General features: G+C 47.6%; 4 protein-coding genes across 8 annotated transcripts; all 4 read left to right on the top strand.

Moving 5' to 3' along the window:
- The first annotated feature begins 8902 nt into the window (after positions 1-8902).
- Positions 8903-21303, top strand: LOC102458936 (cathepsin S). Of its 3 annotated transcripts, none has more exons than XM_075906998.1 (8): positions 8903-9092; positions 9892-10047; positions 11193-11315; positions 13423-13572; positions 13650-13874; positions 15105-15270; positions 18174-18276; positions 18519-21303. In XM_075906998.1, exons 2-8 carry the CDS (start codon positions 9922-9924, stop codon positions 18616-18618), a joined length of 993 nt encoding a protein of 330 aa, XP_075763113.1. In that variant the 5' UTR covers positions 8903-9092; positions 9892-9921; the 3' UTR covers positions 18619-21303. The 3 variants fall into 3 exon arrangements, with proteins under 3 accessions (XP_075763113.1, XP_075763112.1, XP_006110499.1); XM_075906997.1 differs by having other exon boundaries at positions 9875-10047; XM_006110437.4 differs by having other exon boundaries at positions 8909-9092; positions 9921-10047; positions 18519-21300.
- Positions 21304-28908: 7605 nt separating this feature from the next.
- Positions 28909-40872, top strand: LOC102459334 (cathepsin K-like). 2 transcript variants are annotated; one of them, XM_075906996.1, is made up of 9 exons: positions 28909-29259; positions 30525-30650; positions 31185-31319; positions 32625-32747; positions 33375-33527; positions 34547-34771; positions 36799-36964; positions 38287-38392; positions 39065-40872. In XM_075906996.1, exons 3-9 carry the CDS (start codon positions 31191-31193, stop codon positions 39162-39164), a joined length of 1002 nt encoding a protein of 333 aa, XP_075763111.1. In that variant the 5' UTR covers positions 28909-29259; positions 30525-30650; positions 31185-31190; the 3' UTR covers positions 39165-40872. The 2 variants fall into 2 exon arrangements, with proteins under 2 accessions (XP_075763111.1, XP_006110501.2); XM_006110439.4 differs by lacking the exon at positions 30525-30650 and having other exon boundaries at positions 28933-29259; positions 39065-40871.
- Positions 40873-42367: 1495 nt separating this feature from the next.
- Positions 42368-101098, top strand: HORMAD1 (HORMA domain containing 1). 2 transcript variants are annotated; one of them, XM_075907336.1, is made up of 15 exons: positions 42368-42509; positions 44992-45043; positions 45621-45765; positions 45904-45967; positions 48197-48233; positions 49847-49867; positions 49963-49989; positions 60663-60730; positions 65627-65778; positions 67388-67644; positions 69037-69103; positions 82981-83057; positions 88283-88366; positions 92111-92209; positions 99884-101098. In XM_075907336.1, exons 2-15 carry the CDS (start codon positions 45011-45013, stop codon positions 99962-99964), a joined length of 1212 nt encoding a protein of 403 aa, XP_075763451.1. In that variant the 5' UTR covers positions 42368-42509; positions 44992-45010; the 3' UTR covers positions 99965-101098. The 2 variants fall into 2 exon arrangements, with proteins under 2 accessions (XP_075763451.1, XP_025035636.1); XM_025179851.2 differs by having other exon boundaries at positions 42417-42483.
- An 8182-nt stretch (positions 101099-109280) lies between these two features.
- GOLPH3L (golgi phosphoprotein 3 like) lies at positions 109281-136929 on the top strand. Its single transcript, XM_006110440.4, has 5 exons — positions 109281-109436; positions 110486-110687; positions 127163-127294; positions 129915-130029; positions 131241-136929. Exons 2-5 carry the CDS (start codon positions 110505-110507, stop codon positions 131666-131668), a joined length of 858 nt encoding a protein of 285 aa, XP_006110502.2. The 5' UTR covers positions 109281-109436; positions 110486-110504; the 3' UTR covers positions 131669-136929.
- The last annotated feature ends 5866 nt before the right edge of the window (positions 136930-142795 follow it).

Genomic DNA, 142795 nt, shown 5'->3' with positions numbered 1-142795 from the left:
GAGGGATGCATGTCCCCGACCTGGTGGACGAACAGATATAGAGACAGACACCGAAACAGCCAAAATCTCTGAAATATATAGTAGATAATGGTCCTTTCCCTCATCTCTGCCCCCTGCTGGCCCGATGGGGTTATAGCTGTCCTGGTCCCCATTTCTGGCTCCTTGCTGCCTCCTATGGTCATTCTCCAGTGTACCTGTCCTTCCTACAAGACCCCTCCCTTTCCGTTTTGAGAAACAATTGAATTCCACGCACATCCCACTGCCCTGGTGCAACTAAACCCTGACCTTGCTTTAAGCTAGGATAAGAGGAAGCTGCCTACCAAGTCTGGCAGTCCTAGCTCCTAACGTTTAGGAGGCATTCTGAACAAACGGACTCACGGACAGATGGAAAGACAGATGGCCATTTCTAAACTGTAGAGCAAGATGAGAAAATCAAAATAAAACATTCAGAAAAATCTGTTGGAAATGTTATCGAGAGCGTCACGTCCTCACAAAACATTTCAATTCCAAGCAAACGAGCTTTTCTATTGGAAAATTGCTCCGTGGAGGATTTTTCAGCTGACTCTAACCCCAGGACAGCTACCCCGGCACCACCCTAATGCAGGACACAGCGGAGGAAGAGAATGACACCCTGTTCTCACCCAGCCTGCTGCTGGCATTCTAGGTCTCATTAGTCTATGCAAAGTGCCAGTCTCCATATGCTAATGTGCCCCAAGAGGGTATTTCTGCTCGGCCCCCTGCACTCCAGAAATTGCCTGGGTGCCTCTGAAAGTCCCACTCAGTCCTGGGTGCTCAGGCAGTTCTGACTCAATCACACTGTTTGGAGAACACGCTGGCGCCCAGCTGCCAATGTAGCAACCACTGGGCTGGGACTCCTGGGACTGGGCTCTAGTCCCTGCATTACCGCTGCCCTGCTGTGGCCCTGGGCAAATCGCGTCCCTGCTCTGTGCCTCAGTTTCCCCTTTCTTGTCTATTTAGTGTGTGAGCTCGGGGGGCAGGCGCTGTCTTTCCCTTTGTGTGCACCACGGGGCCCTGAGCTCAGCCAGGCTCTGCAGGTGTTACATAACACTGGTGTTAACTTAAACCTCCAACGGGGGACCCCAGTGGCTGTTGGCACCAGTCTGAGCTTTGGAAAATGTTGATCCAATTAGTTTATTTTTAAACTCTCCACCTCATGTGCTGCTGGTTCCAGGAAGGGAAAGAAAAACACCTGGTTTTAATCATCTGGGGCGGGGGACTGAAAATCAGCCTGCAGCCTTATGAACAACCCTCTTTTGATACAGTCACAATAACAGTGAAACCAGAGGTTCTGCCTTTTCTTCATTCGCAGACCCATGTGACAAGCCTGGCAGGGTGAACTCAAGTCTGTCTCCTCACAGGCAGCCAGAGAAGGATGGGTGTTCGGGCTCCCTAGGAGTCACCCTTTTTGGCAGGGGAATCGGGGAATTCTCACTGCTTGCTGACCAGTTCCAGACTCCTGCATACAAATCTCCACTGGGCGAACCCCCATCAGGGATGTTTGGCATTTTGCCTTTTCCTTTGTACTTTAAATCTCCCCTTTGGTGTGTCTGTGGAACATGCTCGAGGAAGAAGAAATCCTGTTTCGTATCCCTTCTATCTAGTCTCATGTATTCTCTCTCTTACTCCAGCCCCATTCATCTCCCGTCTAGGGTGCAGTATTCCAAGGAACTTAGGGGAGTTAGATGAAAGTCAATGGGATTTGGGTGCATCATTTCCTTGAAAATTGCTTGATTCCTTTGAACATCCAAACCTTCTCCACCTAAATTGCTCTGAGCCAGATTCCCAGCTGGTGTAAATCAGCTTCGCTCCATAGACTATCCTCATTCGCAAGAGGTACAAGACACGGAATGGCTGAGTGTAGGAACTCCTGCAGGATCAAGGTTTGCTCGACATTTTGCTCATGACAGAGAGAGAAATCTCAGCAAGCCAGTGTCACATTTTTGCACCATCATTGAGAGGCGGAAATTGACATATTGACTTAACCATGCAGATTTTATCTTTCACCAGCGCGCTCTTGTTTTCCCCTCGCTGAGCAGAATGAAGCTGTTGGCTTGGATCTTCTTGGCCTCTCTTGCGGTTGGGGGTACAGCACATCTACACGCTGACCCGACGCTGGATTACTACTGAGAGCTCTGGAAGAAAGGCTATGGCAAGCAATACAGCACCAAGGCGATGTCTGGGTAGCTATGGGTTTAAGGTGTGTGGGTGTGGGAGAAGGATTTCCATGGCCATCCCCCCTCAGGTCAGCTGGGATCCAACATGCTAGCACCATGCCAGCTGTCACTGAGAATACTGCCTCCCCCTCCTTCTTGCCTAAATCGTCCCTGGAGGTAGCTAATTTTTCAAAGTGTGTCTGAGCCTGCTGACATTTTTCATGCAAGTCATTCTTCTGGGCTGAAAAATGCAGATTTGGGTTGATGGAAACAATTGGGGAATTCGGCTCAACGTTGGCAAATGCTTTCAGTTGAATAAAAAAGAGATGGAAAGATGGAAATGCTTCACTTCAGTGTTTAATCAATAAGTCATTTTGACTTTTGTTTTTGGAAGCCATTTCCTGTTGGACGTCCCCTCGGTTCTACGTACACCAGAAGGGCTGGAAAGCTGTAGACTGCACTGTGAATGTTTGATTCTGGATATTGTGTTGCATCCTGTGGAAGAAAACATTGTCCTCACTCTGCATTTGTAAGCAACAAGTAGCCAGAGGCAGTTTTATTATGAGCTGCAGCAAGAGAAAAACTGGTTCGGACGGGGGGGATCCCCCCCCTTCCGAGGCAGATCTTTGAATACAAGCAATTATGAAGCAGTTTATATACTATCAGATATAATAACAATTAGTCTCCTTCCCATTACAAACCCCAATGGCTAACAGTTATTTAGTTCCACCCAGATGCTCCTTATCTCAAGGTCCCTGCCAGAGTTAGCATTCTATCCTTATCTCTGTATGGAGGCGAGAGGCAAAGGCAGCGTCTAATTACAGATCTCGTGTTGTCAGGCCACAGACTTAGCCTGACTCTTGTTCTTTTGTTAACAAGACCAAGATGGCTGCACACAAATTCCCTTATTCCCTTTTCCTGCCTCCACATTCCTAATTTTATGAGCTGCTCCTTAATTGCTTTGTCTTCGTTGAAAGTCCCAACTTGGGGTGATTAGCGAAATCCACAGCACTTTCCCCCTAAATATACAGTGTTATCACCAATGTGCCCGCTAATCTTTTCCATCCAGCTGCGGATCTTTTCCCATTCATGTGTGGAATATATTTTTATGTGCTCTGACGCGCACGTGCACCACCGGTAGAATAAAAACCTAGCTGCAGGTGCTCTGCCAAGACACTAGGCAGCTTGGTAATCTCTCCTGCCCAGCAGTACAAGCACACAGGGAACACTGGCTCTTACTCACCTGGGTGAAGTTTCACAGGCCCGCCTCTGGGGAAGGGGAGGAGGAGGCAATTGACCCAGGGCCTAGCAATTCAAAGGAGGCAGGGCCACGAAGCAGTGAGGCGGCTGAAAACCTGAGCCCTTTGCATCACGGTTGGACCTTCACACCAGAGTGCTGGGCCACGCATTCCGGACAGCGCTAAGGCTGGCGGCCCTCAGCCCTGCCCCTTACTTGCTTTGCTCTGCTCATTCTGGGGGCGCGGAGCCAGGCCCCTCAACCTTGCCCAAGGGCCTGCTGTCGGCTCCACTGGAGTTCCATTTGCCTTGCTATCGCTCCCACTGTTGATTTAATTGGCTACAGTGGGATTCTTCTCTTCCTAACCTGTTGAGTAGTGTTGCTGTGCGCTGTTAAAAAGCTGCTGTGCCCCACTCCAGAGCTGGCTGCATTTTGGGCTGGGGAAGGACTCAGTCCTGCCCTGGATTTCCTAGGGAGTTTTAGAGGAGTCAGTGTTGCAGGATCTGGGCAACATTTTGCAAAGCACTGAGGGGCCCTGGGGACATGAAGTGTGATAGAAGGGAGCTGTGCTTTGATTCCAGAAAGAGGAATTGAAACGGCGGGTGATCTGGGAAAGGACTATTATACTGCATAACCTGGAGTAGGCCCTGGGGCTGCATTCTTGAACCACGTCAGACCTTGTAAGTTTAAAAATGATCACTACAGACAAGCGTCACGTTTTTTACTTAAAAAAAAAATGATCCTCTATTTCTTTGGGGGTGACTAAAGAATGGGGCAGATTAAGCTCCAATGAATGAAACGTCAGAATGAGCCCTGGAGAGGTAGCCCCTCAACGCAAAGCACAGCACCCCTGGGCCTCCTCCAGCTGCCACCTGTCCCAGCCTGGCTCCCCAGAGCTGAGCAAATCTTTGGTCTACTTTAGGGTCAGGGGTGCAGGTGGGAAATCTGCCACCAGGGAGGGCAGTCTTGCAGGTACTGCACCCTAGCCAACCCCCTGCTGGTGTGACTCCCCTTCTTCTGTATCAAATCGCACCCACCAACCAGCATGACCGTTCCCGTACAGGGCATGTGAGGTCAAAAATGTGGGAATCCCCTTCCCGCTTCTCTACTTCTGCCATGCCACCGCTGCCCCCCGCCTTGCCCCCTTGAGGAATGTAGAGCATGGAGTAACCCAGTGCCTGGGCTGCTAGGCTCTTGCTGATTACAGAAGTAGCTCCTTAAAGTGAAATTGCAGGGGTTTGTTCTGCGGATCCCATTGGCACTTAGGAGTCAGTTCCTAAAGTCAGGGGTGGCTTAAAAGTCCTGGGATTTGATAATTTCCGTTTGGGGGGCTCTCTTGATTTGCCTCTGGATTTTGCACCTTTAAGGGTTTTGTTTTCCTGAAGTTCCCCACAGCCATACAAGAGATGGAAACTTAAAAATATAAATATATAAGAAAAAAAATCTTTAAAAAAAGACAATCTTTGTAAAAGCGCACCAAAAGAGTAAAAATACATTTTTCAGCTACCAGTTTAGGAGAATGAATGGCTGGCTAAGTACGAATCAAGGTAGTTGCTAATGGTTAGCTAGCCATACTGCATGGGCTACCCACCCCACCACTCCCAGCATTGAGGCATGCAGTTGCTCGTATTTTACTCTGCATAAAGGAAACCACCATATCCGTAAACAAGGGTTGAACCTGCATCACACGGTTTGTATCTGAATTTCCCCAATGTTGGGGGCAAGTCTGTACACTGGCGGGGGCAGCGGTCTGACAGGTTGTGTCTCTGTGTTCTTTTAACTAAACCCTCAAAGTGGTTGGACACAGATTTCCTCGCCATCCTGACTGGAATTCCATCTAGTGGCCACACCCGGGCTGCAAGGTGCCCCCTCAGGGCCAACGCAGGATGTGTGTGGAGGGATGAAAGGTCACATGCCTCCCCACATGCCGTAGCAGGGGGGAGAGGGAAGGGGCCTGATGAAGTGAGTTTTACCCACAAAAGCTCATGATTCTATATGTTTCTTTCTAAGGTGCCACGGGGCGGCTCATCGCTTTTAAAGTTCCAGACTAACACGGCCACCTCTCCGAGATTCTTGGACTTGCTGTAATCTAACTGCTCGGTGTGAGATATCTACAATCATTCATCATTTCAGCTGAGTGCTAAGGATTGTCACTGTAGCTGTCTCAAAATGCAATGGAGTGAAAGTCCTGCCATGTGAATAAAGTTAGTTCAACCTGTTGGTGGACCGGTATTAGTGCAGAAGCCACCTCAGAGGTGGAGAAGCTAAGTAGGTGCATGAACACATCCCCAGCCATGTGTATCCATTTTGCAGGTCACAAAGCAGCCATTAGCAACTTGGGAGAGCAAGCAAACTGTGGACGTTCTTTGCAGGGGGGAACAGGTTTTCCATGGCTACACAAAATGGGGTTAGTATCTTGCATTGCTGCTGGTGTAAGTCCTACACGAGGACATTAGCACGCCAGCAACCAGAACTGAGCAGAGATCACCTTGTGGCACGGAGAAAGGCAGCCACAGAACCAAGTGCTGCTGCTGTTATGAAATGTTATCGGCCGAGCAGGGTCTGCCTTTGCCCCAAAGGCTCTAAATTGAGCTGCAGGTGGGGGAATGGGCAAGGGTGTGTGGAAAGGGAGAACCTGGAATCCCCAACACCAGTTACAAGTGCAAGCGCTGCAAGGCAATCGGGGGAGCTCGGGGAGTTGCATACGCTGCCTTGCTTTGCTCCACAGACCGTGCAGGAGTCCGGCTTCTGGGTCTGACCTACTTTGCCATGTGATTTGCAGACACCTGCGGGGGACAGTATGGGAGTGACCTCCCCCATCTCTCCAGCACACGCAGTGCTGTCTCTTCTCTCCAATTCAGCAGTGAGGTTGCTCTGAGTGGCCGGAGCTAATCCCATCTGTAAGCAATGCATGCAGTAGACATTGCGCACCCCCACCCGAAAGGAACAAATACATTCAACTGAGAGGCTTAGTCTCTGTTCAGCGGGGCCAGGTCTGGGACACTTAGCGAGCAACAGACATGCAGAGCCACACTGACCGCAGTTGAAACGAACTTTTAGGCCCCTAAGCTGCAAAATCTCACCCATGAGGGTGGAGCTCCAGAGGACACAGGGGTCTGGTCAGATCTACTGACTGGACACTCAGGCCACGGCTACACTGCTGGTTTTTTTGCAGAAGAGGATATGCAAATTGCATTCTCATTTGCGTATCTTCTTCCGATTCTTTTTGCAGAAAAGGTTTTTGCAGATAAAAAGCCCTGTGTAGATGGGGCCATTTGTCGGGGAAAAAAAACCCTTTTTCGCAAGATCCTGTAAACCTCGATTTTTAAGGAATAAGGGATCTTTCAAATAAGGAGGTTCCCCCCCCCAAGAAATAGCTCAGTCTACCTGGGTCTTTTTATCTGCAAAACCTCTTCCGCAAAAAGAGTGGGAAGACGACATGCAAATGAGAGTGCAATTTGCATGTCCTCTTCCACAAAAAATGGTAGTGTAGCCGTAGCCTCGAAGTCGAGTTACTGGGAGTGAGGTGAGGTGGGGAGGGGCTGGATCATCACTTGTATCAGCTCCTACTCAGCATGGGCTCCTCCTAGCTTCATAGGGTGGCTCCAATGAAGTTGGTGACACTTCACTGACTTGGGGGCGTTGAGATGGGAGGAGGAAAGCAGAGAATGATAGAGAGTGGGGAGGAGTGGCTGGGGCGGGGCTTAAGTGTAGGGGGCGGGGCAGAGGTGGAACTTTGAGGGGAATAGATACACAGGGGTTCTAGCACTTGGGGCGGGGCAGGCCAACCCTAGTGAAGCACCTCGAGCTGGCAGTGGGGTCAAGGGCTGGGGGGGGAGGGTTTGGAGCCGGGGGGCACTTTCCTGGGCCCGTGGTCGGCAGTATGGTGTGCCCCGTCCTCAGCTGGCCACTCTCTTCTGGTCCGGCTGCCCCCAGTGGTGACTGCAGTATCACGTCCCTCCAGTCAGCCCTCTGCTTTTCCATGGTATGGAAAACAATCACATTCCAGACACATCCCATTTTCCTGCCTTAACCAAACCTTGACTTTGCCTTCAGTAAGGAGAAGAGGAAGCTGCCTACCAAATTTAGTGGCCCTAGCTCTGACTGTTTAGGAGGAGTTCTTGAACAAATGAACTCACGGACATTCAGGTGGACTTGCAGACAGACACCTCTAAAATAGAGAGTAAGATGAGAGTCGAAACAGAATGTTCTGAAAATCTCCTGTTGAAAATTTCATCAAAATTGTCATATTCCCACTAAAGGTTTCGATTTCAACCAAACGAGCTTTTCTAGTGGAAAATTGCTCCGCGAAGGATATTTCAGCTGCCTCTAACCACGTGGCAGCTACCACTGCACCATCCTAATGCAGCACACAGCAGAGGAGGAAAACGACACCCTGTTCTTACTAGGGATGTAAATATTGATCAAAATAGTTAGCCAGTTAAATGATTAAAATTATATACCCAGGAGCCAGGGCAGCTAGGGTTCGGGATCTGGGGCCACAGCACAGCCAGGACCGCCAGGGTCACAGGACGGAGCCAGGGCCACAGAAGTCAAGGCCATGACATGTCTGGAGTCGCCAGGGCCACAGGACCCAGGGAGGCTGGAGCTGTAGGACCTAGGGCCGTGGTGTGGCCAGGAGCCAGGCCTGATGGGTCCATGGAGCGGCTGGGAGGGCTTATGGATCTGTGGTGGTTGGGAGCTGAGGCCATGGGAGCTGGGGCTGATGGGTCTGGGGCCGGGAGGGCCGGAGTTGCTGGCGCCGCTCCAGGAGTGAGGCTGCCAGGGCTGAGATATGCGGCTCCTGCAGCACGGCCAGTCCCGCCTGCCACCCTGACCTTGTCAGGTTCCTGCCAGTTGGACCCAAGGAAGCATTCTGGTAAGCTGGTCAACCTTTCACATCCCTAGTTCTTACCCAGCCTGCCGCTGGCATTCTAGGTCTCATCAGTCTATGCAAAGTGCCACTCTCCATATGCTAATGTGCCCCGAGAGGGTATTTCTGCTCGGCCCCCTGCTCTCCGGACATTGCCTGGGTGCCTCTGAAAGTCCCACTCAGTGCTGGGTGCTCAGATGCCCACCTGCCAATGTAGCAAGCCCTGGGCTGGGACTCCTGGGACTGGGTTCTAGTCCCTGCGTTACCGCTGCCCTGCTGTGTGACCCTGGGCAAATCGTGTCCCTGCTCTGTGCCTCAGTTTCCCCTTTGTCTGTCTTGTCTATTTAGTGTGTGAGCTCAGGGGGGCAGGCGCTGTCTTTCCCTCTGTGTGCGTCACAGGGCCTGGATCTCAGCCAGGCTCCCAGTGGCTGGTGGCACCAGTCTGAGCTTTGGAAAATGGTGACCCTGCTAGTTTATTTTTAAACTCTCCACCTCGTGTGCTGTCAGGTCCAGGAAGGGAAGGAAAAATACGCAGTTTCAGTGTTCTGGGGCGGGGGACTGCAAATCACTCTGCAGCCTTAGTGAACATCCCTCTTTTGATACAGTCACAGTAAAAACGAAACCAGAGGTTCTGCCATTTCCTCATTTGCAGACTCATGTGACAAGCCTAGCAAAGCAAACCCAAGTCTCTCCTCGCAGGCAGAGCAGGACGGGCATTAGGGCACAATAGAATTAGGGGAATTCTTGCTGCTTGCTGATCACTTCAGGACTCCTGCCTAGAACTCTCCACCGGGCGAACCCCCATCAGGTATGTTTGGCTTTTACTTTTCCCCTTGTGCTTTAAATCTTGTCGTGTTTGAAACGTGCTTGAGGAAGTAAAACCAAAAAATGGCGTTTTGCTTGTAAAGAGTTTGCATCCCTTCTACCTAGTTTAATATAGCCTCTCTGTCTCCCTAGCCTCATTCATCTCCCTGACTAGGCTGCAGTGTTCCAAGGGACCTAGGGGAGTTAGGTGAAAGTCAATGGGATTCGGGTGCTTATTTCCCTTGAACATCGCTTGGGTTCCTTTGAAAATCCAAGTCCTCTTCACCTAAATCTCTCTGGGCCAAATCCTCAGCTAGTGTAAACCAGCTTTGCTCCAGGGACTACAATGGAGTGACACCTGTTTACACGTGGTAGGGATCAACCTCATTGACCTTAGTGAAGCTACCTGAGCTCCCATCTGAGCAGGGAATATCTCTGGCTTTCCAGTTCTATCCCTCACCTTATCGCCTCACACCAGGCTGTGATGCCCTTGTCCAGGCCCATGATCCAGTCCAGGCATTGTAGAAGTAGCCAGGTGATATTAGCCATGGACCCAGCTTGGCTTTCAAGTCTGTGGTCCTTTGGAGTTCCAGGAAAGACCCTGCCCCCCTCATCCCTAAAAGGTACAAGACACGGAATGGCTGAGTGTGGGCACCCCTGCAGGATCAGGGTTTGCTCGACACTTTGCTCATGACAGAGAGAAGGGAGAAATCTCAGCAAGCCAGCGTCTGATCTTTTGCACCATCACTGAGAGGCGGAAATTGACACATTGACTCAACCATGCAGATTTTATCTTTCACCAGCGCGCTCTCGTTTTCCCCTCGCTGAGCAGAATGAAGCTGTTGGCTTGGATCCTGGCCTCTCTTGCGGTTGCTACTGCACATCTACACACAGACCCGACGCTCGATAACCACTGGGAGCTCTGGAAGAAAGTCCACGGCAAGCAATACAACCACAAGGTGGTATCTGGGTAGCTGTGGGTTTAAGGTGTGTGGGCGGGGGAGGATTTCCATGGCCATTCCCCCTCAGGTGAGCTGGGATCCAGCATGGTATCCCCATGCCAGCTCTCCCTGAGAATACTGCCTCTCCCCTCCATCTTGCCTAAACCATCCCAGGAGGTAGCTTGTTTTTCAAAGTGTGTTCTAATTTAGGATCTATTAGAGCCCGGTGAGATTTCTCACACCACTCATTCCTTTGGGCTGAAAAATGAAGATTCAGATTGATGGAAACAATTGGGGAATTTGGCTCAATTTTAGCAAATTGCTTTGGTTGAATAAAAAAAGAGATGGAAAATTGGAAATGCCTCATTTCAATGTGCAAAAAATCATAATTTTTACTCTTATTTTTGGAAAACTGTTTCCTGTTGGAGTTTCCCCCACTTCTATTTAAAAACAAAAGCTTTGAAAAGCCCCAAATGAAACAAAACATTTGATTCAAATTTTAAAATGGGTAACTGATTTTTAATACATTTCCTAGGTTTGGCCACCAAACTGACAAATCAGTTGTTTGCATAGCTGTGGGCTGCATTGTGCATGTTTGATTCTGGATATTGTGTTGCAACCTAATTGTATGTGCCGCTCCTTAATTACTCGGGCTTAGTTGAAGGTCCCAACTTGGGGCCACAGCACTTGCCTATTAAATTATAAAGTGTTATCACCAATGTGCACTCCAATCTTTTCCACCAAGGTGTGGATTTTGTTCCTATCCAAGTGTGGAATAATTGTATGTGCACCAAGGTACGTGCAAATGAGCACCACAAGTAGAATAAAAACCTAGCGGGGGGTGCTTTTGTTAATCAGCTGGGGAGCATTTGAATCTCTCCTGAGCATCACGCTCTTGGCTCTGCCATTTCTGGAGGTGAAGAGCTAGGCCAGGTAACCTAGCTAGGCTAGGTTAGCTCCTTTGGAGTTACATTTGCCTTGCTATAACTCCCACTGTTGGTTTCACTGGATACAGTGGGATTCTTCTCTTCTTCTCCTAACCTGTTGTATACTGTTGCTGTGCCTCACTCCAGAGCTGGCTGCATTTTAGGGTGGGGAAGAACTCAGTCCTGCCCTGGATTTCCTAGGCAGTTTTGCTTGAGTCAATGTTGCTTTGATTCCAGAAAGAGGACGTGGAACGGCGTTTGATCTGGGAAAAGAACCTCAAGCTTGTTATGCTACATAACCTGGAGTACTCCCTGGGGCTGCATTCCTATGACCTGGGCATGAACCACCTGGCAGACATGGTAAGTTTAAAAAATATCACTACAGACCAATGGACTGAGCACCTGGGAATTATCTGCATTTCCCTGAGGCTGACTAAAGAATGTAAAGGAACAAGGGGCAGATTAAGTTTAAGATTAAGCAGTGAATGAAATATCTGCAGAGGTAGCCCCACAACACAAACCACGACACCCCTGGGCCTCCTCCAGCTGCCACCTGTCCCGGCCCTGCTCCCTAGAGCGGCGCAAATCTTCGTTCTACTTGCCTGGGTCAGGGGTGCGTGTGGGAAATCTGCCACCAGGAAGGTCAGTCCTGCAGGTATTCGGATGCTTGCCAGCCACTTGCTGGTGTGATTGCCGTGTTTCTGTGTTAAGTGGCCCCTCCAACCAGCATGACCCTGCGTGTACAGGGCAGTGTGGGAATCCCATTTCCGCTTCTCTACCTCTTCCGCGCCACCCTCCCTTATCCCCATGTGAGGAATGTAGAGAGTGGAGTAACCCACAGCCTGGGCTGCTAGGCCCTTGCTGGTTATGGAAGTAGCTCCTTTCAGTGAAATTGCAGGGCTTGTTCTGTGAATTCCATCAGCACTCTGGAATCAGGCCGGAAAGTCATGGGTGGCTTTAAAATCCTGGGATTTGATAAACAGGCTACGTCTACACTGGCGGCTTCTTGTGCAAGAACAGCTATTCTTGCACAAAAAATTGCCGGGTGTCTACACTGCACGCGCGTTCTTGCACAAGTAAATTTACAGTCTAGCGTTGGAAAACAGGGCTTCTTCCGGAAGAGTTATTCCTCTCCCTACGAGGAATAAGCCCTGTTGTGCAAGAGCTCTTGCGCAAGAGGGCAGTGTAGACAGGCAACATGAATTTCTTGCACAAGAAACCCCTATGGCTAAAATGGCCATCAGAGTTTTCTTGTGTGAGACAACGTCCACACTGCCATAGACGCTCTTGCGCAAAAGCACGTCTCTTGTGCAAAAGCACATGCCAGTGTAGACACGCTTTTGTGGAAGACTTTTTGCGCAAGAACTTTTCCGCAAAACAGTTCTTGCGCAAGAAGCTGCCAGTGTAGATGTAGCCTCGATGTTTGGGGGCTCTTTTTATTTGCCTCTGGATTTTGCACCTTTAAGGGGTTTTTTTCCTGAAGCTCCCCACAGCCATACAAGAGAAGGAAACTTGAAAAAAAAAAAAAGCAGAAATTCTCGTTAGTCTTAAGATCCCTTCCCGTATGCATTGTTGTTTCAAGAGGCTTGGCAGTGCTGAGGCTCCTGGGTAGAGCCATGTGAAGAAGCGATTTTTTTGGTTTGGTGCCTGAAAAAATCCATCAATCCACCAAAAATAGTTTCAGGTGGATCTGAAATGGCAATGGTGAAATGCAAAAGACGAAAACAATTCATGTAGGCTCGGACAACACATTTCTTTCTGTTTTCTAGGTTATTTTGCCTTTCAAAAAAGAAAGAAAATGAAAGTAAAGTTTGGAAGAAAAAGTTATTTTGAATCAAAACATTTTGACTAGTTTTGAAAAAAAAAATGCTGCTGAAAAATCTGGCCAATTCGAGGTGAATACACACAATCTTTCAATCAGCCCAAATATGCATTTTTCAGCCAAAAAATATTTTTTTTTGTTTTAAAGTCTTCCTGCAGCACTAGTCCTTGTGTGTATTCCCTGCCATGTTCTGTGGTGTGAGGGTAGTACATGAAAGAATAATCAAATCCAGAGTTCCCGGGCTACTGTGTCAGCTAGATTGACCCCAGCATTCAGATGCGCAGTTGCTCGTTAGGGTTGGCAGGTGTTCAGAAAATACCGGACATGTAAAACAAAAGGCCGGCGGGGACTTACTTCCTGTGCCGCATCTGGCAGGGGCGGGGAGCGTGTGGAGCGTGGGGATTTAAAGGCACAATGACTTTTTTTTTCTCAACCAATTTTTTTCCTGCCATGTTCAGGATTTTTTGTGCAAGTATCTGGCAGCCCTATTGCTTATATTTTTCTCTGCATAAAGGAAACCACCATATCCGTAAATAAGGGTTGAACCTGAATTTTGTATCTGAGTTTCCCCAATGTTGGGGGCGAGTCTGTAGAATGGCGGGGGCATCAGTCTGACAGGGTGTGTCTCTGTGTTCTTTTAACTAGACCAGCGAGGAAGTGGCTGCTTTGTTAACTGGAGTGAAAATTCCCCACCGACCTGACCGGAATTCTGTCTACAGGCCACGCCCTGGTGGCAATGTGCCTGACTCCATGGACTGGAGGGAGAAAGGATGTGTTACTAATGTCAAAAATCAGGTGAGAGGCTCACCCTGGTCCTAACTGACATGGGTGCCCATTGGCTGCTGCTGAGCGCATCTGTCTGGCTTTTACAGGGGGCCTGTGGCGCTTGCTGGGCGTTTAGTGCTATCGGAGCCCTAGAAGCCCAGGTGAAACTGAAAACTGGAAACCTGGTGTCTCTCAGTGCGCAGAACCTAGTCGACTGCTCCATGATGTACGGGAACCATGGCTGCAGCGGCGGATATATGACCGAAGCTTTCCAGTACATCATTGATAATGATGGCATTGATTCGGACGCTTCCTATCCATACATGGCTCAGGTAGGTGTCTACGTTTACGACAGACACATAGGCAGGGCTGTCCCTACTGACATGCCAAGCATGCAGCTGCGTAAGGCACCACCAAATTTGGGGCAACAAATTGCCACACATTTCATGGTGCCCTTTGCAGCTGAGTGCTGTGTATGGGCTCCAGTAGGCCCCGTTCCCATCCCCTGGCCGAGGCACCCCCTCTCCTGGTGAGGTACAACCATAGGCTGGAGGACTCAGGAGAAGCAGTGGATGGCTGTGCAGCCATCAGCTGGAGAGAAGCAGCCGTTTCCCTTTCAAAGTGCTGCTTCTCTCCTCTGCCCCTGAGCCCTCCCTGTGGACGTGCAGCTTAGCAGGGTCTTAGGCCAGTCTTACCCAGGCTGGGATCCAGCTTCTGGCCTCTCAGGGGAAAGAGAGGAGCAGGGGACTGGGCCTATGGCAAAAACTGGACCTAACTTTGGCAAATATTTTTGGCTCATCGATACCCAGAAACTTTCCCCTTCCCTCAAAATGTCAAAAGGACCCATTTTGACAGTTCTTTCTGAAATTAAATATCAATTCAACATGTTTCACTCGACCCAAATGAATTTTTTCCCATTTTTTGTTTCAGCAAAAAACCTTTAAAAAATTCAATTTTGTTTTGAAATAAACCAACGGATTTGAAAAAAAGTTCTGTAGTTTTCTTTTGTTTTTTCTAGATAAGTCCCTGAACTGAAAAATCAGTTAGTCACTCAGCTCTAATCTTGATGCTCAAAGGCAGGAAGAATGCCCCAGAGCAAGGCTGGGCAATAAGCAAGAGGCAGTTTGCCAGGATTAGCCCCTAGTGGATCGCTGGTGTTTTATTTACCTGTGCATCAGCAGGTACATCCACTTGCCTCTTCCATTGGCCACAAATTGCCATTCCCAGCCAATGGGAGCTGCAGGAAGTGGTACAGACCAGGACACTGCTTCCTGCAGCTCCCATTGGCTGGGGACAATGGGAGCTGCAATTGACTGTACCTGCTGTCGTGCAGGTAAATATAGCGCTGGCAATCCGCCAGGTGCTAACGTTGACAAACTGTGTCTGGCCCGCAGGCCACTTGTTGCCCTACCCTAGAGGGTGCCACAGCGGTGTAAGAAATGTGAGGGATCCAGACCACCTAGGGGAATAGAGGGGAGATGAAAACAAATGTTGCGAGTGAGTTAAATGTCCAGGCCAGAGATCAAAATGTCCTTGGTTCACCTGCTATTTGCTGCTGCCAGAATGGAACATGTCACTATAACGCTACCACACGAGCTGCCACCTGTTCCAAGTTCGTTGAGCTCCCCTATGCCGATGAAGCAGCCCTGAAGGATGCCATCGCCAATATCGGACCGGTCTCTGTCGCCATAGATGCGAAACAGCCTACATTCTTCCTGTACAGAACAGGTATGTTCCCTAACCCAGAATGCCTCGCGCCTGGAGCTGTCAGTACCTCGTTTGAAGCAGCAATGCCTCCATTTCCTGCGGACTGTCTCTTTGACGCACACCCTGTGCTCTTCCCACAGAGACGTGGCTTCTGTTTTCTTGTTTTTTCCTGTAATCTTTTGGCCCTTCAGTGCATTCCAGCATTTATACATAGCCGCAGGCGGCTGAAAGCGTATGTTTTTCTTTTTGTGAGTGACACCATCATGTAACCCCTTGGCTCATAGTCACTGACTTCATTTTCCCCAAGGATGCCCCACTCCCACTCCGCCCTGTGAACCTGACCTGTCCCTCCCCCACCCTCGCCACTGCTTCCTCTGAGGTCCTCCCCATGCTCCACCTCTTCCCAACTTCCCACTCTGCCTCTCCTCTAAAGCCCTGCCCTTGCACTGCCTCTTTCCACCCCTGCTCCGACCTAGAGGCCACCACCCCGCTCGCTGCTCTCTGACCTCCCCAAAGAACCTCCCTCAGCCATCAAATGGCTGATTGATGGTGCTGCCCATCAGCCATGGCTGATGAGTGCTATGGAACCCCCTTTTTTATCATGGGTGCTCCAGCCCCAGAGCACTCATGGAATCGGCACCTGTGCCATGGTTCAATATGTGTTACATGACCCCTTGTAGCAGCTGGTAAGAGGATAAATGCCTACTACTGCTAGAAGCTAATGTCTCTTGGCTTTTGCATAAGATATGTCTACATTGCATGCCGCTGGGGACAGCATCTAGGGTCAGTGTAGCTACCCATTCCAGTGGAAAGCAGGCACGGCAGTAGAAGGCTCAGGCAGAGTGGAGGCAGTGGGAGCTGTCGGAGTATTTCCCCACTAACTCTCACTGCTGGCTTCTTTCTCTATGGCAGAAAAAGGCTGCAGCATCTGGGAGGTAGCGTAGCAGCATATGACACTGCTAAAACTAGCAGTGTGGGCAGTGGGAGGCCCTGCTTGGACATGTAGGGCATGTACCATAATGGCCTGGGTGTATCTTCACTGCCATATGCCATTTCCATTTTCTGTTTATACCTTTTTGTGTGGGGGTAGTGTATCTAGTCTACATGCTGCCATAAGGAGTGTGCAGTATGGATATACTCTGATACTGGAAATTCTCCAGGACAGGAGCTATTGCTTTGTTCTGCATTTACCTCTCTGCTGGCTGCCCTGGGCACCTGAAACTGCATGACTGCTCATGTGGCTTCCCCTTGGTTCCCTCATTTTTCTTCAGGGAAGCAAAGAAATCTGTGGGGGACATAAATTCTGCACATGCACAGTGGCACTGAATTCCCCCAGGAGTACAGTGTGGACTCTTCACTCATGTTAATGTATTGCCAGTGCACCTGGGGCTATGTCTAGACGACAGAGGGATGAAAATCAAGCACATCGAAATTGCTAATGAATCAGGGATTTAAATATCCCATGCTTCATTAGTATAAACATGGCCACCGCTTTTTTTTCAAAATGGAGCTTTCTTTTTTTTTTTTTTTTTAAAGGCAGTCTAGACACGGATCTGTGGAAAATAAACCCTTTTTCGACAGATCCTGTATTCCTCAAATAATGAGGTTTACAGGATCTGTCAAAAAAGGGTTTATTTTCAACAGATCCGCGTCTAGACTGCCATTTTTTTGTTTTTTTTTCCGAAAAAACTCAGTTTCGAAAAAAAGCGGCAGTCATATTTATACTAATGAAGCATGGGATATTTAAATCCCTGCTTCATTAGCAATTTCGATATACCTAATCTACACCTCTCTGTCAACAGAAAGGTGTAGTCTAGACACACCCTGGGTGAGCAGCAGGGAGATGGACTTTTGGTTCTGCTAAGGCTCAGTGATAGGAAGAGACTTTTCCTACCTATGGCCCTGGTGAAAACTGAGGGTAAATTGCTTGTAGGGTAAGGAAGTAAGTAGAAGAAGGGCATCACCCAACACAGGATTTGAACCCATGACACTGAGAGTGCCAACTGAGCTAGCCAAGCTGTTATTAGGTGAGCCTGTCTTGCTGGAGCTAAAGAACCAATGTCTTCTAGTCAAGGCTGTGGCAAGTTCACCAACTATTCTGTGGCTCGGTCACCACTGGAGGGAGACTAGTCCACCAAGTGGGCATGGCTTACATTAATCTGTGATGTCTTTTGTTAGTTTTGACTGGGTTGTATTCCAGGAACAATCAGATATTTTGGCTGCAATTTTGTGCTGCACCAAACTCAGCCCAGGACAACTCTAAAATGGCCTTTCAGGCCAATTCTGGGGTTGAGACTGCTCCTGGGGTAATTTAGGCAGCCTCGGGTGTTACATATGTCATGTCAAGCTCCCAAGTACCACACTGAATTGCTATACACCCGAACCCTGGCTGGCAGGCCAGAGCTTTTGAAAGGGGGCCTCCTAAGATAGCTTCTGGCTGTCTTACTGAGTTCCTGTGCTGGTGGAATTCTGGGTTGGAGGATTTTAAGGGAACATTGTAAGGGAATCATATTAGAAGGAAGATTCCCTCCTGGTGTTTGTAGGAGATGGGATACTGCAATAGCTCAAGGGATGGGTGGAATGATGGAGCCTTTCAATGATTGTATAGGCCATAAAAACTTACCTTCCCATCGGACTGTGTGCTGGACTGAAGTTTAGGAGAGCTTGGTTCTGTTCTTAGGGCAAATCATTTACTTCTCTATGCCTCAGTTTCCCCATCTGCACCATGAAGATAATGAGACTGACCCACTTAGTGATCTATTGATAAAAAGAGTGAGCAATTATTATTACTCCCATTATAGGGGCCAGCTTAGAGGCATGTTGGTTCCATGTGTGTGCCGTTGCTCACAACAATTTTATTAAGAAGAGAGAAATCCCTGCTAGCTTCTTTTCCTCCCACATGATTGTGCATTCTTTCCTTCCAGGAGTCTATGATGATCCACGTTGCACTCAGGATGTAAATCATGGGGTCCTAGCTATTGGCTATGGCACCCTGGATGGGAAGGACTTTTGGCTGGTGAAAAACAGGTAAAGGAGAATCCATGACAGAGCTGTATTTATATCTAGAATAACAGGCTCCTGGGATGCGCATGGGGTGTGAGTAAACTGTGCAGAGCTGTGCTTGTCTGTATCTGTACTAGTGTGAATTGGACTGTACTCTGTTAAACATCTTGAAATACATGAAAAAATGGGTGGGGAGAACCCTGACTATAAATCAAGGTGTTTTATTCTCTTAATGTTTAATTCTGTGTTGTTCTCCCTTTCAACAGCTGGGGGGAATATTTTGGTGACAAAGGTTACATTCGAATGTCCAGGAACAACGGAAACCACTGCGGGATTGCCAGCTACGGTTGCTATCCACAAATATAGAGGAATGTTCCGCTTCACAAGGCACTCTTCAGATGTGGTCTCTTCAACTGCTACTCTGAGACTTGCTGTAGTCTAACTGCTCTGTTTGAGAACAATGTACGGGCTTTAAAGGCAAAATCCTGCCATCAGATCCAGGTGACGGATCTGAGACAAGTAGCTGAAATGATGAATGACCATGATTGGTCTGGTTCAGAATTTGGGCACTTTTCGCTTTCTCTCCCTGTCCCCTAGTTCTGTTTCTAATTGATTAATGTCTCTCCATTGCTTTGCACGTGAGAAGGTGCTTTTTCACACCTTGTCATTGTCATTGAAGTTGTCTCAAAATGTAATGGAGTGAAGGCTGCATCATGTGGCTAAAGTTAGTCCAAGCTGTAGGTGGAACAGTATAGCTGCCAAAGCCACCTCAGAGGTGGAGAAGCTAAGTAGATGGATCAACACATCCCTAGTCACAAGTATCCATTTTGCAAAATGCAGGATGCAAAACAGCCATTAGCAGGCTGGGAGATCAAACAAAGTGTGGGTATTCTTAAGGGAGAGGGGGATATGTTTTCCATGGCTTCACAAAATTGGGATGGCATCTGGCATCCAGAACTGACCTGAGATCACCTTGTGGCATGGAGAAAGCCAACCACAGAACCAAGTGCTGCTGTTTTTATAAAATGTGACCTACAGAGCAAGGTCTGCTTTTTCCACCTGCAGCCTTTGGACAAAGGACACAGTGATGAAAGGCCTGATTCCCTCTTCCACTGCACAGCCATTGACACCTGTGCAAAGCAGCGGGACAATGATGCTGAATCAGAACAGAAGTACCTTTCACCTCAGATATAAATGACCGCACACAAGGCACATAGTGGAGAACCAGCCCCAAAGGCTATAAGTCTAGCTGCAGGTATGGGGCTAGTGATTGACCGAGCAAGTATTCTGGGAAAGGGTGAACCTAGCATCCCCATCCCCAGCTACAGACAAGTTCTGAAAGGCAGTCGCAGGAGCGCTAGGACTCGCATACGCTGCCCTGCTCCACAGGCCAGCAGCGAAGATGGTCTGAGGGTCCAGATCTAATCTCATCTGTAAACAATGCATGCAGTAGACATTGCACATCCTCTCCCAAAAGGAAAAAAATAAATTCAACTGTCTGAAAAGTTTAGGCTCAGTCTGTTCAGCGGGGCCAGGTCTGGGATACTTAGCGAGTGACAGAAATGCAAAGCCACACTGACTGCAGATGAAAGAAACACTCAGGCCCCGATGCTGCAAAATCTCACCCATAAGGGTAGTGCTCAGAGTCTCTGCAAAGCCAAGAGGGCTCCATATGGACGCAGGGCTCCAATTAACCTGGTTACAAGGTCATGGCCTTAGTTAATCAAAGGGAAGCTGGCAAAAATGAGAGCTCTCTCTGTATGTTACAGGGCCAGGTAGAAAAATAATCAGTGGTGGGATAGGAGGGAAAAATCAAATCTTTATGACAATGTAACCATTTGGGGAGCTTGACTCCAGTTATTTCATTATCTTTGTGGCTGGTTTTAGCAAAATTTGATGTGTCAGTTGCAAAAAAGAAACCCCAACAACCCTCCCCGGCCCACACAAAAACACACGCACCAGTGGATGAACGTAGAACAATTGAGCAACATGGTGACATTTCTTGAGATGTGCAGCCAGCACCAAAGAACGCTGAGGATTTCACCCCCACACATATGTAGCCCTTTATAGCATGGACCCAGCCTCATTCTAGGCCTGACTCCCTGTTTGTGCAATGGCCTTTTTACCCTGGTACAGCAGTGTACAGGGACCCCAGTGCAAATGAGGATCAGTCTGTCACTTGGAAGCCCTGGGTGAATACCTGTCCAGCTGGAGTAGGCCACCTAGCATGTGGCTCTAATATGGGCAACCCCTTCTCTTTCCTTGAGGGTGCTGTGGCCACAGCATGGGCAAAATTGGGGGAGACTGAGACTAGGATAGCAAGCCTGAGAGAGTTATGGCTCTATCAACATCCTTTCTGACCAGAGGCGCAATGGGAGGAGCAAGGGCTACAGACCCATGCAGAGCAGACAGGTGTTTACAATCCCACCTGTCGGAGGTTTTTGGCACCAGGTTCCATGGCTCGGGGAAATGGATTGCCCTGTTGCTTTGGCAGGTGAGGAACTTTCCTTGTTGCTGCACATGTCCTTTTCCTTTGTCAATCAGCAGGTGTTCTTGACACTTGAAAACCAGAAGTGTCATTTATTGGGGGAAATGATAAGCTAACAACAGTGGCTTTAAATATGTTGCACACACACCTGGTGCTTAACAGACAGACTAAATGCCAGATCCTTGTCCTGGTAGCTTGATTTCCACGGCTTCCATCCTCAGTTCTCTATTGCCACTACCATTGCACAGATGTAAAATGGGGAATAACTGGTCAGATGGTAGTACTGCTGAAAAGGATCTGGGGTTATAGTGCATCACAAATTGAATGAGTGATCATGCTGCCAAAAAGGCTAATATCCTTCAGGGGGGAATTACCCAGGAGCATTGTGTGTAAGACATGGGAGGTAACGCCCCCTCTCTATTTGCACTGGTGAGGCCTCATGATTCTGGGATGCATTAACAGGGGTGTTGTGAGCAAGACATGAGTAGTCATTCTTCCACTTTACTCTGTGCTGATTTGGCCTCAGTTGGAGTATTGTGTCTAGTTCGGGGCACCACATTTCAAAAAAGATGTGGAGAAACTGGAGAGGGTCCAGAGAAGAGCAACACAAATAATTAAAAGCGACAAGGAGTCCTGTAGCACCTTATAAACTAACAGATGTATTGGAGCATAAGCTTTCGTGGGCAAAGACCCACTTCACCAGATGCATGTATCTGATGAAGTGGGTCTTTGCCCACAAAAGCTTATGCTCCAATACATCTATTAGTCTATAAGGTGCTACAGGACTCCTTGTTGCTTTTGGAGATCCAGACTAACATGGCTACCCCTCTGATACTTGACACAAATAATTAAAGGTCTAGAAAACATGGCCTATGAGGAAAGACTGAAAGAACTGGGTTTGTTTAGTCTGGAAAAGAGAAGATGAAAGGGGACATGATAGCAGTTTTCAAGTACCTAAATGGGTGTTACAAGAAGGAGGGAGAAAAATTGTTCTCCTTGGCCTCTTTTGGTAGGACAAGAAGCAGTGGGCTTAAATTGCAGCAAGAGAAGTTTAGTTTGGACATTAGAAAAACTTCCTAAATGTCAGGGTGGTTAAACATTGGAATAACTTGTCTAGAGAGGTTGTAGAATTTCTATCATTGGAAATATTTAAGAGCAAGTTAGATAGACATCTTTCAGGAATGATCTTGATGGATCTTGGTCCTGCTGAGAGGCCAGGGAACTGGACTTCATGACCTCTCGAGGTCCCTTCCAGTTCTAGTATTCTATGATTCTATGTCTCCTGAGGGATGGACAACACATAATGGGATTAATCTTCAGCAAGGGAGATTTAGGTTGGAGATGAGGACAACCTTTCTCACATTAAGGATGGTTTAGTACTGGAACAGGTAACCAAGGGCATGTCTACACTGGGGAGTTATTTCAAAATAACTCCCCTTATTTTGAAATAAGATGAGCATCCTCACTACCAAGCCTGTTATTTCAAAATAATGGACTTATTTCAAAATAATATCTCCTGCTTGTGAAGAGAAATAAGCTTATTTCGAAATAGTTATTTTGGGAGTTATTATTTTGAAATAACCTTGTAGTGTAGACATAGTCCAAGGGAGGTTGTGGAATCCCCATCACTGAAGGTCTTTTAAGAACAGGTTGGATGCTCATCTTTCAGGGATGGTCTAGGGTTACTTGGTCCTGCCTCAGTGTGAGGGAGCTGGACTAAACAATCTCTCCAGATCCCTTCCAGCCTGACATTTCTCTGATTTTACGACTGTGCAGTCATAGTGCAAAACAGGTGAAAAACCCTGCAGAAGCAACATGTTGGTAGCACTTCACACCCATCTTGCAATACCTGCAAAGGGTGAGGCAACAGGGAATCACGCCTACCATAGATATTTTATTTTGCTTCGTTCAGTGCTGGTCTCTGAAGAACTCCACCTGGAAGAACACCTTGGAAGCCCCAGTAGCTCTGGAAGTTCATGTAAAAATCACAAGATACTTAACAAAGTTTTATTTTCCTTAAGGCTAATTATAGGTATTTCTCCTTCCAAAGACTGGAGTGCACATTTCAGTGATCGTATACAGAGTGAGAACCATAGATCCACTGCAGCATTGCCAGCAACAAACATAAATCTCTGTACTCCAAAATGGACTCTTGAGAGCCAGAAACATGGCCTGTTAAAATAGCAGTGGCTGTGCATGCCTTTAAATAATTCGCAAGCCCTTGAGTGGGGCTCGCTGTTCTATTTAAAGGGATCCTATTCTAGACCTGCACGCAACTCTAACCTTAGGCATGTTTTAATCTAATTGCTTTTTGTAGAAATGTTGAAGACTCTCTAAGGGGGAAATTCTCTGATCTGTTTAGTGGATCTGAAACAAGCTACACAAATTAGAACTTATTGCAGCAGGCCTCACCAAGGAGGAGGATATTTTTACTTTGTTTGCTACAAGCTGCCCAGGGATGTTGTGAGGTTTAATCGCTTTCTGTCTATGCTGCTTTGCACGTGGCAAGTGTTATATAAGGGCTAAGTATCATCAGGCTAGCTCAGACGGGGCTGGAAGAAAGGCTGCTTTGGGTGGGAAACATAGGTGCTGAACTTTATTTCTCCCATGGGGGATATTCTACCCTCTCTCTGCCCTGCGGCTCCACCCCCATGCCACCCCATCCTTTCTCTACCTCTTCCTGCCCCTGGCTCCAACCCTTCCTCGAGGCCTCCACCCACTCGCTGCTCTCTATTCTCCCCCTAGCTCTCCCCCAGTTGCCAAATAGCTGATCAGCAGAGCATTCCCTAGCAGCTGATGGGTGGTGCCCTGCAACAACTCAGCAGGAGTGCCACCAAACAGCTGCAGCTGGTGGGTGCTGAACACCCACTATTTTTTCCGCAAGTGCCTGAGTACTGAAGTACTCACAGAGTTGGTGTCTGTCAAGGGGGATGGGTGACTCCCATGGCTTGAGAAGATAATAGCCCCAGCGCTTTCCCTTCCATGCCCACCAGAGCCCACCTCCACCGCATTGAGACTGCTGCTGGACCCTGCCCAGGCCCCGTCACAATGTGGCTGCTGGCCTTCCTCCCCAGGGTAGCTCCCCCAGCCTGGGATAGTGCAGTCCCAGCCCCGGAGCTCCGGAGAGCCAGTGGCTGTAGCCTGCCCTGGCCCTGGAGCCCAGCCACCTCACCAGCAAGCCCTCCATCCACTACAGCTACACCACCATCCCCAGTACTGGACAATGGCCAGTGGTCCACGGTGCTAGCAGGACAGGCAACATGGCACGGCCTCCAGCCTGGCTGTGTCAGCCTTCGGCACCACAGCAGCAGGCTGGGGAGGAGGCCTGGGATCAACATGTGTCTGCCCTGTTCAAGTGTGTAGGTTTTTTTTAACCTAAAAGCTGCAAAGCAAATGTTAGCAACCCAATGAATTGTGCACCCTCCATTTTATTGAGTAAAAGCGGAGAGAGGGAGAGTGGAAAGAAGCAGATAGAATAAGATGGAACACATCCAGATACGTTTCCAAGCAAGCCTGGATGAGAATTGCCATTTCCAGTATTGTGATCCCCAGGAAGAATTGGCTACCACTGCACTACGAGAACCTTCTTTCCACAGCTGAGGACAACATAGGAGGACAGAGCACATACCACGAGTGCAGAGTCTGAACCTAGCCAGGGTAACTCACGTGCTCTATCAAGCCAGGAATCCAGCTGGTGAAATTTCCAATGCAGAAGTTTCATTTTTATTTCTTCAGTCCTTTATCATGAGAACACAGGTCATTCCTCTGAATTTCCTAATTTGTCTAATCATTGTTTTGTGGTAACTCAGCGGGCCACAATGCTTATATGTAACCCTTTAGAAGTTGCAGGCAAATATATTCATTCTCACAAACTGCTATGTAATCTGTGTTCTGAGCATCAGGACCTATGCTGATTTATAGCAGCTGAGAAGCTCTCAGTTGTCCTTTGCTCTGTTATAGAAACTTTCGTCTGAGGACGTCAGGGTACATCTATACAGCAAAACAAAAAACAAAACCAAATCCCAAACCAAACCAAATCAAAACAGAAACCCACCATAGCTTGTTCTCTGGTCAACAGACTCAGGCTTGTAGGGCTTGTGTTGTGGGATTAAAAATAGCAAATTTGCCTTTGAGATAATTATAAAGGCTTTAAAATCAGAGACAAAAAGGCCTGCTGGTACTAACGCTAGATAAATTGGCTATGCTCTGTGCCTGTTTCCTCGCCTCCAAAATGGCGACAATGCTATTGACTCAGTTTTGAAAAGGGTTTGAAGTATTTGGACGGATGGTGCTGTATAAATACTGCACATTATCAGTATGCTGTGAATTGTGTTTTCTATTCTACTGGGTATTATGTATTATGACTGAAGCTGGTACGTCAGTGACATCATATCTACTAAGCCCTTTCTGAGTGAAGTAATTGGGGAATATTAATAATCTCTAGCTCTTACTTGTGGCTTTTCATCAGTACATCTCAAAGCACTTTGCAAAGATAAGTATGATTAACCCAGTTTTACAGTGGGGGAAACTGAGGCATAGAACAGGGAAGTGACTTGCCTATGCTCACCAAACAGGCCGCCAGCAGAAGTTCAGGGGAACCAACATGGGCCCATGGACAAGGTGTGGGGGGGCCCAGCTCCATAATCCCAGAAGGGGTAGGACATCAGGCAGAAAGGGCAGGATCAGGATAGCTATCACTCTGTGCTGCTCAGAGGAGCAGCGTGCCCCCTCTCCCAGCCCTCAGAACTGCAAGGTGGTGAGTTGAAGGACGTGGGGCTCAGGCCACCACCTCTACAGTGGCAACAGCGGCCACCAGGTGCTGCTTGAATTGCTGGGCTCCAGGGCAACTGCCCTCTTTGCTCCCCCTTGTCGGTGGCCTGCAGAAGTCAGAATAGAACTGAGGTCTCTTGACTCCTCCTTTGGCATTCTACCTCCTACAGTATCAGGTGAGTTAAGCCAAAGGGGAAGGGTGGTAGAGCAGTGATGGGAGACTGGTAAGCAAACCTCAAGTTCAGGCAGTGCGTTGGGTTGTTTTAATCATTGCTCAATCGGAAGGAAACAATATGCTTAGAAGTAATTTAAAATAATTAAAACTTAAAATGTTAATAACTATGTTCTCATCTAGTTAAATTTACCATAGTTTAGACCAAAATTACATAGAACAGGACTTTGTTCTTGCATGACAATGAAACAGTGGGGCTGACAGGAATATGTTTTGGGAAAGTTGGGGCAGATTTGAAAGGCATAAGTGCTGAATTTTCTTAATTATCCACTGGATAAGCCCTACTTTTCATGGGTTCTTATGATGCCCTGTCATCTGCAGACAGTTTGAGTCCCAAGTGTCCTTTTGGCATTATGTTATAAAGGTATGTCATGAAATAATAGTCACCCGCCAGTTTGTATGATTTCTGCACATGGTTCTGTTGCACCAAACTGCAACCCTCCGTTACAACACAACATCCCCACCCATCCATCAACACAACTGGGAAGTGAATATGTTGCTGCGTTCTGTGAAGTCAGTGAAGGCATCATCACAATGCGATTAGTTTATCCTGCAGAGCAGACAGGAACAGGTGGCAGCCCTAAATCAGTGATAAACATGGTGGAGGAGGCAGATTTGGGATAATAGTGTGTGCACCTTCACTTGCTTGTGATAGCAGAGAGTAGTGAAGAAGAGCAGAAGCTGTGATGAAGGGTACGTCTATACTGCAAGAACCAACACCCTGAACCCAATCTTAATCTGCAAGGGAGGTGGGGCTCTGAACCCGGGCAAGGTGGGAGGACGGGGCATCTCTGTGAAGGAGCAGGGCCTTGGCCAGAAGGGGAGGCGTGGGTTAGGGTTAGGGTTAGCACTTAGCGCCACACCAAACCCCGCCCCCCAGTGCCATCCAGAAAGTGCCACCCTGGGCGCCAGCAGAGACTGAAATAGTCCGGGGCTCTGGCTGCAGTAACAGCTGCAATGACCAGGAGTTCTGAGCCCTTTTGAATTGCTGGGCCTCAAGGAAGGAGCTCCCTCTGCCCTCCCGACCCTGAGTCAGTAGGGGTGTGTCTAGACTACAGGGTTATTTTTTTTCTGAAAAAGTAGTCTTTTTTTAAAAAAAACTTCACCTGCCTCTAGACTGCAGCCGTGTTCTTTCGAAAGTTAATCAAAAGAACTCAGCAGTTTTTTTGATCGTCGTAAACCTCATTTTAAGAGGAATACTGCATTTTTTCGAAAGTACTCTTTCAAAAAAAGGCACTACCGAATGCAAACTGTGCTTTTTCAAAAGAGAGTGTCTAGACTCTCTTTCGAAAAAGCAGCTCACTTTTTCGAAAAATCTGCTTGTAGTCTAAAAAGCCTCTTCCAAAAGAGGCTTGTAGTCTAGATGTAGCCTTTGCGTCACTACAGATCTTACAGTGAATCAGCTGTATTGCTACTCTGTCTTCTGTGCAGCTGTCTATGCCAGTGAGAGAGACCTATCGCACCAGCATAATTAAAATATAGTAGTGATGGCCAGGGGCGGCCCATCCATATAGGTGAAGTAGGCGGTTGCCTAGGGTGCCAAGTTAAATGGGGGGCATAATATCATTGAGGGGTTTGGAGGTGGGGGCGCCGATTGCATGGTTCACCTAGGGCGCCAGTTACTGGCAGCTAGTCTAGGGCCGCCCCGATGATAGCTATGTTGGCAGGAGTGCCAACATAATACTGTCCACACTGGTACTTTTGTCAGTGAAACTTAGGTCAGCCAGGGGTGTCACACCCCTGACCGACAAAACTTTTGCAGGCAAAAATGCTAGTACAGGCAGTCCCCGGGTTACGTACAAGATAGGGACTGTAGGTTTGTTCTTAAGTTGAATTTCTATGTAAGTCGGAACTGGTACATATTGTAGGGGAAACTCTAGCCAAACATTTCTCCAGAGCTCAGTTTTATTCTCCCACACCTCACTTCCCTCAGTCCTTTATTCTCAAGCTGAGATGTCTGCTGAGAAAAGCCGCTCCGCGTCTCCCTGGTCTGCTGGGGGGAAGCAGCTAGTGCGGGGTTGCCTCACCCCGTTTGTAAGTAGGGATCCGATGTAAGTCGGATCCATGTAACCCGGGAACTGCCTGTATAGACTGAGCCTTAATCTCCCTAGCTGCAGTTTTAGCACACTGTGTCTTGACCTGTCCTCAGAAGTTGAGAACAATCTATCACCCTCTTCTTTATAACATCCTTTAATGACCTTGACCACTGTTATCATGCCCCCACACCAGTCTTTTCTTGATTAACCAAACCCAATTTTAACTCATATGTCCTGTTTTCTAAACTGTAATAATTTTTGTTGCTCCCCTCTTGACTTTCTCCATTTTGTGCATATCCTCCCCAAAGTGTGGTGCCTAGACCTGCACACAGTGCTCCAGCTGAGGATGCATCAGCGTTGAGTAGCGTGGAAGAATTATTTCTGCATCTTGCTTCCAACGCCCCTGCTAATACATCCCAGAATGTTTGAGTTTTTTTGCAACAGCATTGCACTGTTGACTCAGATTGTTGACTTAGTTTGTGATCCATTGTAACACCCATCCTTTTCTGCAGAACACCTTCCTGTGCAGTCATTTCCCATTTTTATTTGTGCAATAGATTTTTTCCTTCCTAGATTTGTCCCTATTGAATTTCATACTATTTAGTTCTGACCATTTTCTCCTGTTTGACAAGATAATTTTCTTTTATGATCAGGCAACAAAAGACAATGGGTCTACTTCTCAGTTTTGCTAACCCTCTTTAGCACCAGGCAGTGGCACTGTAAGCATCTCCCACACTGGTTCCAATGAAGGTCCTCAGTCCTGAAGTGAGAGGTTGAATCAGTTCACATGGCACATAGCTTTGGCTTCTTCTTGAGGCTGCTAGGAAAGCAAAATTTTCAACAACCACAGGCACAATTTTGTGACAAGGACACAAGTTCATTAGGAAATACATGGAGGCTGCCAACCTCAAATCACATAGAATACTGAATAGAAATTGCAAATTAATGATTTTGCGATGGGTTAGATTTGGACTGTCACTGAGCATTGAAGAGCTTCATAGCCCATTTCCATTAAACCTTCAGTTCTATTGGAAACTTTGTTTTTAAGGGTTATCTTTCAATTACACAGACTGAGAATATTTCTCATGCATATAATGGCACGCATCAAGATAGCCAAATGTTATAATACTTTTTTATGGCTGCAAATTATACTCTCTGACTAGCTCTTTCACCTGTGTGCAAAAGAAACAAAGTTTACTTTCAGTTTCAAAGGGTTCTGCTTTTGTTCCCGTCTGCTTGATTTTTGTATCTGCTTACTCACTACAAAACAAACCTTAAGCAAGCGATAATCATGTCTCATGACAGAAAGCATATTTAAAGAAAACTGAAACCTCTGCAGAGGGAACTTCTCCAGTTGACCACTGGATTCCTGACTATATGAAGCATCTGGGAACCTTTGCTACATCCAGACTTGGTAAGCCTGGCCTGTCTTCTGTTGTGCAAAAGAAGAGTCCTGCCTCAGGATCACAACAATTTAACAGGTAATTTACAAATATGTTACTTGGAAATGTGTATTGACTTATCTTTCTTTCTCTGTTTTTCTCCATTACTTCCACCATTTAGTACTAGCAAAGAGTGCAGCATCAACAGTCCCAAAGACAGAAGTGACATCTCTTGCCCATAACAATATAGACCAATGAGATTCCTTCATTTCACTCTGCTAATGGAACTCTGCACTATCCCAAAGGAAGCATCTCATGGGATTAGTGGGGGATTAAGTTTCTGTATCTTATTCTGTTCTTAGTCTCGACCAATAAAGGGGTCCAATGGTGACTATGATAGATGCTCTTCTGTTTTAAAGACCTAGGACTAAAAGTGGGAAATGATTGGAGAGCAGATTCACAAATATTGGGCAAACTTCACAGGGTGATGTTATTTGTGATTATTTGGAGGAATATCAAATATTGATGAAAATGTTTGCAATTATGAAAATGTATCATGAAAGTTCTACTTTTTGAAACTAATTATTGAAACTAATACTCCACTGCCTCGTAGCTATCATTTACACTTCTGTATTGCGGGTGCTACAAAATATCACAGCTCTGAGAGAATTCTGAGTTTTGTACACATTTTACATTCTGCACTGTGTGGTCTAACAGCCTGTGTACTCTCCATGTAGCCTAAACCTATATACTCTCCTTGTAGGCTGCAAACCTATATACTCTCCTAAACCGTTCACTGTTTTATCCTATTCTAGCAGTAACTCGAGGACCTACAGGGATTGAATCCTGTGAGAAGTTAGCTTTTGCAGTAGTGTAGGTTGGTTATGAGAGTTTATATATAATATTTTTTAAAACAATTATAGCTAGGTAGGTATTAGTGTTTGGAAATCTCCAGTTCTCCTAACTAGATTAGTCTAACCACAAAAGGGCCAGTGTGCTGATGTAGAATGTGTCATTATTTCGTGTGGTATCTGAAAGTACCAAAAATACAATGACCTGCCAGGTTGGACACGCTGCTTTACCAAGAAAGCAGAGGGTGACATTTCTTGGTGTTTAAGTCACAAGTGCCCATTTTAAGAATTTGTCCACGAGGGCATAAAATGATATCGCATGCAGATTTAAAGGGGTGTCCTAGTTTAATTCTCCAATCGAATGTGTGCACACTCAAATCTTAGGGTGCAAAATCTATTTTTGGCTTTGAAGGGTCTGGCTATAGGTGATGCACGAAGGCCTATAAAACCCTCGGCAGGTAGTGTGGAGCAGGACTTTCTTCCTTAAGCTCGTTTCCTTATTTTCCATTACAGTGCTAGTATTCTTTTAAGTCTCTCAGTTTCTTCTGCTACAATACTCTCTGACCTCTCACTGAGACCCTCATTCTACCAGCAGAGCGAGGCTGGTTCTCTGACCCCTCAGAGTCTTCAGGAGAGTGTGTGAGTATGGTATTATCCTAGGAAATTGCAATTGTATACTCAGGCTGCATTTATGCTACCACCTGAGGCAATCGAATCAATTTATGCAGTCGTCGCCTTTGGTATTTTATTGTGTGTAAATTTAATACCTATTTTAATTAAAAAATGCTTTGATTTGGTACCACCCATAGTGTAAGTTTGATTGCCGCAGTTCCAAAGACCTGCCTCCAGTCATAGAACTCTTTGGCTCTTGGTTTCTGTAACTGGGGTGGAGGGGAAACCTAGAGATTTTGTGGTCAGATAATTGGTGAGCCTAAAACCCAAACAACATTCCCAATCACATATCTAACTCAGGGTAACAATAGGTAGAAATGACATGATACAAGGCAGTGGAGAGTCAAGTCCACTGGATACATACTTGTGTGGGGAGAGAGCTTAGGTACAGATACAGGACTTGCTGTTCGTGCCATTCCCTTGAGCCCTTCAAAGACCCTGGAGTGATGAGAAGGAAATAATATATTGTGTTGCATGACAGCCCATTTACATCTTTTGCAGTTTAAGATGCTGACAGTGGGCCGTGTTTTACTGCTTATGGTAGCAGCATCTGTTGCCAACATAGGAAAAGATCCTACCCTTGATTCAGACTGGGAACACTGGAAGACAACCTACCAAAAGCAGTACAATAGTGAGGTAATTTATATTTCCATTCTAAATATTTATTTTTGTGATATATTGTACTAAACCAGGACAGTATGCTCTACTACCTGGTTGATTCTTTTTACTGTTAAATAATTTAGTGGCCAAGACAAACAGAAGAACTGAATAGAATTTTGGGGACTGAAATGTTCAATATCATGTTATATCTGGATTAAATGTGATCATAATCAGCTTCACAACTATTTATTAGTGATATCTGAACTGTGGAAAGAGTGACTTATGCTTCCAGGAGTGATTAAAGCTGAAGGTTGCCTTAATGCGCTTACAAAGTGCAACTCAAGAATTTGTTTTCTAATAAGCTAATTTATATTCTTGGACTATACTACACATGGAGAGAAACATTCTTAATATTTTTCATTCAAAGCAATTATGTTATGATCTTATTTCCTCAAATTCCTGTAAGAAAAAGAATACCTTTACTTACTCTCAATCTAGTGTTTATTTCTGGCCCGCCAGAGTGCAGCGTGGCGGGCCAGAAATAAATTTAGAATTGCTGTTAAATTTAGAATGGCATGAACAGCAATTTTAGAAATTGTAATTTAGAAATTGTAGAATTTAGAAATTGTAATTGCATTGTCCATATTTTACAATGTAATGAGATCTGGTTGAAAAATCCATTTTTGCCTTGTTAATTTGAAATTTATCCATTGGTCACTTGAAAAATTTAAAACAAAACCTTTTCTGTGTTTCAGATTTAATTTGAAATTTTTGTCTTTTTCAAAAATGAAAAATTAGCAAAACTTTTAAAACTTTAGATTTTAGTTTTTTCCCCTTTTCTCTCACTGCTTTTTTTTTCTACTGAAAGTAATAATGAAACACATCATTTTTCTTTCCACTTTTCCTTTTTTATTTTTTTATTTTCTCTACTCTGTAACTTTGCAAAAATTTTCCAACTTTGAAAAAACTGAAGTGGTATATTTAATTTTTCCTTTTGCCATTAAGTAACTCGTGCAAAATGGAAGAGATTTAAAAAGTTAGAATAGAAAAGGGAAAAAGAAAAAAAGAAAGGAAAATGTTGCAATTCTCTTTCTTCCAAACTACATGTTGTTCATCTTATTGTGGCAATAGGAGGAAAAAAGAAGAAAAGGCTATGAAAATTTAGAAGTAAATCAAATCAAAATGAAATTTCAATTTAAAATTAAACAAAAATGTAGTTTAATTGGGACACTTTCCATTGGAAAAAATACCACACAAGCAAACTTATTCCACCAAAAATTTAATTTTTTATTAGCCCCATTTTCGTGACCAAAAATGTTCCCATTTCTTTCATTATTTCAGGAAGAAGAGCTTTTCAGGCGCCTGATCTGGGAAAAAACCCTGAAAATTGTTACAGTTCATAACTTGGAAGAGTCAATAGGAATGCATTCATACACAATGGCTATGAATGGCCTTGCAGACATGGTAAATTTCCTCATCTACTTTGTTCTCAAATTATGTAGTGACATTTTGTTGTTTCAAGCTCTTTTTAAAAAAAAAGAAGTCATAATAATTGTAAAAAGATTTTTCCCTCACCTTTGTCAGAATTGCTAGTGCAATTAATTGCACTAACTAGTTACCTGTATTTTGGTTATTTTTAAAAGTAAATGATCCAATGCAATATGATCCCGAGAGCATGAGAGCAGAGGGTAGAGACATAATTCAATGGCTAAGACACTGAATTGGCCATCAAGAGAACTAGATTTAGTTACCTATCTTGCCATGGAATAACTGTGTAGCCTTAGAAATCTGTAAAATGAGGATAATACTTACTGTACTTTGCACAGTGCTTTGAGATCCTCAAGAAACAAGAGCAAAGAGTTATTAAAGGAGTGGGCTTTGGATCCACCCCCATTGAATAACAATGTGCTATTTTGCACAGCCACTCTTTAGAGTACAGCTATTGTTTAAATCTTAGACATTTTCTGCCATGTATTTGTTAGCTGCTGCAAAGTTGGCTGATTAGGGCACTTGCCAGACAGCAGTATGACCAGTTACTGATTATGAATTTTTAACATTCTCTATTCCTTTTTAAAAATTTTATTTTAACAGACGTCTGAGGAAATAACAGCTACCATGACAGGGCTCAGAGTATCCAACTCAGAAATGGATAACCTTACAGTTGATTGGCCTGGAGAAAGTGTTCAGATCCCAGATGGCATTGACTGGAGGAAGAAAGGTTATGTCACCAGTGTAAAGAACCAGGTGCGAACTCGTAGGTGGAAATTACAATAGGTGGAGAATGAATACTACAACCCGGATAATTGCAGAATAGTGTGAATCTCCCATCATCTTCCTCACATTGCTGAGGAAGAACTGCATAGTTCCAGCAATGCAATATTTGTAAATGACATTCTATGAGAATATCTATATTGCTGCATTATCCATTTCAACATGTAAAATCATGCTTTTTTATTTGAAGTTGTTCATTCAGCTTATTTATTATTAAGGCCAAAGCAGACTGTGAAGAGATTCAAAAAGATCTCACCAAACTAAGTGACTGGGCAACAAAATGGCAAATGAAATTTAATGTTGACAACTGTAAAGTAATGCACATTGGAAAAAATAATCCCAACTATACATACAATATGATGGGGACTAATTTAGCTACAACTACTTAAGAAAGTGATCTATGAATAGTTCTCTGAAAACATCCACTCCGTGTACAGGGACAGTCAAAAAAGCAAATAGAATGTTAGGAATCATTAGAAAAAGGATAGAGAATAAGACAGAGCATATCTTATTGCCTCTGTATAAAACCATGGTACGCCCACATCTTGAATACTGCGTAAAGATGTGGTCGCCTCATCTCAAAAAAGATATATTGGCATTGGAAAAGGTTCAGAAAAGGATAAGAAAAATGATTAGGGGTTTTGAACGGGTCCCATATAAAAAGACATTTAAAAGACTTGGACTTTTCAGCTTAGAAAAAAGAAGACTAAGGGGGGGAAATGACAGAAGTGTATAAAATCATGACTGGTGTGGAAAAAGTGAATAAGAAAAAGTTATTTACTTATTCCCCAAACAGCTAGACTATCTATATTTACTTCTCATACTGTTAAAGCTATCTGTCTCACAAGTGCATTGTATCCGTCTTCTCACACTTATGCTGTAAATCAGGAATAAGGCCACTAGTGTTTTTGTCTCAAAAGTATAATTAAGCCATTTATGATATCTACCTTAACATGTATTTTGTTGTTGTTGAACCTTGCAATATGCCTCAGGGATCCTGTGGTTCGTGTTGGGCGTTCAGTGCTGTGGGGGCCTTGGAAGGACAACTGAAGAAGAAAACAGGGCGTCTGTTGTCACTTAGTCCCCAGAACCTAGTAGACTGTACCAGGAGCTATGGCAACGATGGTTGCAGCGGAGGCTATATGACTAATGCTTTCAGATATGTTATAGACAACAATGGCATTGATTCAGAAAAGTCCTACCCATATGAAGGTCAGGTGAGTATCACTGGGTCAAAGGTGTTTCTTTGGGGAGGAAAAAATTGGAAAAGTCTATATTTTACCACAAAGTGTTTTATCTGAAAGATAAATAAGGGGTAAGACTTAAACTTCTATTTTATATCTATGGTTGAATTAACATTGTAATTGATTTGGTTTTTTTCTTCTTGATTGCTGAATGATTTAATTCAATTTAAACACACCATAATGTCTTTTTTTAATGGTATCTGAAATAATTAGAGCCTTATACATGCCACAATTCTGTGACTGCAAAATTTGCATCAGAATACACTCCTTACCACAGATCTGGGTTCCAGAATATAAGCTTTAATTCAACAATAACAACAAAACCTTTATGTTTATGAAAACCTTCCAAGCAGGCCCCAAATGTATTGTTCAATTAATTAAATTGAATAAAACCCCATATTTTGAATTTTACCTGAATGTGTGGCAATATTCTCAAAGTGCCAAAGGAAGCAGGAGACTCCATCATTGCATCAGAATTTATATCCATCTTGCTATACATGGGGCCCTGGAAATAATAGTGCCATTTCATATACCAGCATACTACAGAGTGAGATCATCTACTATATATTTGAGAGTTTGTCACATCTGTGTGTGTGTCTGTCCGTTTGTTCAAGAACCACTCCTCCTAAAAGGATCACCAAATTCAGTATGCAGATTTCTCTTATCATAACTAAAAGGAAGCTACAGGTTTGGTTGTGCCAAGAAAACGGGATGTGCTTGGAATGGGATTGCTTCTCCTAAAACCATGCTGAAAAGAAACAGAATCAACAGGCAGGTGAAAGGGGCAGGCTGGGGGGCACCCCCCACATCTGGAACTGCCCCAGCCCCAAGCCTCCCACCCTCTAGGCTCCTTTTAGGGAGCACCAGGTCCACAACTCCCCCAGCCTTGATTTGTACAGAGACACTGCTGGCTGTTCCCCTTTGTCAGAGAGCCTGGGGAAAGTACACAGTTTGCTGCATTCCTCACTCTTGAGTGCAGGGGGCAGATGATCTTGGACCTACCCCATCTAGGCAATATGTACCCATCCCTCGGCTATGGCTGCTGGAGTTGGAGTGGCTATCGAGAGGCATTCCTCACCTGGCCCCAAGCTGCTGTGTTGAGAGAGGTCTGGGGTAGTCCCCTCTCCCACAGGCAGCGTGCAAACTGATGCCCTCATCCCCCACCTCATCCCAGAGCAATGATTTACATAAGAAAAACAAAAATTAATTGAGTAAAGGACTGGAGCAACTGGGATCTTACTTTGTGAGGTAGGGAGCCATCTATTGACAAAAGCATGCAAAATATCTACTATATATTTGAAAGAGTAAAACAAAAATGGAGTTAAAGACCCAGACTGGGGTACTCCTCTCTCTCTAGGGCAGCGTGCATACTGAATCCCTCATCCCCAACCCTATCCCACAGCAATGATTTAAACAAAGCATTACATTTTCATTTTATTTTCTGAAAAACAGAAATTTATCGACTTAAGGACCCAACCAGCGCCAGGTAAATCTTCTAGCACTGTGTATGTGTAGCTAGCTGGATAGATGCTGGTGCTGGGGGGATGTGACTTAAAAACCAGTTCCCCCCGGCACTGACTCCACAGTGCCGGCTGCTCCCACCTTGCGCTGCTGCCTCTACCAGAGGCAACAGCGTGTGGGGGGTGAGTGGGGAGGGGGTAGGTGAGACAGTCACAAAGTAATCTCAGCCTGTGTCGGGCCCAGGCTCACCACAGACAAGGGCTGCCATCGCGAAGTAGCTTCTGTCCCTGGTGGTATGGCAGCAGCCTCTGCTTGTGGTGAGCCTGGCCCGCTGCAGGCAGAAGCTGCTTCATGGCAGCCTCACCTGTCCACCTACCATGCTGCAGTAGCGGGGGCGGGCGAAGGCAGCACCATGGAGATGGTGCTGGTGGAACCAGCTTTTAAGTCTAGGCTCATCGAGTAGTTGACCACTCAACTAGTCACTTACATCCCTACTTGCCATAGTTATTGTACCATTTTATCTCTGCTATCTTCTACAGAACAAAAATTGCCGTTATAAAACTTCTGGACGAGCTGCCACCTGTGTCAGCTATAAAACAGTCCCCATGGGAAATGAAACTTACCTTGAAAAGACAGTGGCTTCAGTGGGACCAGTATCTGTTGCTATAGATGCAAGCTTGAGCTCCTTCCACCACTACCACAAGGGTAAGAATTGTTTTCTTTCCAGGTATTTTCCAAGACCTACATAGTTCTTAACAAAATTAGAGAGAAAGACCCCGAATCAACAAAACACAAATCTAACTTTAAACATGCATGTGAGCCACTCCACTGAAATCAACATACCTGTTTGTCACAGTTCAGGGTAACAGCATCTGTATTTCTCTTCAGTGGTCCTGCATGGGCATCATTCTCGGGCTTTCAGCAGATACATGTCTCTTTCTGTTTCTACTGGGGGGTATTTTCAGGATGCACCGTTCCCTGCCTTCACTATATTATTCCCAGAAGAAATAGACCTCCCATCCACCTCTGCTTGTTTCTCTTCCAAGACCGATAATAGTGTGATTGTCAAAAGTTTTAAGTACTATACAGTTCTTCCTATGCAACCCTGTTTTATTCTTAGGGTAAAAAGCATTGCAGAGAAAATATATGAAAACAATAAAAGAACCTACATGATTAATAGTAAGCTCACCAGAATTCATCCCAACAACCCTAACATGGATTCTGGCAGAAGCAATCCTTCAGATTCTGGGCCAAGTGGATTTCTTGTAGTTACAAGTTCTTCACAGCTTCAACTCAGAACAAGTGTTCTCATAATATGTTTAATATTTAAACATAATTCAAGAAGATTTAACTTAATATAGTAAAGTTTATACCAGATACTACAGGATATAGTCAGCCTGCCACACTACTCACATGCCTAAAGTGAAGTACATGTTAGTAAAGCGGATTACTGACTCAAGTTCAAGGAGCAGCCCTGGGAAATTTAAAGGGTGAGTTAACTATTCTGTAAATGCCTACATGAGGAACAAACGTTTAATAAATATTCAAATTAGCAAAAATTGAATATGATCCAATGGCTAGAAGCTAAAACTAGACAAATTCATACTGGAAAGAAGACATACATTTTTAAGTGAATATAATTATGGCAGATTGTCCATCGTGGACCATTTTTTAAAAGGTTGAATTTTTTTTTAAATGTGCCTTAGAAATTATTCTGGAGAAGTTCTATACCCTGTGTTATACAAGAAGTCAGGCTAGATGACCACAGTAGATCTTTCTGGTCTTAGACTCTATACTCATTAGCTCTTGTCTTAAATTAGTCCATAGTCTGCAATGAGCTTCACATAGGTGTATCTTTGTACTTGTATGGAACTCATTGCAGAATTTGAGCTTTATATTGTAACCTGACTTTCTATGCATTTACATAGTCCCTAGTACAGAAGCACAGTGCTCCTGATTGGGGATTCTGAGCACTGCTGTTTTCTAAATCAATCAATCAATCAATCAATCAATCAAAATATTTTCAGGTGTATACTATGACCCAAACTGCAATCCTTCAAATATAAACCATGCCGTTCTTGTTGTGGGATATGGTGTAGACAAAGGTGTACCATACTGGCTTATCAAAAACAGGTAAGTATGAGTTTTCTTTAATTAAAATAACTTTCAAGTCTTTAAAATATAATTTTGTCTTAAAGAACTGGTTTAATAGAGTACAAAAACAGCATCAAATTAAATAAAATATCTTTTAAAAGTCTTTAACTGTTTTGTTCAGAAGAAGTGGGGTCTGCTCACGAAAGCTCATGTTACCATCTACATGTTTTGTTTGTCTATAAAGTGCTACCAGACCATTTGTTGCTTTTTTAAGTTTAACTGTTTTGTTAGGTATTTCTCTGATTATTAAAAATGAAAGAATATTTTAAAATTCTATTTTACTTTTCACTATTCTGTTTTGGTCTCACACATGACAGACAGCTTGACACAAACTTGTTCATAGAATCATAGAACTGGAAGAGACCTCAGGAGGCCATCAAGTCCCGCCCCCTGCTTAAAGCAGGACCAATCCCAACTAGTTCTGTTAATTTCATTTCCTTTCATAGCCAGTTTTGCATTTTGATTCTCATGGACCACCAACCAAGCAAATTAAAACAGGGAATCTATCTATCTATCTATCTATCTATCTATCTATCTATCTATCTATCTATCTATCTATCTATCTATCTATCTATCTATCTATCTATCTATCTATCTATCTATCTATGATATATGATATAAAAACAAATACTGATTGTTTTTCTTCTGCAGCTGGGGAACCAGATGGGGTGCTAAAGGCTATATTCGGATGGCAAGAAACAGAGGCAACCTTTGTGGAATAGCTTCACTTGCCAGTTATCCACTGATGTGAAAAATACTTAGTCCTGGTGAGCAGGAATGAAGAGTCAAATACGTTTTTAAATTCATTTTATTCTCTCAGTTCCCCAAAGAACTGTAGTCTTCAATAAGTCCTGTTTTGCATTATACAAATTCGATGGACCCCAAAGATCTATTAAAGTCAAGAACAGAAAAGTTATGTAGGAAGAATCACTGCTTGCTATGAAATTTCATGAGTACTAATTATAGCCTTCTTGGCATATTGCTTTCACGTTTAACCAGCCTGAAGCAGCATTCAAGAATCTACATCAACTACTTCTGCCAACTAGTCACATGATACTGATTCTTGTTTCATTAAAAAAGTGAAAAACAGATGCTTGCCTAATGTTATTTTTCTATGTAGGCAAATGCTATTAGTGTCACAAGTAGGAATGGAGGTGGTGCCTGTGTTCACAAATGAAGGAGATATGTCATTGGAACCATCTCTTTATTAAAGTATGGTCCACTCTATGAATACTGTAGATTCTAATTTTTGTAATGATGGCCATATAACCACCAAAGCCATATATTTACCAAGACAGATTGCTCAGAAAAAATGAGAACCTTGAGGCTTTACAAGTGAAACTGTTGCTTTTTAATTTGCAAAAAATGTTCTTAAAATTTTTTTTTTAAACCTCTTGAAAAGAATTGGACATGCTAAATGGGAGATTTACTGACATTAAATCATTTCAAAATTGTATCTCAGGTACTACAATATTTTGTTTTTTTCCAAAGATACTGGATTTTTGTGATTATGTGAGAATCTCAGCCTTCTTTTTTATTTTTATTTTTTTGTGGATAAAAGGTTGAAAATATGACCCAATTGAACCCTACAGGCTCAAAGACCAGCAGGCACACCTAATATATTTTACATCTCATGATTTTAAAATCTAATCTCATGACTGGGGGAAGCATGACTTCTCACTTTTGAAAATTTGGGATTGGCAATACCCATGTTATAATCTTAGAAGGTGATGTATTATGAAAGCTGCATGTATGATAAGTCAGAATCGATGTTAGATGTTCTAGTGCTTGTCTTGCTTCCTGGGTTTCTTGGTAATTAATGTCTTAGTCTGTTGATTCCACAAGAATTACATTGGGATAATAGTTGGTATAATCTTTCAGTATGACGTTTGTATTAATTTTAAATTATGCATTATTAAATGACAATCAAAGATGTTTTCTCAAAACTTTCCTAACAGGCTGATTGTAAGATTTTGCAAGCATTACTTTCCACAGAAAGCTTTAGATTGTAGTGGTGATCAGTGTCTGTACAGTATTGTGTAGATGGAACCAGGACAGTAAAAGACATTTATTTAGAGCAATTAGCTAAAATTGTGGTATTTATTCCCTTTATTATTAAATTAAAGCAAAACCTGAAAGATTAGGCTTGATAGTTGGCTAGTTTAATTTTTAACTTAGATTTCATTTTTATATAGTGCAGAATATATATTTTTAAAAATACAGTTCATAAAAATTTTTTTTTTAATAAAAAAATCCATTTTGGCAAAGAAATGTAGAACAATGAAAAAGTAGCAGGAAATACATTCCTCTCCTAATACTTTCCTTCAAATATTGCCATACTATAGTCAATATGTGTATGTGTTGTGTGTATGCTGTATTCCCTCCATGGATGAACTATCCGCTATGATCTAATGTTTGTAATACACAATATGAGCTTTACAACTGTTACACAAGTGTGTGTGTTTCAATGGCTCTGTGATTTACACTTGTCTCCATAAGTAGGATCAGAGTCCACATTTTCACCTGCAACCCCACTTTCCTTCCCCAGGTGTCCCCCTGTGAAGTCTCGGCTAACAGAGTGAAAGGAAAAGGTGTGGAGTCTTGGGACATTGCTGGGCGGGTGTGTGTGGGCAAGAGACAATGGCACAAGTACAGAAATGGGAAGTGTTTGCAGGTGGTACAGGGCAGGGAGCAATGGAGAAAGGGGAAGAGCCACTGACAGCATGAGAAGGAAAAGAATGAAGAGCCTTTGGCTCTGCCTACACCACAAAAGTGGCCCTGGACTGTCATGCTGTAGCCAATTTCAGTGTGGATGGATGGGGTTCTCTTGCACCTGCCCCAGAGGGTCAGGATGACCTTACAACAGAGCATAGGAAACAACATTTTTCACGGCCTGGAGCCATGCAGCTAGGGCAACCTAATATTGTCAGTGTAGACCAGGTCTTTGCACCTGACCTTAGACTTGGGGGAGGCAAAGGTGCGAGAAGGTGCAAAGAGCCTTTGCATATTGCCTCAAAGGAGGCAAAGGTGTGAGGGGAAGGTGTGAAAACCCTTTGCACATGGCTCCAAAGGAGGTAATGGTGCAAGGGAAAGGTGTGAAGAGCTTTTGCACGTTGCCCTAAAGGAGGTAATGGTGCAAGGGAAAGGTGTGAAGAGCTTTTGCACGTTGCCCCAAAAGAGGTAATGGTGCAAGGGAAAGGTGTGAAGAACTTTTGCACGTTGACCCAAAGGAGGTAAAGGTGCAAGGGAAAGGTGTGAAGAGCTTTTGCACGTTGCCCCAAAGGAGGTAATGGTGCAAGGGAAAGGTGTGAAGAGCTTTTGCACGTTGACCCAAAGGAGGTAAAGGTGCAAGGGAACGGTGTGAAGAGCTTTTGCATGTTGACCCAAAGGAGGTAAAGGTGCAAGGGAACGGTGTGAAGAGCATTTGCACGTTGACCCAAAGGAGGTAATGGTGCAAGGGAAAGGTGTGAAGAGCTTTTGCACGTTGACCCAAAGGAGGTAAAGGTGCAAGGGAAAGGTGTGAAGAGCTTTTGCACGTTGACCCAAAGGAGGTAAAGGTGCAAGGGAAAGGTGTGAAGAGCTTTTGCACGTTGACCCAAAGGAGGTAATGGTGCAAGGGAAAGGTGTGAAGAACTTTTGCACGTTGACCCAAAGGAGGTAATGGTGCAAGGGAAAGGTGTGAAGAGTCTTTGCACGGGCCGTCAAGGCGGAGATGAGGGGACAGGGTGCCACAGGGAAAGGCTGCAGGCTTTGCACCCCAGCCCCAGGGCGGGGCGAGGAGGGGAGCCTTGGAGGGGCTGTTGCACACGACCCTTGCTGGAGAGAGGCGCGCTACTTCCCTTGGCGGTGTAGGGCGAAAAGGCGGGAAAGCATTTGCACACGGCACCAGGGTCGCAGGGGCACAAGGGAAGGCGGGGGCAGAAGGGAGGAGCGAAAAACGGTTACGTTGCGCACGGCCCCCGATCGAGGGCAGGCGCGCGCCCACCGCGTCAGGAGAAAAGGCGGGAAAGCGGGCGGCGAGAGGCGCGCGGCAGGACGGTTATTCCGCAGCGCGGGCCGGGCGCCGGCTGGTGGGGTCAGCCTGGGCCGGGCCCAGGCAAGGCGTCGCGACGGGGGGGGGCGCTCTGGGCATGGGACGGCTCGGATTGCCCCTTCCAACGAGCCATTTGCCCCGCACTCTAGGGACTCAGTTTCCGGCCCCGGGCTCCCCCACTCCTGGTCTAGCCTGGGGAGGGGGCGCCACAGAGGCCGGTGGGGAAGCTGTGCTGCTTTGGGTGAAAGCCGGAGCGTAAGGGCAGGTCCGCAGTGCTGCAGCGTGGCTGCGGATAGCACCGTAGTGTGGCTGGGCATGGGGTCTCCTGTGCCTCCGGCTGGCTAATCCGCTCCCCTGAGGGGTGGTTATGAGGCCAGTGGAAGGATTCTGCCCTGGGCTATGCTCTGGTGGTCGCGTTGGTCGAACTCGTTGGTTCTCAAACTTCACTGCTGTGGCCCCCTTCTGACAACAAAATTTACCATATGAGCCCAGGAGAAGGGACCAAAAAGCGAGCTCCACCCCCCCCCCCCCCAGGGAGAGGGACCCAACCTGAAGTCCAGGGGACATGTGACCATAGCCCTGGACAGTGACACTTGGGCTTTTGACTTGCTGGGGCCAGCATCAGTCTTGGGAACCCTATAGAGGATCACAACCCACTTTGGGATTGTAACTCACAGTTTGAGAACCACGGATCTGTTTAGAGTGCTTAGGGCAGGGGTGGGGAACTTTTTTAGGATTGGTGGCTGCTGACCCACATAAATACAAGTTGGGGGCCACATATGAGTGAAAGGCAACGAAACCCTCACTAACATGGCCCTTGGGGGGGAGGGGAGCCCTGAGCCTCAGGGGCTGGATCTGGCCTGAGCCATAGGTTCCCCGCTGCTGATATAGGACCTGGAGGCTATGTCTACACAGGGCCGGCCCACAACATTTTGGCATCTGAGGTGGGGAGCTCAGATGACGCCCCCATGCCCCCTCGCTTGGGCCAAAACTTTGAAAGGTCTCAATTCTGCCTTCTTCCTGTTCTACTCCTCTCATGGCACTCTACCATCTCTGTGCATCTAGAGCAGAGAGAATACATATGTACCAGCAGCAGACACAAATTTTCTACCCTCTGGGTCCTAGTGGTGCAGGGTTTAGGATGAAGATTTGAGTACAGACGGGCACATGGGATAAGGGACTGGGATGTGGGAAATGGTGTGAGGTCTGAGAGGTGATTTGGATGAAAGAAGAGGTTGTGACCTGAGTCAGGGGATTGGGGTGTAGTGTATGGGAGGGACTGTGGATGCAGGAGAGGATTCTGGCCTGGGGGTGGGGATGAGTGTAGGGGAGGGTACAAGTTCTGGGAGAGGGAGTTGTGACTTGTGGTAGGGGGGTGCAGAGGGTTTGGATGGTGACCTGGGGGAGGAAGTTGGAGTGTGGGAGGGGCAGGGGTGCCAGAGGCAGGCTTTGGCTGGGAGGCCCTTACCTAAGCATCTCCCAGCCAACAGCCCTGCAGCACCCCCAAGGCAGGCTGGGGCTGGGCTCTCTACTTGCTGCAGCCCCAGGCTGCTTTAAAATGCAGGCTGCTCTCTCCATGTGGCTCTCATTCCTGGAGGGTGGAGAGGTTTGCGGGAGGCTGGTTGTTTCTGGCCAATAGGAGCTGAGAGATTGGCTGGGGTCATTTCCTATTGGCTGGTTATTCACGGCCAATAGGAGCTGAGGATTGGCCTGGGGACAGGGAGAACACCCAGAAGTCTCACCTCTCCAGAGTAGAGAGGCACATGAAGCAGCCCTCCACTTAAAACAGCAACTACTGCGTGTTTGTGGGTCCCGGCAGGGTGGTCCGCGAGCTGGATCTGGTGGTTTGGCAGGTTGGATCCAGCCTGCTAGAGGTATCTTGTAACAGCTGGAGAGCCCATTTACACTGGCACTTTACAGTGCTATAACTTGCAGTGCTCATGAGGTGTTCTTTCACATTGCTGAGTCAGAAAGTTGCAGTGCAGTAAAGTGGCAATGTAGATATGGCCTGCCCTATGTGACTCAGGTGTGGATTTTTCAAACTCCGGAATTGATATAGCTGAGTTGATCCAATTTACTAATTTTAAAAGCCCCTACTGTGGATACATCTCGTACTGGCACAGCTATGTTTTGTACCTGGGTAAAACAAGCTGTGTTGGTAAATGTGAATTTTGCCAGTGTAGGTGCACTATGCTGGGGAATTCTGCTTGCATTTATTATTCCCTGGAGTAACATAGCTATATCACAGAAGTCTGTAGTATAAATCAGGCTGAAGACCATAGCTCTTTATTCCCATGAGTGATCCTCATTCACACAGGTTGAAATCAATGGGATTATGTGCATAACTAAAAATGGTTCATTACTAACCATTGAGTAAATGTTTGCATTTAGACTCCTAACTTGCATTGATTTCAATGGAAGTTAGGAACCTAAATACCTTTATGGATCCAGGCCTGTGTTCTGAAAATGGAATAGATAGGATCTACATATGTAAGTGTTATCAAAGTGCAACTTAACAATACTAATAACCCATTTTTATTAATAGATAGGAAAAGACTGATAATATGGCAACTGCCCAGATGCAGAGAAATTCTATGGTATGGTTCCGTTTATTTTGATGTATTTTTGACACAGTTGATTAGAGTAGTCAGGAATACAAAGTAATTATTTTTAGTACTGTTGTATTGCCCAAAATTACCCATGCAGCTGATTATGCTTGAAAAAAGTAGTTCAGAGTCATATAACTCATCTCTGTATAAACAGATGATGTTATTCAGGTGCAGTTCTTTTTGCCATAAATATTCTTATTGAACTATGCACAGTAGTAAAATTTCACAGGGTTCAGTTAAACACAAAGGTCCTGACACTGCAAAAAGTTAAGCATGCTTTATGTGCAGTGAATATTCACTTTGAAATCAATTGAACTATTTACAGTGCAAAATGTTAAATACACACTATATAACTCTTTATGTGGTTGGAGGCTATCAGTGTGATAAGCTGTTCAATATATGCTTCATGTTAGTTCCTTTAACAATAAAATAAAATTGATACATTTGGCTAATGAGATAAGACATTTTATTTGTCTTCAGTATTTGAAAGGCAAGTGAATGAAAATAAAGATTCCTGTATCCTGGAAATTAATTCTCGCCCTCTCTCTTTCTCTTTACATTTTAGAGTGCAGTAATATTTCCAAATAAAATATGTACTGAACAGCAGTCTTTAGTATTGGTGAAGAGACTCCTAGCAGTATCAGTATCTTGCATTACTTATCTAAGAGGAATTTTTCCAGAATGTGCCTATGGAACAAGATATCTAGATGGTAACATGCTGTTTCTCAGATTCCTTTGACATAAGATATTTGTTCTAGTGACAAAGAATGTGAGAGAGCTTATTTGAATGAACTTAATTTTGTTAGTGTTGTGTTTATATTTTTTTAACTAAACTTTGTTTGTTTCAGACCTCTGTGTCAAAATTTTGAGAGAAGACAAAAACTGCCCTGGATCCACTCAGTTGGTGAAATGGTATGTTGATTCTAGAGCAGAGCTACTCAACATGCGGCCTGTGACCTGTTTGTTTGCGGCCCACAGTGCACTTTGGATTTATGTGGGGCTCAACACACTGCCTGTGGGTGGGAGCCAAAACAAAAAAGTAGTCAATATAATGGTCTTCTGTTGCTATGTGTTTTAGTAGTTAAATTCCTGGACTGTCATTGCTCATTAAAAGTGCTCATATGGGTGGAAATCGGGTAAATATTACATTTTATTAATATCAGCAGAACTGATTTAAATGGGGCCTGTATTTGTGTAGTCTTGCCTTAATCTTTCTATTCATGCCCATCAATGTGAATGAAGCTATTTGCATATTTATGCAACCACACTTAAATTGCGGCCCTCCGCATGCAGCTGATTATGTCTGTCTGTGAATCTGTCTGTTCAAGAACTCTTTCTAAATAGTAAGAGCTAGGACCACCACATTTATTATGCATCTTCCTCTTATCATAAGTTAAAACAAGGTAAAGGTTTGGTTGTGCCAGGACAAGCGGATACACCTGGAATTTGATTGTTTTTCATAAAATGGAAAGGAAGAAATCTGGCGGAAGGACAGTTATACTGCAGAATGACCACAGGGGGGCAGCAAGGCGGCCAGAGATGGGGACCTGGACAACTATAACCTCACTGGGTCAGCAGGAAGCAAGGGTGGAGAAAAAGATGGCTATTTGCTATATATTTCAGATAGTTTGTTTGTGTGTCTGTCTGTGTGGATGTCTGTCTCCCATTTGGGGGACATGTATCCCTCCCCAGCTATGCCCACTGCAGCTGCAGCAGCCTTAGACAGGTATTTCTCACCTGGCCCCAAGCAGCTGTGGTGACAGCGGGCTGGGGTTATCCTCTCTCCCTTGGGTAGCCTGCATACTGAACTCCTCATCCCCAGCCCCACCCCAGAGCAATGACTGTTGGTGAACAATGGTCACGTGGTGTATTTAACGCGTAGTATTTACTGTTTTGGTATACAGACTTTGCACATTGAAAAATCTGAATTTTATATCCACAGTTGCTTCTTTTGACAGTTCTCTCAGAACCTGATTCCTTGTTGCTCTGCATCTTGTTTTGTAGTCATTTCCACCAGTACAAAGTGGATGTAAAATGATGCCAAATCAGAATAATAGTGCTTTATACTTCACATCTATAGTGATGTGTAATGGAGAATTCAGTCCTTATTCTTTGGTATTCGAGGTTGGGACACAATATTTTCATTAACATTGCATTTATTGTGTTTTTGTAACTTTTAATTTTGAGGATTAACATCTCAAGCATTGCAAAAGAGGAGTATTCAGCTTCTAAAATTCTGTAGCTGGATGTTTATTAGTATTTTATATATTCTGTGTATTGTATATTCTGTGTAAGACTAATTCTTACTCTTTTTTTCCAATGTTCCATTGGGCTATAGTAAATTATGGATTAATTCTTGGTTACTTAAGTATTGTGGTATCTCTTTTTGTATATTTTTATGTAAAATGCAATTAAAACTTTTAAATAAAACTGCATCAAGACTAAAAATCGTACAGGTTGAACTGCTATAAACCAGGACTCCATGCATGTTCCAGAACAGAGCGTCCTGGTGAAGGGCTGGCGACTGGGCTCCCCGCAACTGGGCTGCCCAGCGTGCCAAATCTGAGCTCTTGGGCACAATCCAGTGGGACTGCCCCAGTAGGGCCAGGAATCTGGTGTTCAGGGAGCTGGGCTGGAGTTGGGCTGCTCAGCATAGCAGGGAAGAGGGTGGGGGTACCGGCAGGTCAGTGAGGCTGGTGGCCAGTCCAGGGCTGGCGGGGGAGTGGTAGCAGAGAGGCCAGATATGACCCTCCCTGGTCTGGAAAAATCCCTTATCCGGGACTAGTCAGGTCTCGAAGGGTGGACCAGGGAGATCCAGGTTGTATTGGTTTTGTGCTTAAAAGATTATTAGACTTAAGTGAAATAGTTATATTTATCAACTGACTTATGAACACGTTAGAAAGCCTTGACAGGCATACAGTTCAGTGACATTTATATTTGTTCTGTGAAGAGCCTGGTATATATTTGGGTATTGGAAACTTTATAGTTAATTAAAAAGACAAAAATAATGGAATAAGCATTGTTTATGACTACCATATTTTAAAATTAAGAATATAAACACAACAATTTCATTTTGTAGGATTTTTATTCAATCGAAATGGTAATTAGTAGTAAACAGACAATATTATTTGATTTTTGCAGGATGTTAGGTTGCTATGATGCTTTGCAGAAAAAATATGTAAGTCTTCCAGTATCATTTTGATATAATATACTGTAATGTGCATTTGTATACTTCTCATAGTGGTCTCTTGGGGTACGTCTACACTTGCTCCCTAGTTCGAACTAGGGATGCAAATGTAGCCGACCAAAATTGCTAATGAAGCGGTGATTTAAATATCCCATGCTTCATTAGCATAATCTCGCCTGCGCGTTATTTCTCTCGCCAGCTGATTCGAACCAGGAAGTGCGTTCTGGGATGCGTTAGTTCGAATCAAACTCCTTGGTTTGAACTAACATTACTCCTCATTTTTTGAGGAGTAACGTTAGTTCGAACCAAGGGATTTGATTCAAACTAATGCGTCCTGGAGTGCACTTCCTGGTTCGAATCAGCTGGTGAGCAGAATAGCGAGCGGGTGAGATTATGCTAATGAAGCGCGGGATATTTAAATCCTCGCTTCATTAGCAATTTTGGTCGGCTACGTTTGCATCCCTAGTTCAAACTAGGGAACAAGTGTAGACGTACCCTTGTGGATTTGGGCCTACTGTTTACTAGGGATGTCAACGTGTAGTTGACTACATGCATTTCCCCCACCCCCTTTGCTTTCTCTGTATCAGAGGCAGCGCGGTTGAGGTGCAGGAGATGTTTCCATGGGAAGCAGGCTTTTAAGCAATCTCCCCACAAGTACCGGAGTCGCCTGCCTCTCCCACCTCAGCGCTGCTACCTCTGATAGAGGGACAGCAGCACTGAGGGTAAGGGTGGCAGGCGGGAGCCAGGACACAGGGGAAGCCAGTTTTCAAGCCAGCTCCCCACACGTATTGGCTTACATGAGCCGCTTCCTCCTGCACTGCTGTCTCTTTCAGAGGCAGCAACAGGAAAGGGGTCAGGGGAGGGTGCTGAAGAGCAGCCTCTATCCCTGGCAGGTCCAGACTTGCCGCGGACAGTGGCTGCTCTGTGGGATGCCAGTGCATCCTCTGTCTGTGGGGGGCTTAGACCCTCTTCCCCGTGGACAGGGGCTGCTGCCATGGAGCAGCCTCTGTCCCTGGGGATCTTGGGCCTTCCGCGGATAGAGCTGCTGCCACCCTGTGCTGCTGCCTCTGATATAGCAGCTCCCTGGGAGGGGTCCAGGAATGCACTGGCTGCCAGCCCTGCCCCCAGGGACTGTCGAATAGTCATGAAACTGATAATATTTTGTGTAGTTACACAAATATTCAATTAATTGCTATCTAACATCCCTACTGTTTACAAAAAACTGCATTTTACTCAGATGTGACAATTAATGGCAGTTCCAGGTGCTCAGCATCTCACATAATGTAGCCCATAAGTCTTCATTCGTGGTAATGACTTCTGCACTGATGTCTGAAACATGACTTTGGAAAAATGTCTGATGCCCTGATTTAGGAAAGCATTCCTATTCAAGAAAGCACCGCAGTCAGTAGTAGTTAAGCATCTGCTTAAAGTTAAGCACATGTGTATAGCCTTTGTTATTTAGAATTGGATGACTTTCCCAAATCAGGGACCTAATTTCCTTGTTATTTTGTTTTTTGGAATCTGCACTGTAGTTGGTATGCAGGGTTATTTTATAAGATATATTTAATTTATTGTTTTTCTTTTGTTAATTATATTTTAAACAGCTTAGAATGGTTGTCCTTGCGGTAAGTATCTTTAAAATGTTTACTCACCTCTCAAAAAGTGTATTTATACACATTGTATTTATTCTCATATTTACATGTTTATTTTTCAAATATAGGTCTACACCCATTCAGAAGATCCTCAGGTAAGCTTAATATAATATTTACGGTTGACTGATTATAACAATATTTACATTAAAATGTGCATATACAGGCATATACAATATTTCACATGTGGTCCAGATTCACACTATCATTTATCTAACAAAGATTTAACCTAACATAATAATTGCCATACCTGATATCTAATCCAGTATCCTGTCTCTGACAGTAACAAGCACAGGACACTTCAAAGAAATGATCCCATAGTGGACAATTATGGAATTAACTGACCACAAGGAGAGTTTCTTTCTAAACCTATACAGTAAATTCCATGATTTTTTTCAAGCTAAACGTAATCTTACTCACTAGCCACTGGGTGTCACTCTAGCTCTGCATGATATATATGAAATTTGAAATAAGAGTTAGAAGTTGAATTTTTTCTTTAAAAATCTTCAACCGAAACTTGTTTTTTCTTATGATATATGGCTCCTGAAAGAGATTATTGACATTGATTTTATTTGTTGGTGACAACAATTGTATAAATAAGCTGTGCATAAAAAAAGTCAGACTGAATCATTGTGACAGTAGACAATTATAATCAATGGAAATGTCAGTATTCTGATGGTTTATAAATTTTGCCTGACATGTAGAAATCAGCATGCAAGGCTAGTGTATTTCCAGAAACAGAAAACAATATCTTTGAGAGAGATGACATTAAGTATCAGTGGGCCCCTGCACTGTGTCCAGAGTCTGCAGAGCAGTGTCCCTGAGGCCATGCACTGTCAATGTTCCTTCTCTGCCATCCCTGGCCAGAGACAGAGCTCTGCAGTGTTCCTGATAACTCAATTTCTCATCCTTTATAGTTAGATAAGTAAATCTGTTCTGTTTGTTTTTTAGGGAGTTTGTTTAGTTAGTTAAACATCCTTTCTTCTTCGAGTGGTCCCCGTGGGTGCTCCACTCAAGGTGTCGGGCTCGTCCCGGCGCCGCTGATCGGAGGCTTTTCGTAGCCGTAACCGGCCGGACCGCACATGCGCGGCAGGCTTCGCGCGGTTTCTTCAGTCACGCGGTCCGGCCCCTCCGCCAGTTCCTTTCAACCGTCCTAGGTTGCTGACGGACATCGGACTCTCTCCTCAGAGACAGCTCCTTTAGATAGAAAACTTAAAAATTGTCACGAGTTTTCCTCAGTTTATAGTTACAGTTAGTTAGTTAGTTAGTTAGTTGTTTAAAAAAAAAATTTTTTTCTTAAAGTTGAACGTAGATAGTTAAGCTACTGGTTTTTTTCTCTAGTTTTCGTTATCTTTAGAGATAGAAAATACAAAATGCCTGGTTCACCGGGGTTTAAGAAATGTTCCCTGTGCAAAGACCCCATGCCAGCGTCCGATGGCCACAACGCATGCATACGCTGCTTGGGGGAGTCCCATGTGCCGAGCAAATGTGCCCATTGTTCTAAATTAACGGCCAGGGCACGTAGGGACAGAGACATGAGGCTGAAGCTTATTCTGTTTGATAAGGCTCTACAGCCTTCTGAAACGCCCCAAGGAGATTCTTCCCAGACTTACAAGAGGACGTCTCCACCGCAGAGTGGGTCGACTCAAAAGAAAGCTAAAAGAGTCTCCCCAGCGCGCTCTCTGGCCGCGGTCCCTAGATCTAAAATCAGCGAGGGTGACCAGCCAGGTACCTCTGGAATGGGTTATTATCGCGCCTCACGTTCTCCGTACCGTTACTTGAGGCCGCACTACACGCATGTCTATAGACATCCCATACCACACTTCGGGACGCACGCTCCTAGATCTCGCTCGCCATCCCGCTCACCTTCGAGGTCCTATGGAAGCAGATACAGCATTGCCTATTCGTCTAGAAGACCATCTCCTGACTGCTCTTACCGTCATCGAGAGAGGGACTATTCTCCTTATGCCTACGCAAGGTCTCGGTCCCCTCATTCTTGTCGTTGCCATACCTCGCAGCATGGACATCAGTCCCCAGTGGGTTCTCCGCAACAATCGGTTCAACCCCCAAAGGTTCCGGTAGCTGCTCCCTCACCTCCTCCTCAGATGTCTGATCCTGAGGAAGGTCAAATTTCGGACGAGGATGCCCCTTCGCACGCAATATCTCCAGCTGACGTTGCCTCATCCTCTCCGGACGAAGCGGTATTTCAAGGGGATAATTCACCCCCGGACGACGGTCGGGAATTCCAAGATCTTTTTAAACGAGTGGCCTACACGCAGAACGTTCATATGGCGGACGTTCAGACGAAGCAATACAAGTTACTTAAAAACTTGCATCCCAAGCAACAGTCCAGAGCAGCGCTCCCAATTGATGAGGCGATTCTTGAACCAGCCTCGGAGATCTGGCACACCCCGGCCTCTGTCCCGCCTACATCAAAGCGGGCGGAGAAGAGGTATTTCGTACCTTCTAAGGGTTTGGAATTTCTTTTTACACATCCCCAACCGAATTCCCTTGTAGTGGACGCAGCCCTAAATCGAGCCAAGAATCCGCAGGGAAGGAATGCGGCAGCGGAAAAAGAGGCCAAAAAATTAGACATATTTGGTAGGAAAGTCTATTCATCGTCTACCCTCCTTCTTCGCATTGCCAATTATGCGGCACTACTGTCCAATCATGGATTTGACAACATTGCCAAGTTGTCAGGGCTGGCCCAGAATGCCTCCGAGGAGGAAAAAGCCATCCTTCGCGCAGTGGTGCTGGAGGGGTACGCTTGCTCCCGTGCCAGTCTACAGATAGCCATGGATGTTGCGGACACGGCTGCGAGATCAATAGCCACCGCGATATCCATGCATAGGGCTTCATGGCTGGCTGCTGCTGGGGCTCCGAGAGACTTGCAGGCGAAAGTCGAAGACCTCCCGTTCGACAAATTGAAATTGTTTGCTGACAAAACGGATGAGGTGCTTCACACCGGAAAGGACTCCCGTACGACCCTTCGTACGCTGGGCATGTATGTTCCACCGTTCCGCCGCCGGAGGTTCTTCCCATATCAGAGGCGATATGACTTCCAATTCCAAAAACAACAACCTCGCCCGTTTGATCACACCCGATCCAAACAGAGGCCACAACGTAGGCGCCCGCAACCTTCTAGGGCGACCAACCTTCCACAGACCAAACAACAGGTTTGACTCGTCTGTCGAGGGCGCAGTCGTACCAATCGCAATCGATATCACTACCAATACCACTCCCATCTTCCATCATCGTCTTCGGCCTTATTATCATCGCTGGGCCGCAATAACCACCGACAAATGGGTATTGGACATAGTAAAATCAGGTTTCACCATCCCCTTTACTTCAATGCCCCCTACCCACCCACCAACCCCGTCCCTTTTCAGGGACCCCTCTCACGATACTCTTTTGCGACAGGAGGTTCTATGCTTGCTGGCCATAGGAGCCATAGAAAAAATCCTGAGAGAGTTCTGGGGGAAAGGGTTTTATTCCCGTTACTTTCTGACGGAAAAGAAGTCAGGGGGATGGAGACTGATTCTCGATTTGCGTCATCTCAATCGTTATCTGAGAAAAATGCGTTTCAAGATGGTGACGTTAGCGACAATAATTCCATCTCTGAATCTCAGCGATTGGTTTGCGGCCCTCGACTTGCAGGACGCATATTTTCACATTATAGTCCACCCGGCACACAGACGTTTTCTGCGCTTTGTAATAGACAACGACCATTTCCAATACAGGGTTCTCCCCTTCGGTCTGGCGGCAGCTCCCAGAGTTTTCTCAAAGACTCTGGCGGTAGTCGCGGCATATCTACGACGACAGCACGTCCTCATATTCCCCTATTTGGACGATTGCCTCATAAAGGCCCCAACGCACCAAGAGACCATGCACATGATATCGTTGGCCAGAAACACGTTCGATTCTCTCGGCCTGATAATAAACGAACAGAAGTCGACCACTGTCCCGACACAGAATATAAAGTTCATAGGTGCAGTCCTAGACTCCGTCACGGAAAGGGCATACTTACCTCTAGACAGGTTCCAGACAATACAGGAGCTGGTAAAGGTCCTCGATATCGCTCCGACTGTGTCCGTACATATGTGTCTGCGTCTCCTGGGCCACATGGCATCCACCACCTTCGTGGTCCCTCATGCAAGACTCCACTTCAGAGATCTTCAGCACTGGTTACAAAAGGTATACTTACCACAGAAAGACAGCATCCACAAGACAGTCACTCTACCGCCTCACATTCACGACTCCCTGCGGTGGTGGAAATGCACAGAAAACCTCCTTTCCGGAGTCCCGTTCCTTCGTCCTCAGCCTTCTATGCTTATAACAACAGACGCATCTCTCATAGGCTGGGGGGCGCATATGGGCAACGACCGCATTCAGGGCAAATGGTCCCCCATAGAGAAGACATATCACATCAATCTCCTAGAGTTGCGTGCCATTTTCCTAGCATGCAAGCATTTTCTTCCACGCATACGGCACACCGCTGTCAGGATATTCACAGACAATGTGGCGGCGATGTACTATATAAACCGACAAGGGGGTGCCAAATCTCGTTCCCTCTGTGCGGAGGCAGTGCGGTTGTGGAACTGGTGCATAAGGAATGACGTAACCATCATGGCATCGTACTTACCTGGCATCAGCAATGTCATTGCGGACTCGTTAAGCAGACGATTCCCGGTAGATCACGAGTGGGAGATAAGGGCAGACGTTCTTCAGCGCATCTTTCGCAGATGGGGTATGCCGAAAGTAGACCTTTTTGCCACAATGCAGAATGCCAAGTGTCCCCAATTCTGTTCCAGAGCGGGGATCGGAAAAGGATCTCTGGGCGACGCTCTTCTCACTGCTTGGACCGGATTGCTCCTCTATGCATTTCCCCCGACGGTTCTAATACCGAGAACTCTCGAGAAAATAATACTCGAACGAGCGACAGTCATCTTGATAGCTCCGGCATGGCCAAGACAGCCGTGGTATCTACTATTGCACAGGCTGTCGATATGCCCACCGTGGACACTCCCTCTTCACCCGGACCTGTTATCTCAGCAGAAGGGAGCCCTCCTACATCCCAGACTCGAGTCACTTCACCTCACAGCGTGGTTGATAACTGGCTCAAACGGGACGAGCACCTTTGTTCACAGCGAGTTAAGACAATTCTTATGAGCAGTAGAAAAACTTCTACTCGGAAATCTTACCTGGCAAAATGGCGCAGGTTTCTGCAATGGTGCCGAGCTCGAAACGTACAACCTGTTACTTCTCCTCTCCAACACATCCTGGACTATGTCCTTCACCTTCACGACTCTGGTCTCGCTATGGCTACACTGAGAGTTCATTTAGCAGCAATCAGTGCCTTTCATGAACCTCTGCAAGGTTCCCCGATTTTTTCCCACCAAATTACAAAAAGATTTCTAAAAGGTCTAACGAACTTGCATCCACCTCACAGACCCCCTCCACCAGCCTGGAGCCTCGATTTGGTCCTACGTACAATTATGCATCCCCCCTTTGAACCGTTGGCATCAATACCGCTCCGAATGTTAACGATGAAAGTTGTATTCCTACTGGCTATCACTTCCGCACGTAGAGTGAGCGAGTTAGGGGCGTTGATGGCGAGTCCGCCCTACACATCCTTTTCAAAGACCACAGTGACTTTACGCCTACATCCAACATTCATCCCCAAGATCAATACTTCCTTTCATATTAATGAACCTATAGTTTTGACTGCCTTCTACCCCAGACCGCATGCTTCTTCATCAGAGACCTTGCTTCATATGCTCGATGTGCGACTAGCACTCGCTTTTTATATAGAAAGAACGCGCTCATGGAGACGTACGGACAGACTACTCGTGTCCATAGCACAGCGCTCTAAAGGCAATCCTCTTTCCAGTCAACGCATAGCTAGATTGATTACCGATTGCATTTCGATCTGTCACTCGCTCAAGGGAAGGCCTCTCCCTTCTCAACCGATTGCTCATTCCACTAGAGTGATGGCCACCTCCACTGCCTTTGCCAGAGGCGTACCTCTCAGCGACATCTGCCGAGCAGCCACCTGGTCCTCTAGCACTTCTTTTGTTCATCACTACGCTATAGTACGACGTTGGGCCTCGGATGCAGCTGTAGCGTCCGCGGTTCTAGCCTCTATGGAGGAACATTGACCCGGTGCGCATTTGGGCTACTGCTTTGTACTCACCTTGAGTGGAGCACCCACGGGGACCACTCGAAGAAGAAGGGGAAGTTACTCACCAGGTGTAGTAACAATCGTTCTTCGAGATGTGTCCCCGTGGGTGCTCCACGTCCCGCCCTCCTCCCCGCTCCGGGTCTGTTCTTTTGTCTCATTACAGATTCCGGACGGTGACAGGAACTGGCGGAGGGGCCGGACCGCGTGACTGAAGAAACCGCGCGAAACCTGCCGCGCATGCGCGGTCCGGCCGGTTACGGCTATGAAAAGCCTCCGATCAGCGGCGCCGGGACGAGCCCGACACCTTCAGTGGAGCATCCACGGGGACACATCTCGAAGAACGATCGTTACTACACCTGGTGAGTAACTTCCCCTTCCTTCCCCTGTTTAAAAAAAAAAGCCCTTTCTCTCCCATTTCAGTTTAGTTAGTTAAACTGCCTGGCTTTCCAGGATTTAAATGTTGCTCCTCTTGCAATGATCCTATTCCAGTTTCCAATGGGCACTCCCAATGTATCCATTGCCTCTGGGAAGTCCATATCTCTCAAAAATGTCCCCACTGCTCAAAACTAAAATCAAAAGCTCGCTGGGACTGAGATCTCCATCTTAAATTAATACTACTTGAAAAATCATTACGCCCTGCCTCTGACTCAGGGCAAGATTCTGAGGCCTCTCAATCTTGTAGAGATAAAAAGCCCGTGAAAAAGTGAGCTTCTTCAGAACCCTCTGGCACTGTATAACCATCAGTCTCAGTGCCAAGAACATCTGCAGCACCATGCCTCAGCACTTATGACACACTGGGCATCTCTGGCAATGCCAGCACTGCAATGAAATCCTGTGCCAAGGCCACAGGCTTCAAGTTGCCTGCCTCACAGCACATGGCACTGCAGGCACCGAGAATGTCACAACGGCACCGCAGGCACCTCTGCCAGTATCTACCGCTTCTACGATGCTCGCTGGTACCATGCAGTCACCTCCAACATCACCAGCACAATTGGTACTCATCTGCTCTCGCTGGAGCAATTTTTGAGCGAGGAGGACGATGATAATGTGAAGGTACTTTTCTTCTCTCAGAACTTTCCTCCTACTGACTACCGTACTCCATCTATTCCACCAGAGTTCACACAAGATATACCAGACAAAGAGACCTGCTCCCTTGGTATGGAAACCCATGGATGCCACCTCCAATACCCTATCCGCTGCAGTGGCAGTACTGGCATTCATGGGGCTCACACCACAGACATCTGTCTACCAGAAATCATGCCACATCGCAGAGATAGTTCCCCTCCACCTCAATCACCAGCTCCACAGTGTCAGCAAGAGAACATAGACCTGACTCTGGACAGATCTTTAGATACTAACTCCTCTTCCTTGCCCGATAAAGCCATCATGCCCCCTCCTCCTACGACTGCTGATGACTTCTCACATTTCCAGGACCTCTTTAAGCATGTTTCTTCGGAACTCAACATCCTGCTGCAAAAGGTTGTGGAGAACCAACATGAGCTTATATACATACTCCAGTTGGTAACATCTTCAAAAATAGTCCTACCTATTAACCCAGCAATCATGGAGCCAGCTAAAACCATCTGGCAAACACCTGCCGCCACCACACTTACATGTAAAAGGGTGAACAGAAAATATTATGTCCAACCCTAGGGCTCTGAGTTCCTGTTTACTCACCCTGCACCTAACTCACTGGTTGTGGAGGCTGCCCACCAGAAAAGTAAATAGCAACATTTCAGGTCTACACTTTCCGATTGTGATAGTAAATGGCTCGACCTATTTGGATGTAAGGTCTATATGTCATCCATGCTGCAGTTTCTAGTGGCCAATTATGCAGCCTTGCTGAGCAAAGATGATCACAGAAACTATTCCAAATTTAGCGACTTTATTGCCGACATACCGGAGGCAAAGAAACAACAATTTAAAGCCGTAATTGCTGAGGGACACACAATCTCCTGAACAGTTTTGCAGGCAGCTCTTGATGCGGCAGACACAGCTGTGAGGTCCACGGCTACTGCAGTCATCATGAGGTGAGCCTCCTGGTTTAACTCAGCTTCTTTCCCCAGAGAGATCCAATCCACCATTGAGGATATCCCCTTTGACTGTGAAAAATTGTTTACAGCCAAACCAATGAGGTTCTGCATACAATTAAAGACTCTAGGGCAACACTTTGATCCCTTGGCATCCATAATCCCGCACCTAGGAGGAGACACTTTAGGTATTGACTAAGATACTCCCAGTATACCCAGCACTGCCCTAAGCAGGACCAACAACAATAACAGTGTAACAGGAATAGGTCCCAGTGACATCACCGACCTTCCAATACTACGCAACAATCTCAGCAGCCCAATAAGCAGATTTGAGACGTGTCGAGGGTTCCAAAAACCACTCGCCTTCTCCATTGTCACCATCCTCGCATAAACTCTTTCAGCACTGCCTCTTACCTTTTTACCATAATTAGTTATCCATAGCATCAGATAAATGGGTGCTTCAATTGAGCACGGCTACACCATTCCCTTTATGACTACACCTCCTTCCTGACTGCCTACCCCATTCCTCTTCAGGAACCACACTCATGAGACTGTTCTCCAACAGGAGATACAACACCTTCTCCACTTGGAAGCTATAGAAACAGTCCCCTTCCAGTATATAAGGGCTTTTATTCCCACTCTTTTCTCACAGAGAAGAAATCAGAGGGATGATGTCCAATCCTTGATTTGAGAGTTAAATAAATATGTGCGGAAGATGGTGACATTTGCTACCATTATCCCAGCACTGGAACAGGGTTACTGGTTCTCATCCCTCGATTTGCAAGAGACATACTTTCATATTTCTATTCACCCAACTCATAGACGTTTTCTTCTGTTTGTCTTAGGTCCCAACCATTACCTATACAAGGTACTATCATTTGGCCTATCCACTGCTTTGAGGATATTCTTGAAAGTACTATCAGGTGTCACGGTCTACCTAAGAAAGCAAAATATTATATTTCCTTACCTAGATGATTGTCTCCTCAAAGCACGCTCCAAACTTGACTCCCAACGCAATACCTCCATCATGATGCTTGTCTTCATATGTCTTGGTCTGCAAATAAAACAAAGTCTACTTTACTTCCATCACAGATTATACAATTCCTAGGGACTCACTTGGACTCTACAACAGCCACTGCCTCTCTTCCCACAGGCTAGTTTCACCAAATAAGGGAACTGGTCCACAAGCTACAATCCAGTCCCAGAGTAACGGCCCACAGCTGCCTTCAATTACTGGGGCACATCACCGCATGCAACTTTGTAGTAACATGCACACGTCTTTACATGTGGTGCCTATGAAACTGGCTCAGAAGCGTGTACAAACCAAATATACACCCAGTTTCCAAACTCCTATCCATCCCCACAATGGTGAGGTAATCCCTCCACTGTTGCACAGTAACCAAAAACCTTTGCTCAGGGGGTCTCCTTTTTCACCCAGAATCCTACTGTAACCATAACAACAGATGCCTCTGTCACAGGATGGGGAGCACACCTAGTGCACCACACGCTATGGTCCAATGCAGAAAGGACTCTTCACATAAACATCCTAGAACTTCACATAAACGTCCTAAATGATAAGGCGACCTTTCTCACCCACCCAAAATTCTTACCCAAAATACACTCTTTCTTCCATCTCAACACGCATTCTTTTCAAAACTCCATGCCAACTTATTTGAATCAACAATGCATATACTGGACAGAGGCAGAACACTTTCTATCTACATCGTACAAAACTGCAGATTCTCTCCCAAGCTTTTCGTCTCTATAGCAAACTATAATAAAGGTCAAGCTGTCTTGTTGCAGAGACTCTCCTGTTGGATCTCAGACTGTATTAGACTGTTACAATTCTTCCTCTACTAATTCTTCTACTAATATTCGAGCACACTCCACTAGGGCCAAATCTACCTCAGTATCCCTTAAACATGGTTCCCATTGCGGATATTTGCCAAACTGCTACCTGGGGATCGGACCAGACCTTCTCCAAGAATTATGCTTTAACTCTAGGCCTATTGTCTGACCTCAAGTTCTCCCAGGTGGTTCTCTCCACTGCCTTTCTATCAGATCTGAAGTCCCTGTCTCCTTAAAACATACAGCTTTGCAATCACCTAATGTGGAGTACCCACAGGGATATCTCTTGAAGAGGATGTTACTCACCCGTGCAATAATTGATGTTCTTCAAGATGAGTGTTCTTGTGGGTGCTCCACTACCCTTCCTTCCTCCCCTCTGGTTTGGAGTTTGGTGTCTCTTCAAAGGGGGTCTTTCTGCAAGGTAGAGAAGGAACTGGTGGCGGGGGAGGGGGGAAGCTTGCACATGTGCAATGCCAGCACACTTAAGAGTGCACAGTTCAGGCTCCGCACATGCATGGCCCCAGGGACACTGCTTTGAAGATTCTGATCCATGGTGCAGGGGCGCAGCCACACCTAATGTGGGGAATACCTACAGGTACACTGATCTTGAAGAACATCAATTACTGTGCAGGTGAGTGAGCGTCTCATAATTTACTTCTTAACAATTGGTAGTGTATGTGTAAGACCTATAATTACTGTGTTTTGTGTTTAGACCATTACAGAATGTTATCAGTTCAAATTCAAGTATACCCACAATGGGCCGGTAATGGATTTCACCAGGTATTGTCCTTTTGGTTTCTCTCTGCTATGCAATTAACATCTTTCAATAATAGGTTGAGCTAGCATATTGGTGAAATTTGTTACCTGTTGTTTGATTTTGGAAGATGAATCTTAAAATTAAGTTCAGTAAGGAAACTTACTTTTAAATTGTAGATATATCAAAGGTACAGTATCATATTAGCTAGATATATTGCTTAGTATGCTAGTGAATGATTTCACAGTGCCCTCTGTTTGCCCTTTTGGTTTCTGATACACACACAGTGTGCACACACAGAGATGGTTTGGGGTTAGTACTTTTGAAAAAATGTTAAGACAGATATTAAAAATGTAGGAAGCACTTATTTAATACAAATCTGGTTCTCTTCCCCAGGACACAGACTATTCATTCATTTTACATACTTGATCCCTCATCCTTCAAACACTAACATGTATGCTCAACTTTATGATCTGTGAGTAGTCCCATTGGAGTCAATAGAACTACTCACAATTCATAAGGTTTTAAGTATGTGTACACATACTTAGGCTTGAAATGTACTAGTTTCTTTCTCTTAAATATTGGAGGATAAGAGTTTTTCAAACTATATCTAATATAAAGTGCCAGTATGCAGTGTAATTGTAGCCATGTCAGTTCCAGGTTATTGAGAGCAATAAGGTGGGTGAAGTAATATCTTTTATTGGACCAATTTCTGTTGATGAAAGAGACATGTTTTCGAGCCACAGAGAGAGCCAAAGAAACCTAGACTCTATACAGCACTCGGACATTATCGATTTATCAAGACCACCCTTGCGTGGAGCTGAATTAGCTGTGTTCTCCAAAGGACTGAACTTCTGCCTCACTACAGCATGTGATACAATACTAACCTGTGAAAAAGTAAAACATTTCTTCCACCTTTTCCTCAAATGATTTTTTCACAACAGTTATGACACTATATTCACAATTATCGTGTCCCCACTGACAGTCATTAGAAAAAAATAATCAGATGACTAGACACCATAGAGCAGATGAAACCATACTCTTGATCATTACACTGATTGCTTTAGAAAAAAAATTGTCTATGAAATCTTTTACAAACATCACATCCATAGTGAAGGGTGCGTCTACTTTGCTCTTTTATTTCAAGATAACTAGATGACCATTCCGTTATTTCAAAATACTGGACAGCTTATTCCAAAATCTGTAAACTTCATTCTACAAGGAATAATGTCTATTCCGAAATAGCTATTTTGAAATAAGGCATGTATAGATGCTTCAGTGCTGCTCTTTTGAAATAGCCCCTCTCCAGGGCCATTTTAAGTTATTCCTCCCCAGTGCCTCCTGGGGCTCTAATTAGAGATAGCACGTCTGTATTAGGGAAGCCTGCCTTGGACTAATTTTGAGGCTTCCCTGCAATGTAGACATGCTATTTCGAAATGAGCAATTTTGGAATAACTATTCCGGAATAGCTTATTTCGAAATAAGCATGTAGTGTAGATGTCCCTCAGAGAATAACTATACAGTCCCTGAAATGTAACCAACAGATAGTGATTGAACTATCAGACAAAGGAGGCACCATCATAGTTCTCAACCAGGATGGCTATGTTAAGGCCACCGGTAACTCTCCAATACCACCTATTGTGAAGAAATCAGAAAAGGTTCTTCTTTGAGTGGTCCCTGTGGGTGCTCCACTGTAGGGCTACATCTACACTGGCCCCTTTTTCAGAAGGGGCATGCTAATTTTGAACTTGGGAATAGGGAAATCCGCAGGGGATTTAAATATCCCCCGCGGATTTAAATAAACATGTCCGCCGCTTTTTTTCCGGCTTGGGGAAAAGCCGGAAAAAAAGCGTGTAGACTGGCACGATCCTCCGGAATAAAGCCCTTTTCCGGAGGATTTCTTATTCCTACTTCGAAGTACTTCTCCTTCTCCTACTTTTTTGCCAGAGCTGTCTCCCTCGCCTCCATTGCACCGCTCACCCTTGCAGCACATGTATCGTCACCACAGCCCTAGAGCTCATTACTATTCTCGGAGGAGCCCTCGATCCCCATACTGAGACTGCTTGCAGCCTCGTGACAGTCATTATTACAGACACCAGTCATATTCCCCATCGCCTTCCTGTGGGCGATCATCACGTTATTCTTACCCTCCATTATGATTGTCTCACATCGGTTACAGCAGACGGCATGGTAGCGTCAGGTCACCATCTCGATAGGACCGATATTACGACCACCATCATAGGTCAGCTTACTCTCAGCGCTGCTGCTATCACTCATGGTCACATCAGCGATCTCCATGCTCTTGCCGCTCCCCAACCCATCAGTCTGCTCTAGCAGAACTGCAGCAGCATCAAAGACACCAACCAACTCCCCCCTCCGCAGAGCCCACTCATGGTGACTCAGCTCTCGGAGCCGGAAGAGGGTCAGTTATTGGAGGCAGTTGATCAGCAACCAGAGCCACCTATAGCGGACCATTCCTCCTCTTCCCTGATGAGGTGGTTTTCCCGGCGGATATGTCCCCACCAGATGACTTGAAACAATTTCAGGAGCTTTTCAAGTGGGTGGCTCAGTCCCAAGAGGTCCAATTGGCCCTAGTGCAGGCCAGACAAGATCGATTGCTGAAAAACTTGCATCCTCAGCAAAGTTCCAAGATTGCTCTCCCCATTGATGAGGCCATTATGGAGGCTGCCGAAGACATCTGGCAGAGCCCAGCCTCCATCCCACCAACTAGTAGGCAAGCGGACAAAAAATATTTTGTGCTCTCCAAAGTCCTCGAGTTCTTACACAATCATCCGCAACCAAACTCATTAGTGATTGATGCGGCACAACAGCAAGCCAAGGCACCACAGTACAAGACCACGACACTGGATTTAAAAAATTGGACATCTTTGTCAGGAAGGTGTATTCATCAGCTACACTAATCCTGTGCATTGGAAATTATTCCGCCCTATTATCAACTCACAACTTTGATAACTATTCCAAGGTGGCAGATCTCTTGTGATATCTCCCTGATTCAAAGAAGCCACTTTTAAAATCTGTGGTGCAGGAGGGTTATGCTTCATCAAGAGCAGGTTTGCAGATTTCCCTAGACGTGGTGGACATGGCCACACGAACAGCTGCAACAGCGATCATGATGAGAAGATCGTCCTGGCTTGCTTCGGCTGCAATCCCTAAAGAGCTTCAGAACAAGGTGGAGGACCTCCCGTTTGAAAAGAAAAGGCTCTTGGCACACTAAACGGATGAGGTCCTCCATTCGGGGAAAGATTCTCAGACAACACTTTGTCTCCTTGGGATGTACACGCCCCCCTTTAGACGCAAGAGGTACTACCCGTATCAAAGAAGGTACGATTACACTTTTCAGAAATAGCAACATCGAGTGTCGGATCAGTTCCGTTCAAGGCAACGCCCACAACACAGGCGGCCACAAAGCTGCAGGTTTGACTTCTTTGTCGAGGGTATGCAACCAGTCCTTCCTACAGAGGAGAAACATCATGTCACCTACCTCTTCCACCATTGCCTATGACTGTTCCAAGCTCAATGGACAGCTATAACATCAGACCGATGGGTGTTGCAACTAGTGTCATTGGGGTTCACCGTTCCGTTCATGTCCATTTCACCCACAACCCCACCTACCCCGTCCCTCTCCAGGGACCCATCTCACAAGGACCTTTTGAAACAGGAGGTCAGTTGTCTCCTGTCCATTGGGGCTACAAAGCATTCCAATGCAATTCTGAGGAAGAGGGTTCTATTCTCGTTTTTTTCTCACGGAGAAGAAGTCCGGGGCTGGAGACTCATCCTTGACCTCAGGTAAATTGAATCGGCATCTCCGAAAGCAAAGATTCAAGATGGTGACCCTCTCCACCATAGTACCCTCATTAGACAAGGACGATTGGTTTGCAGCCCTCCACCTGCAAGACGCCTATTTCCACATCACCATCCATCCTGCCCACAGGTGTTTTCATCGTTTTGTCATTGGCGACAGTTACTTCCAGTACCGTGTGCTGCTGTTTAGCTTCGCAGCTGCTCCCAGAGTTTTCTTGCAGACTCTGTTGGTCGTAGCAGCTCATTTATGTTGCAAGGACGTAATCATTTTCCCTTATCTCGACGATTGTCTCATAAAGGGCCGATCACGAGAAGAGACATCCCATATGATCACACTAGCCAGACGGACCCTCGAATCCCTTGGTTTTATTATTAACGAACAAAAATCTATGATAGAGCCCACTCGGATCATAAAATGTATAGGGGCACAACTAGACTCCATCACGGCTCAAGCATTCTTATCTCTGGAACATTTCAAAGCAATTCAAGATCTAACCACCATCATCATGCTTGCTCCTACTGTGTCAGTGCTCACTTGTCTACAACTTATGGGACATATGGCCGCCATCACTTTAGTGGTCCAGCATGCAAGGCTTCACTTGTGTTGCCTGCAACACTGGCTGGCGTCATTATATATCCCCACAAAGCACAGCAATCATTAGCATATTCGCGTTATGGCGCTATTTAAAAAAAAACGCTATCTAGACGCGGTTATTTCGAAAGAAAACCCTTCTTCCGAAATAACTGGTAAACCTCATCATAGGAGGAATAAGGGTTATTTCAGAAGAAGGGTTTTCTCCCGAAATAACTGCGTCTAGACAGCGATTCTTTTTTCGAAATAGCGCTATTTCGAAATAGAGCCATAACGCAAATATGCAAATGAAGTGCAGGATATTTAAATCCCGGCTTCATTTGCAATTTTGAATGTGTAGATTTGCATCCCTCTCTCGAAATAGGGTGCAAGTGTAGACATACCCTAATAGCGTGATATTCACTTGCTTGGAATATTTATAATCACTTGTAAGTAATTCATGGTATATTTATGATATTAGAAACAATTTCGTTCCCATAAAAGATCTGAATATTTTGTTTTTTCCTAGTAAAAATAAAAGAAATGATTCCAACATCACATGTACAGACACTAAGAAAGCAAGTATCCTCCTGATTCGGAAGATTTATGTTCTGATGCAGAATCTGGGCCCTTTACCTAATGATGTGTGCTTGACTATGAAGCTTTTTTATTATGATGAAGGTACTATTTCCAAATTATCTTGATTTATTTAGTGTATAAATAAATATTTTAAAATGATTTAAACAGCATTTTATGTAATTATGAATGTTAAAGCCAAACAGATGTTAGTTATCTCATATGTGTTTACCTCTGCATAGTACTGATTTTTCAAAGTTCTTTGGCTAAAATCCATTTCTGGCTTTATTGGAAACTTTGGGAGATTTGCCATTGACTTCAGTAGAGTCAAGATTTCACCTTAGATAATATAAAAACTGCATCTCATTGTCTTAATTTGGAAATTTGATTCATGAAATTTTAATAAATCTTTTTAATATGATGCATTTTTAATTAGGAAAATGTAGAAGTGTATTTCAATGGTTTAAAGAAGGACCAAACTCTGAAGTTTGGATGGGAAAGTTAGACCTGGTTTTATATCCCACTTAAAAGGCTATTGGAATTAAACTTTTTAGAATATATCACAGTTTTATATCAGTAATTTTTTTGAGGTTATATTTTTATGTGTATGTCAAGGGGCTTGGGAGAGTCACTTGGCCTGGCATCCCCATCTGCAGCCAGATGTGATTTTCAGCCAGCAGGTAGAACAGAAGGTTTCTTGATTCACAGGTCGTACATCTAGATCTGTCACGGATCGGTTAACAAGGAAGCCTTTGTCGACTGCTCCCTTATGCCTCGTGATATGGGGTTTATAGGAGCGGTCGACAAAGGCTTCCCTTGTCAACCGAGCTGCGTCTTGACTTGTGCGCTGTGCCGACGATCAGCTGAGCCAGCACAGCGCGGCGGCCGTTTTTATTTTAATGAAGCCAGGGACTATGTCGGGTAGCCCATTTTACATGCCTCTGTTGGCAGAGGCATGTAGTCTAGACGTACCCAGGGACACAGCGTAGCACAGGATAATTGTTAACATAGGAACTAGGAGCATTCAGTGCCATTTCTCTTGGGGAGCAGGATCTCTGGGCCCTGTTCCCCCCTTGCTGCTCTAAGCCCCCTTTCTCATCCTAAACCAGTGCTCCCCAACCTTTTGGGGCTGCCGGGCCCCAAAATTATTCGGCTGGCGCACATAAATGCCCCAGCGGGTGCTATGGTGCCCGTGGGCACAGTGTTGGGGACCACTGTCCTAAACCAACCAAGACTGACCTGTCGTTCCCCCCCTTCCTATAGTCCCCAGCCTGGTGTCAGCTCCGCCTCTCCCTTTGTTCCTTTTCCAGGGCCAGAGGTGTTTCTGCTGTCACCTGGCCCTCAGGATGTGAGAGACTGCACATATCTCCACTGAGTCATGGCCAGCTTCCCCCTCCTTGTCCAGATAGTGTGCAGTGCTCAGGGAAACTGAAGCGTGCGTGCACACACAGAGTTATTACAGAACAGCACAGGACAGCAGAATCACATCCAACACTACAAGGCAAACAGAGTGAATACAGTCCGAATACAGTCCCCCCGATGTCTCAGTTTTTTAATATTTTAATAAGATTGTTTCTGTTTTGTAAAAAAATAGGCTTTATTTAATACAAACTGGAAAATTAACAGTGTTACTCCAACACAGTCTTTTTATTTTTTCCAAAAGTAAGAATACACTTTATCACATAATAGCATATTTAATTACATTTTTCTGTAGTTACACCACCTGATTACCAGCCTCCTGGTTTTAAAGAAGGTGATTGTGACACAATGATATTTGAGGGAGAGCCAATGTACCTAAATGTGGGTGAGGTACCAACCCCTTTTCATATGCTGAAAGTTAAAGTGACAACTGAGAAAGAAAGAATGGAAAATATTGATAAAAACTTGCTAAAGCAAGGAGACTCTAAGATGCCTACGCAATTAATCAGATTGGACAAAGATCATCCAGAAGAACAGGACCAGCAAATAAATGTAAGGGTTTGGAGGTTGCTACATACTTATATCCAAATCTTTTTATCATTTGAACTCTCTTGAAAAGGGTCACTAACAGGGTTCTTTGTAAGGTGCGTGCCTGCACGAACATGAACCAAGTTTTTCATTCCTGCCCCCAACCCCTCAGCAGAGCCTCACAGCTGTGGCCCCAGGTGCTCCCAGGGTGGGGCCATGTGATGGGTGGCTTCCCCACCCTAGGAGCAGCTGGGCAGGCACCATGTGGCCCTCATGGCATCTGCCAGAGCTGAAACCTGGGTGGCACTACTAAAAATAGCACCGTGGCCCCAGTTTGAGTCCTGGCACACCTGCACTATTCAGCCACCTCTAGTTCCCCATGTTCCTGACCTCAGCCGCCACGCAGCCCCAGCTGCTCCTGGAGTGGGGACAGATGGCGAGCAGCTGCCCTGTGTGCCCAGACTGAAACTGGACCACAGTGCTACTGCTCCTGGACCGGGGCAAGGGTACTAAAAATAGCGCCATGGCCCTGGCTCCACGCAGCCCAGCTCCAGAACCAGGAAGCTAGAGGGGCGTTGAGGGGTGCAGGTGTCAGGAAAACAGAAGGTGAGGGAAGGGACAGGGGGAGAACTAAGGGGAGGGTGGAGGTGAGGCGAGGAAGAGGCTTGGCTGAGGGGAAAGGAGGGGGCCAGGGCAGGAGAAGAAAGGGGAAGGCACCAAGGGGCAAGGGTGTAGGAGAGACAAATGCCAGGGGGCCAAGAGGAGACAATGATAGGAAAGGACAGAGGAGGAGTGTGGGGGAGAAGGGAGGGAACAGGGTGATCCTGGAAGAGGAGGAGGAAGAGCAATGGGGGCAAGAGAAGAAAGAGGAGAGGGGAGGAGTGGGTGCTGGGAGAAGAGGGGTGGGCATGAGGAAGGCCGAGGATGGAGCAAGTCATGTGTGAGGGTACAGAGGGGCGTGAGGAGAACTGGGGCAGAGGGTCGGGAGGAGGTGGGCATCAGGGAGGAAGAGGGCAAGGGGGGCAGGTGTTGGGAAGGGATTGACATTAAAGTTTTAAGATGGGTACAGACTGTTTTTTTGTATCAGAGGTGGAAGCGAATATCTCATGTAGTGTTGGAGTGTGTTATTGGCAGTTGTGTGGACAATATAAAAGAGGCAAAGAATACAAGAAACTTTCCCTTAACTTTCTATTTACATGGTATTTTAAGATTTTGAGTGGATGATGAGTGTCCTTGATCACTAAGTTAAGGTTTTGTGTTAATAATTACACATTGTCATGGTAAGACAAGGGCTCTCCTAGAAGCTTAGGGCCAAATCTGATTAGTTCAGTTTAATGTTTTTGGATGATTATTTTTATTTCATTGAGAATCCGATATAGAATTTACAAAGTATCTTCTTTTTCTTTTTTTACGTAGGAAGATTTTGTTGCAGATAATAAAATGGAAGTTCAGAAAAATGCAAATACATCAGTAAAAGTTGGAGGTAATAAATATAGAATTCAAGACAGCTCAACTTTTGCCCCTTGGTTCTTAAGTTCCTAAATTATTGAAATGAGAAGTAGACTATGTTACATATAATAGTACAATTTAATACTGTTATCCCTTTTGATCCACAGGGCCCTATATGTTGTTTCCATGAGGAGGAGAAATTGATGTTAGAGCCAGGGATTTTCCTGATACAGTCTTGTTTATTTACAAATATTATACATAAAGTTCTTCTTTGGGTAATGTCCCCGTGAGAGCTCCATCATTGGTGACGGGTCATCCCCAGAGCTGCATTTTGGAGCTTTCCTTAGCAGTTGTTAGTTGGGCTGTACATGCGCTGAAGGGGCCTTACACCGTTGGCAGTTTGGCACCCCGTACACGCAGCCCTTTCCACCCTTCAGTTCCTCATTTACTGCTCTTGGTCACGGATGGAGCTCATATCTCACCTCAGGCATTTATTCTCCTTATGCAGCTTTACAGTTTTTTTCCTGCCAGTTCTATCAATTTTGGTGTTTCTCAGTTAGTTACCCATTGTTGCTTGTTCTTAAGAAAAAAAAAGAATTTTTTTGGTTTTTACCCTCGTTCCTGAGGAACTGGCTCACCAGTGGCAGCTCGGTTCTCCTCACCCCCGCCACAGTTATTTTCGCCATCACTCTCCTCATTTTCCCCTTTTTTAATAACAACAACAAACAAAAAAGAAAGAAAGAACGAATAGAACAAAAGACCAATGAAAAGAAATCTCTAGTAGAATCATAGAATCCTAGGGCTGGAAGAGACCTCAGGTCATCGAGTCTAGCCCCCTACCCAAAACAGGACCAATCCCAACTAAATCATCCCAGCCAGGGCTTTGTCAAGCCAAGACTTAAAAACCTCTACGAGTGGAGATTCCACACCCCACCCCAGGCAACCCATTCCAGTATTTCACCACCCTCCTAGTGAAATAGTTTTTCCTAATATTCAACCTAGACCTCCCCCACAGTAACTTGAGACCATTGCTCCTTGTTCTGCCATCCCTCACTACTGAAACTTAATCAGCTACCCTCACGCTCAGCAAGTGGCCACTGCATACTATTATGCCAGGCTCTCCGGGGTTTAAATGTGCCAGCTATGCAGTGACCCCATGCCTGTTTCTGATGGTCACAATTCATGCATAGACGCTGTTCTACAGCCGTGTCTGGGGCAGTCACATGCACCCCAAAAATATGACCACTGCTGCAGCCTCATTGTGAGGGCTAGGAAGGACCGGGAGCTTTAGCTCCAAATGATGTTGTTTGAAAAGGCAGTGAAGCCAACAGAGTTGCCACAGCCAGTTCCGTCCCCAAGAGACCCGCTTAAGAAAAAGGCTGCTTCCCCCTCGCCTCACAAACACCAGAAGAAAAGGATCTACCTGGCGAGGTCACTATCCCCTAAACTGTCCCCCAGAGTGAGCAGGGGAGATGAGCCTGGCACCTCCAGCATCTCAGTGCAAAGACTCTTGGCAGGTACCATTGCTGCAGCACCCTGCATTAACCTGAGGCCATAGTCATCATTGCCAGAGAAGTCATGCGGCACCACTGCAAGCGATGTCTCAAGACCTGGAACAGGGCAAGAGCTCGGAACCTGCAGTGAAGCGGCCCCGCAAGTGCTTGGCAATGCTTTCCAGTGTGCCGACATCAGCACAGATGCCTCTGCCCACAGAGGCTATGGCACAGGCACCACAGCATGCTGACCACACCGAGCCAGCCAGAGTTGCTCATGCCTCACTGGCACCTGACAATAATGACAGGCATGTTGTTTCCCTCCCTATCTCAATGGAACCTTCTTTGGTGCCGTTTTCAGCTTTCACATCTCCAGGCTACATTAGATCTCTGTTGTTACTTGAATGCACCGGACTGGACTTGCTGTGTACGATCAGAGGAGTGTTTTTTTTTTCTTGCTGCACTCCTCTCCTACTGCACCTCACCAATATAATCACTGCTGTGAAAGACCATACCACCTGCCATGGTACCCGGAATGACCATAACGTCCTCCCCATTATTATTCTTCGAGAAATGTTCCTGGGGATGCTCCACAGCAAGTGTCGGTGCGTCCCAGCACTGCAGAGTGGATTCTCCCTAGCAGTGCATTGGGGGGCCATGCAAACTCACTGTCTGTGATGGAAGGGGTTATCATGCCACTGCCCTCAGCAGTTACTGAAGATTTCCCCCCTTTCCAGGAACTTTTTAAGAGAGTCGCAGCAGACCTAAACATTGCGATGGAGGAAGTGCAGGACACACAACGCAAGCTTACCAACATCCTGCAGGCTATGCCTGTCTCTAAAATTGCCTTGCCTATCAACTCAGCCATCATGGAACCTGCCAAAATTGTTTGGAAAACCCCTGCCTCAATTCTTCCCACCTGCAAAAAGGCAGACCGCAAGTATTATGTTCCCCCAAAGGGGTCAGAATTTTTATTTACTCATCCACCACCAGACTCCTTGGTAGTCTATGTGGCTCAGCAAAGAAATAAACAGCAGCATTATCTCCATGCCACCAGACAGATAATAAAAGATTTGACATGCTCGGTAAAAAGTTTTACATCTCAGCCACATTACAACTTAGAGTGACCAATTATGCTGCACTCCTCAGCAAATATGATTTTAACAATTACCCAAAGTTTAATACTTTTATTAGTGATATACCAGAGGCGAAAATGTTGCAGTTTTGAGCAGTCATTGCAGAGGGCCATGCAATATCAAGAACAGCCCTTCACACTGCCCTAGATGTAGCGGACACAGCCACAAGGGCGACAGCCACAGCAGTTGTCATGAGATGGGCTTCATGGTTCAGTTCCTCTGCCTTCCCTCGAGAAATCCAATAATTCGTGGAAGATCTTCCATTTGAGGGCCAAAAGCTCTTAATCTAAAACCAACAAAGTCCTCCATTCCATGAAAGACTCCCGGACCATGCTATATTCCCTTGACATTCAGGGTACGTCTAGACTACATGCCTCTGTCGCCAGAGGCATGTAAATTAGGCTACCCGACATAGTAAAACGAAGCGGCGATTTAAATAATCGCCGCTTCATTTAAATTTACATGGCTGCCGCGCTGAGCCGACAAACATCTGATCAGCTGTTTGTCGGCTCATCGCGGTAGTCTGGACGCGCGGGTGTCGACATCAAAGGTATTTGTCGACCACCCAGGTAAACCTCCTTGGCTCAGGGCCATTCAGCTCACGCGTCAACATTTCTCACATCACCGGAAGACACATCAGGATATATACTAGTTAGGTAGTGTTTGTTCAATAGTTATCTTAAAAAAATTTTTTTTCCTCAGTTCATAATGCCGGCTCATGTTACCACTATCTTGAGAAGACACTTTCAACGATATTCACCATCACCTTGTTGTTATCGCAGACATTCTTGATCACCTTCGTACACCAGAAGCAGATCTCGCTCACCTAGATCGCCTATGCGCTCATCTTCATCTCGTTATCGTCACGATTACAGACGACGGTACTCACCTGCATATTCATTTTCTTGTTACTGTCGTGATCATCATCACCATAGTGACTATCATAATGAGCGACCATACTCTTCTGGACGCTCTTTTTCCTGATCCCCACGACGCTACCGGTATCGCTCTCGTGACAGCTCCAGTGTTCCCACTCCACCAGCCGCTTCTTCGCGACCTTCTACACCGTCTGCAAATGTGCCGCTCCCTCAAGCACAATCAGAACCAGTGCAGCTAGTGACACCGGAACAGTCACAACCACAGGAGCAATCCCCAATGGACCACTCTGTTGCTTCTTCCTCTCTGTATGATGCAGTGTTCCCTGGCGATTTTTCTCCAGTAGATGTCGCTCGTCAATTTCAGGAGCTTTTTAAAAGATCGGCAGAATCACAGCACCTGCATATAGCAGAGGTTCAACAAAAGCAACATAAGCTGTTGAAGAACCTTCAAAACTCCCAAAAATCCAAAATGTAATTACCCTTTGATGACACAATCTTAGAAATTGCCAATGATATATGGCAAACACCAGCATCCTCTCAGCCCACTATTAAGAGGGCAGACAAGAATTATTTTGTTCCCCCTAAGGGGATGGAATTTCTGTTCATGCACCCTCAACAGAACTCATTAGTTGTGGATGCAGCTCAGCAAAAATCCAGGTCGCCACAACACAGGAATGCTACTGCAGATTAAGAATCTAAATATTTAGACCTTTATTGGATGGAAAGTTTATTCTTCCGCCACACTTATATTGAGAATGGCGAAGTTTATTGCTCATCTGTCTAACCATAGCTTTGATAATTATTCAAAGATGGTAGCAGTTTTAGAGAACTTGCCCGACGAGAAACGGCAGCTTTTAAAATCAGTTATCCAGGAAGGCTATATGGCCTCAACAACGACCTTGGAAATTTCCCTGAATATTGCTGATGCAACAGCACGGGCCATGGCAATGTCAGTAGTTATGAGGTGGTCTTCGTGGCTACAGATGGTATCTATACCTAAGGATTTACAATCTAAGGTAGAAGACCTGTCCTTTGACAGACCGAGTCTTATTTGCAGAGAAAACTGACCAAGTTTTGCACTCTGGGAAGGATTCTAGAACTACCCTGAAAACGCTAGGGATGTATACACCTCCATATAATCACAAACGGTATACACCCTACTTCCGACAGAGGCCCTTTTCGTATGGGGGGCCCAGGTTCAGACAACAGGACCATCCATAACAGCAACAACGCCCCTGACCGTCAACAAAAGCGAAGATCCCAAACCGGACAAAACCCTAATTCCCAAAACAACAGACAGCAAGTTTGATGGTCCGATCGAGGGACTGAGAAGCATTCCACTAACGTACGATCCAGGAACATAGAAGTTATTCCATCACCGACTGAGACCGTACCAGCACAGATGGTTTGCCATCACCACAGACTGCTGGGTACGGGAGTTAATAACATCAGGATACTCCATCCCTCTTCTTTCCCGTTCCGAGGGACTGAGAAGCATTCCACTAACGTATGATCCAGGAACACAGAAGTTATTCCATCACCGACTGAGACCGTACCAGCACAGATGGTTTGCCATCACCACAGACTGCTGGGTACGGGAGTTAATAACATCAGGATACTCCATCCCTCTTCTTTCCCGTTCCCTTACCTTCCCTCCATTCCCGTCCCTTTTCAGGGACCCATCTCATGAGAATCTCCAAATGCAAGAGTTCTCCGTCTCATAGATATTGGTGCGGTGGAGGCAGTACCCGATCAGTTTTGGGGCATGGGATTTTACTCCTGCTATTTTCTCACCGAGAAGTTGGGAGGATGGAGACCCATTCTGGACCTTTGCAATCTCAATTGGTACCTCAGGAAGCAGAGATTCAGGATGGTAACTCTAATTTCTATATTCCCAGCTTTGAACAAAGGCGATTGGTTAATGTCCCTTGATCTGCAAGATGCGGATTTCCACGTGACGATACACCAAGCACACAGATGTTTTCTGAGGTTTGTCATAGGCACACAGCACTTTCAATACAAAGTCCTTCCGTTTGGCCTCTCCTCCACACCCAGAGTTTTCTCGAAGACCCTCGCGGTGGTGGCAGCGTATCTTCATCATCAAGGCATTATGATCTTTCCATATCTAGACGATTGCCTGATCAAGACTCATTCATTTGGAAGTGCACTGTCGGCCACTCAAGTCATGAGAGACTTATTCACAGATCTGGGCCTTGTATTGAACATTCCGAAGTCCTCGTTTGTACCACAAAGATCCCTCGTGTTCATTGGGGCACAATTAGATTCTGCCACAGCCAAGGCCTATCTTCCTATAGAAAGGTTTCACAGAATACAGAACCTCACACAGACGCTGTCCCTCAGCCCAAGAGTGTCAATACTTACCTGTCTCCAACTCTTGGGGCACATGGCAGCAACGATGTACGTAGTACAGCACGCCAGACTACGTCTCAGGTGCCTGCAACATTGGCTAGTGTCCGTATATCATCCGGGAAATTGCTATCTACACAGGCTAGTAACATTGCCATCGACAGTGAAATGATCCCTCGCGTGGTGGACTTCTCCAGTCAACATGCTTTCCGGGGTTCCTTTCCACCATCCATATCCTACTGTCCAAGTTACTTTGGATGCCTCTCTCCTAGGATGGGGATCCCACTGTGAGGGCGAATTCGCTCAAAGCCAATGGAATGCTCAGGAAGCCCTGTAACACATCAATTTTCTGGAAGTCAGGGCAGTATTCAACGCATGCAAGGCATTCTTTCCCAGGATCTGTAGTCAGATGGTCCAGGTCTTCTCCGACAACACCACCACGCTGTATTACATCAACTGGCGGGGAGTCTGATCAAGATCCCTGTGTGCAGAAGCCATGAAGCTATGGAATTGGTGTATCAGTTACAAAATCACAATTATGGCAACATACCTACCTGGCAAGGACAACTCCATTGCAGATGCCTTGAGCAGACACCTGTTTCCTCAACACAAGTGGGAACTCAATCAGGAAGTAGTTCTTTTGATATTCCAACGCTGGGGACACCCCACTATAGACTTGTTTGCCACATATCTCAATGCAAAATGTCCCAGATACTGTTCCAGAGCCAGTCTGGGCTCCAAGTCTCTGGGGGTATGTCTCCACTACCCCGCTAGTTCGAACTAGCGGGGTAATGTAGGCATACCGCACTTGCAAATGAAGCCCGGGATTTGAATTTCCCGGGCTTCATTTGCATAAGCGGGGAGCCGCCATTTTTAAAACCCCGGGGCTCGAACTAGGTAGTTCGGACTAGGCTTCCTATTCCGAACTACCGGTACACCTCGTTCCTAGTTCGAACTAGGAGGGTAGCGTAGACATACCCTGGGAGATGTGTTCCTGATAAGTTGGACTCATCATCTTCTCTATGCTTTTCCTCCTGTCCCACTTCTCCCAAGAGTTCTGGAGAAGATAATCGACGACAGGGCCGCAATGATACTAATAGCTCCGTTTTGGCCCAGACAGACCTGGCTCCCTCTTCTGCTGCAAATGTCTCGCCGACCACCATATCCGTTACCCAAATGACCGGATTTGCTCATGCAGCCAGGGATGATCATGCCACAACCACAAATCGGCCGAATGCACCTCACGGCATGGCTCCTAGCTGGTCCAATAGCACAGAAGCACTTTGTTCGCAAGAGGTAAAACAAATTTTACTTCACAACAGACGTGAATACACATGAAAGATTTACCTCTATAAGTGGCATCGGTTCCATTCGTGGTGTATAGCCAATGGTTTTGATGCAATGTCCAGTCTAATTCACCACATCCTGGACTACATCCTCCATCTACACCATTCTAAACTGGATCTTTCATCTATTAAGGTCCACCTCTTGGCGAATTCTGCATTCAGACAATCGAATGCTTTTCAGTTATGTCTCATTCCATGAGGAGTAACGGTAGTTCGAACTAGGAAGCCTAGTTCGAACTACCTAGTTCGTGCCGCGTGTAGCCGCGCGGCATGGGGTTCGAACAAGCGAGGATTTAAAAATGGCGGCGCCCCGCTTATGCAAATGAAGCCCGGGAAATTCAAATCCCGGGCTTCATTTGCAATTGCGGTATGCCTACATTACCCTCCTATTTCGAAATAGGAGGGTAGTGCAGACATACCCTTAGATGTCTGCAGGGCGCTCGCTGTTTATCTGGAACAGACTCGCCCATTTTGACAATCCCAGCGGCTTTTCCTGTGCTCTGACGGAAGATCCAAGGGCCAACTGTTATCTTCGCAGCAAATATCTAAAATAATCATGAAATGTATTACCACATGCTATACTTTACGAAATAAGTCCATACCTACTCCTATTATGGCTCATTCCACTAGAGCAACGTCCACTTCCCTAGCTTTTCTCAAAAGAGTCTCAATCCAAGACATTCGCCGTATGGCGACATGGTCTTCGGACATAACTTTTGCTAAGCACTGTGCTATCAACACAATTTCGTGAGAATCAGCACTGGCCTCTGCAGTGCTGTCCACAGCAGACAGATCTTGACTCTGATCCCGCCTCTGCAGATGAGGCTACTGCTCTGTACTCACCTCAAGTGGAGCACCCATGGGGACACCACCGAAGAAGAAGAGGAAGTTACTCAGCCTGTGCAGTAATGATGTTTCTTCGAGGTGTATGCCCCTATGGGTGTTCCACAACCCACCCTCCTCCCTCCTTCAGAGTTTCTTCCTTATGTTTTTCAGGAGTGATCCAGTTCGGAGGAACTGGCGGGAAGCCAGACTCAGCGCAAGCTAGCAATCAGCACGAGCAGCACGCTCCCAACGCATGCGCGGTCTGGCTGGACCATGGCTGACAACTCTCCGAACTGCGGCGCCAGGATGAGCCTGACACCTCAAGTTGAGTACCCACAGGGACATATACCTCGAAGAAACGTTGTTACTGCACAGAGTGAGTAACTTCCTCTTCTCAATTTTACTCTCCTTTCCAAGTTTTGAATCCCTCCCAACCCGCTACCTTAAAGAAAAACAAACAAACTTTTTATTTTAAAAAAAACAAAATTTTTTCTTCACTGTTCATTGCTGACCTGACCTAGTTTTTCTTCATGCCTGGATCCCCAGGCTTCAAACGGTGTGAATCCTGCCATGAGGCTATGCCCATCTCCGACGGGCATACCTCTTGTATAAAGTGTCTGGTAGAGGGTCATTTGACACAGAAGTGTGCACATTGCTCAAACCTCACTTCTAGAGCACAATGCAACTGAGCCAATAGGCTGAAAACATCTACGAGAAATGTCTTCAGCTTGCTCAGGCTGTCTTACTTCTCAGGGCCAAAACACCAGACAAGCCAAAAGGTATGGACAAAAATCGTCCATCTATCTCTTCTATCTCTTCTGGCAAGCTTGAAGTGAAAACCCGGGTCTCCCCAGCAAGATTGCTACCCACGGCACTGAGCTTATTGAGAGTGAGCATAGGCGATAAGCCAGGCAGCTCTGGCCTAAGTAATCGGGACTGCAGAATAGGGCTCATTCCGAGTCTAGACAGAACCCACAGCAGACACCAGACAAATCAGTGCCGAAGACAGCACTGGAGGTGGCACCACGTGCAGCACCAAAGAAACCCCACACCGAAATGCCTCTGCCCAAAGCACCATCCCTGACAGTACCAGCGGCATTGAGTACTGCACATTGAGTCTCAGCACCGCCACTGGAATGGGCACGGCACTGCACGTCCTCTTCAGCCTGCAGCTTATCGGTACTGCCATTCCTGTGCTCCTCGGTGCAGTCCAGCCATAACAACAAGAACGGCCATACTGGGTCAGACCAATGGTCCATCCAGCCCACTATCCTGTCTGTTGACAGTGGCCAATACCACATGCCCCGAGGGAGGGGAACACAACAGGTAATCCTCATGTGATCCCTCCCCGTCACCCACCTCCAGAGAAACAGAGGCTAGGGATACCATTCCTACCCATCCCGGCTAATAGCCATTGATGGACCTAAACTCCATGAATTTATCTAGCTCGTTTTGAACCTTGTTAAAAGTCCTAGCCTTTACCACATCCTCTGGCAAGGAGTTTCACAGGTTGTGCTCTGAGAGAAGAAAAACTTCCTTTTTAAAAGAGTAGCCCTGGCACAAAATTGAGACCCGTAAGAGGTACAGGAAAAACAGTACTGACTCTTATGCACACTGCAACCGCCTACATCCTCCTGCATTGTTCTTCTCCAATGGATAGAACCTGCTGATAACATCTGGCAAACCCCAGCGTCCATTACTCCCACCAATAAAAGGGCCGACCACAAATACTTTATAAAGCCCAAGAGTATAGACTTTCTTTTCACACACCCACCTCAAATTCCTTAGTGGTGGACTCAGTCAGGCACAGGACAAAATAACCCAGTATGAGTTCTGCTCCTCAGGACAGAGACCATAAAAGGTTGGACATTATGGGGCATAAGGTCTATTCCTCTGCCACCTTGATTATCAGAGCAGCAAACTACATGGCTATGCGGGCTGATTATAACCATTCTGATTATTCAAAACTCCAGAAGCTTATATAATTCCTTCTGGAGCATAAGAGGCTAATACTGCTAAATGTGATGCAGGAGGGCCACATCATCTCCCATATGGCATTACAATCTGCCATGGATGTGGGCCAATACAGCTGCCCGGGTCAGTATCAGCCATCGTTATGTGAAGGGCTTCATGGCTTCAGGCTTCTGGAGCACCCAGAGATCTCCAGCAGAAAGTCGAAGACCTTCCCTTCAACAAAACCACTCTATTTGTGGCCAAAACGTTTGAAATCCACTCATGCACAACCCTATGCACTCTGGGCATGTATGCATGCCCCCCCAACAAAACACTTACCAATGACCCAGAGAACTGTATTGACTATGGACAAGATACAACTTCCAACAGAAACACAGATCCCAGTGCTGCAGACCTCAGCACCAACAACAACTTTCAATATCCAACCTCCCTCATCAAAGCAACAGATTTGAAAGGTTGGTTGGGAGCTGGAAAGATGTCGCCACAACTGTTACACCACCAGCCAGACAGCTACAGTTCACCCACCGCCTCCTGCCCTTTTTACATCAATGGGCACAAATAATATCAGACAGATGGGTGCCAGAGCTCATCAAAGTGGGTTACTTCATCCCCTTCATCTCTATTCCCCTTCCCCATCTCCCTCCCCATCCTTCTTCAAGGACCACCTCACGAGACCCTCCTCAGCAGGAGGTTCTTCACCTTCTGGGTACCATAGAGCCAGTACTAATGGCTTTCCAAGGGAGAGGGTTTTTTTCAACGTACTTACTAAACCAGAAGAAGAATGGTGAGTGACCCATTTTAGATTTAAGAAGACTCAACAAGTATGTCACATACCAACGGTTCAAGATGGTAACACTAGCAATGATTGTTCCAGCACAAAACCAATGGGATTGGCCTAGGCTCTTGACCTTCAGGATGTGTATTTCCACATAATGATACATCCTTCCTACAGGCGCTTTCTACAGTTTACAGTGAGAAACCACCATTACCAATATTGAGTTCTTTCTTTTGGCCTCTCAATAGCTCCCAGAGCTTTTTCCAAGACTCTAGTGTTGTTATGGTGTACCTATATCATCAGGGAATCATAATATTCCAATACCTGGATGACTGCTTTATAAAAGGCACAGCCTTCCAGGAAATGCAAGACTTGGTCAGTGCTACCACCGATCTTTTACTCCAACTTGGTTTTCACATAAACTACTAAAAGTCCACGCTCCAAGCCACACAGACTCTGGAGTTTATAGGAACATACATCAACACCATCACAGCCAGGACAACTCTGCCCACTCACAGATTCGAGGCCCTCCTCAACCTCATAACAGTGGCATGTGCAACCTCCACTACAATAGTCTGCAAATGCCTCAAGATTCTGGTTCACATGGTTGCCACCATGATGTGGTCCAACTGGTCAGACTATACATGAGGTGTTTCCAGGCCTGGTTAGCCATTCTTTACACCCCCTCCAGGGATCCCATTTCCAAGACAGTCACTATCCTACCACGTGCCCTCAGTTCATTGGAATGGTGGACAGTTGACGAGTGGACCATTTCATCAGCTGACCCCAACAGTCACCATTACAATGGACACATCCTTTATGGAATGAGGAGCTCATCTCTGACCTCACACGGTACAAGGCAAATGGTCCCTCCATGAGCAAATGCTCATCAATCTGCTAGAACTCCCACTTTCTACACCATATAGGGCAAAAGACAATCAGTATCATGACAGACAATACAACTTGCATGTATTATATTAACCGACAGGGTTGGGCCTGGTTACCCTCCCTCTGTACGGAAGCCCTCAAATTATGGAACTGATGCTTTGCACACCAAATTACCCCCATAGCCATGTATCCTCCAGGGGTACTCAGTGTTACGGTGGACACTCTCGGCCGTATTTTTATGAACATCACAAATGGGAGATAGATGCCTAAGTCCTCAAACATGTTTTCCTTTGATGGGGACAACCAGACATAGACATCTTTGCAACCAGAGCCAATCGCAAGTGTCACCTTTATTGCTCCAGAGCAGCCCTGGGGAAGGATTCTCTGGGAGATACTTTTTCCCTTTGCTTTATGCATTCCCACCACTCCCCTTATTCCACAGAATTATCACTAAAATCAGAATAAAATGAGCCCATGTGGTCGATGAGCTTGTCGAACCGGAATAAAATGAGCTTGTCGAACCAGCTTGGTCAAAACAAACATGGTTCCCTTACCTGCACAGATTGGTGATAGCAAATCCGTTCATCTTTCCCCCGCAGCACAGTCTTCACAGTCAACATCATGTCAGAATCACACTAACTCCACCTCCATGTGTGGCTCCTTCATGGCTTCACAATCCCAAAAAACCTGTTCTGAACGAGTGAAACAGATATTAATCAATAGCAGGAGAGAGTCCACCAGAAAACCTTACCTTTACAAGTGGACCAGATTCTCTGACTGGCTCAAATGCAGTCATCCCATCCGTCCTGATACCATCCCTATCCCCATCATATTGGACTACCTATTGGAACTAAGGGAGTCGGGCCTCTTTTTTAATATGGTAAAGGTGCATATAGCAGCAATAGTGCCCTTTTACCGGACCACTGATTACAACTCTTTATTTTCAGACCCAATCACCAGACGATTCCTTACTGGTCTCCAAAATACTTTCCCATCGGTTCAGCCTCCAGTCCCCATTTGGCACCATAATCACATGCTCAAGAATTTGACTAAACCACCCTTCAAGCCTCTAGCAACTTGCTAATTGTTACACCTATCCATGAAAGTTGCTTTTCTGGTGGCCATAAACCTTCAGCAGGAGAGTGGGGGAGCTTGCAGCATTAATGGCAGAACCCCCTTACACAATATTCAATAAGGACAGAGTAACCCTTCAGCCTCATTCCAAATTCCTCCCGAAGGTCCCTTCTCTCTTTCATATTAATGAACTCATACACTTACCTGCATTCTTCCCCAAGCCACATGCTGATCCATCTCAAGCTGCATGGCATACCCTTGACATCTGCAGAGCACTCACATTCCACATAGATCGAACAAAATCATGGAGAAAATCGCCCAGATTCTTCCTGTCCTTCACTGAACATTCCAAGGGCCAAGCAGTCTCATCCCAGAGGATTTCCAACTGGATCTTATCATGTATCCACACATGCAATACCATCCACAACAAAAAAACACCTGACAATATCACCACCCACTCAACCTGGGCCGTGGCCTCCATAACTGCTTTCCTCCAAAATGTACCTCTAGTGGACATTTGCAAATCAGCCACCTGGTCATCAAACCGCACGTTTGTAAAACACTACCTGCTTATCTCGGTCATCACGTCATCTATGGCTGTTGGACAAGCAGTGTTAACCTCAGTGACCGGGACAGAGCTCTAAACCCGCCTCCACAATTCGACTACTGCTTTTTTAGTCATCCAGAGTCACCCAAGGGAACATCAGTCGAAGAAGAAAAGTGTTACCTTGTGCAGTAATGGGGGTTCTTCGAGATGTGTCCCCCCATGGATTCTCCACTACCCTTCCTGCTTTGGAGCCTTCTTGGTCCAGTGGCAAGGGTAGAGAAGGAACGGAGGAGACTGTGTCGCACACATGCCTAACTGACACCAATGGCATAAGGAAGTGCCAGCGTGCGTGCACAGTGCAGCAGGGATCTGCTAGAAAAATCTCCAGTCGCTGGCACGAGGACATACCAGCACCCAGAGTGGAGCACCCACAGGGATACACATCTCGAAGAACTTCCATTATTGCACAAGGTGAGTAATCCTCTTTTTTTCAAAGTGTCTGGATAGCCTGACTTAAATTTATTAGATGCATATCACCCTGATGTCTAAAAAATGTAAAAAATGCTGTTATATTACTATTAGAATTTATTTTAACAAACCTTTCACAGAATTAAATTTAACTTGTGAAGAAGATGAACTTACGAGGTCTGAAGAAAGCCAGAATAAACCTGTTTCTAATTCTCAGGTATAAACGCTATATTCTCTTCCACTCTTTCTCTTTGTTACAATTCTAGTTAGATAAGTAGTTCTATTTTCCCTTATAGTTCTTAGATAGTTTGTAGTTTTCCCCTTTTTTCCTTAAAAAAACCCTCCAAAACATTTTTAAAAAAGTTTGTTTCCCCCTTATCTTTATAGCTAGATAGGATGCCTGGCTCACCAGGTTTTAAACATTGTACTTCATGGAACAACACTATTCCTATCTCTGATGGGCATTCTCAATGTGTTCATTGTCTAGGAGAATCCCGTATCCCCCCATGAGTGTTCCCATTGAGCCACGCTCAGAGAGCGAGCTCACAGGGGTGGGGACCTATGCCTCAAACTGATATTGTTGAATAATCCCTTCGCCCAGCTTCCGACCTAGGGCCTGAATCTGAAAACTCAGCCAATGATGGAAAATAAATCTTCAAAAAAGTGCACTGTTCGGTGTCGCTGAAAGCTCCTCCAGCAAAGTGGCACTCTCTGACCACTTCAGTGCTGACTCCATCTGCTATGCTGCCTTTCAGCATGCATGATGCTCCGGGCGTCTCCAGCATCCCATACACTGTTATTAAAACCACTACACAATAACCCCATGCCAAGGCTATAGGCTTCAAATTTCCTGCCTCACATACTACGACATCTTCCAGGACCAATACTACTGTACCAACATTACAGGCACCACTCCTGACACCTACTGCTTCTTCTGCATCTGCCACTGGCACCATAGAGGCACTGACAACCTCCCCGTTGTGGTCGGCACCAATTTAATCCATAGCACTGCAGATAACTTTGGTGCAGCCTCTCACGGCACTGTCCATTCTGGCACCACAGTGCACTCACCATAGAGATCTCTTAGTCTCTTCAACTTTTAATTCTCTTTTTCTCAGCACCAACCTCTCACCAGGCACTCTGGCACTGCACCATCCTCTCTCCCCTGCTGAATTTTCCAGCAAGGAAGACAACGGTGTGCAAGTAGTCTCACCTCAGAATTCTACTCCCACTGGTCCATCCATTCTTTCAGTGTGTACTCGTCTCCCTGCTATTGGCAGCCATGGATGCCACCTCCCATGCCCTATCCAGGATACTGGAAATACTGCAATCCATGGCCACCCTTTACCAAGCACAGTATTACACCACAGGAGACATCCCCACTACCTCCATTTCCACCACCAAAACAGTATCAGGAAGAGGCAGACAATGGCCAGCCACAGACTTTGGCCCCTGCCACATCCCCAGATATCAACTCCTCCTACTACCCTGATAAAGCCATCGTGCCACCCCCTCCCACAACTGCTGATGACTTCACACACTTCCAAGACCTTTTTAAATGGGTAGGGGCAAAGCTCAGCATTACGTTGGAAGAGGTTGCGGAAAACCAGCACAACCTCACTGACATCTTACAATCAGTGACATCATCTAAGATTGCCTCACCAGTTAATCCAGCAGTAATGGACCCAGCCAAAACCATCCAGCAGATGCCTGCCACTGTAACACTTACCTGTAAGTGAGCGGGCAGGAAATATTATATCCTTCCTAGAGGCCCTGAGTTCCTCTTTACTTACCTTGCTCCCAACTCTCTGGTTGTGGAAGCTGCCCACCAGAAAAATAAGCAGCATTTTCCTTCCATACCTTCCAACTGTGACAGCAAAAGCCTTGACCTTTTTGGCCACTCCCCAAATTTGGGTGGCCAATTACATGGCCCTATTGAGTAAATATGACCACAAGAATTACTTCAAACTCAACTACCTTATTAACAACACCCCTGATGCAAAAAAAACAATAGTTCAGTGCTATTGTAGTTGTGGGCCACAGTCTCCTAAATGGCCTTGCAAGCCAGCTCTCAATGCCGTAGCTACAGCCACAAGATCCATGGCTAAGGCAGTTGTTATGAGGCAGACATCTTGATTCAACTCAGTGCCTTTCCACGAGAGATTCAATCAACTGCTGAGGACCTCCCATTCATTGGAGAGAAGTTATTCTCAGCTACCACCAACAAAATCCTATATACCATGAAGGACTCCAGAGCCACTCTATGAACCCTGGGTATCCATACACCGGCACCTAGGAGAAGACAGTATAGATATAAATCATATCCCAGACCACAATATCCTCGGTGCATCCAATAAAATCACAAGCAAGACCAACATCAACCTCTGCATAACAGGTTTCAGTGCCATTGCACACCTCCAAAAACATGCATCAGCCCCCTCAACCTAATAAGAAAATGTGAGTTTTGTCGAGGGTTTGGAAAACCACTCACTCTCACCAGCATCACCATCCTCCCCTAAGATGTTCAAATATTGTCTCCTCAAATTTTATCTTAGTTGGCAGCCCAGCTCATCAGATAGATGGTGTGGCGGGTTTGTCCCGGGTGCGAGTGTGCGTCCCCAAGTTCCGGGGAGCAGCCCTGCGAGCCCACCGCCTTAAAGTCTTCCCATGTGTCCTCACTGGGGCGTGAGCTCTCAGAGCCCCTGCCAAGGGGCCCTGGGGCCCTGCGAGCCCTTACCATCCTGGTGCCTCCCTGGGGAGCTCTCCAGCCCGCCCAGTCTGCGCCTAGTGGTTTGGTTCTTGTCGCCCTGGTCCTTTGCCCTTGTCGGAGCGGGTGGAGTATCCCTGTACGGGGGGCGTTAGGGGGACCCGGGCCCGTCCTCTCCACCAGGTCCCAGCCTGGGGCTCTAGGGGTTTGGGGTCACGACCCTTACCCAGCCGATGGATTCCCACCCCATAACATGTCAGCCTACGGGTGCCAAAAAGGCCCTGCCCCGGGCTGCTTCCTAACCACCCTGTGCTCCCCGGTCCTCCGGCTCTGGATCTCACCTCCTGGTCGGGGTCGCTCCTGTGGATTGCTCCCGGAGTCCAACGAGGAGCCTCCGCCGCCTGTCTCCAGCGGGGGGGGGGAGGGGGGGGGAATCGCCTCCCCGGCGTCCCTCCCCCTGCTCTGCTGGGGAGCTGATTTTTAAACCCCCCGCCGGAGGGCACGCCGTCTTCAGTGTGGCTGCCAACCCACTACCAGGGCATTGGGGGCAGAGTCCCGTCCTGACGCCCCTGGCTTTGGGTGCCTATTGCCGCTGCGGTGCACCCGGCGGCCCCGTTCGCCACGGCTTCCCTGCCTCCGTCGAGCTTGGCAGTGGAGGCCGTGTCCTGGCCAGGGCCGGTCCGGAGAGCTCGGCCCGGCCTCCCCCCCGGGGTCGGCGCGGCAGCCTCCCCGGTCCTAGTGCGGGCCGGCGCTGGCCCGTCACAGATGGGTACTGCAGACAGTATGCTTAGTAGAAACTATGCCTTTTACTTCCATACCCTCTACCCTGTCCCTCTTCAGGGCCCACTCTCACTAGCTATTGTTCCAACAGTAGGTCCAACATCTCTTCTAAGCAGGCGTGATAGAACCAGTCCCTTCCCAATACATAGTAAAAGGCTTCTATTCTCATTTTATCATAGAGAAAAAAGTGGGGAATGGCACCCAGTCCTTGACTTGAGAACCCTTAACAAATGCATTAAAAACCAGAGGTTTAAGACAGTGACAGTCACCTCTATTATTGCAGCACTGGAACAGGGAGACTGGTCCTTATCCCTTGACTTACAAGATGCATATTTTCATGTTTCTGTTCATCCAGCTCACAGACACTTTCTCCAGTTTGTCTTAGGTTCCAGTCATTACCAATAGAGGGTACTACTCTTTGGTCTGTCTACTATTCTGGGAGTTTTTTTCCAAAATATTATCAATAGCTACACTATCTCAGGAAGCAAGGTGTTATTACTTTTCCTTATCTGGATGATTGTCTCCTGAAGGCACACTCCAGACTTGACGCCCAACACAGTACTTCCATCACGGTCAGCTGCTTCAGATCCCTCGGCCTACAAATAAGACAAAATCAACTCTTATTCCAACACAAACCTTACAGTTCATAGGAGCTCATCTAGACTCAACAACCATTACTGCTTCTCTCCCTCTTGACAAATTGTAACAAATAAGGACCTGGTCAACAAGCTATTATGCAGTCCTCAGGTAATGGTCCACGACTGTCTCCAACTATTGGGATATATGGCCACATGCAAGTCCATCGTACCAGATTCATAACTTTACATGAGTTGCTTTCAGGGCTTACTCAGCACAGTCTACAGACCAAACATACACTTTCTTTCCAAGCCCCTCTCCATCCTCTGTCAATAAAACACTCTTGTACTTGTAGACAATCGCCAAGAATCTTTGCTTGGGGTTCCCTTTCATTACTCAAAAATCCTCTGTGACCATGACCATAGATGCCACTCTTACAGGATGGGGAGCATGTCTGGCACAACGTATCACTCAGAAATGGTGGTCCAACACAGAAAGAGTAGTACATATAAACATTCTGGAGCTCCAAGGGATCCAATACACCTGCAGCTGATTCCTGTCCCTCATCACCAACAAACATGTCAGAATCTACCCATACAGTGTTGCCTCAATGTTTTACATAAACAGGCAAAGTGGGGCCTGTTCACACACACTCTGTACAGCATCTATGAGCCTGTGGAACTGGTGCCTCAAACACAAAATAACTATTAACTGCCTTTTACCTCCTGGGTGGACTCCAAAACAGGGATTGGCAAGGGATCTTTTGGAGATGTCCTTCTAATCAAATGGGACTCCCGCCTACTATATGCATTCTTACACATTCTTCTCCTAGTAGAGAAGATATGTACATAGTACAGAAAATATGGAGGGACAAAGCCATTGTCATACCAATAGTCCTGTCATGGCCCAGACTACCCTAGTACTCTTCCTGACCAGAATGTCAATCTAACCACCAGTTCTTCTCCCCTCCCATTCCTCTGACCTTTTACATCAACTTGGAATACAGATGTAGCAGCCCAGTCTATACATGCTCCACCTCAAGGCATGGTACCTCAATGGTTATCTGTTCAGGAGCTAAAATGTTCAGAACCTGACCAGCTATTACTACTACATAGCAGAGCTCCAACCACTTGCAAAACATAAATGCAAAAATGGGAGAGGTTTTCCCATTGGTGTGCTGACAAATGAACCCTCCCCCCAACTGTGGCACCTCTCCTTATGATTCTCGAGTACCTACTATACTTGAAACAATCATGCCTCTCTCTGAGCTCCATTAAAGTACACCTCTCTATGATGATAACGTTCCATATAAAAATAGATGGCCTATCAATAGTCTAAGAGAATTCTTATTTTGGAATAATGCTTATTTTCCATTTTAGATTGATCAGTTAGCAACTAAGACATCTGAACTTGATGTGTCGGAGGGTAGGACAAGAAGTGGAAAAACATTTCATATCAACACAGTCAGTATCCTTTTTTTTAACAACAATACAGACTGTAATAATGTGCTTAAATACAATTTACAGTCCTGGTTTGAAATTCTGATCCCTTTTGAAGTCAAAAGCAACTCCCATTAATTTCTCTGAGACGAGGATTCACTTCAGATTTTGTTTAGATCTTTTATTTGAGGAATATGAACAATACTTTGTATTCGGAAAGTCAAAAAGGAAACGCCTATTTCTAAAAATTACTTAAGTGTTTGGTTTTTAATTGTATAGTTTTAGAGGGATTCATGGGGATTTGTTTGTATTCTTTACTTGGCCGTGTTCTCTGCCAGTCTTATTCCATATACTGCAGTGGACCTATGTTAGGAGAGAACTTAATCCAGTGTATTGTTTCATATTTCATGAAATATTGAGCCAGAATTCTAATCACAGGTGTGTTTTGTACATATCTTGAAAAATCCATTATTGCTTATTCATATTTATGTGTGGTAGCTAAATATTTTAAATCCACTCCACCTACATGGTGCCTGAGAATTTGGGCTCTATGCAAATGGCACAGGAGTTGTGGTGGTGGGGCGGGGGGATTGAAAACCCCAAGCCAGCCTTAACCCAGTGTCGTGTGGTTTGATTTATTTTAGATCCAAGGGAAATCAGCACACTCCAGGGAGACTTAACCACTTTCTTATTTATTGCAATCTTTAAGTGATTAACATAGTTCTTTAAGTTTCATAAGCCTTAAAACTATTACTATACAATTTAAACCTTAAATACTGTAAATCCTAAAGCAACTAATACAGCGCAAAGCAATTCAAAAGCAATTAATAGAAGATCTACTATAATACCATGATAAAGCCTAGTTCACTTACACTTCATCCCTATGCTACCTATAGTACTATGCAGGAGGTTGGGGTTCCTTTGATTCCCACATGTCGGAACGCCATGCTCTGGTGTCGCTGGTGTGAAGGGCCTATTTACGTCTAGTTACATTGAGCAGGACCCGTGGGTCAATCCTGCTTATTCCCTCCCATCGCTTGCTCTTACGAAGTCCATTTTATAGCAAAGCAAGACTTGGTCATTCTAATAATATTTACCAAATAGTTACGTATTGCATAGGATACATAAAATGCCCAATACCCTATTTGGGGCACATCCTGCCACTCAGGATGTTGCTGCTATGTGCATAGTTGACAGTTGTAGGGCTGCATCTAATTTTTGCTTACCAGAAAAGTACCACCAGTACAAGGTTGATTGTCGTGTGTTTTTGACATGGTCTCGTGTACTATGCTTAAACTGCATTGTTATTCAAAACATTCCTGCCTTCCAAACCTTGCCTGTGTGCTTACATGCACCAGACTTGAGACAGGCCTGGATTTTGCTTTTTAGAGATCCGCACTGTGTTCAAGGCAGACATCACCATTTATTACCAAGGAAGGGCCGCCCAGGGACATACTACAAAGCTGCTCTGTGACTGCTGTGCCTCTCCTCTCTCAGTGGCTTTGAATCTAGGGGCTGAAAAAGTAATCATAGCCCCCTGCACCAGTTTGTAAGGTTTAGGGCACCACTTGATCCACATAATCATGGATTCTTTGGCCCTTTTACTGGCTTGAATCCCTTGAAGCTTTCTGCTCTGGAGTACATGGGACTGGGATAGAAATGCTTTCCATGGTGAACAGGGAGTACATAATTATGCCTTAATAGCCACTTTACCCTTGGTCCTCTAAATAGCTCTTGTATATGGATTACTTTTCTTCATAAGGGCTTTGGGAGAAATGCTGCCAGTCTCATTAGATAAAGAAATAGCCTTCATCGCTTAGAGTGAAGAAAGGAAATTACATGTCATGACAGAAAAATCATGCCTTCCCTGTCCCAACTCTGAAAAGCTCTTCATTAATTTTTAACATAGGTTAGGGAACAGCAATAGCATTCACAATGTGCCACCCAATCGTTTTTCTTTGGATCAGTTTCAACTTTTGCAGTCTGAGGATGTGGCAAGGTGCTTGGAGGAGTGCAACCGACCACCTACTCGCTTGACCCCTGCCCTTCCTGGCTTATTAAATTGAGTCAAGAAGGGATGACTGGTTGGTTCCAGGGGATTATTAATGCACCATTTAGATTTAGGATGATTCCCACCTCCTTGAAAGAGGCGGTGATAAAGCCATTCCTTAAGAAGCCTTCCCTGGACCCAAGCAATATGAATAACTATTGCCCAGTTGCTAATATTCCTTACTTGGGCAAGGTACTCAAGTGGGCGATGGCATTGCAACTCTAAGCTTTCTTGGAAGAAACAGATTATCTAGAACCATTTCCATCTGGCTTGAGGCCTGATTTTGGAACAGAAACCACTTTGGTTGCCCTGGTAGATGACCTATACCGGGAGATAGACAGGGGGAGTACATTCCTGTTGATTCTCTTGGACCTCTCAGTGGTTTTTGATACCATCAATCATGATATCCTTCTGGAGCACCTGGTGGGGCTAGGTATCGGAGGTGCTGTCTTGCAGTGGTTCTGGTCCTACTTGTCAGGATGCTTTCAGAAGGTGGAGCTTGGGGGCTGCTGTTCGACCCCATGGCAATTGTGCTACGGGGTCTTGCAAAGTTCCATTTTGTCCCCTATGCTGTTAATATATACATGAAACCACTGGGAGAGATCGTAAAGAGATTTAAAGGACAGTGCCATCAATATGCAGATGACACTCAACTCGGTTTCTGTGACATTGGATCCAGTATGGCAGCAATCAATCTGAACCAGTGTCTGGAGGCAGTGATGAACTGGATGAGGTCAAATAAGCTGAAGCTGAATCCAGATAAGACTGAGGTCCTATGGATCAGGAAACCATCTGTCCGGGAATGTAGTGTGTTATCTGTTCTGAATGGGGTCACGCTCCCCCTGAAAGAACGGGTACGCAGCTTGAGTGTCCTCCTGGACCTTTTTTTAACATTTGAAAATCAGATTTTGTTGGTGGCCAGGAGTGCTTTTGGGCAGCTTCAGCTGATCCACCAGCTGTGACCCTTCCTAAAAAAGAATGACTTGGCTACAGCGATTCATGCTCTTGTCACATCCCGATTGGATTATTGTAATGCACTCTACATGGGGCTGCCTTTGAAGAGTCTTCGGAAGCTTCAACTGGTCCAGTATGCGTCTGCTCAAGTTTTAACTAACACTCTTTACACAGAGTACTTTATGCCAGTGCTCCAGCAGCTGCACTGGCTTCCAGTATGTTTCTGGGCACAATTCAAGGTCTTGGTTATGACTTATAAAGCCCTAAATGGGTTCTGGCTAGGATATTTGAAGGACCATCTCCTCCTATACGAACCTGCCTGGGGATTGGAGATTGAGGTCAGCTGGGGAGGCTCTGCTCAGTGTTCCTCCACATATGAAGATAAGGTTCACATCTACACAGAGCAGGGCCTTCTCAGCCTTTGCCCTTAGGCTATGGAATTCTCTCCCCCAGAACATTCACCTGGCGCCAACGTTGACACGGTTTTGACGCCAGGCCAAGGCTACCCTTTTTACCCATGCTTTTATTGGTGTTTAGTTGTGTGTGTGTGAGAGAGATGTTTTAGCAGGTTGTATGTTCCCTCACACTTTGGGGTCCTATACTTTACTTTATATATACTTATTCATTGTGTTCTTAAAAATTTTGTAAGCCGCCTCGAATATTTCAAACAGAGAAGTGGGGTAAAAATATTTTAAATAAATACATAAATGTATAGCTGTTTGTAGTCTTCTTCTAAAACTAATTATTAATTTTTTTCTATAAAGGTTGGTGAAAATCAGGCTCAGGAACATTGCAAAAATGTTTTAGTAGCTAAGTGTTCCAAAGAAGCCCAGAAGAGAAATTGGTCTGAGTCTGAAAAACATGTAAGTTTTAAAGTTGCATGCAGATTAGAAAGCAAAAGGATCTGTAATTGTATTTTGTACATTTGGTGATAAGAATTAAATATTTCTAAATGGAAAATAAAATACACAATATAGAATAGGTCTGGTGATTTTTCAAGGTACTGTTTATCACTATATCACAGTAGTCACCAACCAGTAGATCGGGATCTACCGGTAGATCTTGGTGCCTCTGAGAGGGGATCCTGACTGGTTTGGCTGGGAGGCTATCAAGCGCAGCACTTCAGCTGCCCTTCCTACCACTGCCTAGCTGCTCCTGCCCAGAGCCTCAGAACTGCCCTTGGGAGCTTCCTGCTTGTTGTGCAGGGTGGGGGAGACAGAGGCAAGGGGGCACTGATGTCTCTCTGTCCCCCTCCCCTGTACCCCATATTCAAAGAGTGAGGAGGGTGGGACCTCAAAGGGGTGGAGCAGGGGTGTTTGGGTTTGAGGTAGATCCTGCTCTGACTTAAATTCAAAAAGTGATCTTGTGCTTAAAAAGATTGGAGACCACTGCTATGTCAGTTTTAAATTAGCATTCTCTAATCCCAATCCCAAAATGTTACTTAGTATTTTTTATTATTTGGTATACAAAATAAAGGGAGATTAGATTGTTTACATAGTTGCTAAAGGTTGAACTTCTCTATTCTGGCACACTGTCTTCTGGCAACATCCGTGGTCTGGCATGATTTTAGTTAGCCACATGTTCACTTATCATGGGTGTGGCCAAGTTTCCTATGGTCTCAAAGTTTGTTTACAGCCACCAGTCCCGGCTCTCTGTATTCTGTGCTGTTATTTAGTTCTAATTTACCCCTAAGGGCATGTCTACACTAGGAAATTATTTCAGAATAACTGAATTCAAAATAATAACTCCCAAAATAACATAATTGAAATACTGAAAATAACTGTTTTGAAATAAGTGTTATTTTCCAAAGAAAGCAGGAGTACAGATTTTGAAATAACTAGCCCATTATTTTGAAATGACGGGCTTGGTAGTGTGGACACTCTGCTTATTATTTCGAAATAAGGGGGGTTTATTTTTAAATAACTCCTTAGTGTAGACCGAGGCTAAATGTCTTCAAAGAGTCCAGTAAGCAATGGAAGTGCAGGAGTAACTTCGTTTAAATATTGAAAACCAATATAAGTGTAATAAGAATCAAACCCTGTAGCTGCGTCTAGACTGGCAAGTTTTTCCGCAAAAGCGCCTTTTCCCGAAAAAACTTCCCCTGCATCCAGACTCAAGCCGCGTTCTTTCGAAATTATTTCGAAAGAACGCGGCTTTTCTTTCGATGGCGGTAAACCTTTCGAAAGATCCGCCTGCAGTCTAGACGCGATCTTTCGAAAGAGGCTCTTTCGAAAGCATCTTTCGAAAGAGCCTCTTTCGAAAGAAGCCTGCAGTCTAGACATAGCCCTAGAGTGGAGCACCTACGGGGCACATTTCGAAGAACAACCGTTATTTCACAGGGTGAGTAGCTTCTTTTTTTCACTAGCAGTAGTCAGCTGGACCGCACATGCGTGGTGGGCGCCTCGTGCAGTTCGTGCCCTTCTGCTCACACACGTGGTCTGGCTTCCATGAGTTCCTTCTTTGTCACCCTCACTTGCAGACAGAGAGAGCTCTTCTCCTCAGGAATTCTAGTCAGAAATAAAAATTGGGTTGTTAGTTAGTAATTTCCTAGTGTTATGGTTTTTCCAGTTAATTTGTTATAGTAGTCACAGAATTAAGTAGTTTGTTGTTCCATTTATTTAAAAAAAAAAAGAAAAGGAAGAAAAGAGATAAAATAAGAGAAAAAGAAGAGATGCCAGGCTCTCTGGGCTTCAAAAAGTGTGACACTTGTTGCGAGCCCATGCTGACGTCCAACAGATACTCCACCTGAATAAAGTGCCTCAGAAATGTTCTCACTGCTCCAAGCTGATGGCAAGAGTGTGCCAAGATAGGGAGATGTGATTGCATATGCTCCTATTTGAAAAAGCTCTTCAACTGTCAGACACTGCACTATCCACTGCCTGATCAGACCCTGTCAGGAGTGAAAAGTGAAGAGCCACTTCCCCGATGCACCCCACTAAGAAATGGGCTTTGCCGGTGTGCTTTCTTCCACCGACTTCGACAAGTTGAGTTAGCACTGGGGACAAACCTGAAACATCTGGCACCACAGTCTTGCAGTCTAAGGCTGCCCTGGAACTGAAAGTGCAGCTATAAATTAATGGAGATTGCCTGTCTCCTAGAACTGGAAAGGACCTTCAAGGTCCCCAAGTCCAGTCCCCTGCCTTCACAGCAGGACCAAGTACTATCCCTGACAATTTTTGCCCCAAATGGCCTCCGCAAGGATTGAACTCACAACCCTGGATTTAGCAGGCCAATGCTCAAACCACTGAATGTGCTATCCCTCCCTTGAAAAGCTCAGAACATCATCGGTGCCGACAGTGAAGACATCATCTAATCATTTGGCACCAGCATCACCAACTCCAGCACCACAAACATCGGCACCAACAAAGATGCCAGCATCAACCTCCATGCCAACTCAGACAGACAGAGCAGAACCTACAGCCCAACTCTCTTACCCTGGTGCCAGATGCACCAGTCAAGTCAAGGGTAGGGACAGTAGAGTGCCCTGGTGCATCTCTCGGCACCAAGGTGGTGCGTATCGGTGTAGGTGCCGCAGTATGGGCTCTGCCCACTGATTTTGTGGCGGTGGCCCCTGATGTTCCCGATCTCTCTCCTCCGCTAATTTTTGGGGAGGGAGAAGAGCAAACTGGAGAAGCTCTCTTCTTTGTGGCTTTCCTGGGGGACAGGGAGGTAGCTCTTCTTCAGGTAGTGTCCCCATGGGTGCGCCACTGTGGGTGTCGAGCTCGTCCCAGTGCTGCAGTTCGGAGATCTTTCAACCGTTGTCTGCCAGACCGCGCATGCACGGTGGTCATCTTACGGCTTTTCACGCCGTTTCTGGTCACGCAGTCCGGCTCCCACCAGTTCTTCCTGACCGTCTTCGGGCACAGATGGAGAAACTGCTCCCTCTCGCGTTGATCCTGTCAGGACTGAGAGAGGAGAATTTGTATATAGTTAAATAGTTATGTTTATAGTTAATGTTTTTAGTAGTTAGATTCTAGTTAGCTAGCGCATTTAAAAAACAACAAAAAGAAAACCAATATTTTCCTGTTTCTCTTCATCATGCCTGGATCACCAGGATTCAAAAAATGCCTGACGTGCCGGGAGTCAGTGCCCGCGTCAGATGGGCGCTTTTCTTGTACTGTATAAAGTGCCTTGGGGAGGGACACATTCCACAAAAGTGCTCACACTGCACAAAACTGATGGCCAGGGCATGCCACGACCAAGAGATGCGACTCAAGATGCTCTTGTTCAACAAGGCATTTCAATCGCAGGCAGAAACTGCAGCTCAACCACCATCTCTCCCTGATACAGCTCGTCATCCTTCCCCTAAGGCCTTCTCCTAAGGCGACAAGCTCAGAAAGGAGCCGATCGCCATCTCGCTCCTTTCCAGCACTCAGAGTGAGCACAGGAGATAAGCCGGGGCACCTCTGGGACAACGGCAGCCCGAAAGCTGCACAAAGACAAACTGGTGCACAATACATCAGCACCGAGTCCAGCGGAGCACTTGGCATCGAGACCAAAGTCGGCCCCTGTCCCACTTTCCTCCGACCTACCGTCACTGGCAACAGAGACCATATCGGTGCAATCTGCTCCTCATTCCCAAGCACCGATGACCTTGGCGCCAGGGCGCACCGTACTGACACACAGAGCTACAGTTCCACTGGCACCGATGCCTAAGGCACCGACGTAGTCGGCACCGACACACTTGGTACCGGAACCATCAGCACTAGCGCAGCACTCTTTAACACCTCCATACTCGCGCCAGATTTCAACACCTAGTGCAACACCACCAACGCCTCTCCTGCAACACTCCCCTTCTTCCACTGACGGAGGAGTAGCCGCGTAGCCGCGAGCCCCCAACAAAGGGCTTTCTCCCCCGAACACCCTTCTCTACTTTCAACTCGGCATGAGTCCATACGGCTCCAACCTAGTGTCTTGCCTTGACCAAGACACTACTACCACTGATATTATCACACGCCGTCTCCTTGCTGCTCTAGGTATAGATCCAGATCCCCAAGGTCTCCCTCATATTCCAGGAGTTCTAGATACAGAGACAACCACAGGCGCAGATACCAACCTTTTTACGAGGATCGTTACTTTAGTACCATACCCATCAAGAGCAATATTCCCACTCAGTTCGCACCTCACCTTCACCAGCTCCGTCATTCACAACTCGTGACAAGAGCCGATCCCCCACTTTGCAATCAGCCAGACCACCTACTCTATCCGATCATCAACCACCAACAGAACAGCCTACCAAAGAAGTAGAGCACACGTCTGACATGGAAGCGTCACATCATAGGTCCCCTACGGACGAGGCATCTTCTTCACCATATGATGCCATCCTCACTCGAGACACCTCACCGTCAGATGACCTGAAGGAATTCCAGGAGTTATTCAGGAGTTATCCATACTTGAAATTGCCAACGGCATATAGCAGACTCCTGCCACAGTGCTGCCGACCAATAAAAAGGTCAACAAAAAGTATTTCGTCCCAGCTAGTGGGATGGAATTCTTATTCAACCATCCCCAGCCTAACTCCTTGGTCATCGACGCAACTCAACAACAGGCTAAAGCCTCTCATTACAGAACCAACACTGGAGATAAGGACAACAAGCGCCTAGACCTCTTGGGCAGAAAGGTATACTCCTGGGCCATGCTAACGCTCCGAATGGCCAATTACGCAGCACTGTTAGCAAATCACAACTTCAACAATTATGCGAAGTTATTTCCCCTACTCGACCAACATCCAGATACTAAGCAACAGCTGCTGACAGCCATTATTCAAGAGGGCTATACCGTCTCTCAGTCAGTGCTTCACATTGCTCTGGATGTGGCAGCGAGGACGACGGCAACATCTGTCGTAATGCGCAGGGCCTCATGGCTCCACATGTCAGCGGTTCTAAAGGAGCTGCAATCTAAAGTTGAAGACTTGCCCTTCGACAGACAAGGCCTCTTCACAGATAAGACAGACCAGCTGCTTCACTCTGGCAAAGATTCGCACACTATGCTCAGGACTCTGGGCAAGTATACGCCGCCATATCGGCAAAAAAAGTACACGCCATATCAGAAGCAAAGACCTCACTCTTATGCACAACCATGACAATATGAGCTCCAGCAACCTAGGCACTGGCCTCAAAGACGACAGCCACAAGCCGCCAGACCAACAAATCAACAACAAACTAAACAGCAAGTTTGACGCGTGGATCGAGGGATTGCAAGCCATTCAAATACTGCCTGCCTCGAATGCTAGTACTACACTTTTCCACCATCGTTTAAGGCCCTTTCACCATCACTGGGCTGCAATAACAACAGACGAATGGGTCATGCAGCTAATAACAATGGGCTACGTAATTCCCTTCATGTCCCTTCCCCCACCACCCCTCCTCTCCCGTCCCTCTTCAGGGACCCATCTCACAAACTTCTCCTCAAACAGGAGGTAGCTCACTTGCTTGATATTGGAGCAATAGAGAGGGTACCAAATACTTGTCGAGTGGCCATGTAGTCTTCCAGCACTACATTTGTGAAGCACTATGCAATTGTACAATACCTTGTGACAGACTCCTCTGTAGCCACTGCTGTTCTTTCAGGCCAGAACAGACCATGATTCTGGGGCCCACCAACCGGACAAGCTGGATACAACTCCGGAGTCACCTATAGTGGAGCACCCACGGGGACACTACTCGAAGAAGAAGTTACTCACCTCGATGCAGTAACGATGGTTCTTCGAGATGTGTGTCCCCATGAGCGCTCTAGTACCCTCCCGCCTCCCTACTTTGGAATCTTGTGTTCAATTTCTCATTTTAGATGACTCCAAACAGGTGAGAGGAACTGGCGGGAGCTGGACCGCACGATGATAAAGGGGCACAAATGGCGCGAGACACTGCCACGCATGCGCGGTCCGGCTAACTATGGCTTTTGAAAATCTCTGGCCTGTGGCGCCAGGACAAGCCCAAACCTACAGTGGAGCACCTATGGGGGGACACATCTTGAAGAACCATCATTACTGCACCAAAGTGAGTAACTTCTTCTTCTGCAACCTTACCATCTATGTTCCTTCTTACATGCATGGGAAAACATCACATCAGATCAATGGGTCCAGTCCAGGTACTCAAACTTTTTATATTTGCTCCTCCAACCCATTCCCCTTCCCTCTTCAGGGACCCTTCCCATGGTAACCTACTAGGTCTGAAGATTCAACATCTCCAGATTGGAGCGGCTGAATGTGTACCAACTTGTCATCATGGGAGAGGGTTCTATTATAGCTGTTTCCTCACCCAGAAAAAACAACAGAGGATGGAGACCTATATTAGAGCTCAAGATACTCAAGAGATTCATCTGTGAACCAACACCCCTTTGGGACCTCAACCTTGTACTCAAAAGTCTCACAAGACTTCCCTTCAAGCATCTCACCACATGCTCCCTCCTTCATATTTCAGTGAACATTGCCTTTCTTGTAGCCATAGCATCAGCAAGGCAGATAGGTGAAATAGTGGCCCTTATGGCAGACCCACTCTTCACCATATTCACAAGGGACAAAGTTACGTTATGTCCCCATCCTAAGTTTCTACCTAAAGTTGCATTCATTTTGCATATCGACCAACCCATCCATTTTCCCATTTTTTTCCCAAAACCTCTTGAGGACAACTTGCTGGACGTGAGATGAGCCATTACCTTTTATACTAACAGGGCCCGTCCCTTCTGCAGGTCCCTGTGGCTTTTCCTGTCCATTGCTGAATGGTCCAAGGGAAAGTAAGGCAATTACTTTCCAATGCCTATCCAAATGGATATCTTCCTGTATACACATTTACTACACCTTGCATAACAAATAAACTCAACGCATAACGGCCCACTCTTCTAGGGTCATGGCTACCTCCACAGCCTTCTTAAAAGATGTACCCCTACCAGACATTTGCAGAGCAGCAACCTGGTCCTCCGACCATACATTTGCTAAACACTATGCTATAACAACTGCCCAATTCCTGTAATCACTGTAGGACAGGCTGTCCTCTCATTTTTTCTACAACCATGTGTCCAAAGCCTCCCTCAAGCAGGACACTGCTCTACAGATACCTAAAGTGGAGCACCCACAGGGACAGCACTAAAAGAAGAAGTTACTCGCTTTTTGCAATAATGATGGTTCTTTGAGATGTGTGTCCCTGTGGGTGCTCCACTACCCTCCCACCTCTCCTCTACTTTGGAGTCGAATTCCTTGATTCCATGGTAGAGAAGGAACAGGGGAGGGTCATGCTGCACATGCAGCCAACAGCCAGTGTTACCACAAGGCAGCTGCTACTAAGAAAATTCTCCTATTGGCCGGTGTGAGGTCGCACCAACACCTGAAGTGGAGCAGCCACAGGGACACACATATCAAAGAACCATTGTTACTACACAAGATGAGTAACCTTTTCAGATTCATTGAACAGTTCCTTCTAGTTCATGTAGTTGATTCTTGTTATAAAGTTAATTTTTCATGTTAAGATACCTAACACAACTGAAAGAGCTATTGTTTGTGAAATACAGGGACCTGTAATGCAGTCTGTATTTTCTCTTGGTAGGTTCATCAATATACACTCTCTTCTAGTCAAGATTCACTGCCAAAAAGGAGAAAATTTAGTGAACCAAAGGAGCAGTTTTAGATATAATCTCGCTGCTGTTTATTTATGGATTTCTTCGTAATATAGCTTTCATTTCGTGTTTAATATGAATATTGTTAATATTAAAGATTTTTTTTTGTTTTCATACGCAGTCAAAACACAAAAATTATACACAAGAAAAATTCTGTCAAGACAGACCCCAATTTTTGCAAATTGAAAGTTATTTTTTAAAGGGGATTATATTCCAGTTTAGGATATACAGTGCATATCCATTCATCTGGTCTGACAAAAACTTTTTAAGAAAGAAGATTTTTAGTGAATGCCTTCAATAACAGTTTTCCTTTTGAGATTTTGCTGAAATCCTAATGGTGGTACAATGTAATGTACACCATTGAAACTGAAACTGTAAAGTTTCCACTTGTGTCTTTTTCTGGACTATGCTCAGTTTTGGTAGAATTACATGTCAGGAAATGGGTTAAGAAAATTCTATAGTTATTTTATAATAGTACTATTGCTTCTAATTTTATTACCTCTAAGAAGCAAATTTCAGGTTGCCTGTTTGTGTTCATTTATCCCATTGGCACCTTACCCAACTTTGAAAAAGAAAAGAACAGCATTTACCTCTTTAGTTCCTAAATTTACATTGAAATGTAGAAATCCATATGCAGCTCTGATGCCAGATACACAAACAGCTAACATTTGTTATAATATTGTGTCTGCAAGGCAGCTATGTAACAGGATATAACTAAATATCTGAAAAATAGACAGTTCAACTTTTATATGCAATGATTAATTGCAACTATCAGAAACAGTACCATTGCATGTTGTTCAAAAAATATTTTTGCCTTCATAAATTTAAATGAACTAGAATAGTGCTCTTTATAAATATAGGTAATGACTACTGCTGTATGAAGGTGAATAGTTAAACATTTCTTTCTTGAATTTTAACTTTTAAACTAAGAATACCTTATTGTCCTACTTCCTAATGAAAACAGTGTTATATAATAATTTACTACAATGTATTTAAAAATATAATGGTCCATAAATTTGATTTGATGATAGACTTTTTTAATGAAAAGTTCATAAAGGCTGAGGAACTGCACTTGATGTGTCTTCAGTGTTTTAGTGTCTCCCACTTTCACGGTTCAAATAAAATATTAACTATTGACAAACAAATTCCTTCCTGTATAGTGCTGTTTACTTTTTATTTTGAGAGAAAAAAAAATACAGGATCTGAATGTCTTTGAAAACAATTTAATGGACAGTAATTGTAAAAATATTGTTTTATAGATTTTGCAAAATGCTATAGAATGATGCAATATGATTTCAGTAATTATTTGGATTCTGAAAGAAACAGAGAAAAAAAACAGACACACATCCTGCTTCCTTCCCTATTATCCCATTTCTCCTGTGTTCTACTCCCTGGTTCAGACTTTACCTGTCACATCTCAGGAATTCTGCTGTGCTGATCAGACCTAGACTGCAGTTTCAAAGGAGAACCTCTACTTAGGCATCTTCAGCTTGGATTTTTGCTTTAATATTCTAGCATAAATATTACCCACTAAGCCTTATTTGTTTCAATCTGAGCAATTTGTATGCACAGATGAACACACATTCTCCTTTGAGAGATGTCCCTGTGAGTGCACCCCAGCACCTTCGGAGATTCTTACAGCAGTAGCTTTCCCTCCTCCCCTCCTGGAGCATACACACACTCTGCCTGCCTCGTGAGCTGTACCACGAGGTGTACCGGTAGTTCAGAATAGGAATCCTAGTCCGAACCCCATGTAGCCGCGCTACACGGGGTTCGAACCAGCGGGGATTTAAAAATGGCGGCTCCCCGCTTATGCAAATGAAGCCCGGGAAATTCAAATCCCGGGCTTCATTTGCAAGTGCGGTATGCCTACATTACCCTCCTAGTTCGAACTAGGAGGGTAGTGTAGACACACCCTCTGTCAGTGCCCCTTTCAAAAGGTGCTGCTCCCGAGGGCTTTCAGCTGCTTGCCTCTTGCAATGCACCCACAGTCACTTTAAAAGGCCCGGTGCCAACCACAGGCTCAGTGCGGCCTATCCGAACAGTGGGAGTGGCGCTTGCCTTTGATCCTGTGGCCCCATTTTAGCCTTTGATGACGCCAACACTGCGCACCCGCTCAGTGCTGCAGCAACACACCGCTCACAGGGCACGGACCCTCTCCTTAGCTTCTATGCTGCCAGTGCCACCACAGCAAGGCACCACTGTCCCACTCTGCACCAGAACACACAATGCAGTTTGATTCTAGTCAGCAACAGTTCCTCAGCCCTGCTGACCTCCCACTCTGCAGGATTTCCTCTCCTAAAGGGAGATTTCTTACCAGAGCAACAACCACAATATTGTCAGTCCCCTTATGATACCTCCCTACCTTTCTAGCGAGGAGGAAGAGGACTAGGAGAACTGATTTTTCTCCACATTATTACTCACCCGAATATTGAGACCCACACAGGTAAAATAAATCTGCCAAACAACACCCATCATATGCCCTGCCTGGATGGCACCACCCATGGCATTCCCTGGCTTACTGGCCATACTGGGGCACATGGGACTTATTATAGAGCAGGATATGATAACCGGCAAGTTCACAAATCTCCCCTGCCAACTCCTCAAGCAGAGGCGGATTTTAATACTGACCCTAAATCGGACATACAAACACAGGTTGCAGGGGACACCTCTCCCATAGCCACTAAAGCACCTCCTTTACCACAGTATGCAAAACTATCAGCTATACCAAAGACAACAATACCCCTATTAATCACATCAAGCACAGCATTGACAATATAATACCAACAGACCCAGAGCCCAAAGAGGCTGCCCACCATCATATGGAACAACCAAACCTGTAACCTCCAATAAACAAATTTGAGGCATCAGTCAAGAGTACTGAAAGCAATCTATCCTCCTCAGTGCTTATAGTGACCATCCCATGTTTCACTGAAACAAGTCCAGCCTCCTTACTCCATCAGAGCGCATTCTACACACTCTGTCTCCACGTCCAGTTTTCTTATGCAATGTTCCCCTTCTCAACATATGTAAGTCAGCCACAAGACACTGCAGCTACCACCAGAATGGGTAGAGCTGTTTTATACATAGCCTTCCTGCCCGATCCAAAGCCCCTACCATCCTAAGGGACACTACTTACAGTCACCTGAGTAGAGCACCCACAGGGGCATCTTGAACGAGAAGAGGTTACTCGCTTGTGCAGTAATTCTTCAAGATGAACATCCCTGTGGGCATGGGCCATTGGTGAAGATAGGGCTGGAGGAGGCAAGCCTCCAGCCCCACCCCTTCTGAGACTCCACACCTTCCCCATCCCCACATGGAGGTGGGGCTGCATGCACGCCCCACCCAAACTACAAGGAGGGGAGTGGGCGGGCACATGCTCACCCAGCTCCGGGGCACTGGTGGAGGGAGGAGGGCATGCCGCACAGCCCAGCTCCGGAGCACTATATCTGCCAATACAGGGCTATTCTGTCTTCACTTACCCATCCATCAAGAGATTCCTCCAGGGCCTACACAATATGTTTCCACCATGAAGATACCCAATTCCAGCCTGGAGCCTCAACCTCATTCTCGGGGCACTCATAGATGAGCCCTATGTTCCCTTCTACATCTATCAACGAAGGTAGTCTTTTTAGTTGCAATTACCTCTGCAAGAAGGGTGGATGAGCTAGGAGCAGTAATGACCCACCGTACACAATATTTCATGAGGACAAAGTCATCCTTCATATTTACCCCAAATTTCTCCCAAAAGTACTTACCTCATTCCACTGTAATGAACCCATATACTTACCTGTCTCCTTCCCTAAACCTCACAAGGACCACAGAGAAAGGGTGTTACACACCCTTGATGTTTGTTGGGCAGTTGCCTTCTACTTAGAATGTAGAGAACCCTTTCACAAATCTTTGCAACTCTATGTTATCAACAGAGAGACCAGAGGGTTACCTGTGTCCAAACAAAGACTGTCTAAATGGATCTTGGGCTGCACACATCTAGTTTACAACATTTTCTAAAAGGAGCCCCTGGCAAGTGTACGGGCTCACTCCACGAGAGCAATGGCAGCATCAACAGCCTTCCTCAGCAGCATACAAACAGAAGAAATCTGTAAGTCTGTCATATAGGGTTCAGCACACACTTTCACACAGCACTATGCCATCCAGTCGTTTGTGGATGCTGATACGCATTTCAGCCAGGCAATACTGGCAGTTACTGAGTCAAATTCACTGAAGCGCCCACCACCAAGCATGACCACTGCTTTGTAATCATCTCAAGGTGGAGCACCCATGGGGGCACTCCTCGAAGAAGAAGGGAAGGTTACACACCTGGTGTAGTAACTGGAGTTCTTTGAGATGGATGTCCCCGTCGGTGCTCCACTACCCACTCTCCTCCCCTCTGCTTTAGATCCAACTACCTCCAGGTCAGAGAAAGAACTGAGGAGGCGGTTGGCTGTGCATGAGGGATAGCCATTTCAAAGGTCGCTCACCAGCATTCTGTGTGCACAGCCAACCTGGCGGGGGAGGCACTGCTGTCAAAAATCTTTGATTAGAGAAGCAGCGGTGCTGGCACACCTCAAGATGGAGCACCTACAGGAACAACCTTCTGGAAGAACTCCGGTTACTGCACCGGTTGAGTAACCTTCCCTTCTGGATGGCCCCACACAGTTTCCTTTTGGGGAGAGGGTAGGACTTTGTGTCTCTGAAACAGGACTCTCCTGTATGGTTTGTTGTCTGGGAATAGCCCTAGCTGGGTCTCAGCTATCCTCTACCACTCTGAGGTATGCCATCACACAGTTTACCCAAAGCTGTCCTTTCTTCAAGCATAAAAAGTGTGAGAGAGCGCTCCCAGAGAGTGAAACATTCAGTCCTTAATTCTTCCTCCCCATACTGTCCTCAGATCTCTAACAGGCTCGGAAAGTGGAATTCTCCAAGTTCCTACATATAATCACACACCAGTGCCCCCTCCTAGAAAACATTTCTAGTTAAAAAAAAAAATTGCCTCCAGGGTTTTTGTGCTGCCTTCCACCCGGTTTCTGAGTGCCTTTCATACATCCCATTCAATTGGGGTACAAGGCTGTATGTGGAGTCCAGAATGATTTCAGTGCTTTCACATTTTAAGGAGATCGGATTGTTCATGGCTTTAGGGCGTAAACCAATAGTTTGGAAACCCTGACTGCCCTGAAATAAGAGTCCCATCAAGCTGTGTCTGTTCTGTAGTTTCATGTTAGTTACTTTTCGTTTCCATGTAATTAGTGCCACTTAAATGTATAGTACCGAAAATGAATCTATGTGCCTGAACCTCAGTGTACATTTTGTATAATTAGATTTCTTAGTACTGTTACATGTAATCTCTGCTTAACGTGTTCTGAGTTTTTTAAGAAAGTTTATTTGAAAATAAAGTCCAGTGGAAAGCAGCCGATTTCCTCCCACCCACACACACACACACACACACACACACACACACAAACACAAACACAAACACAAACACACTGCCCCTTTTCTTTGTACGTGTCGCTCCCATTAGTGTGGTATCAGTTCTAATTTCTGCACCCAGGAAGTGGTTTTTTCTATGATCTTCAAGCACCTGCCTCGGAAGCTAGGGAAAGGCAGCTTGCTCACACTCAAGGCAACTGAACATTCAGAAGCTTTATGTTAACCTGCTGGACTTGGCTCCAGGCTATACAAATGCAAGTTCTTTAAGCATTGCTTGGTTACCACCTGGTGGCCAAACTCCCAAACTCTGTGAACTTCTTGCTGATCTGCAGCCAACTAAACTCTTCTATATTGTTTCCTTTTTCCACCAACTAATAGAATAAAGGCAGTTTTCTAAGCCCCTGGTTAAAAAAACACAATTGATAGAAATTGTGAAGTTCCTACTAGATTTCATACAGTCTCTTGTGTTTCACTCAAATAATTTTTCCAAGACAGGAGTTTTTCTTCTTGCCATCTTATTATGCTTGTTCATAAGCTATGGGACAGAGGAGGGGAAATATTTTAAAACACATTCTTGTTTTGATGGTGGAAACTACTGAAAACTGGCACATCTTAAATAGCCAACCATTTATAATTTACCATACAGCAGAACTTTGCTTCAATTTTCTAAAAGAAAAAAAAATTGTGGAGTCCTGTGACACATTATAGACCAGGGGCCATCAAGATATGACTCACAGGCTGGATTCAGCCCATGGGATCCTCAGGCACAGTGCAGCCAGCTGCTTCAGAGCAACCACACCTCACTTTAAGTGGCTGGCTGTCCGCTCAGGGCCCCAAGGGGAGAGGGAAGCTTTGTGCACTGCCCCTCCTTCCCCCAAGCAAATATGAACTAACTTAATTTGAATTAGTTCATTCGAAATAAGCTAATTTGAATTAGTGCATCTAGACCTAAAAACTAATTCGAATTAGAATTTTGCTAATTCGAAATAGAATGTCCACACTGAGTGGACCCTGAACCGAAGTTAAGGCTGGCCAGAACCAGTGCCGGCAGGGCATCAGGTTAGGACTTAGAGTGTGGAGCTGCTGCCTCAGGCTAGCCAAGGGCTGTGCTTAAAGGAATCTGACCCCCCTGGACAGACAGTTCTCAGGGTTCCCCGCTTGCTTGTCTAACTCGATGAGGGACAGCAAAGTAGTCCTGTCTTGGAGTGCCCTGAGTGCCCTCACTTGGCACATCACAGCACTGGGCCATCAGCCCGGCTGCACTTGCTGCAGGCTGCCATCTGGCGGTATCAGTCGGGGGCTGTCCGGATCCAGGAGTCCCTGCAGGAGAGCTTCCACCCGGAGGAGCCTGCAGAGCCACCCCAGTCCTCCCCATTGGGGGCCCGTGCCCCATTCCTCCCTCACCTCCTTCCACTTACCCCTCCCTAGCCCCCCTTCCTGATGTAAAAAATAAAGGGCATGTGTGTTCAAAAATAGAAACTCTCTTTATTTAACAAAACTAGGGGGGGGGATTAATCTCTGGGGAGACTGGGAAAAGGAAGTGGGAGGGGGGGAGAGGGGAAGTGGAAACCTGGGAAGAAGGAGCTGGAAGGGGGAAGCCAAGGGAAGAAGGAGGAGGGGAAGTATCAAACTATGGTACGCCATATCTTCAGTACTGTGTACAAATATGGTCTCCTCACCTCAAAAAAGATATTTTGGCCTCGGAAAGGGTTCAGCAAAGGGTAACTACAATGATTAGGGGTTTGGAACAGGTCCTATATGAAGAGAGGCTAAAGAGACTGGGACTTTTCAGCTTAGAAAAGAGGAGACTGAGGGGGGATATGATAGAGGTCTATGAAAGCATGAGTGGTGTGGAGAGGGTGAATAAGAAAAGTTCTTCATTAGTTCCCATAATAGAAGGACTAGAGGACACCAAATGAAATGAATGGACAGCAGGTTTAAAACTAATAAAAGAAAGTTCTTCACACAGCACATAGTCAACCTATGGAACTCCTTGCCACAGGAGGCTGTGAAGGCTAGAACTATAACAGAGTTTAAAGAGAATTGAGATAAAGTCATGGAGGTTGGGTCCATGGAGTGCTATTAGCCAGGGGGTAGGAACGGTGTCCCTGACTTCTGTTTGTGGAAGGCTGGAGATGGATGGCACGAGACATCGCTTGGTCATTGTCTTCTGTCCATCCCCTCCGGGGTACCTGGTGTTGGCTGCTGTCGGCAGACAGGCTTCTGGGCTAGATGGACCTTTGGTCTGACCCAGTACGGCCATTCTTATGTTCTAAGCTCAGTGTCGGCGGTCTCACTGGACCAACTTGATTTTCATGCAAACCTGCTCCTGGGTTCGCATGTGGTCTTTGGTGGCTAGGCTGGCAGCTATCCTGCCATAGACAGCCGCATTCCTGTGCCTAGTGCGGCGGTCGTGGACGTTGGAGGCCTCCCCTCAAACCTCAATGAGGTCCACGATCTCTGCACTAGACCAGGTGGGCGCCTGCCTCTTGTGGCCCCGGGCAGGCTCCTGGGAGCCGCCAGCCTGGTCCTGGGAAGAGGCGGAGAGCTGGGTGGCAGCGGGTGGCTGGCTCGTGCCGTGCCAGGTGCAGGGTCTGCTGGCTGGGTGCTGGCAGGCTTGCAACTGGCACAAGCACCGTAGCCAGACCGTGCCCCTTTAAAGGCTCGGGGGCCAGGAGGAGGGCAGAAAAGTTTCCCTGGTTTGGCCCAGAGTGGCCACCAGGGCACACTGGGAAGGGCAAGCCTCCAACTAGTTCAAATTAAGTGGCTATACAGCCCTTAATTCGAACTTCTTAATTCGAACTAGGCCTTAGTCCTCGTAGAATGAGGTTTACCTAGTTCGAATTAAGCGCTCCGCTAGTTCGAATTAAGTTCGAACTAGCAGTTTATATGTGTAGTGCCTATGAAAGTTAATTCGAACTAACGGCTGTTAGTTCAAATTAACTTTGTAGTGTAGACATACCCTAAGATGCCAAAGGACTCCTCATTGTTTTTGCAGATAGACTAACAAGACTCCCCACCCAGACTTTTCTGTATTCTTGCAGACAGGAATCAATATATTGCAGAGGGATCTGTGACAGCACATTCATTCGTAGTTCTGTGAAATGAGCTAGAAGATTGGGATTTAACTGACAAATAGCTACCGTTGGCACAGCCTCAGACTTTGCAGATTTGGTGGATGGCTTTAAGAAGTGTGATCTCCCAAACATTTTTTACAGCCCAGACCCCCCCCCTTTTTGAAATGCTGCTCTATTTCTGCTAAAATACTGCACAGCAACACAATGTGCCTCATGACATGACACAGCGTTCCACAGCTGCCTAGCAGAGGGTGGCGTTCGATACTCTGTAGTATTGCATGGCTGTGACATATGAAGCAATGCCATGGCACACCTACACAGCATACATGACAGCCTCTTTGCTCTCTGTATCATCCAGCACCTTGCTATGCTGCATGGCCGGGTAAACTGTGTCCTAACAATTTGGTGCCTCATAACGCTGCTTAGGTGGACAATATGTGGTACCATGCCAGGCACAGCAGCTTCACATCAAATACCATGCAATATTCCTCTGTTGCACAGTACAGAACACAAGACAATATTGCACTATTTCACAATACAAGGTAACCTTGCACAGTGCTATACCGAGCTCAATAATACACCTTTATGACTCCAGTCTTCCTGGTGGTGATTTCTGCACCTGCCATTGGTTGGTTGCGTGTAATAGGGGATGGCTGAACAAACTCCCCATCTCTTTATTGGCTTCTTCAGCTGTCAAAAAAGAAAAAAAAAGTCCAGCCCTTATTCTTTATGTTTGTCTGTATCTGCAAGGACCCTCCCCTCTACAATCCCTATTGGATGAACAGCCTCTGATATGTGCCTGAACAACACCAGGATAGGTTACCCAGGGATACCAGGAAGCTGATGTGTTTCCTCCCCCTTGCTCCAGCTCAACCAGGAAGTAAAGTTTCTATTTTCTGAGGCTCAGAAGTTTAGTCCCAGGCAAAGTAGAGGGGAAGGTGTTGACGAGGCATCCGAGAAGAGGGGATCAGAATCACAGGTAAGGCTGGGAAAATGTCCAGCGAGAGTTAAATTCTTGGGCACTAACATTACAGAGAGGGGCAATGACTTGTAAATTTCACAGTGTTCTCGTTTAATGTATACATTTTTAATAATCCAATTTTTATTTTTTCCTACCAGAATTTAAGTTTTCCTCCTGGCAGAGGTTGTGGGAAATGAGGGTAGAAAGCCCTGTGTCTCTTCCCTGGATCCCCAACGTGGAGAGGGGCTGCTGGAAACATTTCTGCCGTTGTCTCTCTTAAGTTCAAGTGCCTGAGCCCAGTTCATTTTCTATAGCTCCTTAAGTTACCTTGCCCAGCAAGTCAGGCCACATGGTCTCAGTGGTGGGAAGCAAAAGACCCTTCTGTGTGAAAGAGAGAGTGTATGTGTTGCAGGGGGGATGCATTCCCTTTTGGCCCTAGAAACAGTAGAGATGAGAACTGGGATTTTGGGGTGCTGGCAAGATTAGACCAGGGTGAGCAGCCCCAGACTGCCTCCATTTCCCCTTCTGCAGGGGATTATTCTCTAAATTTATCCCCTCCCAAAAAGGATGGGGGGCTCTGGCAACAGCCATAACAGCCTAGATCTGTGAAGCCGGGAATAGTGAAAACCTGTCTCCATATGAGAATAGTGATAGAAATGTAGCCATGTTAGTCTGGGGTAGCTGAAGCAAAATGCATTTTGTCTCCATATGAGTTGCTCTGAGCATCTGCCTGTTCTAAATGCTGTGCAGCCACCAGGACATCCGTGGAGTGTAGGAAGGCAAGCCCCCAGTCTAGGTGGGACAGATCTTGTCTGCTTGCCACATTTCCTGTTCCCTGCATGGAGATTTTGTTCCTGCTTCATCTGGGAAGGTCCGGCCTTTAGAACACACCGTACCAGCGCAGTGCAGCCACTCCTGTGCTGTGCATGCTGTCCAGCAGCGCTGGACTAAGAATAGTTGCTTTGCAAAGAGAGAGGGCTACCCTGCCTCTACTGGCATTCCAGCCTTTGATTCCCTGTAGTGTAGTGCCTGAGAGCCTCCCCATTTTGTGTGGTTACCCTTGCTAGCGCCTGCTGGTGGGAGAGGATGACGACCCTGATTCACAGAGGGCGGCGCGCCGACGTGGGCAAGAACGGCGACAAGAGGCCAGAGGGCGAGGAGGACTCGAAAGACAGGAACCCGGAGGAGGAGGAGGACTCCGGGGACTCCAAAGACATCCGCCTCACTCTTATGGAGGAGGTGCTGCTCTTGGGACTGAAGGATAAGGAGGTAAGGGGGGGGTTCGGCGGTGGCATTACATGGTGAGGCGTGGCTGGCAGCCATGGCTCTGCCTTTGCTTGCAGGGAGGCGCTGCCAGGAGCAATTCCTGCCCCCTTCTCTGGGGATCCAGAGGCCCCTCTTTTGGCAGAGCCAGTGCAGTCCCTCTGTGCAGAGGGGCACATCAGCACCCTTGCAGTGGCTTCAAGCCTGGCGCCTGGCAGCATGAGGACCAGGCTGGTGGATCGTGCCCTCCTGCCCCGGACCCGGGCTAGATTGTCCTCCAAGGGGCAAGGCTGTAGGGCCTGGCAGGGGGAGGAACTTGTGGCACTTCGGCATCTCGATTGGGTCTTTGCCTGCTTCTTGCCAGTCCCTGTGCGTAGACTCACGTGGTGTGGCTGAAGGCTGCTAAGAGCCTCTCAGCATGTTTTGGCCAAGGCACTTGTGACCGGATCCAAGAAAACCTGCAAGACACCTGTGAGCCTCTTGAAGGGAGCTGGGCGGTGCTCCCAAGACTGGGGGCAGATTCATCCTGGGGCCGAGGAGAGACAATTTGCACCTTCCCTATTCAGTGGCTGGTGCAGCCTCCAGTGAAGGCTGGGGCTGCCCTGAGTGGCACAGAGATTTTCCAGCTTACCAGTCCGTAGCCAGGTCTCCTCCTTTGTCGGGTGTGTCTATGCCCAGCAAGACAACCTACCCTGGGCTGTTGCAGAGGCACATCTAGCTGGACAGCTGTTCTCTGTGGGTTGTTGATACTGGCTTTGCAGACCCTCTGGGCCAACCTCCTTTATACAAGGAGGCCCTTAGACCTATGAACGCCCAGCTTCCCCAATGGTCTCTGGAAAGTGACTTCTTTGACCCAGTGCACAAGAATTCTTCTTTCCACCTGCACTATAATGTCAGGAAAGCGCCTCATGCCAGGCCAGATCACTGAACATTCCATAGTGCTTATAAAGAACAGACACGCTCATCCGCTGTGACAGAAAACTGAAACTTTACTGTAAATGAAAATCTGGACATATGTACAGTGCAGGATTGTTTTAGGCTGGGGGGAATTGCTTTTTTGACAGGCAAGGCCCCTTCTATATGTGACACTAACAAAGTTTGGCTCTGATGGAAGAAAGGGGCTGCAAGTTCTGGCCCTATAACAGGATTCAAATATCCATATAACCTGCAGAAAATAAATGTTTTCATTATCTAATTGAGAAGCCCTTCTGGGGTGGAACTCGGCAGTTGTTTAGCAGCACATACTCAGAGTGGGTTTGTGTTCAGCATACAAGGGAAGAAAAAAATACATCTACTTTGACACTGCAATGGAGAGGTGCTGTTTCTTTTTTTTGGAATTGGGTAGCTCTGTCTTTTCCTTCTGACATTTTGTCTGTAATCTTTGCAATATCAGAGGCTAAGTCTACATTGCACAGTTATTTTGGAATAAGCTATTCCGGAATGGTTATTCTGAAAGAGCTTACTTCGAAATAGCGCGTCTACACTGCAAAGAAGCCTCCAAATTAGTCCAAGGCAGGCTTCCCTAATGCAGATGTTCTATCTCGATTTAGAACCCCAGGAGGAATAACTTAGCATGGCCCTGGTGAGGGGCTATTTCAAAATAGCAGCAGTGGAGCGTCTTATACATGCCTTATTTTGAAATCGCTATTTCAGAATAGGTGGTATTCTTCGTAGAATGAGGATTCTTACAGAAGTAGGAATAAGCCATCTGTTATTTCGAAATAATTGAATTGCTATGTGGACACTGGCATCGTTATTTTGGCATAACGGTTGTCATTCCAAAATAACTTTTCTGTGTAGGTGCACCCATATAGTCCCAAAGGAAATTCAGTCTTGGGGTGGGACTCTGGAGCTACATAAGCTCTCTCTCTGCCACAGATTCTGTATGACCTTGAGCAAATCACTTAATCTCTCTGTGCCACAGTTTCCTGTCTGTAAAATAAGGATAATAGCATTTTTTTCCACACTTTTCCTATCTTGTCTTTTAGTTCACCGGGGCTCTGACCTCAAACTACTATCACAATACAAATAGTGAAATATTGTTGCTTATAAGCTTTTCTGGAGCAGGGACAGTCTGTCACTGGGAAGCTGTACAGTACCAACACAATAAGGCCTCTTGGTGCTGTTGTAATATGAGCAAGTCCCTACTTAATTTGCAATATTATGGATCCTGTAATATTAGGCTGCCATAGCGGTTTTGATTTTAATGTGCTTAGTTTAATGTGCAAACTAAGTGCATTAAAATCAAATGCCACAATTTTGCATACATTTTGAGGTTTGCAGTGCACATGTTTTTCCCCCATTAGTACAGTAGAACTCCATGTATCCAAGCTTATGGTAGATGGGGCTTATTAATGACTTTAATATGCAAAATGTCTAGTTATCAAAAAAAAAAATATAGCAGGCATTACATAATACTTGAGGGTTCCAGCATACTTTTCTTAAACAAATAGGTCTTCTCTGGCTTTTTCAAATTGCCTCAATTAATATAGGTACTTTTCCCTGATCTTCCACGTCTTCTCCCAACTCAGCTGCAATTATTTGACAATCATCCCATGATTCGAGTAGGGCCTTAACTAAATCATGATGAGGAAAGCCAGCAGCTAGTCATCTTCTCCCCTGTAAAAGCTATTGGTTAGGGTGACTCCTTAACCTGGATCTGTAGTGATTATCACATGATGTATTCAGTACTTCAGTTTCTATTCTTCTCACCGAAGCAACAAATCTCTCCTGTCTGAAAGTGTCCTGCTGTCACTTACAATAATTCGACTGGACCCTTTTTGTTCTGCACAGCCAGGAGGCTGCTGGCTGTGGAATGGAACGGTACCCTGTCTCTGCAAAGAATGCTTTGGAAATTCCCGCAGCAAGGCTGTCTGTGTTTGTGGCTGCTAACGTGGTAACCAGATAGCTGAGACTGTATACACAGTGGCAGGGGTTGAACTGTGGTTGCCCTTAATTTACAAAGTTTGCAAAGGGGTTATGGCAAGAAACTGGGCCTCAGGTCTCCTGGGTTCTGTTTCAAGCTCTGCCAATCAAAATCAGGCCCCTGCTCTGGTTGGTGCTATACAAAGACAGTCCATGCTCTAGAAACTAGGCCTTATCTGCCATGCTAGGGATGTAAAAGTGTAGCCATGTAAACAGATTACCCAAACTGCTACATAGCTACACATGGCTCCCAGTCACCTCCCAGGGAGCTGCCTGCCAGGGAGCCACCTCTGTTGTATCAGAGGCAACAGCACTGGGTGGCAAGTGGGAGCTAGTACATGTCTGTTAAGCGTGCTTCCGCCTCTGTTGTATCTATGTATCAGAGACAGCAGTGCAGGGCAGCAGCCAACTCCCCAGGAGACGGGCGGCAGGAGGGAGTTGGTGTGCGCCAGGAGCTGGCTGCTGCCTGCTGAAATTTTCAGCGGTTCCACGGTTAATCAATTACACACATTTTAACATCCCTCGCCTGTGCTTGTGCTTAAATTTGCTGATTATGGCACATGGGAGGCACTGATGGGGGGAAGGGGCTGCCTGAGGGTCCTAATCTCCCACCCTTTTTTCCCAAAGCATTCTCCAGCCTTGGCGCACGCACAGCAGTGGCTTTCCAAGTACGGGTCATGCCCCAGGACTGGGTAGTAGAATGTCAGGCAGTGAGTCGTTTTGCTATAGGGGGATCAGGTGACTAGTGCGGGTGCTAAGGCAGCTCCCTGCCTGTCCTGGAACCGCGGACCACACTGCACTCCAGAAGTGCTCAGCATAGGGTCCAGCTCCTAGGTGGGGGGCCACAGGGCTCCATGCACTGTCCTCCCCTAAGCACCATCTCCACAGTCCCATTGGCTGATTCCTGGCCAATGGGAATTGGGAAGGACACGAGCGCCATTTCGGGAGAGCAGGAGAGGCAGCAGCTGTGTGCACCGGGATGTGGCTTTCTTTCTTTCCCATTCCCCCGACAATAAGGGAGTGAGAAGAAATACTCAGATTCCATGAATTACTCCTCTGCCCCCACCCTTCACCCGCCAGGAGTGAGAGGCCTGCACGGAATCCAAGTACTTTCCCCTCGCTCCCTTATTGTCAGGGGAACGGGAGGAAAAGCAAGTGCCATCCCGGTATGCACAGCTGCTGCCATCCTACCCTCCCAAAACAGCGCCCTTGGGAGGACAGCGCCTGTGTATGACAGCCGCACACAGAGCCACTTGCGCACCTCTGCCTAGGACTCCGACCCTAGGACTGGCCGCTTCTGGGGCACAGCGTGGTCTGCGGGGCCAGGACTGGTGTGGGAAGCCAGCCTGAGAATCCCTCTTGCTGTGCTGACTGAGTCGCTGGAAGGAAGCCTGTGCCCAACCTGGCACCCCAATCCCCTGTTCTAGCCTGGAGCCCCCTTCTGCACCACAAACCCCTCTTTCCCAGCCCCACCCCGCAGCCCACACTCGAGCCAGAAGCTATATGATGTCGAGTCACAGGCATCAACAGTTTTCTTCAACTGGGTCGTGAGAAACAGAGTTTGAAACCTGCTGGCTCACAGAATCCGCGCCTCTGATCCTTTGTGTCCCAAGCAACCCTATCGTGTCTTCTCGTTCCTATCAAGCTGCATCTGCAAACTAGCTAGGTTTTCGTGTGTCCTCACCCGCCCCACTCCTACTGAACCTCCTCCTGGCTACAAACCTGCTACATTTATTCTTGCCCGTTGGATTCCCGTTTGTCCTTGTGCCAACATTGTCCCTGCATAGCTCTTCCCTCACCCTGCACTCACTGAGCAGAGCAGCCATGGGTTCCTCTGCTGACCACGGGTCTTTCTTCTCGCATGACTGGAGGGCAGCTATTGGCGGCTGCATTTCAGGCGGGTTGTTCTGCCGGCCTGTGTGTTGGTCTTCAGGCTGCCATCGCTGAGAACTTCCATTGGCCCCCCAAGAGGTGACTGCTGCTGATTTTAGCAGCTCTGCGGTCAACAAGATAAATGCGACATGGACAACTAGCTGCCCTGCCTGTGTGTCTTGCTCCTGATGTGGAAGGGAGTCTGGGATTCAGTTCATGGTCCCTCTGCAGAGAGGGCTAGTTGTGAGGAGGGCTTTATGTAAGGTGCACAACCGGGCCTGGACTGAGACCCAGCCGGCTCACTTCATGCTAAACAGCTGCTAACTAGCTTTGCCACTTGCCACTCCCCAGAGTAGGCGCTTGACCTAGACGCAAATGGTTCAATCCCTGATACTCTGAGTTGTCTGCTTCTTGATGTCTCAGGTACTTCTTTGGCCCCATCACCGTAATAGCTGAGCGCCTCACAATTTTTAATGCATTTCCCATCACACTCCCCCGTGCGCAGGGCAGGGTTGTTATCCAGCTGAAGAAACTGAGGCACTGGAGTGGCTAAGGGACTTGACCAGAGTCACCCAGGGAGACAGTGGCAGAGCAGGACCAGGTCTCTTGAGTTCCAGACTAGTGCTTTAACCGTTAGACCATCCTTCCTCTGAGTCTAAAGAGAGTTTATTGTCTGTTTTTGCTTTTAACTGGGTGTAATGCATTGCCCACAGCACTGAAATAATAATAGCCCCTAGCTCTTCCATGCTGCTTCTCATCCCTAGATCTCAGGAGGGTCAGCATCATTCTCCCCATTGTATGGAAAGAGAAACTGAGGCACGGGGCCAGGCCAGTGGAACAGCCAGTAACAAAACCTGTGTCTCTTGAGTGCTACTCCACTAGGTTGCCCTGCCTCCATGGTCCTCCAGATTGAGCCCCTGTAAAACAAGGGGGCTGATTTTCAGGGGCACCTGCAGTTCCTAGTAACTTCAGTCCCTCTGAAAGTCAAGCTCCAAGGACTGGTTTTGCAATATCCTGGTTACAGTGGCTCACTGACGTAGGTGTCCCTCCTCTGTTGCATGCCGGAGCACTGCTCAGTCACACCCTGGCGGGACCTCTGGTTCAATCGCACCGGTAAGATCTTGGGTTGCTAATCTACATAGGAAGTTATAATCGAGCCGGGGGATAGGCCCGGATGCTGGGAAAGCAAATATTTGAGAGCCGCCCAGGTGCAAATGTAATTGGAGCAGTGCTGTGGCCTTTCATTCCCTTTAGCTCTTTTTGTGCCAAACCCTTTAGTTTTAGTCCGATGTCGGTTGTTTTAAACCTTTCTTGAATCGTGAATCCCCTAACCCTGTCCCCTTTTTAACCTGTACCGCTCTCCCCTCCCCCCTTACAAAATGGGACTTCCCAGTGTTATCTAGACGAGTGGGTTTCTAACTACAGGTCGCGCCCAGTTCTGGGTGGTAGAATGTCGGGCGCTGGGTCTGGTGGCTGCAGGGGGATCAGGTGAGCAGTGATGGGGCTAAGGCAGCTCCTTGCCCGTCCTGCACCTGCGCTGCGCTTCAGAAGCATCTGGCTGGGGGGCGGGTGCGCACAGGGCTCCGTGCACTGCTCCTGCCCTGAGCACTGCTCCATCTAGTGAGCTGGAGGGGCAACCGGGCCAGATCAGATCCCATGCGCCACGTCACTATGTCCACCCCAAAAGTTTGATACTCCCTGGTATTGGAGAATCTCTGCTTTAAACCACTTGTCCTTTGGACCGTCAGACCATTTGTAGGACTCCGATAGGGACAAAGAGTGGACAGAGGGCTCTGTCCTGACAGTGCCTAGGAACAAAAAGTCAGAGGCTAATGTAAGGGAGGTATTCATTGCAAAAATTAGGTGGCTCGTGAGCTGCAGACATAGGTCCATTCAGAACTGTGTGTGAATGACAAAAAGAGAACTTGGGGCCTGCTGATGTCAAATTGCCGGTCCTTGAGCTTGGGGAGAATCTCTGTTCACAGTGAAGGGGTTATGACACACACACTGTGCTCTGGAAGTGGTGATTCCCAGGCTCTAGTGAGCCAACTGTAGAAGTGGACTTCCCCTGTTGAGCATGCCTTGGTGAAAATGCTCTGTGCCAGCCTTCACTAGAGACTGCTGGGACAAAAAGCCCCTACATTATCTCTTAGCTTAGACATAAACTGTAGGCTTCTTGGAGCAGGGATTTTCTTTCTGTTCTGGGTTTGTACAGCGCCTAGCACCATGGTGTCTTGGTCGATGACTGGGGTGCCTAGGTGCTACCGTAATACCTCTAATGTAGAGCACCTATAACCATGGGGTCTTGGTTCATGACTAACTCCTAAATACTATGATAATGCAAATAAATAATAATAATAATGCATGGCAGCTGATGGAGAGTATCTGGCAATAGGATGGGGACTCTTAGAGAATCCACTCCCAGACCAGTTAGGGTTCTGTAGAGATCAGCCAATTTCTTGAATTGCAACTGGAAGCAAACTATCAACCAGTGCAGAGCGTTCCTCCTTTGTTTCTCTCCCTTACGCTAAAGCTGAAGCTTCCCCTGGGACCTCATGTAATTAAGCTTCATAGTTGCCCTGGTGAGAGACAGAGTAGGGTATTATCTGGGGAAAATGAGGCACAGAGAGGTAAGCCACCAGTTCAAGTTCTCAGAGCTTGTGAATGGAGTCCTGACAGACTGTTCCTTGCTCTAACGCAGGGGTGGGCAATCATTTTTGACTGAGGGCCACTTCAGAAATGTTTGAAGTGGCTCTGGGCCACGGCGGAAGGGCGGGGCCAGGACATTTCTGTGCTTCCCCACCCACAGCTTTAAATGCCCGTGCCCCTGGCAATGGGAGGAGGCTTCACACACTGCCCCCCACCCCTAGGCCAATCAGGTCTTGGGAGTGGGGGGGAAGCACGCAAAGTCTTTTCCTGCCCTGCCCCTGTCCTGAAAAGAGCCCAGGGGTGGGGGAAACTCGCGAAGTCTCTCGCTCCCTGCTCTCAGGCATGCGGCGCTTAGAGTCAACCGCCAGGGTTGATGCTAAATGCCACGTCCTCCCTGGTCCCTAGATCCTGATTGGCCTGGGGTTGAGGGAGCAGCAGCACCCTTGTGGGCTGACTCAACCCACTTGGCGGGCTGGATCCTGCCCTCGGAGGCCCTTTTGCTTACCCCTGCAAAATGATGATTTCCCTCTAAAGAAGGAGCTGGTCTCTTGTCTCTGGGGCTGCTCGGGGTGACCCCGAGAGAGGGTGTACAGTGCTTACTGCCCAGGAAGGGGAGTGCGGATCTGTTTGCAGAGTTTCAGCCACGTGTTCCAGCTGTGGGTTTGTCTATGCGACAGAGACTGTTTTCCCAGCCTAGCTACATTGGCATGGCTATGCCGGCATCAACCCCGTGGGGTACAATGCACCCTGCATCGGCGGAAGGAAGGTTTAGGAACACACACGAACGATGGTAGCTACATCCACAGAAGCATGCTTCCGTCTGCACCTGTGTCTATTCTGGGGGTTAGCTTGGCATGGCTATGGAGCCCAGGATATTTTCACACTCCCAACTGATGCTTTTGTTGTCCTAAGTGTAGACCAGGCCCGAGGCTATGAATACTTCAGCAGCAGTAGGTGCTCCAATGGCAGGAAGGGTTTTCCCATCACCTCCCCGAGAGGCAGTAGCTGGGTTGACAGGAGAAGTCTTCCATTGACCTAGCACTGTCTACATAGTGACTTTAGCTGGCTTAACTCCATCATTCAAGGGTATGGTTTTTTCACAGCCCTGAGCAACATTGCTAGGTTAAGCTAATTTTCTACTGTAGACCCAGCCCGTAGAAACTCTGTTATGCTCTCCTCTGCTGTCAGGCCTGAAAAATGTAGCTGTCTTTCCTAAATAATGGCTCATTCAAACTGGTTCTTGCAACACTGCTCTTCTGTTGCGTTAATGAATTGGAAAGGGACCAAGATCAGGGAGCTAACAATGCCGTGGGAGTGTGGGGGGGTGAGGACTTTAGAAACTGCCAGTCTCATTGTGAAATTCTCCCTCCTTTCCCTCTTTAAATTAGCTGGGGCTGGTGGCTCTCAATCACCTTTCTCACATCCACCCCACTCTACAAATATTCCTGGAGCCCACTTACCCGTGGGATGAGCTAGACCGTAGGTCTCATGCTGATAAGCTCTTTCAAGTAGTTTTCTATAATGTGACGAAAAGGGGACTGCTGGTGTTGGATCAGACCAAAAACCTAACGTTCTGTTTTGTACGTTGCTCCCTGATAGTCTTCTCTTTCCAAAAAGAAGGGCAGAGATCGTATGCGCCAGCACCAATCCAAGAATCCTAACACCCATTTTTTATGCCCCGCTCTGCCACTCACTCGTTATGTGTCATTGGGCAAGTCGTTTTCCCCAGGGCGTGCCTCAGTTTCCCTAGTTGTACTATGTGGAGAGTAAAAATCTCCCGCTTTTTGTTAAAACGCTCCCAAGGTGAGACAGTTGGGAACTTTTCAACAAAATGCTGTTTGTCGCAAATGCCCATTTGTGGCAACTGAAACGTTTTGCAGAGGCATATTGGGTTAGATCGGTGGTTCTCAAACTTTAGCACCCATAGGGAGCCCCATTTTGGGTTAATTTTTTGGGGGGACCTCCTACTCCTGCCCTGTCCCTTCTCGAAGGCTCAACTCGCTCCATCCCCTCCCCCTCTGTTGCTCACTCTGCCGCACTCTCACCAGCCTGGGGCAGGAGGACGGGGTGTTGCAGGTTCTGGGAGGGATTTCGGGTGTGGGAGGGGGCTCAAGGTATGGGGTCCCTGCAGTGCTTATTCCTTCTGTCAGTAAGTGGCTCCATGTGCTGCCCTCATGACCACTGGCACCACTCCTGCAGCTCCTATTGGTTGTGGTTCCAGCCAATGGGAGTTGCAGAGGCAGCGTGTGGTGCTTCTCTGGCCACTCGTGTGCCATGGGGCCACAGGGATCTGGCAGCTTCTTCCAGGATCCATGTGGAACAGCCAGGTAGGGAACCTGTCCTAGTCACAGCAAGGGGAGGAGGGGAAGGGGAAGAGTTGATCTTTGGGGCCCACAAACCTCTTGGGCTGTGTCTACACTGGCCACTTATTCCGGAAAATCAGCCGCTTTTCCGGAATAACTTGCCAGCTGTCTACACTGGCCCCTTGAATTTCCGGAAAAGCACTGATGATCTACTGTAAAATCATCAGTGCTTTTCCGGAAAAACTATGCTGCTCCCGTTCGGGCAAAAGTCCTTTTCCGGAAAACTGTTCTGGAAAAGGGCCAGTGTAGACAGCACAGATTTCTTTTCTGCAAAAAAGCCCTGATCGTGAAAATGACTATCTGGGCTTTTTTGCGGTAAAGCACGTCTACATTGGCATGGACGCTGTTCCGGAAAAGCATCCTGCCAATGTAGACGCGCTTTTTCTGGAAATATTTATAACGGAAAACTGTTCCGTTTTAAGCATTTCCGGAAAAGAGTGCCAGTGTAGACGTAGCCTTGGAGTTTCCTTGGGTATGCCGGTCGCAGTGTAAGAAAAAATAGATTAGATGAAACTTTTGTTAGGAAGGTTTCTTGAATTCAGGATTAAATTTGGTGGGGGAGAGTTGTGCACACGGACCAAAGACTGAGGGAGAGAAACTCTAGAATGACCACTTGTCTGGAGGTTGGGGGAAGCACTGGAGATGTGAGAGACTCAAGTTTAAATTTCTTCTATGCTTAATTTGGACCAGGGATTTGAATCTGGGTTCCTCAGGCCCTAAGTGAGTGCTATAATCACTAGATAGTTGGCTCTTCTGTGTGTGTCAGCGGGTGTGGTTTTTTTCCTCCCGCCCCAAAAATAAAATTGTCAAGGTCTTGGTTTTATTCCTTATCGGAATGGAAACAAATATCAAAACCTCAAACTATTTCCTGCAATGGAATTCTTGCTTTCTAGTAAGACCTTGTTTGGAGATGTATTCAGCACACAGGATACTTCTGAACCATAGCTCTGGTGTGTCTCATGGTAGGCTAGTATGTAGACAGTCCGCTTACTCCAAGTTGAAAGAATCCAGCTTGACCTTCAGATCCCTGGTGACTCTGATGAGCCAGCCGTAAGAACAACCATCCCTCTGCCTGTGAACTGCTCAGGCTTCGTATGGAGTCGTGAAGGAATGATAAAGATGGAGGCTAAAGTTTAGGGGAAAGTTTTGACCAAAAATGGTGGAAGGGGGTGGGTGAGAGAAATAAAATGTCGCCTATTTCCCTGACTCCATTTCATTTTCTTCCAGCTTTGCTACCTCTCTTTGTCGTATGTCCAGTCCATCTGGGGGTAGGCAGTCAGTCTGGCATTTTATAATCTGAAACCAAAGCTGGAGATATTTCCAGAGGTTGCAAATATCCTGCTTTGGAAATAATGGATGAGCTTGAAACCCTTTTCTGGAGAGCAAAACCCTGTGATTTAAAGGGAAAGTTTCTTTTGTAGAAAGCACCCAACAACAATGTTCCCTCTATATTTTTCCATCCACATGTGGAATAAATTTGTTCTCTGCAATAAGGCATGTGTGGATGTGCACCACCAACAGACACACATGGTGCTGGCTGTGAATGGCTGTGGGTGCTCTGCCAATCATCTGGGCGGCACCTGAATCCCTCCTGGGTGGCCACCCAAGTGCTCAGCTCACAGGGAATCCTGCCCAGCAGAGCCTCTGAACCCTTGATTCCTGCATTGTTTGTTCCCTCGCCACAAGGAAATGAAGAAAGTAAATATAGGTTCACTTTTTATCGTTTTATGGGGCCTCTCTGTCAAACACATCCCATGCCTGTGTCGGGGCTTACTGTTTAAATATGTTTGGGGTTCTGAGCTGGCCCTTTGTAGGCTGCAAGAATATTACACTTAAAAAACAGTCTGTAGACCTCTTAAACTTGTAATCCTCCACACTCAGCCTCAGCTGAGCTCGCTCTTCCTTCCTAATGAGCCATTTGGAGCGGACAGGCCTGAAAGCTGTTGCAGGCTTTACCCCTCCTGCCCTCCTGGTTCTGCAAACAGGTTTATGGCCTTGTTCAGCTTGATGGACTGGTGCAATCTCAGTTAAAGTCTCTGGCAAAGCTCCTGCTGACATCAGCGGTTCAGGAGCAGGCTCCTTGGCATAAGGGAAGGACACATGCAAATATCTGCCCCTTTTTGCATGGAGGCCGGGTGGTTCTTTCTAAAAGCTCTGCACTGGAAAAGCGCTTGGGTCAGGTCTCTGGCTTGTGCCGTGCAGGGAGTCAAAGGAGAGATCACAGCGGTTGCCTTCTGGCCTGAGACCCTTGAGTCTGTCTGCAGGATCAGGGCCTTTCTAGGTCAGTGATTCTTCAAGCAAGATGCTTTGTGGGGGTGGGATGGCAGGATTTGATAGTTGAGCAGAATGAGGGCAGATCGGTTTGCCCAGCTAGAGATCGTTAAGGAAAATTCTTGATTTTTCTGACACTTCTCTCTTGGTGACTTTTTTGCAAGTGCAAATCCTGAGTCGCTCGCCACTCGGAGACGAGTGCCCTGTTCACAGACCTTGTTCGTGCTTGTGCTATAGTGTAAGTGTGGTTTATTGCAATTCCCATATGCTGCTGCCCCAGCTGACATTAAACAAACACTTCACTCTGGGTCTGGTGTGATTTGGTGTAATGGTGTCACCTTGGGGGGCTCAACACTGGACTGGGTGCAGGGGAACAAGGTCCCTCTCTGGGCCTGTTTCTCTTCCCACTCCCTTTCAGCTGCTCCAGGCAAGAACTGTCTCACTATGGGTACATCTAGACTACAGGCTTTTGTCGACAGAAGTTTTGTCGACAGATGCTGTTGACAAAGCTTCTGTAGACAAAGAGCGTCTAGACTATATTCAGTTCTGTTGACAAAGCAAGGTGCTTTGTCGACATGGCAGTGTAGACGCAAAGGACAGTTTAGATGCAATAACGCCTGTCGACAGAACTCTGTCGACAAAAGGCGTTATTCCTCGTAAAATGAGGTTTACCAGCGTTGACAAAACTGCTGAGTTCTGTCGATGTTATGTCGACAGAACTCAGCGGTAGTGTAGACGCAGGTTTAGTTTTGTCGACAAAAGTCCACTTTTGTCGACAAAACCCTGTAGTCTAGACACACCCTATGTGTCTATGCATTGCATACTGCAATAGGGTCGTGATCTGGCTGGTGCCTCTCGGTCCCACACAAATGACAGTGCTGAAGGCAGGATCGGTGGCGGGTGCGTAGGACTTCTCAGGATCGGGCCTTTCGCTGTTAGATGGGGGAGGGGCATTATCAAACTCCTGAGCTAGGCTTGATGGCTGAAATGTGGGTGGAGAGGCCTTTGCACTGCTTCTGCTCTTTGGGTAGTGCTCTGGAGGTTTTCAAACGATGGGTCGCGCCCCAGCACTGGGGGGTGGGATGTCGGGCGCTGGGGCTCGTGGCTGCAGGGGGATCAGGTGAGCAGCGGGGGGGCTAAGGCAGATCCCTGCCTGTCCTGGCACCACAGACTGTGCTGCACCCCAGAAGCAGCTGACAGACAGCCCAGCTCCTAGGTTGAGGGAGAGCACACAGAGCTCCACGCACTGCCCTTGCCCTGAGCACTAGCTCCACACTCCCATTGGCGTGCACCTACTTCTGGGAGCAGCATAGTCTGTGGTGCCAGGAGAAGCAGGAAGCTGGCTTAGAGCCCCCGCTGTCCAGGAGCCACTCCAGATAATCCCCTTGTGCCCCAACCCTGACCCCCCCCAAAGCCGGAGCCCCCTCCTACGCCCCAAAGCTCCCACTCTCCAATCACGTTCTGTTGGGTCATAAGAAAAAACCTTTGAAAACCACTGGGCCAGAGCAGTGGTGAGCAACCTGCAGGCCCTGCGCGGCCCGTTGGGATCTCTGTGTGGCCTGCGAGACATTTTGTGTACTGTTATCCATGCGCAGGGTTGCCAGATTCGGCTTGTTTCCATCTGCGTGATTTTTTCCTACCGGTATCACTGAAGTGACATGCACGTAAAGCAAGGACTTGTGAAGGGAGGTGCAGGCTGATTGCGCACAACACTGGCCCTAGGAGCCGGGCACTTGGCACTGCTCTGGTTCAAACGGCACATATCACAACTTGTAGGCATGCAAGTGCAGTGAGCAAAACCCAGGAGACTGCAGGTTACCGCAGTCTGGCGGCCCACTGAAGGCACTGGAACCTTGTGCTGAGCAGGGGTGAATTTCGCTCAATGGGCATGGCTGTGTCATAGCTTTGATGTATGGGAGATTGGTAATGGAGCGCATTAGAAAACTGAGCATGCAACTCTCAGCTAATACACAGAACCCAGCTGGTGCAAACCAGCGTGGCTCTGCTGACTTCCATAGGGCTGGTGTGCTTTATTTGAGTCAAGGATCTGACATGTGCGTTCTTCTCACCTGCTGCTGAAATGCAGCCACTTCTAGGGAGGGAGGGCGGAGCAGCAGGCAGCTATGCCACACAACAGTTTAGGATGTTCCCATCCCCTGCGAGCCAGTAATACCATCGCGAGTTGGAAATTGACTTGGTGGATTTAAGTAGGCAGAGTGTAATTAGCCGCAGTGCAGTCGGGACAGCACACTGGGGACAGCGCTGTTATCTAACCCTTAATGGAAGCCTATTCAAAGATGTACACCTTGGGCTTAAAGATAAAGCAGCAGACAGCCGGCAGCACTCTTAAGACAGGGCTTACAAGCAATTTCTGATTACAGCTAATTGTGGGGAATGAGTGTCTGAGGTTGTCAGGGCTTTAACGTTTTCCTAAGCGGCCTCGTTATTCAGGCCATGTAGAAATCTCGTAAGCTCTGAGAAAGCTAGTTTGATGGAAAACTGCTACTGCTCCTTGGGTAGCTCTCATGCCAGCCACTTACCCAGTTCTAGTTCCTTGTACTAAAGCTCCCTGGTGTGGGAATAAAATTCTCTCCAGGGTCACATCCAGAGCCAGTACAAAGCTGAACATCTTCCTATCAGATCTTTCCCATGGCGAGGTGTTTGCCCACTAACCTCTCTCTCGAAAGGTCCCAGAATTGCAGACATTGGAAACTTCTAAGTTATGTTACGGGAGCTCCCCTGCATACAAGGCCCTGTTTACATAGGTATGAGACCATCCCAGATACGTAGAGACTAGGTAGAAATGGGAACAGAGGCAAAGTGACTTCAACAGCTCAGTGGCAGAGTGGGAATAGAACTGGGGAGTCCTGAGTCACGGTCCAGGGCTCTGGATTGTGCTGCAGGCCTTGCTCTGAACCGGTTTGGCAGGCCAGCTAGGCTGCAGTCAGATTAGTTTCCAAAACTCTTACTCAACTGCTAGGCTAGGTTCAGAGGCCTGCGCTAGGCAGGCCTCCTGCCCGCTCTGCAAAACAAACAAATCCTCCGTGGACGGGCCAGAAGAAACCCGCAGTGGAGAGGGCGTGTGCTCTGCTAAGCAGGAAGTAGGTTCTGCTGGAACCTGAGCCAGCTGGCCAAGGGCGTGTGATGCTCTGTTCAGTGTTGAGACAGGATCCTCTCCAGGAGGGAAACTCCAGGTTGCTGCTGGCCCAACCCTATAACACCTTTTCCCTGGACAGATCTGGCCTTTGCCAGGCTAGATACACCACAGCACACGCTGGCATAAGTTACGTCTGGGGCACACCTAAGCCACACGCGAGGGAAGTTACGCTCACCGCCACGCCAGTGTGGACAGCGCTGTGTCGGCAGGAGAGCGCCAGGGGCTGGCCTGATTAAGTCAAGGGAAAAGCTCCCTCCCATCGCCTTAGAGAGTGTCCGCATGACCAGCGCGACCGCAGTGCAGCTGCATTGGTCCCTGCCCCTGGCCCACCGAGTCTGAGCCATGCTCTGCCCTGCCTGCCCAGGGGCGAGGTCACTCCCCATCCCTGAGAGGGGCAGGGGCTGCTGGAAGTGGTGGGGAGCCTTGCTGTAGGAGCCAGGCCAGGCACTGCTTGGCAGCCCTGAGGTGGGAGCCACATAGCCAGTATGGCTTTCTGTAGAGGTGCCTTGGAGTTCCCTGCCCATCTAAGTACTGACCCGGGTGTTGGCTGGGAGAGGGGCCTTTGTATTTGAGAAACGCTGGCTCTCCTGTGGCTGTTCTGTCTTTCCTCTCCACCCTGCCCCTTCCTGAGGGCTCCTGAAGCAAACTCCATCCCAGCTGCATGGCTGGGCTCCCGGGCATGCGCAACGGGGCCTGCAAGGGATGGGCGTGTCACGAGGGCCACCCAGAGGAACAGGGAGGGGCCTGAGAGAGCTCCCAACTTAGCCATCAACAGTTTGGCGTGAGTACAGTGCACCCCTGGGTGCTACCACCAGTCACCTCTGCTCCCCGGGAACATAGCAGCAGTTACGATGCTGCAGGGGCAGTGGGGCTAGGACTCGGGCCCTCTTGTGCCAAAGGGCAGGCCTTTGCCTCTGGAGAATAGGTAGCAAGGCTCTGGAGTGGCTCTGCAGCTGGGCAGCTTGTGGGCAAGTCATTTCCCCCCCTCTATGTGCCTCAGTTTCCCCGTCGGTGACATGGGGGCGGTGGTTCTGCCCCCCGCGAGAAGGGGCTCTGAAGATGGCCTGAGGGAAGGTGCCAGAGAAAGCCTGGCTGCTGGTGGTATTGGAAGTGAAGGGCCCTGAGCTGCCTTCGGTTCCTCAGAGCGGGAGGTGAGCTACAAAGCGTGAGGGCTCCGGTGCCCGACGCCGGCGCCGGGAGGGTCCCTGTGTCTCTCATGCCGGTGGTGTCTCCCCGCTCCTCAGGGCTACACGTCCTTCTGGAACGACTGCATCTCCTCGGGCCTGCGCGGCGGCATCCTCATCGAGCTGGCGCTGCGAGGGCGCATCCAACTGGAGCCGCTCACCATGAGGAAGAAGAGGCTGCTGGACAGAAAGGTACGTGGCCCCGGGCTTGGGTGCTGGGGCTGTCGAGCCGGCCAGGAGAACGTGTTTGCCTAGGGGAGAGCCCACCCGCTCCTTTTTGGATCCCAGGGGCCTGGTTCCCCTCTGGCCTGTAGCCCCATGTGACGTGGCTGCGGCACACTGCCATCCCGACACGAGTGCGCTGAGCCCATGTAAATGATGGCACAGGGTGATGGAGAGTCACACCCATTCGCACCGGCTCTGATCAGCTCCCAAGGGGTAAATCTGTGTCGCTCCATGGAAACCAATGGAGCGACTCCAGATTTACAGCAGCGGGCGAGCCATGGGGGTCAGGCCCCGCGGCTGGTCTGAGGGCGTGGAGAAAGAACGTGAAAGAGAGGCCGAGACGGGGAGGCTACTAGGCAGGCAGTGGAGGTCAGACGTGGGGCGTGGTAGCTGTTGGTGTGAAAGAAGGATAGAGAGGCACCTCTCCTTCCCCTCCCTCCGGACCGACGCTTTGCATGGACAATAGCAGCTTATGTCCAGACGGATGCGTCAGTCTTGCGGGAAGCCTGCAGCCTTCACTGCCGTAACACCTGAGCACTCTGTTATTAATGCATTTATCCTCACTCACCCCTGGGAGGCAGGGCAGGGCAGTCATCCCCATTGCGGAGATGGGGAAACTGAGGCACGCCGAGGTCAAACAACCAGCCCTAGGAATTTGTGGCTGAGCAGGGAATTGTACTAGCTTCAGAGAGCTGGGTTCTCTAACCACCAGGCTGTCCTTCCTCCCAGAGCGTGGGCCTGATCCTTCACTCCCACGGTTGTACCTCCAGAAGTCTGGCATAACTTGGACGGCTCCTGGCTTTGAGCCCTTGCCTGCATTCGGACTCGGTTTAACTGAATCCATCCAAGAACATTCCAGAGCCGGGAATAGAAGCCAAGTGTCCTGACACCCAGCCCTGTGCTCCGGCCCCTGGACAGCGCCTCGTCCCTTCAGTGGGACTGAGGGACTTGTAGTGCCACGTGGGTGGTGGCATTGTAGCCTCTGTGGCTCGGGCCCAGCATGGGGCAGGCAGCACGTGCTTAGGGTGACAATATTTCCCTGTGCCGGTGATGGGACAGCTGGTCGGAGGGCTCGGATTTAAGCAACTGCAGCGGCAGCCAGTCAGACCTGCGCAGTAACACTGAAAATTGCAGGAAGTTGCCTGAGCCCCCTCTAAAGGCAGTATTCTGCAGTGATGCTGGCTCAGGATACTGGCTCGGCCATTGCTAAGAACAAGTGTAAAGAGTTGCGGGGCGGCTGCCCATTTTACAGACGATTCTTGGAGCTGTTTGGCTGGGACGCTCTAGTGCCTCCATGCTCTGCAGCAGGGGCTTGCAACTTGGCGAGGGGGGACGGGGATGTGCCCTGGCATCCGGGTCCGGCGGCGCCAGGGATCAGGGAAACAATGGAAAATGCAAACTTCCAGTTAAGTGGGTAAGGGGCTGGAGCGATCCCCTACTCCAGGGCCAGTCCTGGCTGCTCTCCCAGCTCAGCTGGGCAGACAGGCGCCTCCCAGTGTGTGCAGCCAGGCGACAGGGTGTCTAGGGGAGTCCAAGAGGGTGGCAGGAAAGATGTGTGTGTTGGGGGACTAGAGAGTGGAGGGTTGTGGGCAGTTGGGGGGCACACTGGGCAGTGTGCTGTGGCTCTGGCAGAGCTGTGGGGAGCTCTGGCCATAGGGAGATGGGGGGATGTTGAGTCAGGGAGCTGTGGGGCATGGCTTGGCCCTGCCCTCGAGAGTTATGGGCTTGCTGGCTGACCCTGCCATGCCCCTAGCTGGCAGCTTGCTCTGGGGTCCGACCTCCCTGCACCATGCTCCATTGCCCCCGAGGACTCAGAAATGTTTGGCTCCGGGCCCGTAGACAGTGCATCCGGCTTGGACCTGCCCACGGTGTCTGGAGCATTCTCCTCTGCAGGGAGCATTGGCCCTGCCACTCCCCGCTTGAGCCCCAGCACTCAGGGCTTGTGGGGGGTGAGAGGGAGCACAGAGCCGAAGGGGGGGGGGGAAGTGTGCTAGGGATTCGGCGGGCACCGCGAATCGGGGCTCCAGGCTGGGAGAGTGTTGCTGGGAATTCAGCCATGCGAGGGAAGAGTGCCGGGATCGGGCCTTCAGCTCCATGGAGGGGGGATGGGAATTGGGCCTTCAGCTCCGTGGGCGGGGATGGGGTGGGGGAGTGCTAGGGATCGGGCCTTCAGCTCCGTGGGCGGGGTTGGGTGGGGAGTGCTAGGGATCGGGCCTTCAGCTCTGTGGGGATGAGGGAGTGCTAGGGATCGGGCCTTAAGCCCCACGGCAGGGCTGCGGCTGTGCTGACTGCAGACTGACCCGGCCAGCAAGGGGAGTGGAAAATAGGGGACAGTTTGTCTGTTGTTGAAATAAAGGAAGGGACTGTCCCATTAAACAGGGTGCAGGCTCCCCTTCCACGTGCTGCAGAGTGTTCCGCGTGCCCTGTCTTCTCCCAGAGCTTGGTCACAACTGCTTCCTGGGTCTTGCCTGTTAAAACCAGCTGCCAAGCTCCCCGCCCAAGCAGGATCAAGCCACGTCGGGATGGGCCAGGGGCGGGGGCCAGTCCAGGATCCAGCCTCAAGCTGCGTCTTTCTTTGTCCTTGCAGGTGCTCTTGAAGTCAGACACTCCGACCGGCGATGTCCTGCTAGATGAGACCCTCAAGCACATCAAAGCCACGGACCCTGTGGAGACTGTCCAGTCGTGGATTGAGCTGCTCACAGGTAGGGCAGTCTGGCCTCGCACCGGGCCTCCTCCGCGCCTTGGGGGCCTGCTCTGCCATAAGCCATATTGTGTGGCCCCCGGGCGCCTTCCTGCTTGGTCACCGAAGGCGCTTTTGTTAGCTTGCCCTGACTGAGGGGCGAGGGGTGCTCCACCCCAGCCAGGACCCCGCCTACCACCGGTTAAACAGAACATGTAACTGGTTGAACAGGATTTTCCACCCCCAGTGTGGACACAGCTGGGAGTGAGCTGTCCAGCCCAGACAGACCGACTTGCACTAGCAGGACTCCGGCGTGTTAAAAATCCAGGTGTGAGTGGCCTGGCGTGGGCAGACGTGGTCTCCAGACCCATAGGCTGGGTGGGGCAGGGTGGCCCTCTGCCAGATGCCAGGTACTCGTGTCATTGCCTAACGGGCCCCAGGACCACGGATTCCAGATTTCCAAGGGGAGTCTGGATAATGCATGAGGGAACCATGAGAATTTTCAGTTCTGTAGCTTATATGAGACATCTAGGCTGGGCTCACTGCCCCACACCACTCTGCTTCTAGTCCAGACCAATTGAATCCCCCTGTGCCGGTGCGTGATTCTTTCCCTGGGGCAACCGGGCAGCTTCTGGGGTCAGGATTGAGGGGCATTGGCTGATCCAAACCCAGGGCCAGAATAAAAGGGGCAGAGCGGATCACATTGAGCAGCGTTCCCTGGCTGGGCGCTTGTGGGGCTGCTCAGGAGAGATTCCCGTGCTGCCCAGAGGATTAGCAGAGCACCCACAGCTAGGTTTGTGTTTTTCCTGGTGGCGCACATGCACGTGCCTTGGTGCACATACAAAATTATTCTGCGCACGGATGTAAAAAAGCCACACGTGGGTGGAAAAGGTTAGAGGGAACATTGGCCATGAGTGAGGTGTCTGGAGCTGCCAGAGCAGGGGGTCCTGTGGGTCAATATTGAGGTGCACCAGCTCAGCTTTGGGGAGCCTGGGACTGGAATAGCAAAGGGGCTCACTTCTGGATCCAATAGCCTGGGGGTACTGGGCAGGAGCGTGAGTGGTGCTGCAGCCCAGAATGGGGGTACGTGGGTGTGGACTAGCATGGGGAGAGGGAGATGGGGTGCAGTAGTGGAGCTTTGCTTGGGATGCGGCAGGGTGGAGGGAGGTTGCCTGGCTGTTGCCTTGATATTTTTTGCCCCTAAGGAGCAACCCTCGTCTTCCTCCCCCGCAGGCGAGACCTGGAACCCCTTCAAGCTGCAGTACCAGCTGCGCAACGTGCGGGAGCGCCTGGCCAAGAACCTGGTGGAGAAGGGCATCCTGACCACGGAGAAGCAGAACTTCCTGCTCTTTGACATGACCACCCACCCGGTCACCAACCTCACCGAGAAGCAGCGCCTGCTCAAGAAGCTGCAGGAGAGCGTCCTGGACAGGTGGGTGAACGACCCCCACCGCATGGACAGGAGGACCTTAGCCCTGCTGGTGCTGGCCCACTCCTCGGACGTGCTGGAGAACGTTTTCACCACGCTGGCGGACGACAAGTACGACATGGCCATGAACCGGTCGAAGGACCTCTTGGACTTGGACCCCGATGTGGAGGCCACCAAAGCCAGCGCCACGGAGATGATCTGGGCTGTCCTGGCAGCCTTTAACAAGTCCTAACTCCAGGCCGCTTTGCCCTTTTGGTGTAGGATGGGACCTTTGGATGGGGAGCTTCCCTGGGCCAGGCCAGCGCGAACTCTGTTCTACACGGCATGTGGGTTGGACTGATTTCCACACATCCCCTCCAACCTACCCGTCTTGGCTGGGGGTGGTTGTGCTGGAAGGATGAACGACTGTACGCACGTGTCTTCTTCTCACAGGCGTGTGGCCAAATGAAGGTCTTTGTCTTGGGAGTGGATTGGCTCCAGGCTCAGCTGGCTCTCTCCTTCAGAGAACGGAGATGTAGAATTGCCATCGGGCCCTCTTTACTCTCCATCGATTTCGAAGGAGGGTAGCTTGGGTTGATGGGGCCTGCTCCGTTCCGGCACTTGGGGCTCAGATGGAGGGGGAGGGTTTAAGCCACCTGTGCACTGCCAGCACTCCGAGGCTTGTCTGGCTCTTGTGTAAGTGAGAGCAGCCCAGAGGCTGCTCTACTTTATGCTCTGCTTCCCGTGGCCACCAGCAGGCTCCAAGCAGCAGAGAACCGCTGCCGTGCAGGGTACTCTGGACATGCTCCTGGTCTCCAGCCTAGGGGACAGGGCTATTGCAGAGTCCTGATGCCATCTCCGCTCTAGTCGGGGAGGAGGGGATGTTCCCCATTGCCAGGCCTACTTGTGCTGCCGGAGCAGGGCGACAAGGCTTGGACCCACTGTGCATCAGGTGGACAGCGTCATCAAGAGCCAAGTCAGACCTGGTCTGGCAGTCACACCACGGTGCAGTCCCGCTGACTGCCGGTGCGCGCAGGAGTCAGAGATCCGTGTTGTGGCCTCTCGTGCCAGGCGGACGTGGCTGTCCCTTTACCTAGCGTGCTAGCTTCACGACCTTTCCCGTTCACTTGCTGCTGGGGCAGTTCGGGCCCGATTCATGGCCACAAGACTCGGGGTGAAACTCGGTACAGTCACCCCTCAGGAGTTGGGCAGCCGGTTACCAACCTGACGTGGCCTTTCAAGCCGTGTTCGAAATGACAGAAATGTCTGTGCACAGAGACTGACCTCCTCTGTCCTGCGTCGTGCCTGGGCCTTCTGGAGTAGGAGAGAGGCCACGGTGCTTCTGTGTTTGGCATGGGTGCGACGGCTGCTGGCACGTGGGGCCGGAGGCACACAGTTCAAGGCGGAAGTTGAATTCGAAAGGGCTCAGAGAAGAGTCTTGAGAACGATTAAAGGGCTAGAAAACCTGCCTCATGTGACAGACTCCAGAGCAGGGCCGCCCTTGGGCACACGCAGCCGCGCAGGGCACCAGTGCGCGCCCTGCGCTGTGTGTGCCTAGGGCCACCGCTGGCCGCGAGCAGCACCGACTGGCAGCACCAGTACCCTGCTCAGCCTCCCAGCCCTGTTGGACCCAATACCCCCAGGCCTCCACCCCCTGCTCCAATTAGACCCAATCCCCTGGTCTCCCCAGCCCAGTCCTTCACACACCCCTGCCCCCCCACTCCGTGCTTCCCCTGCCAGCCCACAGCTCCAGCCGGCTGCTCCCCGACCAGCTCTCTACCCTCCCCCCAGCACAGCCCCTCCCATGGAGTGGCTGCCCCCCACCCCTGCAGAGGATGGAGGCTGCAGGTGCTTGGGCTGTGTAGAGCACCAAAAGTCTTCAGGACGGCCCTGCTCCAGAGCTCAGTCGGCTTGGCTTAGCAAAGTGGAGGGGAAGGAGCGACTTGATTATACTTCCTAAGCATGTCCGTGGGGAATGGGTCTCTAACCATGGGCTCCCCACTCTAGCAGGGGGCTTGGACACAGTCCAGTGGCTGGAAGCTGAAGCCACGCCGTTACGACTGGCAGAGGCACGATTTGTTTGAGTGATGGGTCCCCGGGTCAGTTTCCCCCAGCTCGCAGTGGGTCCGCCACCCATTTTGGGTCAAAGCTGGATGTTTTCCCAAGGGATCTGCTCTAGGAATGGCTTTGGGGCCACTCTCCAGCCCACGTTGCACAGGAGGTCAAACGACATGAACCCGGTGGTTGGCGTTAGAATCTATGGCTATAGGGGAGCGTCAATCTCTCTGCCCCAACCGGGTAGGGGAGCCACGAGGCTGTATCCAGTATCGGCAACGTGCTTTGCTATTGTGATACCTCGCCCCTGCGTGGATTGGCAGCAGCCAGACTGGAAGCTGGGACCTCTGTGCCAGAATTCGGCGCTGAAATAGCTTGAGGCATAAGGACCCCAGCATTGTAGCAGGCTTATTGACCATCTATGGTTGGAGGGGGAGAAAAACACTACGCGTAGAACAGCTGAATGTTATGGTCCTAGAAGGGGCTCATCGTGTCCCTGAGAGTGTGTCTACGCAGCAGGGCTTAACTCGAAACAAGCTACGCAAATTGAGCGGCGTCAATTGCATTGCTGATTTTGAAATAGCTTGTTTCAAAATTGGGAGCATCTACGCTGCACTTATTTCGAAATAGAGTGCTCTTCCCCCGACATCCCTTACTCCTCGTACAGTGAGGGTTACAGGAGGCGGAGTAAGAAGTCCTCCAGCTTGACAGTATGTCAACATTATTTCGAAATAACGGCCTGCTGGGTAGATGTGGACTAACTTATTTTGAAATAACACTAGTTATTCTGAAATAGTGTTGCTGTGTAGACGTACCCTGATTGACCACAGCTCACTTTATAGAGAGGCTAGACCCAGGTCTGTGTTCCCACCCCACAGACTCGGTCCTGCGGAGTTCACGCATGAGCCACGGGTACATGGTTTTGTTTGTCCTCTGACACAGCCACCTGAACTCTGCTGTGAGTTTTACTCCCCGGTTTTTCCAGTGTAGCAACACATCTGAGAACCTGGGTGACTTCTGTTTGGATTTTAAGGCACCCCAAGGAATCTGACCCCTTCGGGTCACTGCTAGCCAATAGGGGAATGTGCCACTGCGAGGATTTGGGATGGGATCCCTTGTGGCTGTCTGGGGATGGGTGAGGAGCCTGCATACGTTGTATTCAAGTGATTCTTACTTGAAAAGCTTTTGATGTGATCAGGGGAGCCGAAAACCTGCACAGGCCCCTGGGCAAGGTGTGCGGGGGGTGGGGCTCTGCGCTCCCAGAAGGGGCGGGGGGCAACCAGCCCTCTGCTCCACCGGAGCATGGCACCCCCAACCCTCAGAGCTTCATGGAGCACGCCGCATAGCCCTCCAAATTTGATTTAAAGGGCTGTGGGCTCCAGCTGCTGCCACAATAGCAGCGGCCAGGAGCCTCAGGCTCCTTTGAATGCCGGGCCCCAGAGCACCTGCCCCCTCCCACCCTCCCTCCCCATTGGCAGCCCTGACTGGTGATGAGGCTCTGATAGCGAGTGACTGTGAGTATGGCCTAGGGAGAGGCTGCACCATTGTACAGGGAAGGATTTTATTTTAGTCCATCTCTTTCGAGCCGTTTGGCTTTGGCTGACCGCTATGTAACACCCAGTTCTGCCCGAGACGTTGGAGCAGGGTTGTCGGCCACGCGCTTATTCTCCCTGCACGGCATGAGCACTATAGCTGGTCAGGAATTTTTCGACCATGCTTTTTGGGTTGGAAAACGCCAATTTTGTCAAAATCCACATTTTTCCTACGCAGCTTGCTCTATTTCTCTGTGAGGCGAGGAGGGGATTCATAGGTCTGACCTTCTACAGAGCACGGGCCAGGGAACGTCCCCAAACAAATTCCCAGAGCAGATCTCTTAGGAAAACATACAATCAGCACTGATCCAGCGGTGAATCTGCTCGGGGGTTTGGCACAGATCCATCCACGTGGGTCCAATTGCCGGATCGGGGCTGTCGTTTCCCCCACGTGGGTCTGTTGTGCAGCAGCGAGAGAACTGTTGCAGAACAGCCACGGGAGTGTAAAACAGCCACGGTTTGCAGGGCTCTCCGGAGCGGGAAAGCTCTGAAACAACTAAGCTGTGGGGTGTCTCTTCAGCTGGGGAGGGGATGGTGAGTGCAGGGAGATACTGGAGAGCCCAGTCTGCCTTCATTCGGGTGGGTAGTAGCCAGTGCTTTATTTGTAAGAAAAAAGGTGCAGGACTCTGGGACAGATTTGTTGAGCCAAAGAAACCACCGTCGCAGCCCCTTTAAGAGCCACAGCGCGCTGGGAGCCAGAAAAAAAAATGCCGCTTGTCCCGAGCAGGCTTCCATCAGGAGCCGAGCTGCCCCAGGAAAACAGGTGCTGGTACGCGCGGGGGAAATCCCATTCCTTTTCTGCGGGCTGGGAAAATAGGTGACGGTTCGCCATTCCGGGCAGTACCGTCGCAAAAAAAGCAGCCAAGCTGCCATCAGAGCCATATGGATGGACCTTTGTGTCTCTTGAAGTCGCGGAGGTAGCGTGGTCTTGGGGGTCCAGCACCAGGCTGGAAGTCGGTTCTGCTTCCAGCCTGCTGGGTGGCCTTGAGCAAGTCCTATTTCTCATGAGCAGGGGTGAAAGGAACTTACATTTCTTACAGGTGCTGTCCTATTGCAACCCAGGTCCCTGCCAGCTCTCTAAATAGCTCCCGGCGGGCTTTTGTCACAGCTCAGCCAGCTCTTGCTGGAGCTGTGCACTGGGGCCCCGGCTTCCTTTCCCCCTGCGCACGTGTAAAATGGGGAGAATGAGACTGACCTATGTAAAGTGCTTTGGGATCGAGGGTGAAAAGGGAGTGTTCATTGTACTGTGGTAGTGCCTTGGTAGGGGCTGTACAAACAGCATGAATTGCTCTGGGCTGGAAGGTGAAATTGGCAGGGTCACCAAACTCTTATGCTGCCATTTAAAAATCCTGTCCTCGGAACCCGTGACGATCAATTAGGCAAAGACTGTCTGTTCGGTTTGTGTTTTAAGGTCTAGCCGATGCCTAAATACCCTTCCTTCTTCACCTCGGAAACACGGTAACTGCCGGGTCCTTGCCATGGAAGGTCCCCGATTCCGCTTTAGCATAAAGGAGATTTGATTTCAGTTTTGCATCCCCTCTTTGCTTTCTGGGGTGCTTCTGGGCCCCCCATCCAGAGAAGGGCTATTCTGGCTGGCCTGCGTCCTCTCTTAGCCGCGATATTGTATCATTCTGTGCGTGGTAGATTTACTCTGAAGGGGGGATAGAATTTGAATCTCTATAGGAAAAGCCAACATTCCTTTCTCCTCTTCCCCAACCCCTTCTCTGTTCCTCTTTTTATTTAGTGTCTGTGGATGAGTTTCTTTCTGCTGCACTGGGTGGCCGTGGGCTCACTCGGATGTAGATGTTAGCTGCTGTTGATTAAACTGCTCTGGGAGAATAAAAACCTTTCTGATGTTGGTGCCGTGCCCGTTGTTGGCCTTCACTCTTTCAGTGGAACGGGGCAGGCGCCCCTTCGTCCTGGTGGCAAAGGAATGGTTTTGTTTAGGGGCACGCTCTGCCATGGATTTGCTGGATCTCATCCCCGTTCCTGACACTCCTGCTGGTATGCCCAGCTAGGTTTCAAATTAGTCTTAACAGAAATGGGCCGTGGAGACTGAACTGTGGTCTATGCCCTAAAGCTGGTCTCCTCGTCTGGTTAGGCTTGCTACAAAGGGAAGGTGGAGAAGATGGTGCTGCCCGGGCTATATCTGTGTTTGATGCCAGGGATAAAGGCCAGAAGAACTGCCCGGGCTTCGTCTCACTGGCAGGAGGAAGACCAGCAATGAACCTACCAGTATTTATGATGTTTGTACTGTTGTAGTGCCTCGGAGCACCAGCCACTCACCAGCGCACTAGGTGTTCGACAGACACAGATCCAAATAATGTCCCAGCCCCTGATGCCAGGCGGTTCTACCCAGTGATTCCTGCCTGTTTCACTGGCGGTTCTACCCAGTGATTCCTGCCTGTTTCACTGGCGGTTCTACCCAGTGATTCCTGCCTGTTTCACCGGCGGTTCTACCCAGTGATTCCTGCCTGTTTCACCGGCGGTTCTACCCAGTGATTCCTGCCTGTTTCACCGGCGATTCTACCCAGTGATTCCTGCCTGTTTCACTGGCGATTCTACCCAGTGATTCCTGCCTGTTTCACCGGCGGTTCTACCCAGTGATTCCTGCCTGTTTCACCGGCGGTTCTACCCAGTGATTCCTGCCTGTTTCACCGGCGGTTCTACCCAGTGATTCCTGCCTGTATCACCGGCGATTCTACCCAGTGATTCCTGCCTGTTTCACCGGCGATTCTACCCAGTGATTCCTGCCTGTTTCACCGGCGGTTCTACCCAGTGATTCCTGCCTGTTTCACCGGCGGTTCTACCCAGTGATTCCTGCCTGTATCACCGGCGATTCTACCCAGTGATTCCTGCCTGTTTCACCGGCGATTCTACCCAGTGATTCCTGCCTGTTTCACCGGCGATTCTACCCAGTGATTCCTGCCTGTATCACCGGCGATTCTACCCAGTGATTCCTGCCTGTTTCACCGGCGGTTCTACCCAGTGATTCCTGCCTGTATCACCGGCGATTCTACCCAGTGATTCCTGCCTGTTTCACTGGCGGTCCAACCAGATGGTTGCCGCATCTCAAAAAAGATCTCTTGGCATTGGAAAAGAATCAGAAAAGGGCAACAAAAATGATGAGGGGTTTGGAACGGGTCCCATAGGAAAATAGATTAAAAAGACTGGGACTTTTCAGCTTAGAAAAGAGGAGACTAAAGGGGGGGGGGGTAGATTAGAGGTCTATAAAATCATGACTGGTGTGGAAAAAAGGAATAAGAAAAGTAATTTACTTGTGCCCATAAGACATAGGAACTAGGGGTCACCAGATTAAATGAATAGGCGGCAGATTTAAAACAAACAAAAGGAAGTTTTTCTTCACACAGTGCACAGCCAATCTGTGGAACTCCTTGCCAGAGGATGTTGTGAAGACTCGGACTTTAACAGGGTTCAAAAAAGAGCTAGATAGATTCACGGAGGTTAGGTCCATCAATGGCTATTAGCCAGGCTGGGTAGGGATGGTGTCCCTAGCCTCTGTCAGAGGCTGGGAATGGGTGGCAGGAGTGGGATTGCCTGAAGATTCCCTGTTGTGTTCACTCCCTCTGGGGCATCTGGCACTGGCCACTGTTGGAAGTCAGAATACTGGGCTAGAAGGACCTTTGGTCTGAACCAGTCTGGCCGTTCTGATGTTCTTATGGTCACCTGGAGTTTGGAATCTGCGTCCTGATGCTGCCGAAATGGGCTAGTCACCTTATGGACACCCCTTGACCACCCACTGACTAGTGGGAACGGCAGATACTTGGCCCCATGTTGCATTCCTCCTCCCCTGCCCCGTAAAGTGGTGTTGAGGAATTGGGTAATACCCCTTAAATTCGTTGGGGAGCTCGCTAAGGGAGCTTGGCATCTTTCACTGCTAGAGCTACCAGAACCCTGCCAGAGCAGCCCTGTACCTAGGTGGCGAGGGGCTTGTCCACACACGGCCATGCAGGAAAGTTAATCCGCATGGATAGCAGGTGTGAATTTGGATGGGTTTAAATCACATGAAATCCCGTGTGGATGCTGTTGCTCAGAATTAAAGCAGACAGAATTCAGGTTAGTTTAATTCCCTTTGCAAGTGAATGATGCTGAACCGCCTTAAGGCCACTTTTGTTCTCACAGAGCATGGTCACACACAGCATTTAACTCGTCCTCTTCAACCCCCCCTTTCATTAGTCCAGGTTCACTTTCCCGGAGCGCCCTGGTGAACCAGGCTGTGGCTCTGCTATAGTTCATAAACATGGTGATTTGCAGTCCTGCTCTGCCAGGGAGATTCCCCATATTTTTACAGCCGTGTAAAGAACAAGGACGCAATGGGGATTAATACTTCGGTATCGCAAATGCCTCACATGTACAGAGAGCCTGGATCTCCTCTCAGGCTGGCTGAACTGTATGGATTTGCGGTGGCATTGCTGCTGATTTACACCAGTGCTGATGAGATCAAAATCAAGCCAGGTATCATCTCGGCATTTACTAATAATCCCTCGCCCTTATCTAGTGCATCTTATCCGTAGAGCACAAAGGGAGTCAGTAGCATTATCTCCATTTTACAGGTGGGGCAACTGAGACATGGAGGCGGGTGTGACTTGCCCAAAGTCATCCAGCCAGTTGGGGCAGAGGTGAGGACAGATCTTGTCTCTGTCAAGGCCCGAGTTTTCCTAGTGTTTGCCATTAAATCCAGAGTAACAGCTCCTCCTGGTTACCACAAAAAGCCCAAACCCAGATCAGCTTCTCAGCTGCTGTGAACGGGCTCAGCTCAGTGGACAAGGGTGGCGCTTGGTGGCAGCCGAGACTTTGCACCTGTCTTTTTTAAATTCTGGTTTAATCCCATGTGGGAGATGCCTGAGCAGACGGAACCTTGCCTGCAGCTGCCCAGCTGGCGTGCTGCTACCTTCCAGCCTGCCACTGGGGGGCGTTAGCAGCCTTTCAAAACCTGGCCAAGGGCGACTTTAAGACCCATTGATCCAGGGGGCTATTGGGGGGGGGGGGGAGAGAACTGGGCAGAGGCAAAGCTGAATGCGTTTGGGCCTAATCCCTGGAGGTGTGGGTGCATGAAATGAAGCACCTGGCAGGGATCAACGGTCTTCATTCTGTCACTGGGAGTGGTCAGCAGCCCCCCCCCCCCCCCCCGCACCAAAGGATGTTCACGTGGACGTCTGGCTCCGGCCACCCACATTTTAATACTGGCCTAGGGCTTGTTCGCCTATGGACACCAGTGCTGGATCCCAGCTAAGAGTGGGAGTGCTCAACGCCTTACCCCTGCCACCCTCCCCAGGGGAACAGGGCCACATCCCCAGGAGGGGGGACCTGTCCCAGGCAGAGATAAGGGGGCCAAGGCTGAAGGCAGGCACAGGGCTAGGAGCAGAGGCCCAGTAGAGCAAGGGGCTGGAAGCAGAGCTGGCACCCCAAGTGCAAAGCCTCAAGCCAACAGCTAGGAAGTGGGACCATCAGTCGGGATCCAGAGCCGCGTGTGTGGGGTTGGAGAGCAGAGCCCTGGGCACAGAGCCAGCAACTGGGCCCCACATAAAAACTAGGGATGTTGCAGGCAGCACCCCCCACACCCATACTTCCCCCGCCTGTGCCCATGGGTCTCAATGCACTTGTGAGTAACCAGCGTGTTCCTGGTGACACAACAGGAAGCGCCTAGGGTCACGTGACACGAACGCAGGCGTGTGCGGGGAAGGGCGGACCACATGCGCCTTTGCCCCCTTCCTTGGCAGGCTGACACCAAGGAGCCACGGGCAGCATCGACAGAAAGGGACATCACTTACAAGCGGTTCTGTAGAAACATCTGGTTTGTGACAAGGACGGGGAAAAAGAAGGGGTTATGGTGCTCAGCTGGGGTGGGGAAACCCACGCTTCAGCTCCTTGCTCTGGCACAGGCTCCCTATGTGATCTAGCACAAGTCGCACTGTGCCTCAGATCGTTGCACCTGCCGCCATGTTCCGTGGCTTATTGTGCAATGAATTTGTTGAGTCTCAGCCCAGATCCTTAAATCCTCGTCCTCCCCCTATCAAATATCTGCTGGGGACAAGCTAGTGGGGATGGAACGGAGTTGAAAGCTGCCCTAGTACACAGGCAACCTCTGCCCTTCAAGGACTGCAAGTGCCCGGAGCCATGTGAATTCATGTAATGTCCCCGCTAACGCTTACATCTGCCCAGGGAAGCCATTACAAAGCTGCAACATTAGACACCCAATGAGGGGTAAAGGGGGGACCTCTGTGAATCCTGCTATTCGTCTGGGATTGCAGCTTTTTAAACGCACGGCTTGAATGCAATACCATTTGTTTGGGAGCACAGCAGTGAATGCAAACATGGGATTTTTAAAACTGTCCCTTTGCCCCCGGCCCCAGCAGGCAGGGCGGAGGCTGAGCTCAGTTATGGTGAGAGAAGCAGTAACCGGATGAAAATGGGGCCACGACGTTTTACGCCAGCTGAGGCGTCTGGCCCAGTGACGCTTTGGCCAGTTCAGTCCAAGAGTCTCACATTTCTCCAGGAGTCAGAATTATCCATCAGCTGAGTGTGATGCATCTGAGGGCAGCACCGAGGAAGCCCCAATTGAGATCAGAGCCTAGTGCAGACACAGGAAGAGAGACAGTCCCTGCCCCAAAGGGCTCACAGTCTGAATAGACAAAGGACTGTAGGGGAAACTGAGGCACCATGCAGGGCTGTGGCACTAGCAGGACAGCAGCGGAGAAGGAAATAGAGGATGGGTCTCCTGGATCACAATCCAGTGCCGGACCCACTGGACCACACGGCCTGTCTTCCATAAGCACCTTCTCCCATATAGCAAAGTGGAGCCCATGTGCAGAGTGAGTACTATTAAGGTGATCCCTGAAGATCGCAGCTGAGCTCACCATGACATGAGCATTATTAGTCATATTAAGGTAGCCACAATGGGGTGGGGTCCCTCAAATTGCCACCATAAGTCACAGAATAAGCCCCCTCCCAAGAGGCATAGGTATCATCCCCATTTCACAGAGAGGCAAGCCAAGGCACAGCTGGGCAAAGGGACTTGCCCAAGGCCAGACAATCAGTGGCAGAGCCCGTGACAAAGCGGACGAATACAAGCCACGTACAAACTCTCCCCGTCCCCTTTCCAGCCGCCTGCACCACTCGCCCCTGATTGCAGGAGGAAGTTCTAATTGCAACTTTGTCCCGCGTTGAAAGGCTAGTGAGTGATTATTTCAGCTCATGCTGCTCTGGCCGGGGCCCTTCTGCTTTGATTAGCAGCGTGCACGAGCGCCGGGCAGTGACGGCCCCTGCATCAGTGGGGGGACGCTGAGTCCGTCTTCCAAGCTCAGCCCTCCAGACAAACGACAGCATCCTTTGCTTTGGTAGCTGAGCCCTGGGCGGGCGTGAGCCGCCCTCCTGGGCTTTGGAGGCCCGCGCTCTGGGAGCTCAGAGAGGTAGAGCGCGATGAGGAGTCGCCCTGCCTACGTGCCCAGCAGCACACAAACCAGCTGTTGCCTCCTCCAGTGACAGGTGGCACCCAGCTGAAATACAGAGGATTGGGCCCTTCCCCAGACGGTCAGTATGTGGCAGGAGTGAGATCTAATAGTTACTGACCAGGCCTGGGAGTCAGCATGCTTGGGGTTGAAATAAAGTCTGGAGGGATCATTAGGACAGAGGGGCTGGAGAGTCTGGATGCTAGAGTTTCGTGTCCTTGCTGTAGAAGGGTAGAGTGGTCTAGTGGTTAGATGGGGGGGGCG

This window comes from Pelodiscus sinensis, chromosome 24 (assembly GCF_049634645.1).
Source record: "Pelodiscus sinensis isolate JC-2024 chromosome 24, ASM4963464v1, whole genome shotgun sequence".
Taxonomy (NCBI): Eukaryota; Metazoa; Chordata; order Testudines; family Trionychidae; genus Pelodiscus; species Pelodiscus sinensis.
The sequence above is the reverse complement of the archived record's forward strand: the minus strand, read 5'-3'. Positions and strand labels throughout refer to the sequence as shown.

Bases quoted from the DNA above. Each gene is read 5' to 3' on its own strand.
- LOC102458936 (XM_075906998.1), top strand. From the start codon at position 9,922: ATGAAGCTGTTGGCTTGGATCCTGGCCTCTCTTGCGGTTGCTACTGCA. The intron at 11,316-13,422 runs GTAAGTTTAAAA...TCTTTTAACTAG, and splicing joins TGAACCACCTGGCAGACATG to ACCAGCGAGGAAGTGGCTGC. The intron at 15,271-18,173 runs GTATGTTCCCTA...CTTTCCTTCCAG, and splicing joins ATTCTTCCTGTACAGAACAG to GAGTCTATGATGATCCACGT.
- LOC102459334 (XM_075906996.1), top strand. From the start codon at position 31,191: ATGCTGACAGTGGGCCGTGTTTTACTGCTTATGGTAGCAGCATCTGTT. The intron at 33,528-34,546 runs GTGCGAACTCGT...AATATGCCTCAG, and splicing joins TCACCAGTGTAAAGAACCAG to GGATCCTGTGGTTCGTGTTG. The intron at 36,965-38,286 runs GTAAGAATTGTT...AAATATTTTCAG, and splicing joins CTTCCACCACTACCACAAGG to GTGTATACTATGACCCAAAC.
- HORMAD1 (XM_075907336.1), top strand. From the start codon at position 45,011: ATGGCAACTGCCCAGATGCAGAGAAATTCTATG. The intron at 83,058-88,282 runs GTATAAACGCTA...TTTCCATTTTAG, and splicing joins AACCTGTTTCTAATTCTCAG to ATTGATCAGTTAGCAACTAA. The intron at 92,210-99,883 runs GTAAGTTTTAAA...TTCTCTTGGTAG, and splicing joins GGTCTGAGTCTGAAAAACAT to GTTCATCAATATACACTCTC.
- GOLPH3L (XM_006110440.4), top strand. From the start codon at position 110,505: ATGACGACCCTGATTCACAGAGGGCGGCGCGCCGACGTGGGCAAGAAC. The intron at 127,295-129,914 runs GTACGTGGCCCC...TTGTCCTTGCAG, and splicing joins AGAGGCTGCTGGACAGAAAG to GTGCTCTTGAAGTCAGACAC. The intron at 130,030-131,240 runs GTAGGGCAGTCT...CCTCCCCCGCAG, and splicing joins GTGGATTGAGCTGCTCACAG to GCGAGACCTGGAACCCCTTC.